This window comes from Ruditapes philippinarum, unplaced genomic scaffold (assembly GCF_026571515.1).
Source record: "Ruditapes philippinarum isolate M1 unplaced genomic scaffold, ASM2657151v2 ctg1110_1_1_1_1, whole genome shotgun sequence".
Lineage (NCBI taxonomy): Eukaryota > Metazoa > Mollusca > Bivalvia > Venerida > Veneridae > Ruditapes > Ruditapes philippinarum.
In genome coordinates this window covers 57883-202061 of record NW_026853054.1, presented here as the reverse complement: position 1 = coordinate 202061, position 144179 = coordinate 57883, and the positions used below count along the sequence as shown (strand labels likewise).

At 31.3% G+C, this 144179-nt stretch overlaps 2 protein-coding genes and 1 long non-coding RNA gene across 4 annotated transcripts; 1 reads left to right on the top strand and 2 right to left on the bottom strand.

Annotated features, from left to right (window-relative positions):
* Positions 1–7402: 7402 nt before the first annotated feature.
* Positions 7403–11346, bottom strand: LOC132732633 (uncharacterized). The gene is made up of 4 exons (XR_009626076.1): positions 11247–11346; positions 10414–10607; positions 9698–9861; positions 7403–8061 (listed from the first exon to the last, which is right to left on the bottom strand). It is a non-coding gene; the product is annotated as an uncharacterized LOC132732633 (long non-coding RNA).
* A 33300-nt stretch (positions 11347–44646) lies between these two features.
* LOC132732649 (uncharacterized) lies at positions 44647–46089 on the bottom strand. The gene has a single exon (XM_060719124.1). It carries the CDS (start codon positions 46087–46089, stop codon positions 44647–44649), a length of 1443 nt encoding a protein of 480 aa, XP_060575107.1.
* Positions 46090–52784: 6695 nt separating this feature from the next.
* Positions 52785–127962, top strand: LOC132732724 (guanylate-binding protein 1-like). 2 transcript variants are annotated; one of them, XM_060719206.1, is made up of 15 exons: positions 52785–55028; positions 55191–55245; positions 55671–55722; positions 103654–103722; positions 104009–104089; positions 105118–105177; positions 105970–106035; positions 107427–107656; positions 107863–107990; positions 108397–108506; positions 109184–109599; positions 121249–121523; positions 121673–121885; positions 124084–124180; positions 126654–127962. In XM_060719206.1, exons 1-15 carry the CDS (start codon positions 54933–54935, stop codon positions 127046–127048), a joined length of 2343 nt encoding a protein of 780 aa, XP_060575189.1. In that variant the 5' UTR covers positions 52785–54932; the 3' UTR covers positions 127049–127962. The 2 variants fall into 2 exon arrangements, with proteins under 2 accessions (XP_060575189.1, XP_060575198.1); XM_060719215.1 differs by lacking the exons at positions 55671–55722; positions 103654–103722; positions 104009–104089; ... (8 more) ...; positions 124084–124180; positions 126654–127962 and adding exons at positions 75610–75696; positions 79709–79837; positions 81352–81438; positions 83975–84997; positions 85194–90016 and having other exon boundaries at positions 54851–55028.
* Positions 127963–144179: the final 16217 nt, after the last annotated feature.

Here is a 144179-nt window from a genome sequence, read left to right as displayed (position 1 = left end):
ACTCGAAAATGATACTGATCAAGGCAAAGACGAGTAACTTCTAAAATACCATTTTATATATATCTTTTTTTTCACCATCGTTATACGATGTTTTACCATTGATGTTTCCCGTTTTACTATCGTGGTATCGTGCCTCTATATCGTTGCTCATGTCTAACAATAAGGCAAAACAACTGTGATATAAAACACGATACTACGATGGTGAGTAAAAACACGAAACAACGATGGTGAAAACACGAAACCACGATGATGAAAACACGAAACCACGATGATGAAAACACGAAACCACAATGGTGAAAACACTAGAAACAACGATGACGAAACACGATACTAAGTTGGTGAAAACACGATACTACAGAGCTGAAAGCCCGAAACTATCATGGTGAAAACACGATACGACGATAATGGAAATCGATACTACGATGGGGAACACATCGAAACAACGATTGTAATTACGCGATACAACGATGTTGAAAACACAAAACAACGATGACGAAAACTCGAAACAACGATTACAGAAGTCAAAGCAATCAACAAGGAAACCACGATGGTGAATTGTCGGAACAACGATGATGAAAACACAATACATTTTAAATATATATTATTTATTTTATCATATATATAACATCGTACTGATGTGTCTCGCGTTTTCGCTATCGTATTTTCATGTTTACACCATTGTTATTTCGCGTTTTAATCCCCATGACATCATGCTGTAGACTTTTCATCATCAAAGCATCGCATTATCGTTGTTTCGGGACATCGTATATTACACAATGCTATTTGATTTTTTGCCTTTTGAATAAGTTTCTGTTTTTTTTTTCAATATTAGAAACAATTGCCTTTAGAATTTCATAACGTGTGCCGTTCCATTAAAATTGTGCACTATTACTCTATACTCTATCTGGGACCAATGAAACGACAATAATAGTTAAAATACATTATTATTATAATTATTATAATAAATTAAATTAAACAAAACATTTTGTGCTGCTTTAAGCAAAAAAAAAAGGATAATGAAAGAACAAAACAAAAGGAACTGCTGTGTCAACGTGATTGGGAATATTGATAAACAACTGTACCGTTAATGACATGAAACCGGAGATGGTAACTATATACTGTGTAAAAAGTTTATAAAAAAGTGTTTTGAATAAACATTGTCTAATAGTGGTTTACTTCATCATGAAAACTAATGCAGACAATTTCCGTTAAAATTTTATCGGCAAAAACTTAATTTGAGAAAATTGGTGTTATTTATGTCAAGTAGGTGGTACCTTTAAAACCACAACGTGTTAGATAAATAATGATGATCAAGTAACAACGATCATGTCGGCGCAGGGCGGACATCTTTCAAATCTTTGCATTTTTTAAACAGGATTTCCGGTATGATTTCGGTAAAGTTAGGATATTTAAAATAAAAGACATGATTGTATTGAAATATCTTACGAATCATTAAATCATATAATTATATAAAAATTTGAATAACTTCTGTGAATTGTCAGGTTCTTTGCGCTTCTACACCATTAGATGTTCATATAGAAAAAGAGATGAAAGTTTGAAACATGTTATTTCACTTGTCTAAAGGGTATTTCATCCTGCTTGTCTTTCAAACTAGATAACAATTAAAAAAATGAAACTCTTGCACCTGCAGTGCAATCAATGAACATTTAAAAAAAAAAAGTAAACAATTACACTAAATAAGATAGTTAAAGCTATTCGTATAATTGCAGTCAGTGGTTTCACAGTAAAAGAATTATCATTGTAAATTAACATGTGGTCATTGATAAAATATCGCGCAAAAATCGAACGAATCTTGCTGTTATGCGAAAGATGTTCATTGTATTTAAAAGTTGTGTCTAAGCAGATAGGTTACTCTGGAGTATATAAATGTCATGTCAAGGATAGTAAAATATAATTTAATGATAACAAGTTAACATGTGTTATCTGCAATACAATAAATATTCCTACATTATTACATATCTTATTTTAAGATTCTATCGTTACCTGGACCATACCGGAAAAACTGTGAAAAACTGCAAAAGAAAGTTCGAAATGACAATCTGACAATCTACTCTTGTCCCTTATGTGCCGACATAATCATTTTTACCCGATTGTTCATAACTAATTTAACACCTGGTAGTTTAAAGTGACATTATGCTCATTTTTTCATAGTCAAGTGGAGCTGAATTGACTTTATACTTCAAAAAATTGACTGACAAAATGGTGTTTGACCAACAGTTGATATTGGAAAATGTTTAGAATAAAATTATAAATCTGCCTAAAATCTAAAAAGACTGCCCCACTCTTTTTATAAACTAAGCGTTATAGGTAAATCCTAATGGATTTTACAGAAATTTCGTTGGGGTCTCTGAGTTATTTATTGTTTATGCGAATTTAATTATTAAATTAAAAGGAATTATGGCAAAATGAAAACTTATTTTGATAATAAACCGTTCACTCAATATACACCCTTGGATGGGCTTAATGTCACTTTAATAGACTAAGTTACTTCATTGTGATCGATTTTCTCAAACCAATGCTTTGCTTTAATACCTTTTCCAAATTATCTGCATTGGTTTTAATTGTGAAGTAAGCGACACTCATATATACTCATCCATTATACAGATTTTTAAACGAAACTTTTTTTGTGAAAAAATATTTTCTTTCAATTACCTGATATAGGTTTGGCATTCGTATGCATTTTCTCACATTCTTACATATGTATCACTAAAGCCATATGGAATGCCTTTTAAGCTATTTCAAAACATATTCATCAAACTTTACAACACGTGTTTGTAAGGTGCAGACACGTGTTCTGTACTGACAGAGAATTATTATTATTACTATATTATATACCAAACTTCTTAAGCACGTTTTTTCATTCACATTGACACGATCAAAAGTACTGTACAATATAACCAAAAAAATGATACAATATTAAAAAAAAAAAAAAAAAAAAAAAAATAAAACATCAATATTGCTCAAGTCCCAAATTTAAATCAAATGTAGTTTAAAATAGTTAAAAAGACCCACATAAGTAATAAAATTCAGGAAATAACCTAAAAAATAATCAGTCCAAATAAAACCTCTTAAATAAGTGAGTTTTAAGTGCTCTCTTAAACACTATTAGAGTTTCACACCTTTAAGTATTCTAGGTAGAGCATTCCAGAGTTTAGGGGCTGCCGTCATAAAAGCACGATCGCCATAAGTCACAGTCCTACTACGCGGTACAACAAGTGCTAAGCAATCATTCTGGGACCTAAGTTGTCTGGATGGGGTTTAAATTTCTAGCATGTTTCGTATGTTCGTAGGTGCCTGTCCATGAAGCGCCTTAAACACATATGTAAGGAGTTTGTAATCGACTCTGATGTGCACAGGAAGCCAATGTAGTTCCTTTAAAACTGGGGTTATATGGCAGTTTCGCGGTGTCCTGGTAATAACACGAGCAGCCGTATTTTGAACATTTTGGAGCTTGTTGAGAACGTACTTTGAAGATCCATATAGCAACGAATTACAGTAATCTAATTTTGATGTCACTAAAGAGTTTATTAAGGTTTTGGTTGAATCAACAGTCAAGTATTTCCGAATTTGACCTATTTGTCGTATTTTCATGAATCATGAACGAGAAACTGAGTTTACATGTTGTTCCATATCTAAATGAGAGTCCAATACGGCGCCAAGGTTTCAAACTGTTGTTGATGGTTTTATGACAGAATCACCGACTCTTACAGTAAGATCTTCAACATCACTTCGTTTTGGTACAAAGACGATCACCTCTGTTTAGTCCGCATTGAGTTTCAGAAAGTTATAATTCATCCATAGCATGATGTCATTGTGTGCGTACTCGTATTTATCAGATTAACTGTACACAAGAATGATATTTGTCTTTAATCAACTATTTTTAATATCAACAGCAAGTTTTATCTTTGCCCTTGTACCCTTTCTTGTTTTTGGTTGGTGTCCTGCCGGAATCTTCGTGTTTGTCTTTGTTTTGTTAGGGAATGCGCTCATTGAATGCCATCCTTCCTTGTTGATCTCAGTTTTTATATCTTATTGTAATAAGCAATTCGTTTCTTAAAGTGACATTATGTATATTCATGAGTACATGGTTGGTTTCAAAGTCATAGTTACTTTAGATTTTGCCCTTATTTGTTTCAGTTGTACAGTCTAGTTAATTTGTATAATCAATAACGTATCTGGTACAAAGAAAATTTTATAAATCTCCCCCGGAATCTATCGTAAGCATTCAATTGATAAAATAGTGGGACCTTCTTTTATATTTTAGGCAGTTGTTATATTTTATCCGAAACATTTGTCATTATTAGTTTTTGGTTAATGACTATTAAAATAATCAATCTTCTTAAATATAAAGTCAGTTTAGCTCAACTCGACAAAGAAAAATGAACATAATGTCACTTTAAAAAACATCGATAATATTTTTTTATTTTGTTACAAAATGTCAAATTTGGTTTAAAGTGTTTTATTTCCAAATTCATTTGTGATTTTTTAAAAACAAACACACAAACGATTAAACCTGTTACAAGATTCTCGATTTAATTACCAAAAAACATGATTTCTGAGAATTCGCGACTGTGAAACGTGGCAATGTTACATGTATTTGTCTGTTGGGTTTACAAATTTAAAAGATGTTGCAATTTCTCACAAGGGCCACAGTTCCCTTTTATAACATATTAAGGCCATTGTTTTGTTTTTGTTGTTTTTAGCATTAAAATTAACTTGTTAAAGCTTATAAAAAACAAGTGAATAACTTACGGAACATGCAGGAAAAAAACGTAACCCATTCTGTAAGATGAATGATTTGACCATAACATGGAATATTATGTACTGACTGTATTTGTGTTTCAATATATATTGTTTGCATATTCAATAGATGCAAACACTTTAAGATAAATGTGTTTATTCATCTGATATGAACATAATAAATGTGTTTGGAAATTGGTCTTTCGAATGCTTTCACAGGCATACCTACTTGACTAGTTAAATCTAAAACAAGATTGATGAAAAACTAAATGGAGTATATTTTGCAACGAAATCGTTCGGCAACTATTGAAAATATAAAATATAAAATTATAGGCAAAGGGAATTCCTTAAGAAGACCCAAGTCGACAAAATAGTAAAGGTTGCAGACTCATTTTGATAGAGCCTGTTCGTGTACTGTATAATAACTATATCACATTGAAACATTATTACTAAAATCTTTTTTTTCTAAATATATAAGAAATTGCTTTTCAGTGATACGTGCTTTTTTGTTTTGCAAGTTTTTCTAATCAAATGAGATTTTTTTCTAAAACATTCATATACTCATGTGTATCTGTCAGATGACGAGATTAAATTTCAGGTTTCCTGACTAAAATGTGACAGTTGAAGCTGCTGTCATAATCGTTTACTAATTCATAACTGAATTACAGGTCTACTTACCTGAAATGAATGGAATAATTGAAATGAAAATGATGTGGTTACTACAAACAATACATAAAATTCCAGTACATGTTTACAAAATATTTAATTTCGTCTGTTTTGACATGGAAGCTCTACCCCTGTGTACTATGTATAAGAAAATAGACAGGTAACAAATTTGTTGAGTGAAAAGTGGCAACGTGATTGATAAAAAGGTAAATTTATTTATTTGCCAAAGAGGTTTAACAAGTTTAAGTATACATATTAGGTAATTTGCCATATCTCGGCAACAGCCATATTAATGTGAATATAAACCGACAGCTGTAAAGAAAATAATGGTGGAGGTAAGACGGGAGGGGCTACGTTTAGCATAAGAAAGAAACTTTATCTTGATTTGCTGAAAAAGTCATTTGATTGTGAGAGTAATGTGTATTATGGAAACGGGTAAACCGATTAACGGCATTACAATAGCTAAATTGAGAAGAATGTGATATGGAGCTGTTGTTAGGAAGAGCTTTGTTCAGGGAAGTCAAATCAGGTTGTCTAGAAATTCTGTTGGTATTGCATCAATGTGAATGTGGGGAGCCAACTGTTAAAACTGTTTGACCTGTAAACGTGAAAGAACATTAGGAAACAGTTTAGTTTGCCCCGGAATATGTTCGGCATGAGTTGATGTATTGGAATCATCTTTGATTGCTTATTTATAATATGAACTACTGCGCATAGTTATCCTAGTGTAATATTATGCATTTATTACGCAAACAGTGGACCCCATAATTCCAAAGTAAGTACGACAAAAAAAGGTAATTAAAAAGTAATTAATAAATATTCTACTTGTATCGGATCCAACTACTTATAAATAACCCGTAACCAAGAGAATCTGAATCAGTATATGGATATAAAGCAGAGGTAGATCCAAAATTAATTTTTCGCTGTTAAAAATGATGCGCAAACAATTTCTATGCTTTAAGATCACGTTTACTTTCAGCCGACACTGGTATATGATGGCGAGGATTGATGTACTAGGTTAAACGACGTAAAATCAGCATACAGAGCATCAAACAATAATAATCCTATCACGGATTGTACATCTTTAAGGTTATTTGTCATCGACCCGTATTTAATGTGAGAAGTTTTTTTTGAGTTGTAGCGGTGAGTTTATCTTACGGTAACCTTGCTGACATAGCTATGGAATCCATGGAACACTTCGCGTTGTCGTGTGTCAACATCTCGTCAAGTAAATGAAAACAATGTTGAATGGCCGGGTTGCTTCTGTTATATGTGTGGAATTTGGAAAATAATCTCCAAGTAATTGCGCTTTAAAAGCAGACGACAAATTGAAGTGTATGCAGTCATATTCTATTTTTTCTCCTTCTTTTTCAACTTTAATGAACTGAACAAAACAGATACATGTGACAATTCTGTTAATAGCCGATACACGTAAAAATCGTGAAATCAGTAAAAATCAAGTAAACATCGACCCACCGGTGCCAAACCCGGCGGTAACAATAATTCAGTGTCAAGCCGGTGGATAAAGTAAAATAAATATATTAAGTAACATATTTGCGTTTTCCACGATAAGTTTTGCAAGTTAAGAAAATGTTAATGAAACATCCATTGCAACGGAAGAAATCTTAGTGCTAAAATATATTCAACCTGTATGTATACGTCAGCACAATCGTAGACTACATTCGAGTAATTGAGACGAGAATATCACACAATTTGAAACCTATCCAATCTTTGTTCTACGAAGGTGGATGCATAAAGGCATTACCGTTACTGTATTCCTAGAAATTTTCGCGGATACAATATTTCGCGTTTTTCACAACGTCGGCATTTTCGCGGAGACAAACTTTCGCGGATTTGTAGTCATTTGTTGTCATTATCGTTATATGACTTCATGACTTTGCAACCATGTATGCGTCTGCTTAGACTTAAAGTGATTACAAAATTTAGAATCATGTACATAGCGTACGGTGGCAAATTTTCACTTTGACGTGGGAAGTTCACGACAGCAAGAGATGATTATTATCACCATAAAATAAAATTTAATTGTGAATTTTCGGGGAAAGGCTTGGAAGAAATTTCATAAAAGGCTCTCAACACTTTTCATATAAGGTTTTGTCTACCCAGCTTCTTTGTTTGCAGAAACTATCATTAGATCTGCAACAATCAACGAATAAGATATTCAAAATCTGTAATCGGTTAGACGCAAAAGTAGCTTAAAATGTATTAAAGCAGAGTGACTAGTGTCCAAAGGTTACTACTAAATATCACTATTATTATCATTATTTCACGTATTCCTAGGAATTCTGGACGGTGATTCGTTCACATTTCATAATATACAATATGTGTTTTTGAAACCACAATTTCTAAATTCAATAAAGTCTCCTCATTGCATTATATTGTCGAAAGAGTAACGAAGGTCCGTCCTTAACTTAAGCTCTGTACATAATTGATAAGAATTATTTCGGAAATTACACATATTATAGTGAACAAGTTTAATTTCCGTATATTTGCAATATAGAAACACATTTATATGATCTTTAAAATGTTCAAGTACAACACTGTCCTTTTCTATCACATGGTGTAATAATGCAAAGCCGTGTGACTACAACCCTCGTTTTTCACGGACTTTAAAACCTGAAAAATATTTAAAAGCATTTTACGCATTCATTTAATTTGAAAAAAAGAAAACAACAGAAAAACATTATTAACATTTGAAAGTAAATGGAAATATGATAAAAAAACGGAAAACAAAAGTCGTTAATAAAAAATGATAAGTATGTATACACCTACCTGCAAAGTCAAAAACACCTAAAATACTAGTATTATCTACCTCCACGAAAACGCACGATACGCCTAAATATGTCCGTTTCTTTTAATCTAAATGGTTAGTTACAGGTAGTGCAGTCACTAAAGCATTTCAAAAAATATAGATAAAACTATTAGTAAAATTGCAAACAGTAGTTTTAAAGACTTGTACAAACCATCATATTGGTACAAATAAGTACGATCATTGAAAAGTACATCGAGCAAAAAATCGGAAATGGATGTTAAAGGACAGATGTCACCTTTGTGCAATAACGTAATAAGTGCTTCTTAATTTAATAGCAGTTATTCAGTTTTTATACTAAGGTGACGAGATGTTCATTGTAATTTTAGATAAGTTTCATATACGCGGACATACGCGGACAATTTACTTTTGAATGTGTACATTTTATGTAACACACCGTATTACCGGCGGTAGTGATGGCAGATCACTGCAGTGATGGCAGATAGCTGAAACTACCGCTCGGTACAGGTAGGTTATAAATTTGGTTGGTATTATTATTTTACACAAATACGGCCCATTTTCCTGTTTTTAGACTATTTTGAGCAGGTTAAAAGTGACAGCTTCGGAAAAATCCGTGAAAATGTCTGTTTTTTTGTTAAAAATATCTCGTTTTAACTAAATACCAACCAAATTCATAACCTAACTGTACCAAGCGGTAAATTTCAGCTATCTGCCATCACTGCAGTGATCTGCCATCACTGGCGCCGGTAATACGGTGTGTTACATAAAATGTACACATTCAAAAGTAAATTGTCCACCATTACTCTTTAACAATGATTGGCGGGGTTATTACTAAACTTATCACTCCTATTATGTCTTGTCAAATGTTCATTAAATCTAATAGACAAGCTTATAAAAATAAAGCTAAAAAATCTTAAAGGTCGCTTTCATAATCATGGATTCGTGTAATAATAAGATATGCTAAGTACAATGTATATGAAACAAAATTAAATACTTTTATTTAGTTTCAAGATATAAAGCAATACCTTAGTTTTATAGAGATGTTATTAAATACTCTATATGCACTTGCTTGTGGTTAAAACGTGTAAAATATTGATTTATTTGTCAATAATTTAAACGCCTTTAAGCGAAGAATATCATGGCCAGACACGAACAAAAAATCTTACCAGTATGATAAAACAGTCTGGAAAAAGATCAACGAGGGACATGTAAACTATCATAAATGGTTGCAAACTGCACACTCAGTTACATTGTGGTTGTTTGTGATAGATGACGGATCATTCAACATCACTCACGCCCATAGCCGTATTCAAATCTCAAAGCTAACAGTATTGGAACCAATTATCCCCAAAAGACAAGCAAAAATGTAACAAACCTAAATCACATTTTTTCATGGGCAACAATAAAAAATAGTTGACAATTGCAGACTTGGTTGTACTGGGTCTGTTCATAAAAATGCTTAGCTTAATAAGCGAACCATACCTGCGTCAGCTATTTCAGCAAGTATAGAGTCGGTAAGACTTCCTCCATAAAATGCATTTGGTCCTTCCTCTGCTATAACCTCTAATGTGTTTGCAAGTCGTAGACGGAACATTGTGTCACCCTCTTGATATATCTCTCCAGTATCTGGATTCGTTAGGAAATCTCTGAAAGCATTCATTTCCGTATCGTAACTATTTGACCGCTTTATGTCATAAGAATGTTTGGTATCATACATTGTGTCATTAAGCTTGTTAAACCTAGTCGGTATTTATGGCAAACTTTCAATGCGGCATCACCTCACTTGTTGGACCTTACTACGAACATACTACATATAATTGTATGGAATGACATGGAAGTCACTTGTGATGTTCCGTTTTCATAGTTAAATAAGCACATCTGCATGTCTTTTTTAAATCAACCTTGCTTAAAGTCGACGTTTTTGGACATGAATAGTAAATGATAACAATTTCTGCCCATAAACTGGTCCAATCAAATATAGAGAAAAACAGAATTCCTAAAGCATGCCCAATACGGCAAAATTAAAAATGTTGCAGGCTTGGTAAACCGAGTCTGCAACACTTTACACGTGTTTCGTTTCGGTAAATGTATACAGATTTGTAAAATATGATGAAATTTTTTGTATATCATTATAAATAATAAAATAAAAAACATTATAGTGAAGTTTAAGGATAAGACTTTCTATATTTATGGTATACCTGAATGACTGAAACTGTTCGAGAAATCTTTCTGTATTAGTAATAGCACGACGGAGCGCTTTTTACTACAGTTATGCCTTTTCTACATAAGTTTACAGTTGGTAAGAATAACTGCTTCCAGGGCAGCCGACCTCCTATTTTCCACGCTTCATAAAAACCTTGGATTTCTCCAGGGACAGCAATAGCTTTGCCTCCTTTCATGTGATGAAGAAAAAAAGAGTTAAAATCTATACATAAAGAAAACATGCCTACCCTGCAACATTGTCTTCTTTCCGCTGATTTGCCGGCTTTAAATGTTTCCAGTTTTTAATAAATTTATATAAACTTCTTATTGTATTCGATAAAATCGTTTGGTACAAAATTGATTGGATCGATCGTTGTTTCACAGAAATCTGAGATCTAAGATCGATAACGAGGGATACACAAGGCACATCTCCCGCTAAGAGCTTGAAAGGAACCATCTTATGCACCGAAGAGAATATTGAAATCATGATATCAATTAAGATATGAAAAGAAAAATATCAGCAAGGAAGGGCGGCATTCAACAAACGCATCCCCGACACAGGAATATCGTCAAAGAGACTCGCAGGACATCAAACATGGCAGGGTACACGGGCAAAAAAGGTCCGACGGGATTTTATTATTAATATTCACGCTGTAGGGTTTTATCGATTTATGACAGGCTGCAAACATGCAATTTCCATACTTTTAAGATTTTCCTCAATCTTGATGACATGTTCTAAGCTTCTAATGTCGACTTAATAGCTAATTTTATTTACCAACTAATAATTAATAAGAACTGTTTGAGTACCAATTGTTTTTTTGTAACTTACCTAACTGTGATGACGTGTTTTTGTCCTCGGTAAACATGTCCTCGGTTGAAGCTAAGGGCGCCCGTTCTCTTCCGATAACCGAATAAACATAGCCATTTGCTCTGGTTCAAGAAGACAGAACTATATTTTTATGGAATAACTCCAGCTTAAAATGTTTAAGCTCACAAAGCTTTGGGTTCAAATCCCGCCAAGGACTTTGTGACCTTAATGTAACTAGCTTACGGATCACCGGTGTTTCTACTCAGATGTCAGCTTGCGTTGAAATGATGCAAAGAAGGGCACTTGAGGTCTTTATCAATCAGTAAAACTTGAAAGTCGACATATGACCTTTAAAGTCTTGATGCGATGTAAAACCAACAAAAATTCTGCAAGGCAAACATTTTTAAAAAGTCAAGGTACAAGCTAAGTCTTAAAGTTTCATTACATAATTTGATATTTATTGATGAGTGTTGCTTTACATGTGTTGATATCATCTACATTTTTATGACTTTCATGAAAATCCTAACATGTGAATGTACAACAGTAACAGTAACATGAATGTCATTTGTAGAATGTACCTGTTATAATATGTAAGGAAATGCCCACCACCGATTCCGCAGCTTTGAGGGTTTAACGCATCAGAACACAACGTGGCGGCAATGGCAGCGTCAATGGCACTTCCGCCCTGGCGTCTCATTATGTCCCTAATGGTAAATATAATTATACTATATATATATATATATATATATATATATATATATATATATATATATATATATATATATATATATATATATATATATATATATATATATATATATATATATATATATATATATATATATGTTTTTAAATGAACAGACTTGAAAAAAAAAACAATAGAAAGAAACATGTCGAAACTTGTATTGCTTGAATTGTTTTACACATTTCTGAAAGTTTGATTACTTAAGAAATGTTAAAAAACAGCGAGTTTAAACTGCAATTTTTTTAACGTTCTTTTAAATTTTATGCGATCAACACACGAACTTATTTATGTACTAACTCCATTAATGAGTTTTCTTTAAACATTCATAGAAATGATATGACTGAAAAAATACCCATGTGCCAAACTATTTGACGATTGAAATTAATTTCCCTTGTCTGCTGTTTTTCATTTTTCGAATATAAAGTTATTGTGCTTACAAATAAACAAAGATAATACTTGACTTTGTTACAAACCACACATTTTACAGAAAAAAACGGTGATAAACTATAAAAAGCAAAAGTTTTCTAGAATAAATAAAACTTGCACTATGGGATATCTAAACAAACAAAAGTTCCTTACGTCCCCATACAAAGACTTAAATAAGCAAAGAATTTAATCGTAAGATACTTGAATCAGTGAACCGAAAATACCAAACAAATACTAAAACACTGAGATGCCAAGGTCACCTTTTACTGCTCTTGAATCCTTTGTTGGTGGTCTTATAGTATTAATTCCAAAAACTCAACACTCGGTTTGCAAACTTTGTCAATATGATGGATGTGTAAAAACATATCTCGCTACTTAGCACAAGCATGAGCATCACTTAAAGCATTAATTTAAAACATTCTTAAACTGCTTTATTATTTTAATGTTAAAACATATTATTATGCCAACTTACGTGCCTATTTTAGAGCATTCAAATGAATCGGTTGCCACAGCAGCGTGTCTGTAACGTCCTTCTACAGACTCTGAAGGGTTATTGAATAACTCGGGATCATGTAGTGGAAAAGAAAAGCCGTCCTTGCCACCATAGGCAAAATTATCATAGTATGAAATAGGGTGTCTGTCCATATAAGCGTTTACTCCAATGCTTTGGTTTACGTTAATTTCATTAAAGACTAATAAAAGAAATGTTAAACAAAGACACACATGTTTTAAATCCATCTCAACTGAAATATTTTATAGTGATTAAGAAAAAGATCATTTAAATGGTATGCTCTGTTTCCAGATAGATCTATCGAGTCAACATGCAGTGATTTTTTTTATTTTAGTAATCAGACATACTAGTTTGTTAACCAATAGCATCAGGCCTATAAGGGATATTAAAGAAATGATTCGATCAGAAATGTGTCCATATTACGTGTTAATTAACCAAATTTATGACTTAATTGCCTGCTAAATTGCTTGTAAAGTACTTTTTGCTTATATCTATAAAGGCATATAATAATTTGAATCACTTCCGTGTTTCATTTGATCAGTTTCACCGCATATATGAGAGGTAAAAGATCAAAGCACTTCTAATCGGAAATTGGTTTGTGATTCAGCAAAAAAGTAGTCATGAATTTATTAATAAATTACAGCTTGAAAAAGTCTAAATTATATGCATACATACATTACATAGGTGCAAACTTTTATGAAGAGATTACATACATTTATAGTATTTGTTCAGCTTTTAATATTGTCTAACAACCAATGCAACTTTTCAGAATTTGATTTGCTTTCTAGACATATTTTAGGAATATCTTGCTGTTAGCTTTAACTCGTTCTTTGTAATATAATTTAAAAAACAAAATGGACACACAGTCGCTCACATTACATTTCTCAATGTATATTTATAGGTGTATGATTTCTGTGAAGACTATATACATACATTGGCCTGCATGCAACAGTTTCACTTATTATGCACTTTACGTCTACATAAATAGCATAAAAGTGATATACATTGCTGCAGAATCATTGAAACACATTAACCAGTATCTAAAGGTTAACTTGTACCCTATGTATCACTGTTTTTCAAATTTGCATAATTATTATATCGAGAATTTACTTCCATTATTAAATCATTATTTGATTGTAACCCTTTTATTCTAGAAATACGATTTTAACTGTGTTTTCTTTGTCGTTTATTTTCTACGTTTTTAGTGTAACCACATACATAAAAATTTGTATCATTCGAAATTCGTTTAATATGGAAGGTTTAATTAAAGTTATAATGCATTTAATTGGTAGTATACCGTTTAGCGGTATAACTCCTTGTTCTTTGCTATCATTGTTAGTACAGCAGTAATATATCTTACTAGATATAGCCATATGCCTATCTTACTTCATAAAATGAAATGTGACTTAGATCAATACTACTTGTATTATTTACTTCTACCTACTGAAGGTGAAACTTCGAGATACAATCTACGCAATATTACGGATATCTAGTCTATTCGAACACGAACATTTCTTTAAGAAAACACCGTCCTGTCATCTACCCTGATACATTAGAACGCACTTCCTGTTTCAGTTTTAATTTCACGATTACTGCCCTCTTTCAAATATCATTTGAGAGGTAACAGCTCTTTTCCTCAGAACATGATTTGAAGACACAGAACTTCCACACTGAATGCAGTTCAATAATTCAGCATATATTAAAGTAAAATATTTATCCATATTCCTTTCGTCATTATGGCATAGTGGAAAGACACCACTGTATCTTTGCGTGCCAGCGCCACGTTGACAGTAGGACATGTCTTTTTAACATTATATCTACCAATTGGCCACTAACCCTCTAAACTTTGTTTGATGGAGACCCAGATTTTAGCAATGGCGCTAATAGAAGACTGTTTGAAACCGTTCGTACCTACACTCGATGATGCAAGAGATGCTCCTGAGCATATCCATATCAACTGTCCTATCCAAACCGTCATACTCTACGAATTAATCGACAAATGATTTAATTCTTTCATGTCAGCAATTCTGAAAGTTTCTCCTTAACTATATTATTACTTTCTGTTTAAAATTATTTTATTTCTCTATACACATACATTTCTATTCAACACATTGATTCGGTTTTGTAATCTTTACCATTTCTGTTCATTTTTTTGGTATTATTTTTTGCACTACATTACAACTCGTCGTAAGAGACAATCCTGACTCCGATTCAGTATATAAAATCAAATATATATTTCCAACAATTGACGTATACTGTCATACCGTATTTGATGTATTTTGGATCTACAAAGAGAAGGCCTTTATAAGTTCAGCTTTCAGACCTAATCCATTATCAGTATCGTGTACGTTAATAAAGATTATTATTTGAAATTTGCTGTGAAGTTATTTGAAATAATTTATGTTTAATGTAATAAAGCAATGGAAACATTTTATACGCGGTTTAAAACATTACATTTTATATGAACTTTATCATATAGCACATTTAGATATAACCTAACACGAACAACTATTTAATTCATTCAATACCACGACTTTTTATAACTTTTGCTTCGTATCTATTTAAATCTGTCGTATTCATTAACCTGTTATACGTTGCTTTTTAAAGTACATTTTACATAACTCAACTTTAATGTTTGATATGTTTTTCTATAATCTAGAAACACGACTTTTAAATAGATACTTATTATACATTGGACAATTTATTTTGGTAGTAATGAATTTGTTTTGTTAATATGCTGGTGCAATAGCACAGATGAAAATAATATTACTTCAGTCACACTAAACTTTATCACTTTCTTTCCAGATTTTTTTTCATCACTTAGTACAGTCTTACTTACATTTAGTAAGACACATCAGCCTGAAGCATATTTGCGGTTTATTTATCATGTTTATTCACATTCAACTAATACATGTTTATTTTTAATGATAAATTTAATGATATTTAGCGGCGTTTCAATTTCTGCTTGCTTTCATCTTAACCGACCCGAACGTAACGAAACATTAATCTCTAAAATGTGTTGCATTGTGCAGTTTATTTTATGCAATGGTCAATTTACCAGAAAAAAAAACAACAACAAAACAACAACACATTTCTTATGATTATAGGCGGCAGTGTTTTTAATATATTATGTAAAATTCTTATGCAAATTGACAATATGTCATAAGGCCTTCAGAAGTCACGCATGTACACTCTATTAAATACAAAAAAAGCCTTTTGATGTGGTGAATATTAATGAGCACCTCTTAAGGTTGCCTGTGTTTTAAAGATGTAGAATAGGAAATGATTTTTCCCTGATAAAAAAAACATACCAAACCTTTTATCAAATTTGCCTTTGTTTACGTAAATAAATGTGCATTAAGTTTGCAAGACAGAACATATAATGTTCAGATACAAAATCAATATTTTATCGTTTATATTTTGATGAAAAAAAATATAACATACGAGACAGATTAGATCAGGAATCGTTTGAAAACGCACGTATTTCAACTTGAATTGAGCAAACACATTCTTCTGTATCTCCGCTAACAAATACATAATCTGTTTAGTTCTATGCCTTGATTTATTTCTGTGGGCTACAAAATGTAGGAACAAATCCATGGATATAGTACACCTTTATAGGTACACCCCTCCCCTATAAAAATACAAAACAAACAACAACAACAAAACAAAACAACAAACAGCAAACATACAATCAAAAATTAAACATTTAAAACATGCTCTGGAAATATTGCGGCGAAAACATAACAAGAGGGCCATGATGGCCCTGAGGTCGCTCACCTGTATATAGGCCGCCCCAAACCCCCCCCCCCAAACATTGCAGGGGCCAATTTAACCAAAGGGCTTTTATTTGCACAAACTTGGTAGACACCCATAAGAAAATGTTTCATGCTAAACATCTAAGCTCTAGCTCATTGGGCTATTTAAAAGAAGATTTTTTTTAAAGTTTTTTTTTTACTATATACACATATAGTTAAAAACAATGACACGCCTGGGGCCGGGCCAGTTATGACCCCAGGGTTTTTATTTGAACAAAACTTTGTAGACACTTACTAGAATATGTTTCAAGCTTAATATCTAAACTCTAGCTATTTGGGTTTTTTTCAAAAGAAGATTTTAAGTTTTTTGCTATACACATATAAGGAAAATCAATGACCCCGGGGCAGGGCCAATTTTGACCCCAGGTCTTTTATTTGAACAAACTTTGTAGACACTCACTAAAAGATGTTACATGCTTAATATCTTAACTCTAGCTATTTGGGTTTTTTCAAAAAAGATTTTTTAAGTTTTTGCTATACACATATAAGGAAAATCAATGACCCCGGGGCGGGGCCAATTTTGACCCCAGGGCTTTTATTTGAACAAACTTGGTAGACACCTATTAGAACATGTTTGATGCTAAATATCTTAACCATAGCTCTTTGAGTTCTTTAAAAGAAGATTTTTAAGTTTTTACTATATGCATATATAGGGAAAAATCAATGACCCCCCCGGGCGGGTCAATTTTGACCCCAGGGCTTTTATTTGAACAAACTTGGTAGACACTTATTAGAACATGTTTCATGCTAAATATCTTAGCTCTAACTCTTTTGGTTCTTTTAAAAGAAGATTTTTTTAAGTTTTTACTATATGCATATAGGGAAAATCAATGACCCCCTGGGGCGGGGCCAATTTTGACCCCAGGGCTTTTCTTTGAACAAACTTGATAGACACCTATTAGAACATGTTTGATGCTCAATATCTTAGCCATAGCTCTTTGAGTTCTTTAAAAGAAGATTTTTTTAAGTTTTCACCATATGCATATAGGGAAAATCAATGACCCCCCGGGGCGGGGCCAATTTTGACCCCAGGGCTTTTATTTGAACAAACTTGGTAGACACTCACTAGAAGATGTTTTCATGCCAAATATCTAAGCTCTAGCTCTTATGGTTTTTTAAAAGAAGATATTTAAAGTTTTTTCTTTCGGTTGCCATGGGCAACCAGAGTTCTGCATGGAATTAAATTCTTTGAACAATTTTTAAAGGTGACCACCAAAGGAACATTCCTGTGAAGTTTGGATAAAATTGGCCTTGTGGTTTATGAGGAGATGTCATTTAAGTAAAGAAGTTTACGGACGACGGACGACGGACGGACGACGGACGGACGACGGACGCCGGACGAAAAGCGATCACAAAAGCTCACCCTGTCACTTTGTGACAGGTGAGCTAAAAAACACATGATTCAACTTTAAATGATTAATGATTTTTTTCAAGATTTAGAACAGTTACTGTTCTTTTTTTATAAACATACTTGGTATCTAAATGCGCAGCTGGGTCGTAACATAATAAATCAACAGTTAGCAAATTTGTATATACAACGGCACTGGACCCGTAATTATCGTAGATCACCCAGGGTGCATATGTAAAGAGTTATAACATTACATCAGATTATGTCTTCGTGTTAGACCCTGATTTAGTTAAGGATAATCCCAGGGTCTTTATTGATCATGCCTTACTGATTTCATACCCTTGAATTACTACCAACTGACATTAATACAATTGCCACTTATGCATGAATAATTATATTTCAGTTATTTCTGTGAACGGTTTTTTTCACACCTTGTTTGTACGTTTAGTGAAATAAATTTTTTTTTTTTTAAAATATTTTGACAAGCAGAATATGAATATAAAAACAATCAAGTTAAAAAAACACTATATATTTCATTGCAGCTTTAAATAAAACATGCAGCGTATGATTTCATGACAGTGCCTCTTTTGCCGACACAAATAGATTAAGTATACATTCCAAAGCATTGTTATATGAATGCATTAACATTCATACCTAAAAACTACACATGATAAGTAGCCAACGGTACGTGCAAATAAGCAAGTAAATACGACTAAACTGTGTGGTAAATAGTGTGATATTTCCCATTATTTAGATCATGGACATTTTTTTTGGTCCCAGGAATTAGATTTTAAACGAAAAAGAGTAACCACGAACAGTTACCCATCATATGTTTAAGTAATAAACTTATTGTGGTGAGACACTATTTTTATTAATTGGAACATTATTTTATGTTCTTTTTGTTTTTATTGGGTTTAACGTCACACCGACACAGTATAGGTCATATGACGACGTTCCAGCTTTACTGGTGGAGGAAGACCTCAGGTGCCCTTCCATGCATTGTTTCAAGGCACCAGAGTAGAACCACCGACGTTCCTAAGGTAGCAAGATAGCTTCCTCACATGAAAGAATCCTTAGTCCCTGTCGGGAATCGAACCCATAGCGGTGAGGGACAATGGTTTGAAGTCAACGACCTTAACAACTCAGCCACGGACGCCCCCTACATCCTTTTATGTAATATCTTATTAAATAATACAAAAGTTCGGCAATTTCAATCCGCCCATCCTATAAGAGGAAGGATTTAGATTTCATATCTCTTTAATAATGTACTTAGTGTCCAAATGGCGTCATCAAAGGGTGACAACTTGAATCCGGTCTAAAATGAAAGGGTTTTAGACGAGAAATTGAAAGATATTACAACACATTGAAAGGAAAAAATCGACTATGCAAATTATGTAACCAAAAAGTATAGTCAGAATATCATCTTGGTTTGTGTTGCACACGTTACAGTTTGTATAAGATCAAAAATATTTAGGCCAACCAAACACAAATTTAATTTCATTGATGTCAATAAGAGTAAAATATATGATCGTTTTAATTTGTGTACCTGACATCTAAGCGTATATTGCGCTTCGTTATTATCCATGTTTTAAAAACCAATTGATCAAGTGTTCCATAAAACACAAATTTTGATGCACATAAGAATTTTGCAGACTAAAAGGGACTAGTATTTTCTTTTGATGATAAATCTAGTGCGTGGTTTTGCACTATCTCTCAAGTAAAATATAATATGCAAATTTTAAATTAAATTTCTGAATTTTCAAACTCAGTTGTAAAGAGAATCAAGGTGAAATCTATAAAAGTCGGTCTATACTTTCAGTTTGTATTCCAATATTTAAACATCTTTTTATGAAAGCCAAGTTTAAAATCATATATCCTTCATTTGCATCTTTCAAGGGCTTTGAAAACACTTTTTATTTGAATAACAAAAAAGCTATAGACTCTAATTTCATCACGTGGTTTGACTTCAAGTTGTTTATCTCAAATATTTTATCGTGAGATATTAGTTATATTAATAGTGACAAATAAATTTAATAAATTTAAAATTCAATGCCATTGAAGATAAACATCAAAACATTTCACATGTCATTAAAGTTAACGTAAGATGATGTGTATTTGCAACTTTTATGTATTATTCACATAACGATAAGGACCGATAAGTTATATAGCGGAGAAATGAAGTCCCCCAGTTCATATGGCAAAGAAGTAAATCGAAACACGAACAGAAATTGTGAAATAAACAATTAAAAAAATAAAGTAGTTACAATTTCATATTTATTTATGGCCTGATGAAGAGTATTATTTTACTCGAAACTAGTAGCCAATTAAAAATATTGAAACTTGAACTGGTTGTGGTACATGTGTTCCTCTACTTTATTATTTTATAATTGAAAATATAAATAAACAATAACAATAAATAAATAGATAAATAATTAAACAATAAATCAATAAATCAATAAAAAATAGAAAAATAAATAAATTATATGTATATTAACATTTTTCATGAGAAATATTTTTTTCTAGTTTTGCTGAAAATAATGGCAAATTTGGTTTTAAACAATGTTTCATGATGATTTAAGAGCATGTTAGATGCTTGTCATCTCACGAATTTACCGTAAATCTGAAATTATTTGTCATATTAAATAAATATGGCAAAATGTAAACCGACTTCCATATAAAATACTAAGTAACAGTACAGTTTGTAAAAAGGCAACAGAACAAAGTGATGGCTCAGGTATAAGCTAATTTGGTTTATTTTTGGAAACAGTGCATCAACGATAAAACCTTTTGTGTAACATTAAAATCATTTTTTGGTGCATGTTGGGCCTTTTAGATAACAACATTTTACATTGTAATAATAAGGGCATACAATCTAAATAGTGCTTCGATGTAGAAATGCAATACTATATAAATTATGAATTCTTATTCAAAACATCTAAATAGAGACTTAAGTTCTGCGTAAATATTTGATCAGATTTCAAAGTAGTAGTTTCATTTTCAAGTCCAATAATTTGATAGTCAGAATTGTACACTGAAGCACTTTAAAAAAGCATCGATATTGAAATTATGAAACGGACGTGATAAATATAAAGCAATAAAAAACACTTCTTATCTTCTTAAACATTTTCGATATTATTGACAGCCAATTATTAACAGCGAAAGTGCAACAATATCAAGCATTATATGATTCCACATCATTTAGCAATATTTGTAATCCCAACACATATAATTCATATGCAATATTTCAGAAATGTGTGTTCCACGTCTGAATAAAGGTTTTTGAAAACTTATTGTACTTTGTTTTGGGACAAAAGAGGCGATGAGCCTTCAAACGTCAATGTAACGTAAACCAGACAACCTAATAGAAGATATGTTTTGAATATAACTACTGTGACAGTATTGTATGACATTTTCAAGGAAAAACATTATTTGTCACGTATCCTCGTTCATCAAAGAAAAGCAATAGTTTGTTTAAAGCAAAAGTACTGACATCCGACGTTGCGATCTATCATAGGGGTTCTAAGTTTGCAAGAATCCTCCGAGAGTTTCATGGTCGTAAAAACATTCGACAGACCAGTTTAAATGTTTATGAGCTTCATTGCGTTTTTCTAATATGCTGATGGAAATGATATCCCTGAATCACATTAATTTGCATGAAGCAGATTTGTTTGTGTTTAATGTGATGTAAACTACTTTTAACGTGATAAGTTCAAGCAGCCGTTAGTATGATTGATAACTGTACCCATTTTAGTTTCATGAAACATCTAGTAAACTTTGCTGTTTTCGTTTACTTTTTAGTTGTTTCATTTTGTTATTTTATATATGCGTTTTTAAAAGTTACTCAGTGTATGTACGTAACACTGTCAATACAAAAAAGATAAACCGGAATCCGTCTATCAAAAAAGGTTTATCTTTATTAAGTTGTGTACACCATGTTAATTCTCTGTCATACTTTAGATTTATCCTTATTGAGTGTTTTGCCGGGAAACGTGTTTATTATCAAGTAAAGTTTTGTACTTTGATAACAAATACTTGAAAGGTAATTTCTATTATTAAAAATGTTTACTTTAATAGTTTTAAATTTCAAAATTTATTTTTAATTTTCTGTAATTAAAAAACACACAGGAGACCCAGAAGCTAATGCTATACTTAATGAATAGAAACATTGGCTTTTTGGAGAGGAGAGTTCCGAAACGATTATTAAGGGGTCCTTGTTCAATCCTCAGACGAGGCATTATTTCTTCGTTGCAATACATCTCATACATTGGGATAAATTGTCATTTGTCTCCCATCGTTTTTTTCCAGGGATTATGTTGGAATAGTAGTCTGTTATTTGCAAGGAAATCGGCAATTACATTCCATTATTTCAATATCAAAGGGTCATTTGCGGATTATTGGTTAATCGTCTAAAAGATCTATTTTGCAACAAAATGTTAACTTAAAGAGATTTTTGATACTATGTCAAATTTAATTACTAACAGTAAAACATTATGAACGCCTGATAAGTGTTGTAGTTTCCACAATGTTTGATGTTGGTTTTCTAAATAACGTCCCAGGTACATTTTGTTAGCCACAGGATTTTTTGAACTGTCAAATAGTTATAAAATTATAATGAAAATATTCAAGTGATAACATTGCACTTGAATTTTCTAGATAATGTTTTTTTTTATATTCAATAACAAACCTATAACATCAATAAGATCTTTAAAAGCGATTTTCTAGTATTACTGGTTGAGAGGAATTCAGAAATTTATAAAACAAGTGTCATCATGTTTTCAATGGCGGATTAAACTGCATTTTACAAAATAAATAACCGTTTTTAATAGTAAAAAGGGGCAGGGGTAATGTTGTTTTCAACTTCTTCTGAATCAATATTTGAGGAGACTCAATGGGGCGTTTTTGTACATAATTGTCAATGGGCGTTTGCTTACCGTAACCGGGTATAAATCTTGTTTAAAATAATGTCTTGATAGACGTGTTATATATGGCTACCAAAATGAGCTTACGTCGTTTAGTCACTATTATGTCTTTATATAAAGACAATCATCTAATGTCGAAAAAATACATGCAACATCTTTATTCTAGTATGCAAGGTTACAGTGTAGAAATCTCATAACATCAATTTTTATAAATTTATTTCATATGCTCCTTAAGATGATTTTCAGACTAATATTAATATTAAAAGAGGGTTTGTTTATAAAAAACGATGAAACCAAAATACTTAGATATGTCAAAATTCCACGCTGTCACTACGTTGATATTTATTACCCAATTAGCTAAATAATCTAGCTTCTATTACTCGTTTCGTTTAAATAAAACTTATTTTAGTAAACTAGTTAGCACCTGACAACTGCAATATGAGAAAAATAAATTAGTTGTGCATAGAGTTGTTCACTGCCACACAATGACGTTTATGATTTGAATGATTGTTCGATTAGTTGTAAAGTTAATTCAATCCTTTTAATGGAATAACAAAATACATACAGCTAAATTCAATAGTTCAAAATGTTCATGTTGTCCATAACGATATACTTAGCTATACTTTTAAGCTAAATATGCAAAAACAATTTTCATTGTCAATCCTTTGGCTTTAAACTCTATCTCTTCGCACTCTCGATAGTAACGAGTGTACTGTCGGGTCGCATGATTTGATCATCTGCGATGCGTTATAGCCCGTGACAATTGATCTAGGATATTGGACATAAAGTTTAATGACGAGATGATTCAAAAATAATTGAGTCAGTTTGGTTATCTTTCGATTTTATATTGTCGTTAACAATCATTTAAATGTCTTAAAATGTCTTTATTCTTAAGCAATGCAAACATAAACAGAATTTTATATTTGGATGTACTAATGATAAAACATAATAAGAAAATTGAGAAGTGAAGACGTCCACAATAATTGATGCATGTCCAGTTTTTGAACTTGCAATAGCAAACCTTCAAAATACCATTAAATAAAAAAATGGTTTGATGGTTTGAGTTGTTTTCTTTGTTGCAACAACACTTTAAAGTTCACATGGCCACTTTCCAGGTAACTTTGTTAAAAAAGACCTCAAGAGTCCATCCATCCTATTATTTCAGCAACGAACGAACATCTAAGTAGAACAAACCACTGAAGTTCTGTAAGCTGACTGGATAGCTTCCTCACATGCAAGAATTCAAGCTTGGCATTGTATTAGGTCTAGATTGTATAGATTTGATGATAATGTGTACCAATTTTCTATCGACGGCAGTTTAAACTACATTTTACTTGCTGTAAGACTCCAATAACCGTTTTAAATATTTGTACAGTAGGCACAGATATTTGTAATGTTAATTGACAAACACTTTAAATCAAGAATGATCACATGTTGTTTTTTGTTTGTTTTATTTTACATATTATATTTTATATTAAAGTTTCAAAAACTCTTTATTCTTAACGGCGCACAACATTATGTAATAAACCGTGTCGCGATTCAATAGTTAAACTGTTCAAAACCCCCGATCGGATTGCATCATTTATAGAAAAAATTGAAAAGAGGTTGTCATGGTCTTTTGGTATTTTGAAGAAAGCAACTACTCCTTTACCATTTTCATGAATTAGCTATTGTGGAAACACGCTGACTTTCGCCCGTCGTATGTCCCTCCACACATTTTAAACAGCATCTCGTTCTAATCCACAGAAAAATTTTAACAACTTCAACTTATCAGTTATAGTAATAATCAACACAAAATTATTAAAGTTCTATCTATCATTAGTAGGTATCAGAAAATGTAATCAAGAGGCGAGATATTGTCATGTACATGTATCAGAAAGTACGGAGCCTGCACATCTATGCAGTCTTAATGGAACAAATTTTAATCATGATACCTCTAAAACAGATAATGAATAGTTCCCAAAAATCGAAGTTGCGCAAGGACACTCACGAACTGAACCCAATAAGTCTCTACTGCAAATCTCTACAGCATTACACATATTAAATTTGTTATGAACTAAGTATAGTTCCACTGCTGTCTTTAGGTTGCAGATCCCCATTAACGTTTCTTAAAATACGGGGATAGAATCTTATACATCATATCTGCTAATCCCAAACAAACTGTCAGGATTTATAAATTTTATGATCTTCAAAATAACGCTGTTTATTAAAAATAAGTCATATTGTTGAATTCCATGGTAACCATAATAGTCATATAAAGTCAGACAGCTTACAGCATAGCAACCTAAAATACAAAATATAAGTTTTTAAATTGAATTGAGAAAGAGTCAGTGGTTGTGTAAGCACTTGTTGGTTGAAATTTAGGTGAATTGGAAAGAACAAAGAAAATGAGGTTTGTACTCAACAACTTGCACCGCATATTACATAGTTTACAATGCCAACTTTAATAATAATCTTAAATAACAATTTCATGAATTTTTAAAACATTGTATAACTTTTCTATAAACTGTCATAAAAAATGTATCTATGATCTTATCCTTGCAAAATATTGCATCATAGCTGTTCTATTCTTAAAGTTTTCTAACCAGCATTTCCCCTATTGAACATACAATTACCGGAAGTGTGTGTCACTTTGCAATAAAATCATTGTTGATGTTCTATGTTGTTATGTATGCAACATATTACATGTGTATAGTTTATCTCTGACCAGTTGGTATTTCCAATATTATCATTGTTCTATTTTTAGAACAAAACACATTGTATGATCAAACAAAATTCATAACTGTTTGTATTTTAAAATAAATTAAATTATCCCTTCGTGATTTTGTGGAATTTAATTCTAAAGTTTCTTGGATTCAACGATTTAACTGTGCTATATCAAAAAAGCAGATCATCCATGGATACAACAAGTACATGTGAATTATTATCTTTATTAATTTTGTTTTAAATTTTTCTTAATAATTTGTAATTTTTTACAAGTTGTTCTGCCTTTCTTCTCGTTACGCCTGCATGGCTCGTAACATGTTACAGTGATTGACCATTAGAAATGCCGTTAAACTTTCGATGCTCTGATAATAAAACGGAAACAAATCAAGCGCAAGTTAGCTTGCTATCAGGTACTGCAATATTTATTTGTTGATGTTGTGTTAGAATCGAAATAATATAATCGTAACAGTGATATAATTCTTGCATCCGAATTCCAAACAGTGATGTTTTAGCAATAAATTACCGTTACGGATATGTTATTTCTTACATTTATTAAATCTAAATATGCACTATTTATCCAGCAATACGAATAATCTCTAAATGTAATTTTTAACGTTTCTCGCACACCCTTAAAAAGTTGCACAGAACATGTCTTAATACAGAGTAACCATCATTATAGAGGGCCTTCGTTGCCAAAATTCCAGAGATGTAAAGTGTTCCCTTTTGAAAACTACTTTTGAAAATGCAAACGTGCATGTCTAGCATTTTATTGTATTCGTGCACAGCAAATAATTATCACTTAAATCAATTCCTTTAAATTGAAGGCACCCGCTGAAAATAAACAAGTTACATAATATTATACAACTGACTAACATAAAAAACAGCAATAAAATTTAAATTCGTATCTTCCATTGTCATTATAATACATTATCCTCCTGCGGCAATCTGGTCGAATATCCAACTACGGCAACTTCTTACCTCTGCTAAAAATAGTAGGGTCAAAACCGATATTATAATTTTAGAACAGGAAAATACGTGCACACTTAGCCAATCAGTGACTAGCTACTTTGAACGAAGTACATACCTGAATTTGACGCACGAAATTCATTGTAACTTTACTTTAAAATGTTTTTTTAACGTTTCTATTTAACATGCATTCCAATGATATATATTTTACACGTCAATGTAATGGATTACCGAAACGGTTGTACTCAATACGAATAATGTCCACATATTCGGGCGAAAGAAAGTTCCACGTCAGGCCGTTAAAATTATTTGTCTTGATATTTCTCAGATGACCAGTAGCATTAGACAATAACTCAAACCCATCCCTCCGAAACCAGCATTCTTATCATACAGTTTAATACATGATGAATTAAAGGAGAAGTTATCACATGGCTATTGCAACATTACACCAGGATACACTATCACAAAAAGCTAATAAAAAGTTAAATATTTATTTGACTGATCTTAATTAGAATCATGTACATAACATTTTAGTTCTATATCATCATCTTTATATAATTGTCATTTTATATGAATTATCCAATATCATTATTTTACGTGTACCATACCCTTTCTCCTAGTGGTATGGGAGGTTGTACTATCTGATATACTATTGATGTGCTATATATATATCTATATATACACATACAGTATGTGCAGAACTCAACCAACACTATTAAACATCAATAAGTAAAAGTGCCTTGTGTAATCTAATTCGTAAAAATTGCAAGCTTATTCTATCTTAATTAATATTTATCAATAGAACTACCACCTAGCAGCCAACAAGTCGTGTCCATAATAATCAACAGAGCTGCAATGATACATATATATCTCTAAGAAACTTAGGAAATATTAAAACTAAGAATATTTCATTTTATACATATTACCAAGATTTCAATTTAGTCGCACGACTAGTATTTCATTTAAAATTCACTAAGTATGAGCCCCGTTACTATACCTCCAAGGACACTATTTATTAATTTCAATGATAAAATTTGCATGTAAAAAAATCTATCTATATCTATGTTTAGAGTTATATCTATATATCTCTATTGTTGACCATTTTTGATGATTCCCATGAAAGTGTCACAGGGCTTACTTACATGATAAGATATTTCTGGAATCTAAAACAAGGTAAGTCAACCATTTATTCGACGAAACATTTAATATGTACACTGATTATAATTCAGGTATATATTAGCCCATTTTCTTCTATATTATATAATATATATATATAACTTGCATATATCTATATATATATCTATATATAGTCTGATTGTAGAAACTAATTTTATATTGAAATTTACTAATAGCAATAATTTATTAATTAACATTACAGTGTATAACCACAAGTCCTAAATATATAGTATTCAATGTTTTTATTCACATAATATTTAATAACAAAATAGAGTACATAAGTTTGGCGTAGCACTCACAATCACAGGATGAATTTACAAATATTTCTCTCCAGAAGTTAAACATCCTAAGTCAATAGTACAATAAAAAACAGAAAGATCAAACTTGACCAACACTCTATATAATATATATATATATAAATATATATTATATAGTAACATAAGTAGCTATTGATTAGCAATGCATATTAAGCTATGGAATTTAGTTTTAAAGTACAATTTTGCTGTCTTCAGCACTGGTTTAATACTTAACTTTCTGAGTCAGATACCCAGTCATATTGTTACTATGTTCAGTGAAATCATGATACACATTCATATTGTTACATTGTACAATGTTTACTAAATATGCATTAAATAAAAGCAAGAGCCTAAAGACTATTATCTTATTTTTGGTAAATCAGTGGTAATAATGTATCAAATTTGTTTCAAATTTGTTTTTATTTAAACCACAATAGTCATATGACCAGCATTATTTCGAATATAATCAGAAGTAACTTACACACTAAAGGTATATCAATTTCATCTTCTTGTACACAAGTAAACAGAAACCTCCTTTTCTTTTAAACTGTTTGAGGATTTCTAAGCTTTATCAGCAAGTATGCAAGGTAACTAATTAATAAATCCTCAAATAATGACATAGACAATCATTCACAAGAAAAAAAACAACAAGAAGACGCTCACCTTTATATAGGCCCCCTGGGCGGGGCCAAATTAACCCAGGGGCTTTATTTGAACAAACTTGGTAAACACGCATTTGAAGATGTTTCATGATAAATATCTAAGCTCTAGCTCTAAGAAGATTTTTTAAGTTTTTCCTATACACATATAGGAAAAAACAATGACTCCCCTCTGGGTGGGGCTAATTTTGTCCCCAGGGCTTTTATTTGATATAATTTGGTAGACACTCACAAGAAGATAATATAAACTCTAGCTTGATGGGTTTTTTAAAAGAAGATTTTTTAACTATACACATATAAGGGAAATCAATGACCCCCGGGGCGGGCGAATTTTAAACCCCAAGGCCATTATTTGAACAAAATTGGTGGACAGATGTTTCATGCTAAATATCTTAGCTTTAGCTCTTAGGGTTATTAAAAAAATATTTTTTTTAAGTTTTTATTATATACATACAGCTAAGGGTGCTGAATCATGTTTCCCTGGGTAGGTATGCATTTGTCATGATTCTGTGATAATTTAAATTAAAATAAATGTTAACTGAGTATAATGTATTAACCACAAATAATTAAAGTATTTGTAAATATCCTTCATTAACTGTCATTTTTGTAAAGGAGCGTCATTTTATTGAAGGAATGTGGCTGTCATTTAATTAAAGGAGTGTGGCTGTCATTTTATTATAGGACTGTGGCAGTCTTTTTATATTTAGGATTAACTGATCAACACTCATCGCTCAATCACAATTCAAACAGTCTGTCTATTGAAATATATAACTTTCCTCTCCTGGACAGTGGAAATAATGTCACATTACTAACACATTATCACAAACTCAATGTTTAAACATAAATCAAAATTCATACCATATTGACACCTGTGACCTGAACTGTCTTGACACCTGCAGATCAGATTGATGTAATGTTGGCTACCTAATCAAATACAGTACAATCTCAATTCTCTTCAATATCACTTACAGGTGCATCTTCCTCACTAAAGTGAAGGAAAAATAAATAGTTTTGGCATCAAATTAAAGATTACTCCATAAACTTTCTATGGATGCTTCAGAAATAAAAAATGAATAAAATAGAAGTATTAAATTTTTTTCTTTCAAAATTTATCATTTTTTCCTCTGAAAATTACTCTCTCAAATTGGTAAGAAAAACACGGCGTCCCCTCCAAACTTTTTTTATTTTGTAATCAGTTTTGATAATTTTTGATTGAAATAAAAGCGTGCTTAATAAGTTTTATAATAATTATATAATTAAATAATGCCTAAAAATAAAATGAATTAAATTAAAATGAATACACTTTTCGTTTTTAAGTTTATCATGTTACTTTCTGTAGACCATGTAAAAGATGCCTCTCTACTTCCTTTTTCATTTCCTAATCAATTTTGATAATTTTGTTAAGTAAAAGAATCCTCCATGAACTTTCTAGGGATGCCTTAAAATGAAAAATAATTACGTAGAAGTGTTAAAAATTTTGTTTCAAACATACCGTCGTTTTTTTTCTCTCTCTTAAAACATTACTCATATATTCGGCAAGAAAATTACGTCGCTCCCTTTAGATGCTTTTTAAAATAATCAATTTTCAAAATGAATATTGAATGAAAGTTTTGAACAAGAATAATAAAAAAGTATTTCTTTATACTGAAAATACCTTATTAAAGATTGAACATATGTGCTACGGATAAGTATGTTTTTGATTTCGGAAAGGAAATCTCGGTGGACGCTTTAAATTTCATTTTTTTTCAAATACTTGCATAGTTATTGTTGAAAATGCATTTTTCAATGATGACAATACAAATATTGGATGGTTTTTGTATTTTCTGATCGCAAGATCAGTAAATACATAGCTAACATCCACGGTCTAACACAAAATTTCCTAACAGACCTAACAACGCAAAGTAGTTCTCACTCAAAACTGCTTAAAAACCAGCAATTTAAAAGACAGAATGATTTTTAATGTAGGCATTTAACGAATTACAGTGCATTGAAAGTTCAGATTAGTCAATAGAAATATGAGGTTACAATCACAAATTTCGCGGATGAATATCATTTTAATCAATGAAAATGCTATTTTTAGCTATGTCGATTACTGAATACTCCAGGGCGAAGTATACAAATAAATCTGACTGCCGAGTAGTGGAATATATACATGTCGGACTGTTTTGGCGAGAAGATTTTCGCTAAATTATTTTTATCAGTGTTAAACAGGTTTATCGTGAACAAAATATCTCAAAATTGATAAGGATTACAAACACGAAATGAAAATTCTCAATTTAGAATTACAATGTATTTGATTTTATTCATAATATTTATTAATATTACGTATTTCTTCACCGTGGTGCAGGGGTATCGCGCTCGTATCGCGCTCGTTTAGGGTGTATAGGCCTAAGGTTCAAATCCTAGTCGAGGCAACTTTTTTTTTGAAGTGTCTTTTTTAAGAAAGTAGCCACGATATGCAATGATAAAGTGTGTCATAAAAATGATTTTTGATGCAACTCTAGTCATGCAAAATTCCATATGTATCAATCTCAAACTGTTATAGAAAAAAATCTTAACGCAGTCGCTGCGTAAGATGAATGATAGTATATAAAAAATAAACCTATATAGGAAAATACATACAGATGTCAGTATGATTTAGATTGCAAAGATCAGAAAATACCACAGAGCTTGCAGCCCTTTGATTAGATTATGAATGAAATTACTCTCTTGAAGTTGGTCATTTTTCCCCTAAAAAATCCAAATCGCCGATGTTTCTTAGGAAAACATCCGATTAAATAATAAGTTTGTGCATAAGTTATCTTCATCTTTTTGTATAAAAAAAGGTAAAATCAGCAATTTTCATGTGTTGTAGCTAGTGAAAAAACTTTTGTAACAAATATAACAAAAATATGTTAGGAAAAATGCGGCATGTTTTCCTTCAGTTTTATTTAGAAATAGAGAGGCCGTTTTATACCTGTCCGCAATAGAATATCGTAAATACACAGGAAGGGGCGGGACGTTATGCTTGACTTAAAATTGTTTAACTTTTCAAATCTACAAATCCAAAGGACAATATCACTTTAACAAGTCAAACTTGAAATAAATAAATAAATAAATAAATAAATAAATAAATAAATAAATAAATGATTATAATAATATATATGACTACCTGCAATTTCAAGAAATTAGAAAATATTTATTGTACTAAATGCACGCCACTACGCATCATTCACAATCTATTGCAAATAAAAAATAATATAAAAAGTAGCACAATCAATAAGCTTTTAATTCATATATTAAAGTGAAAAGAATGACGTGATCTAAAAACCCTTGCAACTTAGATATTTATTCTTGAATATTTGCGGTTCTAGTACCTCAATGCGAACCAGCTATTGCCTGAGTAAGTCTGACGTTCTGCAAGCAAATCTAAGCTTTAAATGTTTATTCTATTCAACTTATGTATGTCTTCTGGACAATTATGAAACAAAGCGTAAAATTAATCAACACTTTCAAAAACTTAATTTTGAAAATGTTTACGTGCCATGTCTTATTATCAAAGTCATTACTGTCAGTATTGTGTTCAATATACACAATCCTTCTACGAAAAGCTATGTTTGAAATCAATATAATGTCAATTGCATTTTCAAAGGGCATTGTAAAAATTTTATTTAAATATAACACCTTTAGATTTTGTAATTTCTTCACGTATTGGCCTTGCTTATCTTAAAATTGTATTACTTGATAGCTTAAAATATGTGTCATACAGTGTCCTTCTATTGAAAATTAAATACCATTGTTAATAAACATTAAACCATGTTTTTGTTCATGCTATTTTACGTTCGATCGCATTGCCTCAACAAAGACTAATGTTCTACGTAAATGTTTGATCACATTTCGAAAAAGTAGTTTCGTGTTCAAATAACACGTCTGAATTGTACATGGAAACTCATTTATAATGCGGGAAACGGAAACGAAATCAATGAAACGGACGTCTTAAACATTGTCAGCATTTTTGAAAAGAAATTATTAATAATATTAACGATTAAAGTTCGACATTACAACCTCAAATTACAACATTTTTTCTTTGATTCCAATACCATTTAAAAATGTATGTACATTAGCACAAGCATAACATTTAATGTGCAATATTTTGAAATGCTAAATTCAACTCCTAAATACATTTTGACGTGTTGGGGTTACTTTAGACATTCTGTGTTTTCTCTATGATATTTGTCACGTCAGTGCTGTTGACGTGTGTCGGCTGTATAATGTGTCTCCGTACATTTAATCAAAAATACTCCATTTTGATCCTTGAAGATTGTTCAGTACGACAGTTTGTTATAAGAGCATGTTTTTGATACTTTAAGTTCTTTCTCATTTGGTGCTTTATTTTCTAGCTGGGTAATCCCAGTATTCTTCACTTAAATACTGTTTAATCGCCCTCATGATATGTTGCCTATTCTTTAATTTATTAGTTCGATAGCTTATGTTTGATATTCAGGTTTCATAACCACTGATCCCCTTTCATGATTACATTTGTGTGCTTGTTTCGCCCATTGTTTTCTCATTTAGTGCAAACGCATTTATTTTACTTTGGAACTATATGCCGCTTTTCAAGGAATAGCACTACATATCACATTTAAGTATCCCATAAAAGTAACATTAAAAACATCTGCCAATGTTTCAATTTTCAAAATTATACTGATGCATGTTATATATTGATTTCTGCTCCCGACGGTGCAAGGGTACTTGAACGGTAGCTTGCAGTTAGTTACTTACCACTAATGTCCATGAACAGGTTCAATCAAACTTTTAATATGCCAAGTCAAACCAGCTGTTCACTTTGATATATCGTATCTGTGTCAATGTAGCGACAAAAATATTTGCTATTTGAGCTTTGCTTTAATTTTTTTTTTGAATATTCGTTTTGAAGTTTTGAAGTAGATGTACTTAACACTGTCAGTACAATGTAGAGAAAACGAAATTATGTTGTTCATTTTAGTTATGTAAAGACTTATTCTCCACCGCATTTGACATTTCATTTCCCCGGTTTCTTTAATAATATTTTTAATATATGTTTTGTTCAAGTGTAGTTGTACGTGCATACAATTTTGTACTTGAAGATAAAGTTTACTGTATAGTTAACGTTTTTTCATAAGTTCTTTTCTCAAATGTTCTATACATGTTAAATTTTATTTTTGATGTTTTCAAGCTTAAAGCAATATGCCTATTTATGTTATTTTCATGATAAATGTTTAATACTGTCAAGTTAACAAAATACTAAATACACTGCAAACGGCACTTTCAGTTCGCATAAACCATAAGAAAATGGTTGAAATATGCAAAAATACTGCGTTAGTCATTCATGCCATTTAACATTGAAAAGCATTACAAGAATTGTTAATATCTTTACTTTTCTTAAAATCTAAATACATTTTTCTCAACTTTAATTTTCTTGAATTTTGTGGCTCATCTGGAGACACGCTACTTTAATAAGCAGAAACATATTTCATTATCTATCCGCTTAGCACACTAGACTCAACCATATGTCGCTGTTTCAATCTTTGGGCGAGGTGTAATTCCCATTGACAATAGATCTGCAACATTGTTATTAATGGCCATTTGTTTCTCATTCAGGGACAGGGAAGATCTATTTGCTGAAGTTGTAAGAACTCGTGGTTCAACCCTTTTATTACCTTTATGTCTATATTATGATAATATAATGCTATAAATTTGTAAAAAGAGCAATAAAATATGTTTGAATCTCAAATCTCACTCCTTATTCAGAAATGTATTTGGATTAGCAGTCGGTAACTTGTAAAGATATCTGAAAGTATATCGTTATTTTTTGCCGTCAAAAAACGTTTGTCCTTATTAGTTGATTTATCTGTTGCAATGAAATGTAATTTTGAAGAGAATTTTAATGATATGTACTAATAATAAGTTTAGATAAAATTAATGATAAATTAATTATAAACGACTAAGAAATACAGATCTCACAATATTTCATACATAATAAGGTACATTTTGTTAAACCTGGAAGCTTTTGAACTGTTAAATTGTTATACTATATGTTATTATAGAAATCTTTAACTTGACTTTCTACATAATCGTTAGATATCTGCATCAGTTGGTTTGTTGGATTTCCAGTCGTACCAACACTGTAAAGGCGATAGTCTAGATTTACTGGTAGAGGTTGAACTTAGGAAACTTCCATGTATCATTTTAGACAAGAACGGTTACCTGGATCAAACCACCTTTGTTCCGTTAGGTAGCTGAACGGCTTTCTTTATATGAAAGAAGCAGAGTTATGCAATGAATTGCTATTAAGTTCACTACATTTAACTGTAAGTTCAATCATGTTAATCGGTGGCGGCTTAAATTGCATTTTACTACGTGTATATATACCAACAGTATAATTTCGATAACCGTTTTCAATAAGTCCAGTACGCAGGGATATTTATAATGTTGAATAGTACAGTTTAAATCTGAAAAGTTGGTTTTATTAAATATTTTACCTATGCAAAATGTTACAGTTTCGGAAATTCTCTGCTTTTGACATGATGAACTATTATATTGTTTGATTTTATTAACATGTCAATTGCATACCGAATATATGGTCAATGCACACAATATATTAATCTCCGATAGATTTTCGGTAAGTTCCGTGAGATGTACGCAGTAAGATGATATTTGATTTAATTAATCTATGTCTACGAAATAATTGAACTGAGCGGAACAGCACAAAAGGGTAAACTACGGGTTTTATTAATACTAATTGTCCTACGTGTTGTAGGATCGGGACTCATATCACTCATAAAATATGTTACTTGTAACTACTATCTGCCACTAAATTCGGCAAAAAGTTAATTATGTATTATTGACCTAATTAGATTCGAAATATTAATTAAAGTTAAGTCTAATTCTTACCGATTGCCTATACATATCTTTGTGTTGATTTATTGTTATATAGAAAATGCTAAACAAAAATGGAAGAACTAACGTACATATGATTTTGCTGATCCTATTTGTTTTCTTTGTCTGGTTTTATATTTAGACTCATAAGCATTTCGTTACATTAAAAATGAAAATAATTGAATTTTCTATTTTGTTACATTGCAAATAATTTAATATGTTATAAGTGTATTACTTACAAATTCAATTTCGATTTATTTAAAGCAAACACACACACACACACACACACGCTCGCGATAAAAGATTAATCCCATTACAAGATTTTTGTTCAAATAACCAAAACATGATATCTGAGACTTCGCGACTATGAAACATGACAATGTTAATTTATATGTCTGTCGGGACTACATTTGAGATAAATAATGTCTAACGCCAACTTTGTTTACAAATTAATAAGATGTTGCAATTTCTCACAAGGGCGATATTTTTTAACATATTAAGGTCATTGTTTTGTTGCTGTTGTTGTTTCAGAATTTAAAGCAATTTGTCAAGTTACAATTTAAGAATAGCTTATCTTACACGAGCGAATGAGACATGTAATCTCGAAATAATACGAGGGGTTTCAATAATTGCGCGTAAATGTGTCGTTTATTATAGGAGCATATTTGATTATACAAGTGTGTGTTTTCTTTCGAAACATGCAAAAAACAAAACGTGACCCATTCTGTGACTAAACATAGCATATTGTGTATTGATTGTGTTTGTCTTTTAATATATACTGTTTGCATATTCAAAAGATGCAAGCACTTAAAGAAGAAAAAATGCCTGTTTATTTATCTGACACAGGCATACATACTTGACTACTTTGATCTTAAACAACATTGATGAGAACAAAATGGAGTATATCTTGAAACGATCGGCAACTAAAGATAAAAGATAAAATTCTTGCAACTTTGCTTGAAAATATAAAGTATAAAATAGAGGCAAACGAAATTCCAAACGAAGGCCCAATCGACAAAATAGAAAATATTGCAGAATCAGTTTGATAGAGTTTGATAGAGCCTGTTCATGTACTGTATTATAATGAAACCCTATTACTAAAGTCTTTTTTAACTATTAAAAAATGCTTTTCAGTGATACGTGATCTTTTTTGTGATGCAAGTATTTCTAATTAAATATGATTATTTTCTAAAACATTCATATATTACACATTTTTGGATATTTCGAATTTCCAAATTATAGTTATGATCACAACTATGAACATCATCATTGATATCATCAATTTCATCATCATTATTTTCATACAACAGACAAGAAAGCCGTTGTTTTCGTGAGTATCTGTCAGCTATGAAGATGATAAAAATAAAATTTTGCCCCTCCTATTTCGTCAGTTTTTTAATTTAATTATGCTTGTTTCTCACGCTTCTTGTCTTTGAAATCATACAAATATAATATTTGAAAGTGAAAAGTAGGAAGAAGTATTACATTAAATGAATTCAGTTTGCTAGCTATAAATTCTGATCTAAATAGTATTCTGCTTTGATAACAAACGTGTACATCAACTTAAAAGTATTAACAATACTTTTTCCTACTTTTCACTTTCAAATATTATATTTGTATGATTTCAAACATAGGAAGCGAAAAACAAGCATAATTAAATGAAAAACTCATTAAAATTACTCATTAAATTTGGTTCGACCATTGTACTCGTGTTTTAAAAAGATGCACAACTTCGTTATGCAACTTTACTAAGGATTGAAATTGTTTATGACGGGCAAACTTGCAATTCTGCACAAGACGTCATTGCTAATTTTGCTCAAAATGCGTTTCTTTTACTGAAAACAACGCATTTTAGTACCTGTTGGCCCATTGTACTCATCACCCAAGACAACTTTTTCGACTTTCAGGCCTTTACAGAGAGAGCTACAAAGTAACCATTAACAGAACAGTACGTGATTTTTATGCTTCCGCCATAAAATGTCCGGGGCATATAGTGTTACCCTGTTCCGTCATTCCGTCCTTCCGTCATCACCAGTTTCCGTTCATTATCTTAGTAACGGTTGCACACATTCAACTCAAATTCGACATATAGATAGGTCATGAAAAAATACAGGTCAAGTTCCAATTAAGTCATGGTTTGATAGTTTTTGGCAGAGTTATGCTCCTTTTACTTTGAAAATAGTATGAAATTTTCAGTTTCCGTTCATTATCTCCCCCAACCGTACAACGGATTTAATTCAAATTTGACATATGGATATACTATTTCGCTAGTAAAAGGCGATAATTATCGCCTCTAAAGGGCACAATTCAGTACTAAATTTCGTATATCTAAACTTTCGCTAGTCTCTCGAGTCGTCTCTTCTATAGACCAGGGACACTTACACTAGCAAAATTTAACAATTTCGCCACGATAATTATAATTATTTAAAGCTTCTCTAAAGGGCAGGTAACATTTTTTAATATTTTTTTCTGAGTATTCCCCCTATAAACTTTGAAGTTTTTTGTTTGACTTGTTTGTTAAGGTGCATTTCTAAAAAAGTATCAAAGAATTTTACTATTGTTTATAATCAAATTTGAAATGCATTTGTATGTAGAGATAATACTGAAAGACATTTTTGTTATATTATTTCCCTTCATTGACTTGAATATTTGCCTTTTTCTCAGAATCTGTTAAAGAAAACTTGTGTTCAATATCAAGGACAGGTAAGTATGGTAAGCACAGAGTTATGCCCTCTTTTCAATGATGCTTTTTTTGTCCAGCACTGAGAAAAAGTGGAGCGCGCAGTCACCGGACAGGTTTTGTTAATTTTATTAAATTTGAATAAATTAACACAATGAGGATAACTTAAGCTTTGCTTTTTACTTAAAGATAGCAAAGACGTTTTTTTAAATGTACTAGCTAAATCAAATCGTCAACATATATTCAGAAATGAAAACACGACAAAAAATGAAAATACCCGCTTTATGAACGCCAGTAGCAAACGTTAAACATCTGTCTACACTTCCAATATAAAACTGTGAAATTTAAACTTACAAAATGAAATATTTATAAAAAAAATTGCTGATGTATTATAATACGACGACCCAGATAATCCAAATTCGAACACTTGCACGAAAAGCGACTGGATGAATGTATGTCATGAAAGCAACATATTTTTAAGATTAGTGAAAATGTGATAATTTCTTGACCTTTACTATGGGGGAGGTCCGTTGCCAAAATTCAAAACATGTAAATTGTTTCTTTTGAAAATTACTTTTGAAAATGCGAACGTGTATGTGTAGCATTTTTTATTGTATTCGTGCACAGCAAATGATATGCCTTTTAATCCAGGCACCCGCTTTTAAATAACATGTTTACGTATTGACTAAACATGGAAAACAACAACAAATTTACAAGTTCGTATCTTCCATTGCAAATAATACATAAGCAGGTTTGCACACTTACATATATATATCTGTACATGAAACGTAAAACTCGACCACAGAAAATAGAGTTTAAGAAACGTGTTTCCAGTTGTAGAACTACAAGAGTACGTTTACACAGTAACATGTTTAGAATGACAAAAGTAGATTTACAAAGTTAAACGATTTTAAGTCATGCATGACGCCCCGTCCCTCTTTTAGTATTTATGAAATGTACGGACAGGTATAAAACCCGGCGCTTCTCCCCTATTTCTCAATAAAGTGAAGGAAAACACGGCGTCCCTCGTAACTTTTTTATATTAAAAAATGGTATCAAATGAAAGATAACTTTTTAAGCTTTCTATGAATGCCTCACAAATAAAGATGAATCAAATAGATGTATTAAAATTTTTGGGTCAAAATTTATCATATTTTCCTCTGAAAATCACACTCTCATATCCGGTAAGAAAAACACGGCGTCCCCTTCCAAACTTCTTTTTTAATGTCTTAATCAATTTTGTTAATTTTGGATTGAAATTTAAAAGTTCGTCATAAGTTTTATAGTCTATAATTATGTAATGCCTAAATATAAAAATGAATTAAGGAGAAGTATTAAAATTTTCATTTCAAAGTTTATCATGTTACTTTCTGAAAACCACACTCTGAAATTCAATAAAAAAAACACGGCGCCCCCTACTTACTTTTTTATTTCTTTACCAATTTTAATAATTTTGGTGTCAAATGAAAGAATCCTTCATGAACTTTTTAGTGATGCCTTAAAAATAAAAATTAATTATGTAGAAGTATTTTCATATATTCGGCAAGAAATCACGGCGCTCCCTTTAGATTTATAAATTAATCAATTTCAAAATAGAAAATGAATATAGAATGAAAGTTAAGACGTATATTAAAAAAAGTATTTATTCATACTGAAAAAATCTTATCAAAGATTGCACATATAAGTTTGTACGATAAGTACTTTCTCGATTTCGGAAAGGAAATCTCGGTGGCGCTTTAAAATCCTATTTTTTTTTCAAATACTCGTATAGATTTTGTTTAAAATGAAATTTGTGCCTATACATTGACTGGTTTTTAGATTATGAATAAAATTACTCGCTTGAAGTTGGTCATTTTTCCCCTAAAAATGTCCAAATCGCCGACGTTTTTCCAGGAAAACACGAAATAAAATAGTAAGTCAGTGCATAAGTTATCTTAATCATTTTGTATAAATAAATGGTAAAATTTGCAATTTTCAGGTTAGGTAGTTGGTGATAAAATTGTTGTAACAAATGCATTAAAATATGTAAGGGAGGATGGGGTGAGTTTTCCTTCAGTTTTATTAATGAATAGGGGAAAGGCGCCGGGTTTTATACCTGTCCGCAATAGAAGTTCGTAAATACTCAAAGAGGGGCGGCAGGGCGTCATGCATGACTTAAAATCGTTTAAATTAGTGAATCTACTTTTGTCATTTTAAACATGTTACTGTGTAAACGTACTCTTGTATCATAGTTTGGTGAATTTTCTGTTAAAATATGTCAGAGTTAAATCGTATCACGGATTTATATAAATCTAGTTCTACAACTGGAAACACGTTTTCTTTAACTCTTTTTGGCTTGCAGCCACAGCCACGGCTGCAAGCCATTTGTTTTGGAAAAGTTGTTCCGGTTAGGTGGTTTCCTGCTTACATTTGTTAGTGCATGATTGAACGTGAAACCAGCTGCAATCGTGCCAATCGCAACTTTTCGGCCTTTTCCGTCACTCTTCGGATTGATGATAATAGCCGAGGTAGTTCCGTTTGCAATCGTGACATTTCGGGCGATTCCGTCATACTGCGGAATCAGACGAAGTAATATTACGGAAATCTAAGCTATTTTAGTTACTTCGGTAATCCCAGTTTGTTTATATAAATAGGATTTCTATTTTTACTTGATTTATCGAAATTGTTCCGTTTCAATTCTTTTTCAAGACGCAAAAGTTATTTTCTTTTATAATTGGTTTTTGTCTTTATTAGTTTTATACAATAGAGAATGGTTACTGTAGCAGTATTCCGTCTCCAAAGGGCGGTCTTGCTTGCCAAATGATCGTGACCAAATCACGCAAAATATTAGTGCATTATCAAGTTACATTTAGATCTACTGACAGAGTTTAAACGTCTTGGTGAGGTAATCTAAAAATAGCCCATGCATATCATTAACCTTACCCTGTGTTGTCATCATAGATATTTTAGGTGTAACATAGTTGATACATGCTTATTAATTGGTACCACGTAACGAAGTCTTTTAGTGCATTAACTTGTCTCTAAAGCTGCTATATAAATGAAATTAGCAACTGCCAAAACGAATGACTCTCTCTCTGCGAAAAATGTGGAAATGAAATGTCAAATGTGCACACTTGTTTCCCTTCAGTATGATAGATAGATCTGCACGTGAGAGCCAATGTTAGTATTTTTACGATTGATTATTTTCTTTGTTAGTTTTATACAATAGAGAATAGATTTCGAATCGTTTTTGACAAAAAAATATTCGTTTTTACTAAAAAAGGTTGCTACTGTTACAATCAGTGGACTTCTGGTCCCTCTTTGGTCCAAATTTGCACGCATAACACTGGTGCTAAAACAAATGGGCACAGGTGCTCGTCCAGTCTTGGGCTTACCCTACCTATCCCTTTAAAAGTGAAACTTTTTTTTTTCGAGAAAAAAAAACTAAATAAACCCTTTATGATATACAAATACCGTAATTCAAAAAAATTGTGATAATAAATTGAAACAAAAAAAATTTTTTTTAAGAGATGGGATGATGGCACAACTGAGCAAGCCTTTCCTTTTAAAAAGAAACTTTATTTTGTATTCGAGTTGCACATTTAATTTGTATATTTCAGGTACAGATATATATATATATATATATATCTATCAGAGTGAAAACTTGCTTATATTTTATATGCAATGGAATATACGAACTTGTAAATTTGTTGTTGTTTTCCATGTTCATTCAGTTGTTAAGATCCACACGTAAACATGTTATTTAAATGCGGGTGCCTTCAATTAAAAGATTGGATTCAGAGACTTTGCACGAATATAATGAAAAATGTTTGACATACACATTTGCATTTTCAAAAGAAGTTTTCAAAAGGAACCCATTACATGTCTGGAAATTTGGCAACGAACGCCCTCCATACTTTACAGCTATTTAAACGGTATATTAATTTATTATGAAGGTATGAGTGAAGAAGTGCAATAAAAATAATTTGTATATATACATATACGTAACTTTCAGGAGCTCTGAATATAATTCAATAATAAGACATATTTTGCCAATTAGTATTAGTATTATATTTCATTTGATGTATTATCAGTCAAATATTGTTCCATTTATCAAACAAAGACCATTGTTTTGCCCTTTACAGCTCATTTGTTTTGTACAAAAACATTATTGTCAGAGAAGATTGGTTAGTTAAAGTTAACAATGCAGTAATTTAAAATCATATAACAAGCAAATTGCTGTCTTGAAAGTCAAACCAAAACACGTATTACTCTAAACAAGTATGTTATGCGTGCAACGAAATTATTTTATTATGAGATTCATTATAATTCATCGCAATAATAAGTTAAATGTACAAAGCATGTCACGATCAAAACTGTCATACAATGTCCAAAAAAATAGAAAAATACAGAATCCCTAAAGAAAGCCCAACACGACAAAATTGAAAATGTTGCAGGCTCGGTTTGATTGAGCCTGTTCATGGACGGTATTGGAAAGTGCAAGTCCCCGTCTATGCAACCTTGCAACGGCTTAAGCAGAAGTCAACATTTTAACATTAAAATGGTGAAGTTCTGAGCTACGAAACATCCACAGATATGTTCATACGGCGGTTTTCATGAAACCTTCAATGTGACATAGTAGTGTCATTCCATGAAAAGCGGCGTATGGTCCCCAAGTATAAGAATTCGTGTGCCCTAAACGAGAAAACAATGGGCGGAACTAAATAAAATGGAATTTTGAAAGGGGATCTGAGGTTATGAAGCCTGCATATCACAGATAAGACGCCAAAAGACAAATTTAAAAAGCAGGCCAAATGCAAGAAACTAAAAATACCATGTACAATGTATACACAGCAATAATGTCGTGCTGAACGATCTTCAAGACATTTTTCAGTAAAAGGTAAAAAGCAAAAATTAGGTTCGATCGTATAATCAGTATGGAGTACTGGTTGATTGCTTAAACGCTTAAACCCCCTTTTAAACTTTTGATTTTTTTCAAATGTTATTAAGAGGGACAGTTAAATCCGTGAACATGCACAGAGGAAACACTTTCAGTAAGCCCTGTCAGATAATTTCTCGGAATAATGAACAACGGACCGTGATGTCTGTTCTACATCAACAGATTTGAAATAATTTTTTTTCAAAAATGCTGCATACAATGTGTTTTTTCCTCATAATATCTCATTCCAAACTCTAGTTTTTCGGAAAACATTTTTCTATTTTTAAGCAACAGTGGCCTTGACCTTGAACCCAGGAAGTTCGAAAGCAATCCCAACATGTGTTTTTCACATAACGTTGTTATATATCACGTTTGATAACAATATCTCATTCGTTACTCTAGTTATTGTCCGGATAATATTTTTCTATTATAGGTTACAGTGACCTTGACCCGTGGCCCCGTGTTCCCCAAGGATCATGATCAGATTTAAAATCTCAAATATTCTCCATGGTTATATATTAAATATTTACTTGATAAAATTGAACTTTAAATAGCATGTTTATGAAAATGTTGAATCAATTTTTGTTACTTACCAAGATATTGGCATTAATTTTTACAGTTGATCCAAATATGAATCGTAATCCTAAAATTGACTCTTATTTTGATTCCATTATATAGAATTTCCTTTAGTTGTGTGGGGTATAGATATAAGCTTCGCGTTGTGTCTTGTTTCTATCTTTTTAATATCTCAATAATATACAAGTAAAGCGGTAGTGACGTTGGTATAAACGTTGACGTCATCTTGATTCCCGCCGTCAATACGTCGTTGTTGTTCCAGCCTATACATAGCGTACGTCTTCCCGACATTCTCCCGGCCACGAAATGATTACGATGTAGAAATGATTTCTAATGGGTACAGTTTCACAATAGGTCTCGAAGTGACAAGTCCATTACTCATGCGTAAAATTGCTGCTCGTGTGAAGCCATCATTACCTAAATTAACTGCTGGATTACGCCTAGTTTCCACTGCGTTCTTGGTGATTCATCATAAATCTGTACAACGTCGCCAACCTGAACTGTCTGAGTGTTGTTTTCTGTTGTTTTGTGGTACTGACGCAGTGACGTAAGATATTCGTGACACCATCGTAAACGATAATGACTGATAAGTTGTGCCTGCATTCTTGTCCTTTTTGTTACGTCAGACATTGTAACATTCTGTGGTTCTGGTGTATTGCCATCATATGGAAGGGATGTTATACGACGTCCATAAAGCAGGTGCGCCGGTGTTAATGGGTCCGGGTCTCCTATATCGGAAGTGACGTAAGTAAGCGGTCTGTCGTTCATTATACCCTAAATCTATGTTACTATTGTCTGGAGGCTCTCGTAACTAATAAATGAACGACCTAAAACTTTCTTGATGGTGGTTTTTGTTAGTCCAATAAGTCGCTCCCACCAACCGCCAAACCATTGTGCTCGCTTAGGTATGAATCTCCATTCAGTACCATGGCTGTGTAGAGCGTCATTAACTGCCGTTGATCTCATGAGTTGTTGAATGGTATTTGCTGCTGCATTGAATGTTGTTGCGTTGTCTGATATCATTATATGGGGTAGGGATTTTCGACTTGTAAATCTTCTAAACGCTTGGATGAAAGTTTCTTCTGATAAATCTGGTACCAGCTCGAGATGGACGGCTCTTGTTGAAGCGCACGTAAATAGACAAATATAAGCCTTATGCTCAATTCTAGAATTGCTTCGTACATACAGTGCTCCCGAGAAATCAACCCCGGTGACTGTAAATGGAGATGTATCTTGTACTCTAATTTTTGGTAGGGGTGGTGGATCTGGTGCTGTATATGGTTTGCCTGTTACCATTCGACATTGAACGCATTTACGGAGAAGGCTTTGTATATACTGACGGATAGATGGTATCCAGTATCTCTGTCGTAAATGTGTGATCAATGCACTTGCGCCTGCGTGAAATTGGTTCTCATGTGCGTCTAAAACTACTAACCGTGTGAAAGGATGTTTTGCGGATAGTAAGTATGGAAATCTGGTGAATTCTGTTACTGGTGCATTGTGGATTCTCCCGCCACATCGTAGAAATCCATCTTCATCCAGGAAAAGTCGTAAATGTTTCACTAGAGTAAGTCGTTTACCATTTGATTTCAGATTATTGATCTCAGCCTGATACTTCAAGAACTGGGTGTTATGTAGCCACAGTCGTTCAGCCTCTTGTAACTCTTGAACGGTTAAAGGTTCGAGTCTTGACACTCTTCTGGCTCTGTTTCTTGTGTGACAATTATGGATAAAACGTTTCACATAGGCAGTCACTCTGAGTAGCTTCTTATAGCGACTGAATATCTCAACATCAATGAGTTGGTGAATTCCTTGAGAGGGCTGTGTAAGGTTCGAACACCTTTCATGGTTTAAATCATCTTCTTCATTTTCGGTTGTTGTGAACAAAATGGCATTGTCATTTGCTTGACAGCTAGGCCAACTATTAATGTCAGGAAGCCATTTTGGGCCATTATTCCATAATCTGCTTTTCTGGTATTCCTTGGCTGACAAACCTCTTGTTAATAGATCGGCTGGATTCTGGTCTGTTGGACAATACCTCCACTTCCGGTTCTCTGTAATTTCGTGAATCTCCATGACCCTGTTTTGTATAAATGTCTTCAACTTCCGATTAGTCGCTAACCAATGAAGAACTATTTGGCTGTCAGACCATAGGTAGACTGAATGTGCTGGTATAGACTTTAACACGTGTTTTGTAAGACGGGCTCCAATAACCGCAGCCATAAGTTCGAGTTTCGGTAGTGTTAATTGCTTAAGTGATGAAACACGAGTTTTCGACATGACCAATGTAGACTGGTCGCTTTGACGATGTATGACACTGATCCATAGGCTTGTAGACTTGCATCGCAAAATACATGAAGGGAAATTGTATCATCTGCTAGTTCTGTCTGGTTCCCTACATTACCGGAAGTGATTTTTATGTCTGCTTTATCAAAGTAGTATCTTTGAAATATGTTCGTAATTGTACCATTGATATCTTCTGCTATATTCTGCCACTGTGTCTGTATGGCTTCCGGAAGTGGAGCGTCCCATTCGTAATTCTCTTTCCATATGACTTGTAGTAGGAGCTTACCTCTTATCGTTATTGGGCTGAAGAATCCAAGAGGATCATACAATTTCGCCGTTTCTTGGAGTATGGTGCGTTTTGTCATCGGATTTAGCCTATTTATAGATCTCTGGTTCAAAAAATATCTGGTCATTAATAGCATCCCATCTCATGCCCAGAATCTTCGTAATTTCGTCTGAATCATGTATGTCGTCTGCTTTGGAAAGCGCGGGCAAATGACAGCTGTTTGAAATTCCAGGAACGCAGATTAAAAGCCAGCATATGACATCAGGTCTCTTGTATCGTGATAATATTTAATAACCGTGCTTTCATCCGGAAAACTAGAGATAACGTTGTCTACATATAAATCTTTTTTCAGTATTTCACTCACCCATTTGTTGTTGTTGTTATCAAGGTGTTTCATAAGTGTAGCTTGTAGGATAAACGGTGAACATGTAGCTCCAAAGAGTATAGATTTGAACCTGTAAGTTACCAAATTTACTATCTGGATTGGTACTGTCACTTAACCACAGAACCGGGTGACGTCACGATCTCTTTCGTCAAGTTGCACGTGCAGGAATGCCTTCTCAATGTCTGTCGAGACAGCAAAATCTGTGTAAGCGAAATCTCATAAGTATATTGGTTAAGTCATTTAATTCCGGGGGTGTTGATTCTAAACAATCGTTTAGACTAGGGGAATCTTTATTTTGGCGGCAACTACAGTCATATACTATTCGGATTGGGGTGGTGGCTGAATCTTTTTTCACACCGTGATGTGGGATGTAGTGAACTCTTTTATCTATATTGTCGTCTGTAACTCTCTCGATAAAGCCTCGATTTTCTTGTTCTGAAATAATTTGGCCATACTTCTGTAACATGTTTGTATCTTGTCGTAGGCGCCGGATTGTATTTTTCGTTCTTTTAAGAACAATGTTATAATTGTCAGGTAACACCGGATGGTCACGTTTCCATGGTAACTGTGCTGAATAACGTCCGTCTTTGAATTCAATGCATTTTTCCTGATATGTTGCCAGGTAGTCGGAGGTAGTTTCATTTTCCTTTTAGGCTGAATACCTAGAGACTCTAATTTCCAGAAACGTTCTAGGTCATGTGTATCTGGCTTAGATATTAATACATTTAATATGCAGTCTGTAGCGGTATCAGTAGAAGAAACCGGAAGAGGACCGGAAAGCAAGTATCCTATCTTGGACTGGACAGCTGTGGGACCATAACCACGGATCACTCTATTACTAACAATATCCCAGTACTTATCTGCACCAATCAGAAATTATATATTGAAAGTGTCGTCATCTGTAACCGGATGTGCAAGTTTAAGCCCACGAAGATACGGAAGTGCTGTTGTGGCTTGACGTACGTTTCTTAAGGGGACGGAAATAGTTGGGACAATCAGGACATCTATAGCTATCTTTTCTTTGGTATCAGTTATTAAATATACTGTTGCTGTATCAATATGACTTACTTTCTTTGAAGATGAACCAAATGCTGCAAGCTCTACGACTTCTGTTCCCGTTCTTCTGAGTTTGAGTCTTTCTGCAAGTTCCTTTGTTACAAATGACCCCTGTGCCCCTTCGTCAAATAAAATGTTAACATCTGTACAAAGGTTACCAGATGCAACTCCAGATGTTACTTTCGCAACAGCGCTTTTCAACAAAACTTTAGGTCTAGAATGTGTAGTAGAATGTAGTATTGCGGACTGATCACTGGAACCGGAAATGATTTTGGAACCGGAAGTAGCTTGATCTCTTAAACCTGGAGTGTAACTTGGGGCTGTAGCATTCAAATTACTATGTGGGGTTAATGGCTGGGGATTAATGTCACAGATGCTAGAGTGGTGTTTTCGCTGACAAAAACGGCATCGATGGTTCGATTTACATGTAGCTACTTGGTGGCGTCCTAGACAATTAAAACATAACTTTTTCTCTTTAACAATTTTCTTACGTTCAACAGTATTTGTTACCTTCCTACAGTCATTTGCTAAGTGATGTTCGCCGCAAAAAACAAATCTCGGACGTTCCGCTCTCTTTTCATTTGTCGTCTGCTGCTTACGTGCCCCATTCGGATGAAATCGTGTCCCCGTAAGGAATGAAGCGGTAGCGTTATGAACTTCACCTGTATGTAAAGATTGACCTGACTCCAGAATAGCAATCTCCTTTTTCAATGCTTGTCGTAGTTCCGAAAGTTGCCAGTTACTGTTTCCATGGTCACGAGTCATGTTGTGTTTAATTTCAGCAGGAAGTTTCTCTAAAATTCTGGAAACAAAGTGATCCCTCGGAAGCATTAATCACAACAGAATAACATAAGAATTGCAGACTCGGTTTGATTGAGTCTGTACATGAGGGATAATGAATAAGTGCAACATCCCTCACGCCCCCTAGCACCGGCTTGAGCGGTACTCAATTCTCAACACTTTATAGTGTTGGCATCAATGATCCCGAAGGACCAGAAAATATAACAACACTGAAGTGAAGTACGGGGCAACTTTTTACAGCTGCCACACGGCACTTGACACCTGCTGTTGTGAAGTACAAAATTCTGGAAACAAAGTGATCCCTCGGAAGCATTAATCACAACAGAATAACATACACAGGGACAAGTAAATTACCGTAAGAGTCTTGACCTTGACCAAGTGACTGCAATCCTCTAATATATGACTCCATTTTCTCTTGAAAATTTCGTAAACTATTAATGTCAGAGTAAGGACGGGGTGAATCTAATAAACACTGCATATAAGCGTTTATAATCTTGTGTTCCTGTCCGAAACGTTCTCTCAGTAACGCAACTGCTTGTGTATAGTTTGAATGCGTTAACGGAAATCCCTGAATCACTCTAGCTGCATCGTCGTGGAGTAAAGATCTCAGATATGTGAACTTCTGTACGTCAGATAAAGATACGTTATTGTGCACACTTGACTCAAACGAATCCCAAAATGTCTGCCATTCTAAAAATGTTGCCGGTAAAATATAGGTAGCGTAAGTTTCGGCAGTTTGTGAAAATGAGAATACTGTCCGTTATGTATAGAAATGTCACTTACATGTCCATCGGAAGTACTGTTGGTCGTGTTACCGGAAGTGTTCTCGGAATGATATGCGATGTTGGGCACTGTTATTCATAGGCGGCTCATCTAGCGGGGGATCTACGGGATTGAGCAGCGGCGGTGGTATAACATTACCGGAGGGTTGTCTCTGTTCTGCTTCCAAGTTTAATCTTCAAATCTAACATATAATCTTCTGTTTCGACCATCTCAACTTCGAAATCATCCTCGTCGGTTAGAGTAATAATGTTCTCATTAAGCTCTTCAAGTGCTGCAACTTTAGACTGTAAATTATGAAATATCGTCTGGAACTGAACGCAATCATCAGTAGAATCTTCTAACTTCTGTAAATGTCTGGAAATAACAGCTTTCTGAGCGTCTCTCTTCTTTTTTAGCTTATTAAGATCCATATTTGTCTGTAATTTCTCACTAGTTCGTCACGGCACCAAAATGTGGGGTATAGATATAAGCTTCGCGTTGTGTCTTGTTTCTATCTTTTTAATATCTCAATAATGTACAAGTAAAGCGGTAGTGACGTTGGTATAAACGTTGACGTCATCTTGATTCCCGCCGTCAATACGTCGTTGTTGTTCCCGCCTATACATAGCGTACGTCTTCCCGACAAGTTGTTTGTCAATTTTATCCAAAATTAGGAATGTTCCTTTGAATATCAGAAATGTTTTACATTCTATTTCTGTCTAACTTATAAAGCAATGAAAATAAAATCGGATTCATTTGATCCTGATCCTAATCTTTTGCTAGTGAATACCAGGTGTTTAAAAAGCTATCCCAACCTACGCTTTCACATAAGTTTGCTGTATACCAAGCTTGAATTGCAAATTCTAGTCATCGTCCGGAAACCATGAAGTGGACCGACCGACAGGCTGACTCTTATATACACCTCTAAACATCGTTTGTTGGTGTATAAAAATTGGAGACCAATTACTTTATTAAATGTATAATAAAGATTAATTTCAGGTAGTAAAGCAAAAAGACTGAAAACTTTTCTATTTTCAGATACAGTGACCTTGACCTTCACCCAAATAGTTCAAAAAGTGATCCGAACGAGGGCTTTCACATGCTGTATATCAAGTTTGATAAAAATATTCATTTCAAACTCTAGTTGCTGTCCGGAAATAATTTTTTGTTCTATTTTCAGCAACAGTGCCATTGACCTTGACCCCAGGTGTTCAAAAATATTCCCAACTTAGCTTTTGATACTTTATCTTTTTAATTTATAGAAAAATGTCTTTAGTTATTTTGTTTTGTTAAGGAAAAGTATATGTTTCTATAAAATATTGAATTTTGTGTTTTAAAATGCTTTTATCCATTACTTTTAAAGTAAGACAAGGTTGTAGACAAGGCGATCTAATGTCACAACATATTTATTTTTATTTTATGTGCAGATATATCAAGAAGTAGAATGTGAAGTTATAAATATAGTTGGGGAAAGAATATCAAATTTCATATTTTGGCAGAAGATGCATCCGTTTTAGTTGACGGTTAAGAAAAAATCTTAAATTACTGATTTAAAGTTATTAAATAAGTTTACAGAAATATCTGGATTTAAGATAAACTTAGACAAAACAAAGGTTATTTAGATAGTCTCTAATACAGTACTAGATCGACTAAGACAAAATTAAAAGCAACAAAGGTTGACACACATGTTAATGTTTTTGTTTAATATTTGAGGTCGATTTAGAAAATACCATTGACTTAAATTTTAACAAACATCCCATAAACACTTCTTTTATGATTTTACATGGGAAGGCAAGGCAAATAAAAGATTATCAGCGCAAAGATTGTTTAAACATGGTTGATATTTATATTTATATACAAAGTTTAAAGATAAAATGGTTTGAAAGATATCAGTATGTTAGTTAAATAGTAAAATGTTATAAGCTAGTAAACACATTGTTTCAAATCAAACACGTTTTAAGCATTGGAAAAATGTTTTGATTATAAGTAAGATAACAGAATAATTTAAAGCAGCATGCCTCAAGATTAACGCTAATTTTCATGAAAATTTTGTAAATTTTTTAAAGTAATTTACACATTGCAAATCCACGTAAATTACCAAAAAGAGGTCAAAATATACATAAAATCTTCTTACTACATTAGTAACGCATAATAATTATAGTGATTGATACTGCAAAATCAGTCATTAGTCGCACATTATATGTAAATTATCCAATAAAAATTGAATCTTTTAACTTTTCTTAAGATCTTATTACATTTCTTAAGATTGAATTTCTTGACATAGTTGGGTTCATCTGGAGGTGTGCAGCTTTAATGCTTTCTTGATTAAGGTTTTAAAAGCTGATATGGTGTTGATAGGTAAACTTTGCGTAGACATCATAAAACAGTTATTAGACGCCGCGTGCACGCGCTGTCTAGTAGATATGCATTCGTCCATACAGCAACGGAGACATTTTAGACTTGATTTTGTGTTTTTTTTTTAAAAAAAATCACACTGTTTTCAAATTTTCTAATACAAATAACTTCTTTGATGTACAAAATGTCACATAGCTTCAAGGGATTATAATACAGTAAACTTCACTTATAGCGAACACGGTTATAGCGAACTTCCTTGGCCCTAATTTTGCCCTTCTTTATTTAATAAAAAAATACGATTATAGCGAACACGGTTATAAGGAATTATCGCTTATAAGGAACCCCTTTCTTAGTCCCAATTCAGTTAAAATTACAGAAAATTACACTGTCATAACGAACTCCAAAATATCAGCTATCCGTAAATAGATACCGCATTTTCAAATTTCGTTTTCATTTTCACGGATTAAAACTCGGCCGACTGTACCGTATATTATATACAGCTGTGAAAATGAATTTTTATAGCAGTTCGTAATAGATTTCTATTTAGGATATTTTTAGCATGAGTTCTTGTCACCAAGATAAAATGGTTATTCCTTTATTATATCATTTCTTTTCTTACATAGCTTTGCTTGAGTAAAATAATTGTGATAATTTATAATCTGTTTTCAACATAATCACGCATGCTATTCCTTCCTAATCCTTTGAAAGCTGCAAAGTACGATTGATTGAAATAAAAAGAAATCTATATCTTTTATAAGTAAAAGTCACTCTTAAAATATAATACAAGATATCCAATATAAAAGGAAAGAAAAATGGAAAATCTTGTTTAGTCTTAATCCTGGAATGAAAAAGAAAACAAGTTTAGAAACAAAATATTGTATTTTATGAGAAATTGAGAAAGGGAGTAAAACTGAAACTGAAAAAAAAGCAAAGGATTTTCAAATTAAAAAAGTACGCTCTCGGGTATTATGTCTTAAAAAAAAAATAAATGACAAATTTTTCTTCGTTATATGTGAATCTGTTCGCTATAAAAACTCCTTATACAAGGAACTTATTCGCTATATGCTTACAAGGAACTCCTGATATAAGGAACAGATTTTGAATGTCCCAATGAGTTCGTTATAAGCGGAGTTTACTGTAAACGTTTAACTGAAGTGATTGTGCAATGTTTGAATATCATTTTCTTTTTATCATTTATCTCATTTTATCTACATAATAATTAACGTGCCAATGAGCCAGTCTATAGTCGATCGTTCTAAAACTTAACCGTTGAGAGAGGTAACGACTCAGGCAGTGTCTTTCACTTCATTTGCTCCGCCTCTGTTGAAGTTCGGCTCCGCCTTAAATTGTCGACAAATGTAATATGATGCTCCGTATGCTAGCATTTAGTCTTCGTTGACGGGGCGGAAGGGAACCAGGTTATCTTTGATCAATATCACTTGTCGAATCATTAAATTACAAGTTACAAAGCCTAAACCACGCCCACTATCAGATAGGCGGTTCTCCCTCAACCGTTAAGAAAGTAAGACAAACTCTGTGTATCGGTTACGCTACGATCAGTAAGGGGAGATCACTTAAGAACATTTCGTCCACAAAATCATTCGAACATTATGCAATTCGTACCAATATTTAAATGCTTATTTTCTCGACACATAATGTCTTGAATTTATTTTAAGTATACTAATCATTTCAATTTTACTTGTTATCCAATTTATTTTGCTTCGACCAGACTTTGTCGCAACAGACAAACATTGCAGAATTTCAGACATGGCATTACTATGTGAATTTATGCATAAGGTTCTTCTTTTTCACAAAAATATGCAACTAAATTTTTAAACAATGAGCACATACCAAGAACATGGAGAAAAATTGAAAAACTTGATCTGTTTTACAATCATAACTTTTAAGCAGGAATGAGATATATCTATGTATAATAAAGAAATCAGATTTGTTATAGGCATTCTAAATGTACAGGGCAATTCTATAGATTGAATATATTTAGAACAGTTTTCGTGCAAACATTCAATTTTTAACAATATACTAGTTTAAATCAGGCAATTAAATTATACATTAAAGCTTGATATTTTGATAAGTAACAATTTGTTTCATGCCCAATACCGTATAAAAAGCTGTTATGTTAAACCTTTTGTAATAATGAATAACAAAACGAATTGTGTTCATGAAATTATAGCCAAAAAAATTGAGGCGTACCAACAAGTCAAGAAATGTAGGAGGCAATTATGTTAATTGGTATTTAAATATGTTGTATAATTTTAGTCATGTTTTCAATTGTTCTAATATTTCATGTATGGTTTTAGACAAGAATTATTCATAGAAAAAACTTAATAAAAAACAATATATTCACTTTTGTTTGAAATAAAAATTGCTGACTATAAAACTTGTACTTTTTAAATGCTGTGAAATTTATTTAAGGAATGTCAGAAATTTAAAGCCTATTTCAATATCTGAGAGTGAACTTACATACTTTTGATAGTGTCTTCTGTTGTGAATAATTCATATTAGGTTCGGAAACTAAGGATTGTAGTAATTACATATTGTTTTTAAGATTAAAAAGATATATTTTTTTGTCAAAGAGAAACATGTCTTGCCTACATGTATTGGCTCACGAAGTAGCTTGAAAATAGCATGGAATATCTTTAGAAGTACAAAATTGACAGAAGATGAATATAATAGTTGGGCAATTGTAAGATCTTTACTAGTTTAAACTACACTAAATAATTGAAAAATAACTTTTCTTCGTTACAGCTTAATTAATTGTTTATTAGAAGGTAGTAGATTGTTTGTTACAATATTTGTAAAAATAATAGCTGCGTTTATTGTATGTATGTTTATGTTCATGTGTATATGTAAATAACTGTGTTCGATAAAGGATATTTCTTACATTAACACCATTATTATGTAATATATACATTGTGTATTTAAGATGTAAGGTATGATTGAGTATGATCCTGACCTCTTCTATCAATAAAGGGGTAAATAAACGTTACTCAGATGTAGCCTTAAAGAATAAAAAAGGATATCTTAAAAATGATATTTTATAAAATATATATATTATGCTTACCAATTACAGATATCATAATTCAGATATAGACAACCAGATCTAAACTGGCAGAAATGGCAACAAATAAAGAAGATTATTCAGACAAACTAGCTAGTTTAGATTTCAAGTCAAAAATGAAGCTTTTTCAAAGTCAAAATAAGACAAAACAGGTAAATAATAAGATGTTATTATAAAATTATTGAAAAATTTCTAAACATGCAATAGAATTTTTTTTTAAAATAAACTTGTTATGACAAGGACACGATTGGATTTAAAGTCTATTCAAATAAATATGAGTTAGATACTAAAATATTTATTTTTATTTTCAATAGTCTTCAGAAGCAGTATCGGAATCTTCTACGAGAGAATTACCTAAGCCAAAACCAGGTAATATAGTTTTAGAATTGAATTTTCAATTTATTTGCAATACTCATAATTTTTTTTTCTTTTTCATTCCTTCAAATTGTTAAGTATTGCCTATGTCTATGTTGAAAATGTTTTAATGTGTTTCTTTTTGATTGCACTTTCTTACAGTTGTTCCAGGCTTTTTGAAATCTTTAAAAGAATTTGTGAAAAAAACTATAATTGATTTTCTGTTATTTTATATATTGTGATTGTAATACATTTGATCGATAAAACTTTCAGTACAATGGCAAATCAGAGTTTTAATGAATTTTCAAGCATCTATTTATCTTATGGCTCATTATGCTTAATAAGTTGGATAAAGTGTGAGCTTTCCAAAAATCTCTTGACATATAATTATACAAAATTACATATAGATTCACATTGAAAACATTTAAGAACATTTTCAGTTTCAACTGCGTCGAAGGAATCTCCGAACACACAAACAGACAAATCTAGCAGGTTTGAATGTCATCATTATAATGTAATGGGATAAAGTCGTTTAGTTCTTTTAATTACATAATTTTTATAAAAAAGTATTCTTTATCTTAAATTCGAAAGTTAACTGTCATTACTATTTTTACATCATATGCTAAATAAGTGAAATTTGCTTGTCCAGGCTATTTAATTTTTATTTTATTTTTCGAAGAATTTTTTGGCATTATTATTAATCTGAATAAGGGCAAATTTGCTCAAAATCAACGATAATTTAGACATTTTTATGAGGTATAAAATTTGCAGATTCTGTTTCTTTTTTATATTAAGAGCGCATGTCTAGAGTCCCTAAATAGCGTTCGGTGTAAAAAAAAACAAATCAAAAACAATTCAAATAATTATGTTTTTTATTCTGAAAAAAAAAAGTTTTTTCATAAAAATGATGTGCTGAGCATTGATAAAACGGCCCCTGTGTTGCTAGTGAATAAAAAACGTTTTCAATGGATATTAAACATGTAATTGGAATGTAGTGTAGTGTGTGTAACTGTCGTATAAATGTGCAATAATAGACACAACTTTATCTTCAAAATATCAGCAATGCTTACGGAGTCACGACCATTTGGTATTATATTATACCCTGCTTATTTGAACATAATAATATCGTTTTATCATCTCAAATTGAAAGACCGACTTGTAAGTAAAAATTACTTTTGCAAGGTAGCAAAACAGAAATTAGATTTGCGTCATAAGTAATATCTATAAATGCAGTATGAGTATGTATTACATCACAACAAATCGACTGCTTGAAAGGTGAAACGATCTGTAAAACACTAATTTGTAACACATATTGAACAGGAGAGAGAAAAAGCGGATATATTAAATTTATACTGAATGATAAAAGACAACCATTGATTAATATTGTAATGATGTACTTATTTCTGATTTACCTATGTACTTAAAGAATGTTTTCATTCATTTTCACATTGTTGTTGAAAAGGGAGTCTTAGGTAGCTAACCTATGTGTCCTACACCTGTTGTTAAATCCAGTTGCTGCCCCTATTTTCTAGTTTTAGAAATCATTTTCACAGTCCAAGGAGCCGTTCTAGTACAATTTGGCATTTGTATTGATAGATTAACACTCAAGCGAACATGTCAAAACATATATCATTTTTCAGTTTTGCAAGAACTACCTTACTGTATTAATGCTCAGTCAATTATTTTGTTAATAATATCATACAATCATTTACTTGTTCACTTTTATTGTAATATGCTCTGTCATATGTTTATATATGAGTAAATAATTGTAATACGTGTATGTTACACAATAAATTCAAAGGTTTATCTTTATTATAACCTGGGTACATTTTCTTTCTTGCCATCTTGTAACATGATATTGATTGTGGTTTCCTTTAACAATAAACTGATAATTCAGACTACTTGTTTCAATAATAGTAATGTTAAGATATGTTTCAGAAGGAAACAAATAAGCATAGGAAAAGTCAAGCACAAAAGAATAACTTAACAAAGCAACACTAGTGAACGATCTCCTTCATATTATGGTAAATAGGTGTGTTACGGCAAGCTGAGCTTTTGGAATTGTAACCCCCAGTATTTTCCATTATATCGTAATGGCTAACATGAGATATACATAGTGATTGAAAGCTAGTACAGTTCGTATACTTAGTGCAATAACTGAATAACTGCTGTTACATTTAGAAACACTTATTACATTAATGCACTATGCTGACGAGTTGTTTGTCGAGCGCTTATCTGAACCTCCTATATGGATGGAAGAACTTACTAGCTTTCTGGCAGGATTTTAATTACGGATCAAACGTCAGTTTATCGTTTCACCTTAAAGGCTAAACAAAGGTTTTAACTAAAATTCTCGTCCATGACCGCACAAGAAGGCAAAGACTGATTCGTCAGATTAACATGTTATGGTAATTGATGTTGATGTATTTTATAATGGAGGTTTATCTCAAAAAGGGACTCAGCTTTGTGTAAGGTAACCCTAATGGGCATCTTGCCGGTGGTCTTGTATTACTGGATTGTGTTGAGGGATGCTTTCCTTCGTTGTTGATTTCCTTGTTGATCATATTTCTCATAATTAATTTCCTTGAGGATTAAATCAAATTCGTGACAGGACATGACACATTGTATGTGCAAAGGAAATAATAACTAAGAAACTCTATTAATAACAATGTAATACCACGAATTAGAAATGAATTTGACACATTTGATTTAATTTAAAACAGATCTTTGTCGCAATAAATGGCTAATCTCTATTTTTATTATTTTATTGCATTTTAGCAGCCTTAAAGGTGAAACGATATTTAAACAAAGGTAAAATATACAAAAGTTTCTTCTTAATTAAGATATTTCATTGATTGTCATGATAAAAGTAAAAATATTTTTTATTTTATTACAACACTCGCCGACAAACGAAAAATAACTAAGATGCGCATATATTGGTATACCTCATGTGAAACTATTGTGTAATTAATAAGTGTCTCACAAATGTTCGGGTTACCATGAATTACAATTTACCTAAATATGTAAAAGGCTTCTACTTAAAGTCGATGCCACAAAACGCATTTATACCGAGGACAAACGGACAAACGCGAAACGATTAAATTACTAAAGTTTAATGTAAATAATATTAGAAGTTAAAATGTTTCATTATACAACAATCAAAATATGAGGATATAATTAATTGTTTTTATATATTTTATTTGCATGCCATTTATATACTAGTATGATAAATATTCTTGATATAGAAATACACGTTTTAAACTAAAGCTATGTAACAGTATTCTGCAAACATATTTACTGTGTAAATATTATTTGCTTATCTATACAATAAGAAATTAGGTGTTACCTACTATATATAATATAAATAAACATAACCCTCCTGCACTTAGCAAATTTAAATCATTTGTATGAATTGAACTTACATGATAATAAGTTGATTTTAAAAAAGTGATTATTTCAATTATTTCAGCTACATATTTATAAAAATGATCTGTATATTTTTTCTAAACAGTATACTTCTACCGAAAGTGTAATTAAAAACTGATATTGCCCTGTCGTCTGGGAACGGTCTGACGCTTTTGTTAAATGAATTTTGAAAAGCCTCCCGGGGTCTAGATAAATTCCAAATCCAATAACTCTATAATCGCTGCGCCCATCTAACTTAAGAAAATACGACCTTTTAGACTTAAAGTATATAATCATTTCATTGATAACAATAAGCTTTAAGGTTTCCCCCGATTACTCGTACATGTATAAATGTATGTAAATAAATGATATTATAGGTATAAGTTCGCATACGTATCCAGTCGATTGACACTTGAAAATGGTTTTGTTTATTCTTATCGAGAAAATGTCTCAAAATATATTGATATTTATTATATAATTATTATATAAATATTATAATAAAAAGAATAATTATATAATAATAATTATTAATAGAAAAAAAAATAGAATTAATTACAAACCTGCTGTGCTTGAGTAAGTAAGTCCATTTGGATAACTTTTTTGTTAAGGTACATTTTTCAAAAAGTATCAAAGATATTCACTTTAAAATTGAAGTTCACCTCCAAATTTAATAATAAATTATGTATTTCTGAAGGGCAGATAATCCTGAAAGCTATTATTTTATTTTTATGTCTCCCAAAATTCTTGGCAGATATATTATGTTGCCTTCGCCGTCTGTCCGTTCGTCCGCTTGCTTGTTGTTTGTCAGTCATTAAGCTTGTCCTGCTTTCACAGATCAGGCTACTGGTGGGATTTCAATGAAACTTCACAGAAGTGATCAGTACTATCTATTGTGGTGCACATCGCCGGCAGGTTCCTATTCGTTGCACAAAATGGCCACCAGAGCTAAAATAGACAAATATTGTCTGGTTTTCATAAGTCAAACTGCTGGTGGGATTTCGACCAAATTTCACAGGTAACATCAGTACAATACATTGTTTTGCGATACATGTGTTTTTGTGACAAAAACCCTTTCTAGTTCTGATTTCTCAAAAACAGTTAAAGATATTCACCTAAAACTTGAAATGTTTGACAACTATTAACAGAAAGAATGTCTGCTTTGCAGAATTATACTTTCATTAAGAATATACTATGTTTCTGTGTTTCAACTATTTTATGAATTTAAATTGGTATATATTTTTGAATTTGTGTACATACTTTGACTTATCAATTTGAATTTGTAGACTATACTTTTATTCATGGACTTGAAACATTTGAATCAGTCAATTCGAATCACACATTTTTATACATAGCACGTTTCCCAATTAGCAAACTTTTAAGCAAGATAAAAAAAAAAATAATTCATAATTATAATATTAATTATCATCATTTTCTTGTGGCTTCTAACAAGAAATGGTCCTATGATCACCGGGTTAACTTTAATAAACGATATTTAAAAATGTTATTTCTTACATTTAATGACACTTACACAGATGTCTTTATGGTTCTGATTTTTTACAACTTGATGCTAAAATAAATCATAAATGTATGATAAAAAACCCGTATGTGCCTTCTAAATGCGGACATTTGAAAACGGGAATGATACTTTTAAATAAAAATTAGTTTCAGCCAAAATATAATTATTTGTTTCTTCTTTAATAAATCGTGAAAATCACTAAAATATGCAAGAGAAATCTTTTGCATTCCCCGAAATAATCGACAAGTGTTTATGCATGTAATTACTGCAGTGAAAATACTTTCTAAGTACTGTTACCTCAGGAATAGACAGAATTTGATAAAAGAGAATTTGATAAAAGAGTCTAAATTCGGCATAAGTCCAAAAGTTATCAAGAAAATAGATGTATCAAACGACATTTTTAAATGTTGTATTCAAGAATTGATCCGGAAGGGGCAAAAGGGACGGTTATACATATAAAAGTACATTAAATAGATTGCATCAAATGAAAGACTAAATCTAATTTTAAATTAATATTTAAAATAAATTGATGTAATTAAAAAAACAACTTAATGTTGAATCAAGAAATGAAAAGAAAAGTGTCTAGTCATATCAGTTTTATATTGATACTAAATGGTACATATCGTCACAATATACAATAATGTATATAACCATTAAATAAATAATGTGTGAAAAAGAGATTGCACACTTTTAAAGGTTTACGGGGAGAACTAAATCATGTAAAATTATACTTTATGACAGATTTAGAAATTCAAATGTTTAACTTATTATTATTGAAAAAGTATATCGGAAACAAGAACAATGTTTTCTTAATTTAACGAACTTCTAAGCTTTCTTTTGACCAAAGCAACATCGCAAAAAAAGTACTAACATAATTTTTTTTCAATAAAATATTGAATGTTATGAATGCTGCATATAATTTGTAAAGATCTATTAATAGAACATTTCGAAGTATATTTCAAAATATTTACGGTTCGTGTTTAACGATATATTTTGTAAATGAGAATTTCCTATCGTCAGAAGATTCAATTGATGTTATTCGAAATGTTTTATTTAATAAAAAATGTCTACAGATTGCACATTATAATACACTTTATGAAAATGATTTATAATAACCTTCATGATATATGAAATATATAAGAACAGATTTCTCTTCTCATGTTAACTGTATGATACCTTTTTGACTTAATCTGTTTTAAATTTTTTGGAATATATTACGAAATGGCAATTCAAAGTATTTCAAACTTTAAATGATTTTCAAAAATGAAGAAAATCCCATGAAAACCTTAACAAGCATACTGGCCAGTTTTGTTATGTGTATTAATTAATCATTATCTATAAGTTACTCATTATTCTTTTTTTTTTTTTTTTTTTTTTTTTTGGGGGGGGGGGTTGCGTCACATCGACACAGTATATGTCATATCGCGACGTTCCAGCTTTTATTGGTGGAGGAAGACCTCAGGTGCCCCTCCGTGCATTATTTCAGGTACGAACGGGCACCTGAGTAGAACCACTGACGTTCCGTAACCTAGCTGGATAGCTTCCTCACAAGAAAGAATCCAAAGTCTCTGTCGGGATTCGAACCCACAGCGGTGAGGGGCACGTGGTTTGAAGTCAACGACCTTAACCACATAAATACGACTTTAATACTAACACAAATAATATAAAAGGAGGAACATATAATATCGTGACAAAATTTTTCTTTAAACTGTCATTTATGTTTGCTATATTTTTGGCAAGCAAGTATTTGTGGTCCTTTTACAAGGTATTGAATGCTTGTGTAAGCCTGTAAAGGACGTTACCAAACGAAAAAGGACATTAACAAACGCCTAAATAATTTAAATGATTAAAATTAACAATAATTACTGTTGGCGTAAACCGAAGATATATAGTTATCAAAGTGCGCATGCGCTTGATTACGGAAGCGTCCTGGTGCCCATTTAACATGTTCAATAAAAAGGATAACTTCTACAAGGGAGATAAAAAGCCTAATTGGAAGTTTATAACTCCTACGTAGGACTATATAAGTCCTACGTAAGACTTTAAAACGCCTAAGTAGGAGATAAAAAACAAATTGGGAGTTTGTATCTCTTGCGTAGGACTTTATAGCTCTATGAGGGACATTTTAACTCATATGTAGGAGATAAAAAGCCTAATAAGGTGTCTTACAGTCCTTTATAAGTCATTCTAAGGACTTTATTACTTCTACAAAGGAGATTAAACAAGCCTGACTAGAGGTTTATAACACGTTGGACTGTCTTACTTCATAAGTCCTACGTATGACATTATAACTCCTACGTAGGATATACAAAGCCTTATTAGGAGTTTGTAACTCACACGTAAGACTTTATTAGTCCTACATAGAGCTTTAAAAATCCTACTTTTTTATCTCCTACGTAGGATTTATTAAGTCCTACTGAGGAGCCTTTGTCTCATAATTAGGCTTGTTTATCTCCTACGTAGGAGTTATAAAATCCTTAATCGGATTTAGTAAGCCCTATGTAGGATTTTTAAACTTTTAATAATGCTTTTTTATCTCCTACGTAAGAGTTATTAAATCCAACCTGGGGCTTATAAAGTCCTACGTATAAATTATAAAGTTCTTTTAAGAAGTTATACTCTCCTTATTAGGATTTTTTATCTCCTACTTAGGAGTTATAAAGTCCTAAGTAGGACTTATAAAGTTCAACGTAGTTATAAATTCCTACTTTTTTTATCTCCTACGTAGAAGTTTTAAACTCCTAATTAGACTTTTTATCTCCAAAGTAGGAGGTATAAAGTCCTACGTAGGTCATATAAAGTCCTACGGAGGAGATACAAACTCATAATCAGGTGAACAATTTAGTATGGAAAATAACAAAGGGCAATAACTCAAAAATTATGAAGGGTAGAGTTATCACTCTTTTGCACTGTATACCTCCTGAGTAAGATCTATCCACCTATAAAGTTTCATGTTGATATCTCAAATGCTTTTGTAGTTATACCCTGGACAAAAAAAAGTATGAAAAATAACAAAGTGCAATAACTGAAAAAACAGTGCACGGTAGGTTATCATTCTAGTGTGCTGCACTGCTCCCCAATAATATCTATGAAGTTTCAAGTTGTTACCTCTAACAGTTTTTGAGATAAGCTCCGGACAAAAAGTTTGAAAAATAACAAATGGTAATAACTAAAACATTATAAAGGATAGAGTTATCATTCTTGCGCACAACATTCCTCCTCAAAAAGATCTATCCACCTATGAAGTTTCATGTTGACATTTCAAAGACATTTCAAAGACTTTTTCAGAGATATGCTCCACTCAGGTGAAAAATTTAGTATGAAAAATAACAAAGGGCAATAACTCAAAAATTATGAAGGGTAGAGTTATCACTCTTTTGCACTGCAAACCTCCTGAGTGAGATATATCCACCTTTGAAGGTTCATGTTGATATCTCAAAGGCTTTTTGAGTTATGCTCTGGACAAAAAAATGAGATTGAAGAATAACAAAGGGCAATAATGAAGAAATATGCAGGGTAGATTTATCATTCTTGTGCACTGCACTTTTCCTATATATGATTTATCCACCAATGAAGTTTCAAGTTGATATCTCCACCTATGAAGTTTCAAATTGATACTTTTTGAGATATGCTCTGGACAAAAATGTAGACGGATGTACAGACGGACGGGTGAAGACTAATTCTATATCCCCACCGTCTTTTCGGCGGGGGTAATAAAACATTTTCTTGCTCATATCTAAAGGAAACTCAGAATTTTGCTCACAATAACGAGACATGAATTGTGAATGAAGTTTGATGTTGTGGTAAAAACTGATTTAAGGACCAAATTAAGTTATTTTACCGCCTGGTATGGTGAATGTTTATTGTGAAACGCATATAGAAAAAGTCTCATTTTCGAGAATTGCGCAAGAAAAATGAAATAATTAAAACAAAAAGACAATTTAAGTTCTTAATTGCAAATATAGAAACTTAGGAATGTAATGTTCAAAGACATTTTACCCGTGAAAAGATTCACTCCGAGAGAGACATAGATCCGACATGAGAACACATAGGTCCAAATACAGTAGGGTGAACGTTTCGGTTGTCAAAAATAGCGTTTTTCGTGCGTTCGTTTTCGTGTAACGTGCGTGCGTTTATCGTACAACGTGCGTTTGACGAAACGCTTTCTGAAGCGTGCATAGTTTACAAGCGTTTAACGTTTATCGTTTTCCATGTATCGTTTTTCGTTTATGGTGCGTTTGAGAGCGTGCGTTTGCTATCCTTTAGCGTGCGCATGCGTCCGTTTATCGTTTGGTCCAGAACGTTTAAATAACGTGCGTCTGCGTCTGTTATTAGTTTAGAATAGTCTAAGCTACTTTATATGATAATATTTGACAGTTTTTTGTCGTTTTTTTTTTCAAGTAAAATATTTTCTGTAAATAACATAAATTCAGCGTTGTTAACTCTAACATTCGATCTAGTTTGAGACCCTATGATGAAGTATCATGAACACCGGACATCGACGCGCGTTATTCACACCGGAATACATTTTTACACAGACTGTCCGAATCCTATTTAGGGTGATATTAAATTTAGACAATTCCTTACCATTTTTCTTATTTCTTTTTCTTATTAACATATTTTTATTACTATGTAACAGCCTGACAGGGACTCGAAGCCATGTACATTTACCAGTGTTTATCGCGGCTCTTCCCGCTGAGGTATTCGGCCGCTTACACTTTATTCCCCTAAATACTGAACAGTTCTAAACCGTAAAATACTTCCCTGCTTTATATGCAAATATTCAATTATTTTCTCGAATTTCCCAGGGTTACAGAGCAATGTGAATTAAATTCTTAGCCATATGGCAGTCAATGGGACCCTAACTCGTGACCCTCAGATTACCGCACCACGATCCTCTACCGACTGAGCTGTCCCGTAATAGGAAACATTTCGGACCATGGACGTTTCGGACCAGACATTTCGGACCAGATTTTGGGAACACTTCGGACAATTTAAGGGTACAGGTTCGAACCAGATTTTTTGGACATTTCGGACCATGTGTTGGACATTTCGGATCATGCGTTAGACACTTCGGGACCACTGTTTTGGACACTTCGGACCATTGTTTTGGACATTTCGGGACCAGAATAAATATCTTTTTTTTATATATTATGCATCAATTATTCTATAAACTAAAGTGTAACTTTAGAATATATGAGACACCATGGGAAGATTTTACACCTATCCCGATTTAGATTTCAAACTATTTTTTATGGAATAATATCAATGTGATACAACAATGCTATTCTCTGAAATTAACAAATTAAAGAAACTTAATACTTATTGCAACGAATTCAAAATAAAATATAATGAATTGTCTAACATAATAATGTAAATACAAATCATAAATATACGATATTACCTTTACAATTATAGACTTAAATCTATGCAATAATAATGTTATTTTATATTCCCGCAAATAATTTCGTTTATAATTCAATTCACGATGAATATCGCAAAGTTCATCATCATTTAAAGGAATAGGAATGGATGGATTAATGTCTGTCTAATATAAATATTCATCATTTAAAAAGAGGTACCATGACAGTTTTTCTGTTGACATCAACCCTATAAGTGAGAAATTCGTGTTTTAAGACACTATTTTTTACTTGAGAAATAAGTTCATGGGCGCCGCCATTTTGGGGCGTTTCTGTCACTCTCGCGAGACAGACGAGACCGAGATTGTGACGTGTTACACCCACTTCCCGGTATAGGTGTACACGCTGGTAAAACTAAAAATATATCTTGATGAAGAACTTATTAATCTTATTGGCACACACTATATATAAATAATTATGAAAACATCATATGGAACTGGAATTGCTTTAAATAATCAATTGAAGAACGCCGCGACATTAATTATCATTTTGTCCGATGTTCAAACTTGCTGATGATCCCACCACATGATTTAAGCAATGACTGGCTTAATTTTCAAAGATAAACCATCAATTTTAATTTGGTACTATGAGAAACTTTTTCAAAATTGACGATATATCCTTTTATTTTGTACTTAATTTTCGCCAGACAAGCTGTCCGAATAGTGTACATCGCCGGTCATGTATCTTTTTTTCAGCATAAAATATCAACTAAATCCAATATGCAGAGATCTGCTGAGGACAGGATTTTCCGCCATTGACGCTAAAAATGAGAATGGCACAGGAAAATCGGTAGCCAGACTACTATCGTATGAAAACAAAATTGTCCGTTAGGTTATTTAGGCACCCAGTCAAAACTGGTACTTACAGCAACAGGTTGCCCATTCCCCTGTAATTACGCATATTCTCGGGTTAATCCAGTTCCCTATAGCTTTTTTCCACGTTATCTACTTACCCAATCCCTTTCCCGCACAGATACGCATTTCTACTACCGTAAATTTAATCCATTAAAACAAAACATCATAAATCTACTTAATATTTAAAATGATTATTGGTAACTGAAAAAAAATGTGTTGCTATTTTATGAAATGCTGTAATTTACTGTATAACTTGACAGGTGCGGAACTTAATTTCCCCTAAGGTCATTCAGTTCACTGATGAAGCGTAAAAAAATAGATGTCTATTTCGTCATTAGAATATTTGACAAGGGTGATTAACCAATCAGGGCAACATTGTGCATGATCAAAAGGTCTGTCGGCATAGTGGCATACAAGGAGCAATAAAAATCAGGAACATTTGGTGCAAAATAGGAACAATTAAAATGGATAATGCACAGTATTAGACATAAGTAGTAAGAACCAGCAATTGTGTGAATAAATTATGCAAATTAGATTTTTGAGCAGCCAATAAAAATGTTTTGCCTGCAATTAATATTAGGCTACGATTACGATGTAAATAAATACCACTCAGCATCATACTTTGACAGACATGTTAACAATTTACTTTTCAAAAGAGTTGCTTATATTTTTGAAATGTGTACATCAATTATAAACATGTTCACACCTTTTAATTTGAAAGTCAGAATCAAACTACAAAAAATTAATTACATGTACTATTAAGAACACGTTTTGGTAGGATTTTTATAATAATGATAATTATCGCCGTTCAATATTTAACAGCCAATTATTCGTTGGTGCATTTGTTTATTTAATTGCATTATTTGATTGTGAAACTTTGTTAAATAATAACATGTGTATTTATTAAATTTGTGAAATATTCTTTAATTACATTAAGATGAGACTTTAATGAACATAGCATTGTTTGGAGTAACGGGCATTACTGGCCTGAAGAGATGCGACCGGTAGACGTTGATTTTATATTTGTTTCTTTATTTTTAGTTATTTATTTATTTGTTTGATATTGTTACGTATTTTGAACAAAAAAAATCTCCTCTACACCTCCTGTGAAAATTAATTTGTCTGGTCAATACTTTATTATATTAATATTTCGCTACGATTCAAATAGATTTATCATAAATCTTAAGATGTGGGGAATTGACATCACGCGCACCTGTTTTTATACGGCCAATACATAAACATGGCCGCGCCTACTGATTTGTAGAAATCGGTGATTTAGAGATTTAATTTTGTAAACATTCGTTTAATATTATTATTTGGCGGCAGAAAATTTGCAGATTTATTATTTATAGTATTCTTTTTCTGAAATCAAGTTTTTATTCTAACCTTGTCTTTCCCTTTAAAAAAGATTTAATTTACTATTGGAATAACATAATAAATAACTAGCTTACCGGTTATGATCTACTTTCCATTGGAAAACATCAAAAATCAAATACAGCAACATGTTTAAGCACTTCCGCCCAAGGCAAAACTACATATCAAAGTAACGGTTAATGACGTCACCGTAAAACAATTCAATGACGTCCTTATACGTGAAACAAAATAAGACGTTACGTTTTGCGGAAAAAGTGAAGCTATCTTAAATTGAAAGAGTCAAACAATGTCTTTAATAGTAAATACTATCGGACAAATCAAACTATGAAAATTCTGTGATTATAAATAAAATAAATTTACAATTAAGAACTATAATTCTTACACTTACGATATATGGTCAGTGAATCATATTAAAAGTATTGGCCTTAACGAACAGATAAGTCATTTTCGATATTAAGAGTGATTCATAAATATTTCCGGTGCTTTGTTTGAATGCCAAAAATGAAAGCCCTGTCATACCGTAAACCATTTAACCATGAGGGAAATGCCTTATTGTATTTAATTATGTTTCTCTTCAAATGCTTTTGAAGTAATCATTTTGACCATGAAAGCTGTATTTGACGTTGAGCACACTTTTTGTTAAAAGTGCACCCAAATTTAAAGTATGCATTTCACTGAAGAGGACTTAATTTTTTTGGTAAATTTTATCGTTTTTTTATTTTTCTATGTTACATAGTTTTTTACTCATGTGCATTTGGTATAAAATGGCTATTTTCATTGAAAGCCTTTCGTTATAAGTTCAAATTGCTATAAAACTATAAAATCGGCTTCAATACTAATCAAACTTGGCACCAATTTTGACTTTGTAACAACATGCCCAGGATTTAATTTCCTTTTACCGTGGCAACGAGGGGACATCTCAAAATTGCCAAAAATCACTATTTTGTGATGATTTTTCCCAATCAAAATTGTTTTCAAAGTGCTGCAACTTCTCAATGGATTGAGATAGAGTCAAATGCTTCTCAGCGTTGGTTACACGTTACCTTATGGTCGATCTTTGGTCATTTTAGCCTCTGACAAGTCCAAAATTTTGTTGGCGATCAGGGGGACTGCCGCCCCCCTTTAAACTCCCCAAACAGAAGGGTGCACATCCCCTTCTGGCAACCCCTGATGTATCTTTTGGTTGGGGGACCGCGTCGAAAAAGTGGTACTAGAAACAACCCGGATTAAAGAATTCGTAGTGTAATAAAAGAAGGTATTTCCCGTTGGCGGAAAAGCAAACTGGTTGTTTGAGATAAATAATGTTTAAATATGAACACTTTGAAGTGACATTTCTATTTATTTCACCTAAACAATGTTTTTGAAGAGGGGTATGAAATATTCGTAACACGGTAGTTTTTATGCCCCGCCATATAATGGCTGGGGCATAAAGTGTTACCCTGTTCCGTCATTCCGTCATTCTGTCATTCCGTCATCATCAGTTTCCGTTCATTATCTTAGTTGCACACATTCAACTCAAATTTGGCATATAGATATGTCATGAGAAAATACAGGTCAAGTTCGAAGTTGGTTGAGTTATGCCCCTTTTACTTTGAACATAATATGAAAGTTTCAGTTTCCGTTCATTATCTCCCCAACGGTATTACACATTCAACTTAAACTTGACTTATTGATATGTCATTAGAAAATACAGGCCAAAGTCGAAGTTGGTCATGGTTCGATCAATTTGGCAGAGTTATTCCCCTTTTACTTTGAAAATAATATGATTTTTTCAGTTTCCGTTCTTTATCTCCCTAACGGTATTACACATTCAACTCAAACTTAACATATGAATACGTCAAAGGAATGCGCAGGTCAATTCGAATTTAGTCATGGTTCAATGATTTTTGGCAGAGTTATACTCCTTTTACATGTTTTACTTTGAAAATAATATGAAAAATTTAAGTTTCCGTTCATAATCTCCCCAACGGTATTACGCATTTAACTCAAGTTTAAAATATGGATATATCATGAGTAAATACAGGCCAAGTTCGAATTTGGTCATGGTTCAATGATTTTTGGCAGAGTTATGCCCCTTTTACTTTGAAAATAATATGAAATTTTCAGTTTCCGTTCATTATCTCCCCAACGGTATTACACATTTAACTCAACTTTGACATATGGATATGTCATGAAAAAATACAGGTCAAGATTTGATTTGGTCATGGTTCGATAATTTTTGGCAGAGTTATGCCCATTTCACTTTGAAAATAATATGAAATATTCAGTTTCCGTTCATTATCTCCCCAACGGTATTACACATTCAACTCAATGTTGACATATGGATACGTAAAAAAAAGGCGCAGGTCAATTACGAATTTGGTCATGGTTCAATGATTTTTGGCAGAGTTATGCCCCTTTTACTTTGAAAATAATATGAAATTTTCAGTTTCCGTTCATTATCTCCCCAACGGTATTACACATTTAACTCAACTTTGACATATTGATATGTCATGAAAAAATACAGGTCAAGATTTGATTTGGTCATGGTTCGATAATTTTTGGCAGAGTTATGCCCATTTCACTTTGAAAATAATATGAAACATTCAGTTTCCGTTCATTATCTCCCCAACGGTATTACACATTCAACTCAATGTTGACATATGGATACGTAAAAAAAAGGCGCAGGTCAATTACGAATTTGGTCATGGTTCAATGATTTTTGGCAGAGTTATGTTCCTTTTACTTTGAAAATAATATGAAATTTTCAGTTTCCGTTCATTATCTCCCAAACGGTATTACATATTCAACTCAAATTTGACATATGAATACGTTCGGGAATGCTCAGGCTAAGTTCAAATTTGGTCATGATTCAATGAGTTTTGTCCCTTTCACTTTAGGGTATTACACATTCCACTTAAAGTTGACAAATGGATACGTCAAAGAAATAAGCAGGTCAAGTTTGAATTTTGTCATGGTTAGGTGAATTTTTTGGCAAAGTAATGCCCCTTTAACTTTGAAAAAAAAAATTTTCAGTTCCAATTCATTATCTCCCCAACAGTTGTACATATTTAACTCAAATTAAAAATATGGATATGTCATAAGAATTCATTGGTCAATCTTGAATTTGGTCATGGTTTGATGAAAGCTGACAGAGTTATACCCCTTGAATTTTGATAAAAAATAAGATATTTTAAGTTTCCGTTCATTATCTCACCAATGGTTGCACACATTCAACACAAATTTATCATATAGATACCTCTAAGGAATAAGCAGTTAAAGTTTGAATTTGGTCGTGGTTCAATGATTTTGGACAAAGTAATCCGTCTTGAATGTTGGAAAAAATTTGAATTTTCAGTTTCAGCACTCATACTTTTGTTGAAATGTATGTAGCCATTATTTTGGCTACAAATATGCAATTTACAAAAGGTTAACACTGAATAGTTTCAGTGCCTTGAACTTTGTTTAGAAATGGTTTGTATTAGCATTGAATAGTTTTAAGGGTTTTGAACTTAAAATGAAAAATATAATTTGTGCAAACAAATTTGGAACTAAATATTATAACATCTGAAATTTTGACTGCATGCGGGGGCATCCGTTGCGTGACGACATATTTCTAGTTTCTATTATCTTCTGCTTAAAAGTGTTTTGCAACATAAATGTGTTAATCATTGGACAATACTGGCGATGACACCGAGCACGATAAATATTGTAATTTCAACGAAATCATGTTAAAAGTGATAGTTTGCATACAATTTATTGGTGATATTTGGATGGATGAACCTTCCTGGTAATATACAAATATGTTTAAGACACAGCAAACGTCTTCATAACGAGTTACTTTCAGAAATGGAATATTTTAGCAGGTGCAGTGTTTTTTTTTCCTATGGGTTTTAGGATGAATTACCCAATTTGTTCTATATACTTTCATTAATCTTTCAAAAATAGTTAAACATGTAGTTGATGTAACGTATTTTACATTTTCTTTTACAATGTCTTAAGTGATTGAACTTCTTTATTCATATAAGCTTAATTGATATAAATAAATTTGTACCTCTTTACAATTGTAAATATTATGAGTTTTTAAGACAATGCAATTTAAATGTTTTGCATTATTAATATGAGTGAGTGGGGTAAGGACCTTGTGTCTCACACTTTATAGATAATACGAAAAGATCCCTTAATGTCTATTGCTGTTGTTTTTTATGAACAACAAATACAAGCTGATAAAAACAACTACCATTCTGTGACAGAAAACGACAAGACAATCGCAACAGATTAAACATATTTTGTTATATATTATATTAAGATATTTATCCCTGGACAGGTACTGGAATACTACCTGCCATTAGTCAAGTTTCCGATTTGATTTTACTACAATGTCAATGCATATATATTGATTTCAAAATACTAAAGAATACTTGTGTTGCAGTTCGTTTGATGTCAAGCTACATATACTAATAACTTAAGTGGCATCTTAGTACTGACTTAAATATGGCCTTTCCATTAATCTTCCCATTTAACTTCTAATTTTACAACTGCTCATATCTCAAAGGACATTCGTCAGGGAAGGAATTCGTTTGCACTTTCTAAAGGTATGTAGTTAAAAGATGTGCTGTACACCATTCCTTCACATCAATTTGCCACACGCAGCGTAGAATTTGTGTGAAAAAACTTCAATCCAAATTACAAAATAATTATACACCGTTTAACCGGAGAAAGTGGTGACAAATTACTGCAGTAATAAACAGGTCTTAAATTTACTGATTACTGCATGTAGGTTAAGAAGTTGGCTGGTACATTGGTATTTTGTAAATTTGCAGAGTTCTATAACTATGAGCATACTGTCAATTTACTGGAAAGACTATCAGAAAAAAATTGAAATTATAACTGAACGATGGTCGTATTATATAAATACACTTATTTTCACTTACTACCCGCCGTTTGTTATACCTTGGAGACTTTTGAACACAATTTATTGACATTCGGATGGCGAACAAGGAAACCAAAAGTAATCGCTAAAACACATGAGAAAAAAAAAAAAATCTTTATAATCAAAATTGATAAAATATCTTGCAGTGTGACTTTTGTTAAGTCCTTAGAATGACTGACACTTTGGCAACTTTTTTCATAAAATTTCACCACCTTAATCGGCTTTCAATTTCATTTTTTGATTGACTGAAACGTGTGCGTAAGAGCTAGTGATTACAGGATTGAGTTTTCATAATGTATAGAAAGTATTGGTGTAATGCATTCGTCGTTTGTATGTATTTAAAGATGGAAAAGTGATCAATTATATTTATCTAAGTTAGATATGTAACTTTTTCGAAACACATAACAAGTTGGTAGGAGCAGTCACATTACACGCAATGCTCAGGAACATGTGTTTGCGTTAGAACTGAAAATGTTCGGTTTTGTCGGATAAACGGTTTTGCACGGACAAACGGTTTTACAGTGATATGGTCTGTAACGAAAGTGTGATGTAACGTGAGCAAAACTCATGAATAAGTTATACAAAATATGGAATATTGATGTCGTTAGCAAATTCATGATACATGATCCATAATTACATATAAATTGTACAATTGGTCAGAAATTAAAATAAACCTGGAATATGTGACATGCTGTTTTACGCCAAGTGTATGTATGATTCAATGTTTGGGTCACGTCCAAATTTAGCACATAAACATGAAATCAACAATTGTAAAGGAATTTACCAGGAGTAGGCCATTTTGCACGATGAATAATTTCTTATTACGAATAGATATTTTTCTAAGTCACTTTTTTAGGAACGAACTGCAAATCATTTTTATGGTTTGGAAGTTAAATCGGCATTCGGTTCGTCAGGGGAACAAGTTCTTTAATTAAGCTTGCTTTCCACAAGCCGTCGAGACGTTATGAATATATTTTATGAATCGTGTGTTCTTTTAAAAACAATAATGCGCATAACATGTTCAGTGTTTTTAGCTCACCAGGGTTAGCTATTTGTATTAAAGGGGGATACTCCGGCGTTCGTCGTCCGTCGTCATGCGTCAACAATCGTCTTCTTCTATGAAACCGCTGGGCAGATTTACTTCAAATTTAGTCTGTAGCATCCTTGTGACAGTCACACTTGAATTTGCTCGTGTCATTTCAATTGGTTTCCTTTAGGGGTCAACAGAGCTTAAAATAGAAAAACATTAAAACATCTTCTACTACAGAACTAAGTGATAGATAATCACCTAACTTTGTTTGTAGAATTCTTTGGTAGTCCTTTATCAAATTTGCTCATATTAATTTGATTGGCCCCTTTGAGGGGTCTCTAGGGCTTAACATAGAAAAACCTTTATATATCTTCTTCTATAGAACTAATGGATGGATGATCACCAAACTTTGTTTGTACCATTCTTGGGTAGTCTTTTATCAAGTTTGCTGATATTAATTTGATTGGCCCCTTTTAGGGGCCGCTAAAGCTAAAAATAGAAATACATTTAAACATCTATATCTAGAGAACTAATTGATGGATGATCACCAAACTTTGTCTGTAACATTCTTAGGTAGTCTCTTGTCAAATTTGCTCATATTAATTTGATTGGCCCCTTTTAGGGGTCTCTAGGGCTAAAAGTAGAAATCCCTTAAAAATATCTTCTTCTACAGAACTAATCGATGGATGATCACCAAACTTTGTCTGTAGCATTATTGTGACAGTCACGCTTGAACTGCTCATGACATTTCAGTTGGCCCTTTTTAGGGGTCAACAGAGCTAAAAATAGAAAAACCTTTAAACATCTTCTACTACAGAACCAATTGGTGGATAATCACCAAACTTTGTCTGTAGCATTCTTAGGTAGTCTTTTATCAAGTTTGCTTATATCAATTCGATTGGCCCCTTTTAGGGGCCGCTAAAGCTAAAAATTTAAATACTTTTAAACATCTATATCTAGAAAACTAATTGATGGATGATCATCAAACTTAGTCTGTAGCATTCTTGGGTAGTCTTTTATCACATTTGCTCATATTAATTTGATTGGCCCCTTTTAGGGGTCTCTAGGGCTAAAAATAGAAAAACCTTTAGACATTTTTTCTACATAATTAATGGATGAATGATCACAAAACTTTGTCTGTAGCATTCTTGCGTAGTCTTTTATCAAGTTTGCTCATATTAATTTGATTGGCCACTTTTAGAGGCCACTTAAGCAAAAAATAGAAAAACCTTTGAACATTTCTTACTGAAATAATTTATTGATGGTCACCAAACTTTGTAGCATTATTAGGTTCTCTTTTTGTCAAGTTTGCTCATATTAATTTGATTGGCGCCGCTTAAGCTAAAGCTAAATGCCCCCCGGCAAGGCATTTTTTCAAAGTAATGTTTTAACATATTCTATGCTCAAATTAAATATCAGAAAATATTGACAATTGATAATTTCCAACTCTGAAAAGCAGTTGTTTCTGGTGAGCGACTCAGGGCCATCATGACCCTCTTGTTTTGCTTTCTATTGTAATTTTAACTTTCCTAGATGTAATGTTACTAATTTAACATGAAATATGATTTTATTTTCATTCGTGCTGGTGATTGAAACAATCTCCGTAGCTTTCAAATAAATAGTGTTTATTTTAGAATCCAACTTTCACATGGCGATTGTTTTACTGAAGATGTCATCGACTTATGCATTGATAATTTGGCAACTCACATATCAAATACAATGTACATTTATTAATTTTTTTGCTAGTAATTGTCACATTAGATATTTAATGAATGGTATATATTTTATTAATGTAAACTTAGCACATCATTTAGTGGATAAAGTTTAGGCTTTGTTTTAATATTTATTTATTTTTATTGCTTTTGTAGATTTAGGACAACCTTTTATGCCTGAAACATATCAAATTAGAATGAAAGCTTATGTACAAGAAGAACGCTTACAAAAAGATAAAAAAGGTGGGTTATTAACTTTGCTTTTATTTACAGAAGAAAAAAGTGTAATTTTACAAAATATTAAAGGACGTGCTCAAATGTGTTTCGTCGTTTCCTGATAATTGTTTATTAAATCAATACAGATCAGTCCCAATATATCACCATATGTCTCAATATCTGAACGTTTTTGTGCCTTAATGTTCCCTTGCAATATTATCAGCGTTTTAAATTATTTAAAACGAAACAAATGATAAAAAACTAATCTGAAAGCAAAACTGAAACATTCATGTCAATTTATATGACTGCAACACAGGGAAGAACAGAGAGAATATTGCCGTTATTTTCTGATGCTGCATAGGGATATGCCCTCGGTAATAATTTTGTAGATTTTGATAGTTTGAAATTATTTAGCAGCTCCACCATACATCAGTTTGAATAATAATTATAAACCTTAGCTTTTGGGTAGGCATCATTGTGGTTGGTCTTATGAACTTGTAGAGATATTGCAACTTGGAAATTCAAAGCAATATCACAATGCAACTGTCTTTGTCATGTTTTATAACTGTGATAGTAAGTTGAACATAATTATTTATATTTTCAATATAGAAAACATCCAAAAAATTTACCATATTGGCTATTTTAGTTTTATTGTAAATCAATTGTCTTCATACTCGAAAACTTCAATCCTATGGAATGTTCTTCATATTTACTAGCCTGATCTTTGGTCATAAATGACCATTACCTTATCGGTCCGATTATTAAATTTTGTTACCAATTTTTGCTGGTCCATGCATATATATTGATTACAAAATACAAAAGAATACTTGTGTTGCAATTTATATGATGTCAAGCTACATATACTCATAACTTAAGTGACCTCTTAGTACGCCCGTTATGGTATTTCCGTACCATTTACCTTCCAATTTAACTTGTAATTTTACAACTGCTCAGATCTAAAAAGACATTCTTCAGGTAAGATGTTGGTTCGCACTTTCTTACGGTATGTATTTGATAAATGTGTTGTACACCATTCCTTCACAGCAATTTACCAAAAGCGTAGAACCTCGTTTGTTGAATTTATGTGAAAATACTTAAATCCCAATAACAAAATAATTTCACACCGTTTAACCCGGAGAAAGTGGTGACAAATTACTACGGTAATAACATATATCTAACCTTATTCTGATTACTGCAAGTAGGTTAAGAAGTTGGCTGGTACATTGATATTCCGTAAACTTGGAGAGTTCTTTAACTATGAACATATTGTTAATTGACTATCAGATAAAATGTTTGAATTTATAACTGGAGGATGCTTGTGTTATATAAATACACTTAATTGCCCTTATTATCCGGCGTTTGTTATACCTTGGATACTTTTGAACACAACATTCGGACAGCGAACAAGGAAACCACTGTTATCGCCAAAAATAAATATGAAATTGACAAAAGATAAAATATAAAAATCAAAATTGATAAAATATCAAATGATGTGACTTATGTTATGTCCTTAGAACAACTGACACTTTTGCAACTCTTTTCATAGAACTTCAACACCTTAATGGGCTTCCAGTTTAAATTTTTGATTGACGTGTGCGTACATGTAAGAGCTAATGATTACACAATTTTTCATAATGCAAAGCAAGTCTTGGTAAAATGCATCATACGTATGTATTTAAAATTGGAAAATGTGATCCATTATATGTATTTAACTTAAATATGTAACTTTTCGAAACACATAACAATTGCTAGGAGCAGTCACTTTACACACAAGTGCTCAGAAACATGTGTTCGCGTTAGAACTTAAAATGTTCGGTTTTGTCGTGTTTGCACGGACAGACGGTTTTGCAGTGGAATGGTCTGTAATGGAAGTGTCTCACATAACAACAAATCACGAATAAATTATACAAAGTATGGGTGTTGTTAGCCATTGTGTGATACATGATCCATAATTAGATATTTATTGTATTCATATAGCATAATAAAATGTTCTAGAACAAAATATTATTCATGATCATATAAATGTTCTGTCTAAATCGTTCGAGTAATATCTTATAGGAATATTCAAATGGCACAATTATATTGTTTTGTCAGTATTAGAAATAATGTGGAATTTTTGCCAATGATTGTAAGCAATCTACTTAAAATGGACATAAACGGGCCAAAAATTAATATAAACCTGGAATATGTGTCATGCTATTTTACGCCAAGTGTATGATTCAATGTTTGGGTCACGTCCAAATTTAGCACATGCACATGCAATTAAAATTTGTTAAGGAATCTACAAAGAGTAGGCCATTTTGCACGAAGAACAATTTTAATTGATTTGTAACATTTTAGATGCTTTTCACCTGCAAAATAATGCTGAATGTGAGAATTATATCAAATGAAATGGCAAAAAATAAAAAAATGGTTATTTGACTTCAGTACAAAATACTATTAATTTTATTTTATTTAAAAATCAATAGCATTTGAAAAAGAAATTCGACTTAAAGGGATATTCAGGCAAATTAATGACAAAAATATCAATATTTTGTTATGTACTCAAATCACGCTTAAATGACATTTGTGAAAGTCCCAGCATGAATTTTTGTTTAAATTTTACATTTTTGGGGGTTGAAGCGTAAACATATTTATATATTTCGAACGAAATGTAGCCACCGACAGAATGATCGAGTAGTTTTAAAACTAGTCATGTGACTTGAACAAACCCTGTTAGTTACAATATCAGATCATTCATTTGACGTATTTTTTTAAAATGTGAAATTTTAATGCTCTCACCTGACCCACGTGGGTTTAGTTAGGGAACCACCATTTTATTCTTTATAAGTAAAAAAGTTTTGTTCCTGTGACTGCCTTGTGTATTCATTTAAAGGACATTTACAGATTAATGAAGGAAAATTCAAAATGAAGCAATAAATATTTTGTCTGTGTCTCCCTTTAAGTACCCTATAAACAATGAAAGACTGATAGAAGAAAGCAACAATATTTACATTTTTGCAAAATTTCCGAATTTATATAAATGCAACATCGGGAAGAACATAAAGACGGAAAATTGTCGGTCTTTTCTGATGCAGCATAGTGATGTGCCCTCAGGAAAGAGTTTGTAGAATTCGACAAGTTAGGATTATTTAGTGCCTCCTTCATAAATCAGTTTCAATAATAATAATAAAACATAGCTTGTGGAGAGGCTATATAGGAATCACATTGGCATATGGCTCCTGACAGGATCAAAAAGGTAACTTTGGCAAGCTACTTTCGGGCAACGCCGCCGCCGTTCCCGGGGTAAAGGTTAAGAAGTCGGAAGTCCTTTTTTCGTCAAGATTTTTTCTATCCCTCAAACAAATATACATTCGGGCGTGTACTGTCTTGTTAAGCAATAAAATAGTATTTTTTTGTACCAATAGTTTTACCTTTGCAGATGTCATTTATTTGGAAATCGTTTTACACTTTCATATACCAGTGATTTTGATATATATTAGCATATCATTTAGATTATAATGTTATAAAACATAGATGTACAATTTACTAAAACACTTAAATATTCCTTTCTCTTTCATATTGTATGAACATGCTTAAGAGAAACATTCATCTTTCAACTACTTGACGCATGTAACAGTTTTAAAAATTATTTGTTATAATAAACACAATTCTATTGTCTGTAGTATCTCTGAGAGTAACTTGATTAAATGTTTACTATTTCAGAATTATGTCAAATGTGATGGAGGGAGTTTGAAAAAAAACACAATTTGTTTTGTCTTCTTTTTTTTTTTTGGGGGGGGGTGGGGAGGTAGAGACTAAATATTATCAGTCACAAGACATACAGGGTCAATGAATCTTTGCTGAGCATAAGAGTGAATTATCTTTAAATGAGCTAGCTAAATAGATTCATTGCTAACAAGAATTAACAGTGTAGAATAGATGTCAAACCAAAACGTCTTACGTGATTTGAATTGGAAATATTGACCACTCTGCCACAGAGGCCTTTAGATTTTCAAGTTATTGCGAAAACTTAAACTTGTTTTCCCGTATGTTTCAGAATATGGTTCTGAAGATAAGTATGATAACGAATCATCTGATGATGACGGTAAATTCGTGTTGGCTGATATATTTCCAACGGATACCACATCATTTTTTCGAACAAAAGATTCACCGAGTATGAAAAAAGGTTTGATATAACCTTTGCATCAAATACTTTAACACAGTTGAGAAATATCAATTTCTAACAATTATGCCCCAACAATAACGAATGTTGTGAGAGTATGTATACTGGTTTATGGCTGTCCGTCAGTCTGGCGTTGAATCATGATCACACTCTTTGTAATATTACCACGCTTTTTAGAATTTCGCGGTTTACTTACATAATTATAACATTATAACATGGTTTTGGGAAGCACAGGTACGTTCAGATATTTAGTTAAAAATATATATTAAGTGTATGACCTTGTTAGTAAAAACTAGGTTTAAAAGACGTCAAAAAGATGATAATTACATTTAAGATTTTCATGCGCAATACATAAGGAGATAGATTTTTTAAAGAAAAGGTTTTGGTGGAGAGACTGGGAGTATTTACTCTTTCAAGGGATATTGATAAAATAAAATCAGTAGTTACTCGGAAATGATATACTATCTCTTCAAATTAATTGATCTATTATACCCTCTGTGAAGTCCATGAGTGATGGAATATAGGTGTTGTGGTAAGAACTGTGTTGAATACGCCATATACAGTAGGCATAATATCTAATCTTTGAACTCACATCAGTGTGGATTACATTTGTCGATAAGATACCCGACCCTAGAAATATAACTACACATCAGACTTCAGGATAAAGAATCCACCACAAAAATGATTCAAACATGATAATCAAAACCTTCGGATAAGGATTCTGAACACCGACCTCATTCTTCGCCTGCTATATGATTCTGTTCATTTAAACATATATATTATAACTACTGTTATAATTGTGTACAGACACGGATTTTTATATAGGAGGTCGCAAAAGTTTGGCAACAAATTAAGTAAAATGCTTATAGAAGAAGGTTAAATTCATTTTACTTCTTTTCAAAAGAGTCATGAGTAATTGTTTGTTTGATTTTCACTAAAATGCAAGTATTTTATCTAGTAATATTATATTCTATACACGATTTGAAATAAATCAGCTTAAACGAGGGATAGGGGTTGATGTCATGACACTCTTATATAGTTTTGAACTAGCAATAGTGAGATACCTTTATGTAGATAGCTCTGTCGGAGCAGTTCCCAAATAAACACTACTGCCAGCTTTTAAGAATTGATAAATATATGTTAAGCCAGTTTTCAGTTTACGGTGCATTATGTTTAACTTTAGGCTTGAAATGACCTTGACCTTTTTGAAAAGTTTTGACATTTACTAAAATTACTCTTATAGTATTACATATGTTATAGCCACAACATTTACATAACAAAACTTAAAAAAAAAACACATTTAAATAGTTTTAAACCCAGCGTTCACATGTCATTAGCGTACGCATTGACACTTTTGCAACTAACACATCAAATATAATTAATCAATGTCTTTATGAGAAGTAATTATTTTTAATATATGTTAACTTAGCACATGTTTAAGTAGATAAAATGTAGGTATGTTTTTAGATATAAATGACTATTTCGATATTAATTTAATGTTGTTTTTGCATTTGTAGGTTTAGGGAAGCCTTTTATGTCTGAACCATATCAAGCAGGAGTTACAGAAAATGTACAAAAAGAACGCTTACAAACATATGAAAAAGGTTAGTTATCAACTTTCCTTTAGTTTACCTACGGGCATAGTGCTATTTTACAAAACATTAAATGATATAAGTGTGTTTAGTCGGTATCTGATAATTTTAAATTGAATCAATATATATTTACTCTATTGTATCAACATACTCCTCAATATTTGAACGTTTCTATGCATTTACGTTTCTGGTATAAAAATATTTAAAACGAAACAGAAAAAAATACACCAATTTGAAAGCAAAGCTAAAACGCTACGTTCTCTTGTTCAAGCAAGTCAAAGATAAGTTAAACCTAAAAAGTGAATAAATATTTCTTTCTTGAAAAAGGGCAAACTGGTGCCTTTTAATTATTTTGAACATGTGTGATGCGATTTGCCTGTAACATATATTGCTGAATTTGAAAATGATATCTAATAAGGTAGCAAATTTAAAAACAAGACTTAGAGCGATCAGTGATCATATGTGTCGCCTCATGATGGCCAATGTTATGTTGGGATAGGTTTTGTGACAGACGGACAGACAGACGGACAGTACACAACTAGACTTGGTACTTATCATTCCTGTAAAGTTTTGATAAAATTGCACCAGGTTTTACGAGGAGTAGTCCGGATAAGCTTTTGTGTATCCGGCAACACACAGAAAAAAACACCTTTTTATCAAAGGGCCATAACTCAGCCAAAAATCATTCATACGGAAAACCCGTGCAATATGCCGAAGGACATGAGCTACATATTAATCCTGTAAAGTTTCATTGAAATTACATAAGTGGAATGAGAGAAGTAGTCCGGACAAACTTTAAAGATAAAAATTATTAAAGGGCCATAACTCTGACAAAAATCATTGAACCGAAAAATGCTGACAATATGCACAAGACTTTGTACTGATCATTCATGTCAAGTTTGGATGAAATTGCACCAGTAAATTATGAGGAGCAGTCCGGACAAGCTTTTGTGTGTCTGGAAACACACAGAAAAAAACACATTTTTATCAAAGGGCCATAACTCGGCCAAGAATCATCCAACCGGGAAATGCTGACAATATGCACAACTAGACTTGGTACTGATCATTCCTGTAAAGTTTTGTGACGGAATGACAGACGGACAGACATACAGACGACGGAGTAGTGATCCCTTTATGTCGCCACTACTCCGTAAGAGAAGTAGTCCAGACAAACTTTAAAAATAAAGATTATCAAAGGGCCATAACTCTGACAAAAATCATTGAACCGGAAAATGCTGACAATATGCACAACTAGACTTGGTACTGATCATTCCTGTAAAGTTTTGTGACGGAATGACAGACGAACAGACAGACGGACAGACAGACAGACGACGGAGTAGTGATCCCATTATATTGCCACTACTCCGTAGAGGCCAAAAAATGGTTATTTGAATTCAGTCCTCTCCTGTCCCATCCTGTCCTGTCCCATCTCAAGAACTTGAAGATACAAAGCAATGTCTCAATGCCACTGTCTTTGTCATGTTTCATAACTCTGATAGTTATTTTGTCATGATTATGCATTATAATTAGACATATTATATTTTTTTGACTTAGAAAATATCCCAAAATTTACCAAATTGGCTATGGTTTTATTGTTAATCAATGAATTGTCTTCATATTCTGATACTTAAATTCCTTTCAAATGGGAATGTTTCTTCATGTTGACTTCACAGACCTTGAAATTTGGTCATAAATGACCATTACCTTGATCGTCAGATTATTGAAATGTGTTGTTGTAATTTATTAATTGAATGTCATTAAATTTAGACACAACTTTTTTGAGGACTAGCCCTCTATATAAATAAACTTTTTTGACCTTGACCTTCAAGATATTAAAGCAGCATGCATCCAGATTCAAGCTTATTTAATGAAAAAATTTAAAAATGTAATTAGCAGTAAAATATTGTGAAATGAACAAAGATAGTAATTTACACATTTTAAACGGCTCCTACACCAAACGTCAATTACCAAAAAGAGGTCAAAATATGCATTAATACTTCCTACTGCGTTAGTAACGCAGTATAATTATTGTGATTGATACTATAAAATCAGCCATAAGTCGCACATAACATTTTAATAATTAATAAAATATTGAATCTTTTCACTTTTCTTAAGATATTGATACATTTTTCTAAAGATTGAATTTATTGATAAATATTATTTGCTCATCTGGAGGCGTGCAGCTTTAACACTTTCATTGACATATTGATCACTCTAATAGGTAGATTGATTTTGAATTAATTAAGTCCCGGTTATTCTAATCGGCTTCATAAGACTATTTTTTTATATATCCCCTCTCCTTTTTTACCAAAATATAGGTCATCAGATGATTATACTATTTTCATCAAAGCATTTATTAATAATTGTAATTATTATATAAACAATGATCATATATAAAGTTAAAATTTGGCTAAGACCACTTATTTTCAAAATAGTTAGGTATGAATCACTTTTAGTGATAGTCGTTGTTATCTACATTTACAATCCACTTACTATGTATCTTCATGTCTTTGAATTATTATACTCGGAATGTTTCTTTTATATTCAGGTTCATGGCGTCAATGCTTTAGACACTCGAGGAATTTCGAAAATGATGCAAAAAGGTTGCTTTTGGAAGGAACTTTGCCGGATCATAGCTTGTTTCAAAACATCTCTAAAGAATACGGTCGAAAGTCTCAAATTGTTCAAATCATTGGCAATGGTATATGTCAAAACATTAAAGAGCAGTCAAATAATATTGTCCATGTTTGGCCAGCTTATCGGCATACACACGGTATGGATTGCAGTGAGGATAAAATTGTTTTTGTTGTTATTACAAACAAGCAGACAAATATTAAGTCAGATTATGAAATTTGTAAAAGACATCTTAATGAAATTTCCTCGTTGAGCAAAAACGAAAATAAACGTATACATGACAAGGAAAAGTTATATGATTTGAGGAGAGACGATTTAGCATTATATTTAAAATCAAAAGCCAAACAATTGATGGAAAACCATAAAAACCTTACATGGATAACCGTGAGTGTAATAAAATCTAGTGGACATGATTTGGACGATCACAGGATGGTACAATTACCTTGTATAGCTCTTTACGTTCAAATCAAAGGACTTATTCCAATCGATGAAGATCCATTTGAACAGTTTCTTGATAGTTACCCTGTTGATGTCCGAGAAGGTGTTTTTTCGCTCTATGGGTTACCCACTGATTTGCATCAAAATGTAAGAATAGGTTGCGCATTAGACAGTGGGTTTGGAACGAAGCAAGGAACAGTAGGCCCGTTTTTCAAATATGAGACTGATTTGCATACGTACCTCTTAACCAGTGCTCATGTTCTACTCGACCCAGAACAGATGAAGAAACTAATCGTAGACACCAATGTGTACTATGGAATACATGGAACTGATGCTTACCAGCCACCTGAAAGTATATCAGTCGAACATAACTCTCGCCATCATCTTGGTAAAATAGAGTTTGCTGTTTATAGGACAGGTGAGCAGTACAAACCTGGAATGGAAGTTGCACTTGTTCGAATCGACAAACAACGAGTTCCAATAGACGGGAAATTCCCTAGTACGTAAAAGCTGTCAGTCAAATTGAACATGTACATGCACTTTAAGTTTTATATTATAAAAAAGGAAAATCAAAATTAATGGCATTTGGAATTCGATGTATAATGAAACTCCATTCTGTATATCTGACCTAATAGTTATGCATGAGAGTATTTATCAAAACTGTAAATAACTACTATTTTGTTTTTGCCTTTCAGCAAATGAAACCATAGATGGTCATATATTATCTTTGGACGATATTGACATCTATTCAAAACAATTAAATGGCCAAGATGTTTACAAATACGGGTCAAATACTGGATTAACTAAAGGAAAAGTTCGATTTAATGGCGGTTCCGTGCGTACTGGTGTATTAAAGGATCACTTTCTTGGAATGGACTTGACACTGAATGAACAAATCGAGATAGAATCTGCTGATGGTGGTCCATTTGGTAAGCCAGGAGATTCAGGGGCACTTGTCTTTACAAAAAGCGGAGACAGATTGTTCGTAATTGGTATAGTTGAAGGGGGAATTGGCAATACCTGTATGGTTACACCAATTCGTGATATAATTGACGTATTAAGTCAGTTCATTTCACTCCACAGGGATCCACCCACTGATACCTGTATGGACTTTGAAGAACTGACTTCCAATATAACTTTAAAGTTATATTATGTTCGTTCCAACAATACACTTCAATCCGCCGGAATTAATCGTCGTATTTCCGCAGAGATTAGGAGACACACAGCTGAAGTACAAGCAAATACTGAACACAAGTTTGAGTCCGTTAAATCAGAATTAACAGCAATTAAGGTGCATTTTGACACTAAAATAGATAAAATAGAAAACTCAAATCGAGAAATCATAGAAAGTTTAAAAGCACTTTCACAGACTGTTAAAAATAGCTATAACGCGTCTGCGCCCAATACGGAAAAATAATATTTTGACAAAATTCTTACTGTCCGATATTAAGAAAATATTTTAGCCAGTTGTATATCCGTGACATCACATTTCCAATGTTATTTCTGTTATTGAGTTGCATTATTTTCAGTTTTCATTTTAATAACCTTTCACTAACAGTTTAAGTAAAATGCATATGTCTATATTTCTAGCGGTATTGATGACTTCATTTTTTTTGACAAATACAACATTTTAATATTATATTGACTAACTAGTTTATACATTACTGCATATTCATCCCCTAACTATCTCCCATTTTGACACTTTAATATGTGAATACATATATATTTTGATGGAAATCTTTTGAAACTTGGTATGCGCAAGACTGTTTTTATGAGATCCGGTTTACGATTGCCTATTTTAATTTACTTCAATTAACAGCCAGTACGTGCATTGCTCTTATGCCCTCTCTCAGGGCTTTTGTACAACTGATAACAAAGCGCTCAATGTGTGCTTTTGAGATCATCGTCTGTCAGTTCGTCAGTTGTAGACTTTTTCATTTGACTTCTCCTTTGAAACCGGTTGGTCAAATGTGGTAAAATTTATCTGGGATGTTCCTAGCATAAGGTTCTACAAAAAATGTGCAAATGGTTCTTCTTCATCAATGAGTTAAATATTTAATATGTAAACTAGACGGGATACATATAGACGGTGGTCCGGTGTTGTGTAGATGTGTTTTGACGATGCGTTCATTGAATGTCACCCTTCTTTGTTGATCTTTGTTTTCCTAGTAAATAGCTTCGTAATATCTAGGGTCATGGTACTTTTTTCAGCTGATTGTTACACACTTATCTGACCATGATATTATGATTTATTATTTTAGGACAGACAGAATGAATTGAATTGTTTTTTGGTTCAACACTTTTAAAATTGTACATGCTGTTCTCTTTTCGTTGTAATTGATGGGCCTAGTAAGAGACTATGATAGGCAGTTTTTTAAATTATTTGAAACTGAATTGCCTTATTTTTCGTTCTATGCCTATCTCTAATTGATGAATTTCGCGCTGCTTAGCCTTTCTGTCAGACATTTAGAGAAAGGAAATACTGTAGAAGGCATATCAAGATACGAGGATCAAGATACATAAACAAAAAACTAAACAACTCCCCTTCCTTACAAGAACTCCTTTGAGATATGGAAGAATGTCACAATGGAATGTAACTGTAATAAACCCATATTGCATGAATGTTTGAGCAAAATGTGAGTTTGTTAAAATTCCTTTTATGCATTTATTTTACTGTGAGAAAAAAATATTCAAACGCAATTTTAATACATTTGAAGCCGAAAATTGTCGTAATTATTTTTAATCTCCGTTACACAAATGGGGTTTGGCTACACTGAGTGGGACATTGGCATTCACAAACTTCATTTATTTTTTTATATTTGATTTGTTGTGTTATCATGTTATGAAGAAATATAGTGCACAAACTATTTTATGATCAAATATCATGATGTTTAGGTTTGACGTTATTCTTATTATCAAGAAAGTATATGTATATGATGGGTCCTATCATTAAGGTAACTATGTCTTAGTTTCAGAAGACCGTAGAACTTTTTCATACAACAACATGTATCTGAACTTCTGTAAGCATCCAAGATTGATACAGTCAAAAGAAAACGATTGCGTTGGTAAATAATCTTTTATGTGTGTCTTGTTCATCTTTGCAGTAATATGTAATTAAAACTCTACAAGAAAAGAAAGTTTTGATATTCTTTCCTTTAACGCTAGATATATATTGAATAATGTTATTATCATTTTATACAAAAACCTGTATTGTTATAAGTTACATTCTGGCACTATTATTATTATTATTATTATTATTATTAAAAGATGAGAAAAACACTTAAAACGTCTATTTTCAACAGTTTTATGAGCATATGAACATATTTCCTATGTTCTTTAGCCATATTTAAACAGTTAAGGCGGTGACATTTACAACATCGCGGAGAGAATGATTATGTTACTACAATGGACTATAGAAATAAAGAACAATATAATCATGTATGTAACCAATAGCAGCATAAATCTGAGGTTGAACGTATGGAAGAAATGTTATCATTTCAAACAAGTCATTTACACAAGACGAAACACAGTTGAAATATACCAACTTTTGAAAACAAACAATAGTACGTATAAGTTGGTTTGTAATCTTTTACATATTATTCTTATTCATTTTAATTATCATCCAAAACAGGCAACACGGAAATATGCATTCAGCGGATAGTGTTCAGTCCACTAATGATATTTTTACAACAATGATGCTATCAGATATCCCCGTAGAGACACTCTTCAAAATCCAATATAATTTCAATGACAGTTCTTTTCCCTAATATATGCACAAAAAAATATGAAAATTGCTAAAAAAATATTGTAGATATAGATATTTAAGCAAGACGGGCATATATATTACGGGTTAATGAGCAGAGTTGGATAGGATGTTATTACGGATAGGCAGTAAGCTGATTTCATATTGATCTGTGATATATCAATGATCACTATAATAAAATAATTATCTTTATAATGATTTTATTCATATTTCAAAAATTTAAAATCATCTTTTGGAGATGTAGAGAGGTCTTGGTTGGGTTAATGGTTCCTGACCTGGCTACGCACCTGTATAAAAAAATGTGATGAACAATCAACGAGCTTTTATTGTTACTTGATTTCTAAATTGTGAAGATAATGATCAGCAAGGTAGACACAGTTCATGAAACGCAGCCCTTACAATAAGCACAGAACATCAAAATGACATTCAAATAGAAGGTTAAATAGAATAAACGTTTAACGTTGTTTTTTGTTTTGTTTTTTTTTTCTTTTCTTATTTCAAAACAAAATAGTTTTTCGTCTTAAAACAGACTTTTTCTAAACAGTGAGTGTCTCTTCAGACAAAGCCCCGAAGTTCCTTTACCAAATGGTTGCTAGTTTCTTGTTTAAGTGACTTGTTTTTCAATAATCATGATGCAGGAGATTCCGATTGTTTGGAATAGGTCATGTTATTTATTGGAGCTCGCGGTTTACATATTGTTACATGTAAATGTGCAGAAGTTCTTATGACGTTTTTACTGAATTTCATAACGCCGTTGTTTGACCAATCATCAGTAATAGCGCTCCTATTTTAGGGTACTACAATGTAGAACATTTTCCTGTATCAACGTAGTACATAACCGCGCAATGAGATATGTCTTGAGTGTTGGACAATATAAATAACATAGATTGGTAAAAAATGGCCTGGACCCTTCTATTGTCCGACAGCTTAAAACAGTTGCTATCTTTTTGACACGTATTTGTAATACTACACCATCTAGACTTAAGACGAGACTAGTATTTGGTCAGACAGCCATGCCTGAGGTTCATGTTATAACTTGTTTTTTATTGTAAAACAAAAGTTACCTCAATGTAATATAACAAATATTTCTCTTGAAAGTCATATTTCTAGAAATACTTATTTAATCAACAGCACGATCCGTGTGTATTATATATACAATATATACAAGATACGAATTTTAAATTTAAATTTATTTTCATTATTATCTGTTATAAAATGTTTTTTAAATAATGGGTGTCTGTCTTAGTTTTGAGTTTTTGACTGTGTTAATTGTGTTAGTTTTACTTTGTAAATGATGACTTGATGTAAATGATGAAATGATGCACTGAAGAAAGTATTATATTTAAATTGATAGTCATTGATCAAATGAATTGTACAAATTTTCAGTATGTGTGTTAAGATATGTTATATCTCTGATTTCCATTTTATCATTTCTTTTACATGTTATATTTAAAATTTCTTCGATTGATATGTTAGTTTCTTTTTTTCTGTTTCTTTATGACCGTAATTTATTCCTCTTCATGACCGTAAGTGCCCGTGTTGTGATTCTGTCGAAGATGTTTATCAATAAATTGTAATGTATATGAGGATACGTGTACCCTTAAACATACAGCAGTCTCAAAACTCTTTAAAGATATCAGATTTAGAAAAAAAATGTTTATACTTTTAGATAATTAAATGATAAATAGTTGTGTCGTCAAACCATGTTATATTATCTTTAAAGAGAAGATTTTTTGATTTATGTACATGATTAAATTTATTTATATTTTATATTAACTTTGTTCGTTTTATTTACCAAATATCCGCTTATCAGTTAACCTACCTACTGGGGGTGTTAAACTGTTCAAAGGATTTGTAGTAACACATCTGTTCATTTTTATGTCAGTTTATTTAATATTTCATCATAGTTCAACTGAGTGATAAACTGTTAATCATTATCTTTAATATGTCTAAACTACTAATGTGATATATAATATTATATATCAATTCATATTTAACCCTAATATCTTGTAGATTTGTATAGAATGGTCATATACTTTTAAAATTTGCCTTGTGAAAATGTACATAAATGTTGTGCGTGTATATGGATGAGACTTATACTTATATATTTATGGCGCCGAAACAGGAAAGATGATTTTAGCTAACATCCGGTGTTACACCAACACAAGAATCAAAACCTCCTCACTTACTGGTCCAGTTATTCACCGCTTATGATCACGCAGGGAAAAACTGTATCGGTAAATTTTATTCCTCAAATATTAAAGGCAACGCCATACTTAAAATAATAACCTTTGAAAATGCATGTAGTAGTATTTTATTCCTCTACAGAAGAATGGTCTCAATGTTTTGTCAAATGGGAAAACGTTGTCTCTGAAAGCGTTCATGTATCTCGATAACAATAGATGTCTTCAGTTGTAATACGATTTCATTCCATTTATTTTAAGCTTTAGTAGACTTTAATATTATCTATTCTAAATCATGGACTTTACCGTAAAAAAGTATTTCCAGAGAGCTTTGATAAGAGTTTTAACAAGTTTCTCTCTGTTAAGATTACTAAGTCAATTACTTACCAGCATATATATACAGTATGAAGTGTTGCTTTTAATTTAAACACGTCTGTACTTAAGTATTGTTGGGCATTATTTTAATCCAGTTCTAAAGACAATTTTAAGAAAACATTTGTCCGACATTAGCATGTTTACAGTGGAAAAGGGGCAGAGAAATATTAAATAAATAATGATGTTTTATTTACAATTATTCATCAGAGTATTTAATATTTATTTACCGAGTCGAATGATCCATACGACATAGCCCATAGCAATTGTTACAAAAATATTTGTTATAAAAGCATTGATATTTTGAAACAAATTTGTTCATTATGCCTATATAAGTGTATAAATTAGTGAAAGGGTGAAAGTCAAAATAAGTTTTCAATTTGCCATAATCCCCTTTAATAAAAACAATAATTTCATACGTATGAATCCAAACGTTTTTTCGTAAATATCTATTAATTTATAGTTTAATTCTTTTAAGAGGCCGATAAGGAAAACCGTTTGCAAGAGAAACGTATGTGTCTGCTATCCGTGCAAACAGATAAACGAAGATGTGAATATTTTATGCTACATAACAGAAAGATACAGAGTAAAATCAACAAAGAGACAAATTAACATAACTGAATATGAAAACATGCCGCAATTCTTTCATGTAGTAAATGCAAGTACATATGTCTAATACTTGAATTTTGAAAACGATAAAATATTACCAATCGATCACGCCAATATTAAATACACTAATTGTTTCACATGAAATAAGATAGAACAATGATCTTATTTAGGTACTCATCAATAAATAATGTAATTTACGTTAAGAGCTTTGTTGAGAATTATTTCCAGTTTTCCCCAAAAATTTCCTATCTCTGGTCAGTGATGAGCATTTAATTATAATTACACGGCTTGTCACTGAAATTACTGATAGCAGCACCCTTGAATGTTTTATGATCCTATCATGTTTCAAGAATGTATAGTTTAAGCTGGAAGACATATGGGGAACATTTTTAGGTGTAAACGAAAAAAATATAGATATAACTTTTTAGTGGAAAGAGATACATACAATTTTTAATAATAGTTAAAGACAAATAAAAATTGGATTACAGTAAAAAAGGTTTTTAATCACTTACAACTCACAATGAAAAAAAATTTTGTAAATTACTTTCATATTAAAGGCATATCATACCTCAGTGATTTACATTCTTTTTCTTTTTTTTCAGAAGTAGCAGAATAACGTTTAGTAATAAAAATAATTGATTCAAAGCATAATTGAAGCTTATCATTCAATCTAGTAGGAAAAGAGATGAATGAGATTTTTTTTTAAAAGTACCAAAATGATACAAGCAAAAAGTACATAAAGTTTTTAAAGTAAAATTCTAAGTTTAAAGAGGAAATATCTCTTGAAATAAGGATGCTAGAGTTATAAACCTTGTCATGCATGATGTAAGTAATGATAAAGGACAATTGTCTTAAGTCTAGAGTTGATGTCATTTATAATAACAAAGTAATTTTTGGAAATATTTGAATTTTAAATAAATCCCTAATTCAAAAATGAAATGGAGATAGTTCTAGAAATACAGGACTTGAGTTATAAATCTAATCGCACCTGATAAAGGTGTTGAAACATTTTTATGCAGTCGAAGGGAGGCATATTAAAATCGCACCGTCCCTCTGTCTGTCTGGATGTCCGTCTGTCTGTGCATCCCCACTTCTTTCATAACTTTGTCATGCATTGAATGATATTAAATAACTAGGCATTAATGTCTAACACATCAAGACGATGTGTCGCGTCCAAGAATTACGTCCCTACCTCAGAGGTCAATGTCACATTTACATTTTGAAGTTTCACTTTATCCTAATTAGAGTTTATAGTTACACTCATTCGTGTCCGGACTGTCATGCATCAAAGCATTACAAAATAACTAGGCATAAATATCTTCCACATCAAGATGACATGTCAAGACTAAGACCCCGATCCCTACCTTCAAGGTCAAGGTCATACTTATAGTTTGAAGGTTTTCATTCATTCGAGAAGAGTTTGCAGATACACATTCATGTCCGGACTGTTACTTTGTCATGCATGGGAAGATTTTATAATAACTTGGCACAAATGTCTATCGCAGCTCATTGTCGTCTGTTCGTTTGTGTGTCCCCACTTACACAACAATCATGTCCAGTATGTAACTTTGTCATGCATTGTGGGATTTTGAAATAACTTGGCACAAATGTCTATCTCATGACAACATTCTGTTGTGTCTAGGAACCACGTCCCTTCTTCAAAGGTCAGGTCACACTTATATTTGGAAGGTTCACGCTATCACAATTAGAGATTATAGGTACAATAATACAAAGAAAAATATTAAGAAATTAGTTACTTTCACCCTCTTTTCTTTTCATACTACCAGTCCTGCATGCTTAAGAAACTTTTTCGGGGGCATTCGATAATTCTGAAAATATTGATGCTAGAGTTATGAAGCTTTTCATGTTATTGTTTAAAGTTATACAATATCAATTTTTATTCAAAACAAATTTGAATGGGGGAAATAATCCTGGAAATATGTATGTTACAGTTATGAATCTTGTCACACATGATAAGGAAATATATTTGAAGTTAGAAGTTGATACCTTAAGAAATAAAAAAGAAAGTAAAAAGTAACATTTTTTGAGAGGAAAAAAAAATCATGGGGAGATAATTCTAGGAAAAATTGGTGTTAGAGTTAAAAAAATTGCCACTTTTATGTAGTTGATGATAAGGAACGCATGTTTGAAGTTTAAAGTCAATACTTTAATATGAAATGAAGATGTTAGAGTAAAATATAACATTATTTTATTTCAAGGGGATATAGTTCTGGAAATACTGGAGTTTTGCACCTTATCAAATGATGTGGATGGTGATAAGGAATATATATTTGAAATTGATACCTTAAGAAATAAAGAAGTTATTGGCGCATAAACATTAATTTAAAGTATGGACGCTAACTTCGACTTGCAAACCAAGGTAAGTAGGACAAATCACCATATTCTTAGTATAGTCGAGCTAATAATAAAAATATCACTTACCTGGTCATTTTAGTTAAGAGTCTTACACTTTGCAGTAAAAGTTACATCTATGAACAGATTTTTGTTTTTTGTTTTTGTTTTTTAGCGGGCCGGGAGGGGGGTTCAGTCAGTAACATGAGTAACAGTGACACTTAACTATTGAACTTTATTTATTATTAATTAAAAAAAAATATTTATGTTATTAGGCCGTGTCTACACCTATTCAAGTTTCTTACATGTCACATTTAGATAAGCTAAATAAATGGCCATTTCAACATTTTCCAGGCATTTTTTTACTGATATGTCTTATTAAGATAGCCCAGGATTTATACCTTTGTCTTTCCAATACTATCATTTTTTTGTAAAATATGTGAAAAAGAGCGGGAAAAATGATGTAATTAGCTAAAACAATGGAGTAAATGAAATGCGTACATTGATTTAAAAATTGAAAAAATGTGACAAAATTTATTTTGATGCAAATTCTTTATTTGATGAAAGTCATTCACCAAATGAACAAGATCATTTTAAATCCATTTTGACTCTACTTGAAAAAGAGCTCTTTTTAATTTTTTTTACAATGTATTTATTTTTATTTATTTATTTATTTATTATTTTTTGCTCCTCTGTGTATAAGCGTATTGATTTGTTTCTTTGAGCAAGACAGTGTAAACATTTACTGAAATTCAAAGGGAATGTACACTGGATCAACAACAAAAAGTCAGAAAATAATAAAAAAAAAACAGCACTATGAAACCTTTGGGCACATGTTTTGTTTCAAACTGGTGTTATCAGTGTCTTGACAGCCAACAACTTGTAGAAAAAAAAGATCGTGTTCTAATAAGGCCGCGTCTACACCTATTCAAGTTTCTTACATGTCACATTTAGATAAGCTAAATAAATGGCCCTTACAACATATAATCAGGCACAAGTTTTACTGAAATGTCTTATTAAGATTGCCCAGGATATATACCTTTGTTTTTGCAGTACTATCATGTTTCTGTATAATGTGTGAAAAAAAAGCAGGAAAATGATGCAATTAACTTAAAACAATGGAGTAAATGAAATGCGTACATTCTTTAAAAAAATGGAAAATGTTAGAACAAATACATTTTGATGCAAATTCTTTATTTGATGAAAATTATTCACTAAATGAAGAAGATCATTTAAAATCCATTTTGACTACTTGAAAAAAAAACAGATTGTTTTTTGCGCTTGGTGTATCAGTGTATTGATCTGTTCCTCTGACCAAGATATTTTATACATTTACTAAAATTTACAGATCATGAACACTGAATCAGTAACAAAAATGTCAGTAAATAATAAGAAAAACAACAACACTATCACACCTTCAGGGCACATGTTTTGTGTCAAACCGGTGTTATCAGTGTCTTGACAGCCAAAAACTTGTAGAAAAATAGGACGTGTTCTTATTTTCTTGCAAGGAATTATCTTCTTAGATGTCACATAATTTCTCTTTAAAACTCATTCAAGTAGGGTGTCCACACTATGCAATACAAGCGAATATGATACTTGCATTCAAGACTTGGATAAGTGTAGACGGGCCCTAATTTTCTTGCAAGAAATTATCTTCATGGATGTCACATAATTTCTATTTAAAAAACCATTCAAGTAGAGTGTCTACACTATCCAATACAAGAGAATATGATACTTGCATTCAAGACTTGGATAGGTGTAGACAGGGCCTTAGATGTCATATAATTTCTCTTTAACACTCATTCAAGTAGGGTGTCTACACTATGCAATACAAGAGAATATGATACTTGCATTCAAGACTTGGATAGGTGTAGACGGCCCTAATTTTCTTACAAGAAATTATCTTCATGGATGTCTCATAATTTCTCTTTAAAAAACCATTCAATTAGAGTGTCTACACTATCCAATACAAGAGAGTATGATACTTGCATTCAAGACTTGGATAGGTGTAGACAGGGCCTTAGATGTCACATAATTTCTCTTTAAAACTCATTCAAGTAGGTTGTCTACACTATGCAATACAAGAGAATATGACACTTGCATTCAAGACTTGGATAGGTGTAGACGGGCCCTAATTTTCTTGCAAGAAATTATCTTCATGGATGTCACATAATTTCTCTTTAAAAACCATTCAAGTAGAGTGTCTACACTATCCAATACAAGAGAATATGATACTTGCATTCAAGACTTGGATAGGTGTAGACAGGGCCTAAAGTATATTTACAAATAATTAGTTTCACAATTCAATAGACGCCTTGCAGAATGTAAGGTCAATTTCAGGTCACTCATGTTTTATTTAGTGGAGGCAGGAAGCTTTTTGCTGACAAGCCTCCAAAGAGAAGTTATTTCACAATAATCATACTTTAATTGTTAAAATAAGCAGTTGTTATTAGCAAAATATATCTTAAATGTTTCAGAAACTTGTGAATTATTTGATGCTTTTGTCTGTAGGTTTATTTTAGGGTCGTTTTATGTAAAAGTTAAAGACATTACTTAATGGTGAATGAAATGGTTAAAAAACTAATGAAATATCAAAAATGAAATATTCTAATGAAATATTTTTCATAAAATTCAAAAATGGTAACATTATGATATTTCCATCTCAAGGTCGGCTCTCAACATAGAATATTCCTTTTCTTGAAAACACATGAAAACTGTGCATTAACATGATTAAATGATGCGGAACAAAATATTATGCTACTGCTTTAAATATGTTTTTAATAAAACAAAACGTATTTATTTCATACAGGCATTCTTATTCAAATATATGGATGCTCAAATAGGCAAAACACAGAAAACACCATGTCATTATATGTACTTATATTCCTAAATACGTATTGTGGAGAAGGGATGCATGGACAAACGCTATAAAAAGATTTGACCAAGAAAATTAAAGCCGTGATAACCAACAAATAATTCTTTGCATGCATTTTACGTTTTATAATGTGACAAATTGTTTTGCTTCTTGCTTTTTACTATGTTTCATAACATAAATCATTATTAAGTAACTGGCAGGTCTAATAATTTCTCCATACCACATAGTAAATTAATCGTTAGCAAAAAGATAAAGTTTAGCCTTAATTTAATTAACAGACTTTTCTGCAGAAGTGGAAATATTTTAAATGACTGGGTTATGCATTTCAGAAGTCAAAGAATATCTTTATAATTTGGATAGATGTTCCACAAATATATGTATTTAAGCCAGTCAGTTATTTTCATTTTTTCCTGTAATCTGATATTTCTAATAATATTGGTAGTTTTTGAATTGTAGTTTTGAAACTGAGTTTATGCCTGAGGTTAAAAATAAATTAAAGATAATTTAAATTTAATCCATGTCAATTAAGGTTGCATGGATTTGATAATATTTTTTTCTTTATCAGGTAAGCCTTGTAACGTATGTTATTTGTACACTGCCTCTTGCTTGCCAACACTTGTAAGTTTCTAATAATAGAACAGGCTGAACATGTCGAAACACTGGTACATAATTTAGTAACAACAACAACAACAATAATAATAATAATAATAATATTAATAATAATAATAATAATGATGATGATGATAATAATAATAATAATGATGATGATGATGATAACTTTATTTAAAGGGGCAACATAGTTTGGCAAGTTCAAGCTTCCTTTCGAGTCTCTATCAAAATGTACTTATAGTATACAGTTCAAACAAATGATTTATATAAAGATACATATTGTTTATATATTAAAATGATGGGAGAAGAGTGTTTAGGGACTTATATACTAAAATGGCCTTTTTATAATTTACTCTCAGATAATTTTATAAATACAGTTTAATTCAATAACTTATCAGTAGGCGCATTGAATGTTAGTATCTGTAGCTTATCCAAGGTTTTTATGTTCCAATAATAATGGATCAGAAGTGTTTTGTCTGCAGAAATGATAGTTTATTGAAGTAAAAAATTAAATATATTTCTATACAGACAAAAAAGTATAAAGAATAAAACCCAAAGACAAGGTCAATTTTGAGCATTTCACGTCATAAGACTTTATAAAATATTAATAAGTTTTTTTGTCAATATTTGTTTTTCTTGCATAAAATTATCCTTTAATGTTGTTTTGACTCGTTCAAATTTGTCTATGAATAAAAAGTATCATACCAACGTTTCAAGCTTAGATGAAAAAATAATAAAATTATATATTGTTCATTAAAATACATACATAAAAATACATATACTTGAAAATCCCGTTATGCTTAAAGTGTAAGTCAATGTATTCATACGACTCATATCACATACAAATTAGAGAGTTTCAGATTGAGTATGCGATACATGCACATTTTGTGAGTCCTAAAGCGAGTAATAACTTTCCTATAAAATAAACACAGTCATGTGTTTCATTTTGTGTCAGGCAATTGTCGTGAATTGATCGTTTAAAACTTTCGAATTAATGTATGACTTCGATTTTTTAAGGAACAAATTTGATGTGGAAAAATGCAAATGAAATTGTTTATTTTATTTTACAGATTAGAGAAGAAAGGAAAAAAGTGATTTGATATTCAACAAATCAATAAGACGTATACTGGATATTAATATAAAACGGCGTTATATATTACATGAATGAGTTACCATAAAATATGGATAAAAAAAGGTTTTTAGACAAGTGATGCATCGGAACAAACGCAAACATTTTGAAAACATCAGACATAAACATTTAACATGGACGTTGCTGAAGTGATATCGGTATTCTCAATTTATCATGTTTCAACTATTTTTATACATGTTTTTTTTTTCTCTCTACTTCTCTACAGAAAGTAAATTATTTGATTCCGCAAACATATGTTCAGAAAAATGTATAAATATTATGTCTTCATTGTCAGTGCTTTGTGTTTTGTTTAATATAATATTACGCATATCTGGTCTTTTATAATCTTTGGAATTTACAATTAAAGGCACATCATGCCTAAAAATGCTGTTAGTTTTATTTCTCAAAACTTTTTTTTAAGTTTTAAGTTTGGTATCCTGTTACAGTTCCTTAAAAGTGGTACGATCTCATTTTCTATATAGAATAATTTGCGATTGATATAATTATTGTAAATAAGTATTTCTTGTAGAAGTCAAAATACTACCTAATTTACATTTTGCTACCTTTACGACATATTACTGAACATTCAGCGATACTTTCCTCATCTGTTAAACATCTTACATTCACTAAATCTTTGATTAAAACAATAGTGAATACATGTTTGACATTTCTAAACATTTTAATTATTTTGAATTTCTGCCTCAGATTGTGCCTTTAACCTTTTTAACATTTTGATACTAGCTTTTATCATCCAAAAGCTTTCTGTGATACACATATATTTCTTATTATGTTTATATTATACAAATTAATTTTTATTTTTATGATTGATTTTCGATAATCAGTTAGAAAAATAGAGATGAGATCGAATTCTCCAACAATAATGTCAGTTATTTGTATTATATTCCATGAATGTTCAGTCTTATTTTTCGTTTGTTGCAGTAAAAATGATAAAAAAACTATAAGCACTTTATATCCATAAATGTTATTGCAAGTTAAATGTTATTTTTTTCTTTTTAAAGAAGCAACAACAACAACAACAACAACAACAACAACAATAAAATAGAAAAAAAGAAAAACGACAGTGGATAAAAACGATCTAAAAGAAACATATCATTGAAAATACATATGAATATAAATAGTATTATATTTGTTATTACAAAGCAACCTCGTTTACCACGGCCAAACATTTTTGAGATACTTTTGTTTTTTGATGGAAAAAAAAAAAGTTTCATTTTCAGTTATGTATTCATATTGTCTCTTTTGTTTGTATTTATTTAAGTTTAACTGAACTAATAATAGTTATCATAAGGTAGGCAAGGTATATTATACTATACTATTTTTAAAAACGCATTATTTGTTTTAATGAAATTCCTAAATATGATGTAGAACTTCTCACAAATTGTGTAACTAATCAACACAATGTTTAACTTGTGTTATTTTCGCGTTATGCGGTTGGACTGTTAGTGCTTCAGTGTATTGATTAACTACTAGCGAAATGATAAATGTGGAATCGATTGTTTGTAAAATGGACATTATTTTACAACTATAGTTTGAACGATAGGTAATAAGACTTACTACTTCTTTGAGTAAAGATATTTTAGAACATTGAATTGGCACTTTTGGAACATACATGCAAAGCAGACAGTTATGTGTTGTTTGTCCGCATAAACTTGGATATTATTTCAAAAGAATTAACAGATGAAGATGTGCCAATATATAACCATAAAAATATAACTTTGGTTGATCTCTGAACATATAATTAAGCTATTTACTCAGCATGCAAACAATAGATTTTCATGACAGCAATTAATCACACCATTGCATATATAAATGATAATGATATACCGCATTTTTTATTACATTTTTACCATTTTATGTTATTATCACTTTTCAATCACCTTATATTAAATCAATGAATTATTATATTATTTATTATTAGTCATAAATTTATTTATTTAATTATTTATTTATTTGCTTATTTTGTTCATCCCCTTTATTTATTTATTTGTTTATTTATCAGTTATTATAAAAGAAAAGTAAAAGTTAAATCTTCCTATCATTTAATCGCCTATACGAGTAAAGTACCTTGTTAGAAAGCAAAGATGCTTATCTTTCACCTATTTGCCACTTCAAACAACTTTTCTATGCCCATACTGAAGTAATTGGTAATTTCACATCCCGGTATATGTAACAGTTATATTATATTGGTAAAGCACAATTTTTTATCTGATATTTTCATGAAGACTTCAAGGCATATAAGTTAAATGAGAAAAATAGTAAATGTCAGTTACTTTTAGTATTATTTTATACTTAAAATAACTAACATTAATTTATTTTTCTCATTTCAATATTACCCGGGCAAATAAAAAATGAATGAGAAAAATCAGTTGAAGTCATTTATATATATATATATATATGAACTGTGAAGTTTATTATTATTATTATTATTATTATTATTATTATTATTATTATTATTTCTATTTTTGTTATTATTGTTATTCATTTTTCTCTTTAAATATTATATTTTTGCACTAGTTTTTTTTAAGTTGATAACTAATGTAAATAAATAAAATGATTACATTGTAGGTAATGGATATATATTTTTATATATAGATAGTTGGTAAAATGGATTAGTTGGCAATAATACGGTACTACTAGCTTTTTAATTATTATATTAATATCAGTTGTAGAAAACTTTTAACATTTCTATTTTTATTTTTGTTGTTTATTTACTACAATTTTTTTTAAATTTTAACAACATGATGTATGATGGAAAAAGTTAAATAAAGAAACTAATTGTCAAAAAAAACCAAAAAAAAACAAAAAAAAAAAAAAAAAAACAATGGTTGCGTTATTTTATGACCCTCCATTTTGTCATTGATCATATCATCTTCATATAAACGGGGGTAAAACCATATATCACGAACACATTTCCATCTACACAAATAGTTATTATAAGCATAAGCAGAGATTATACTAACGCATGAGGAATATGCAGGGAAAATATCATGTTCATTCATTTCGTTAATCAGTATTACACCATTTGCGATTCCGGAGAATGATCTGCAAAAATGACAGTAATACTAAAATATGATAAACAAGATCAACAAGGAAAGGCGGCGTTCAATGAACGCAACCCCATACGACCCAGCAACAAGACCCATTTTAAAGTATGAACAATATACTTCTATGCATATTGATCAAATAAATCCGAACAGCGATTTACAAAATTATCCTTGGAAAATAAACCCCTATAAAAGATAGTGGCATATTATCCGCAGAACGGACAGATACAATGCGTTTCGCCTGAGGTTTATTATTCCCCTATCTCTCTAGTCTCACTATGTATCTCTCTCTGCATGTAAATTTGTTGATGAAAAAGTGCCTTAAGGTCGACCCCCGGAAAAGGGACATCTGGAATTTCCTTTTTTATTCTGGAACGCATTTAATAGAAATACAGCCACAAAACTTAATTCCTATTACTTGAATTGAAAGCCGATACACATTGTATGTTATCATCATCCCCGAAATCTCAGACTGAGAATGACGAAAGACTACTAAGGTATGTTGTCATACAAAATGTAAATATCTATAAGAATGAATTACTTGAAGTAATACTTGTATGAGCATATATATTAAATACTTATTAACTTAACATTTTGTAACCATTTTACATGTCTTCTTTATTCCACTATGATATGTTAAACGTACTGTTCAGAGATTATAGGTAATGGGTACGTTTTGGAAATAAAAGATGGTCTTGTGTCTTCATGTACTTTCAAAGTTTTTATAAAAAGCAAATGCTGTTACAGTCAGTGTCGGTACACGACTGGCAAACTTTCACAATAAAGTTGTTTTTGTACGTTAGGGTCTGTCGGTACGATTGAAACAGTTTTCGAGTCTTTATACAAATTGTTATTTTCTATTGTTCAATCTCTGGTTAAAAATTATGGTGAATATCGACTTGTTGCATAGAATTGTCCTTTGATTTTTATATGATTTAATGAGGAAGTCTTTATTATCGCTAGTTAATTACATGTCAGGGCTTTTGTAAATGTTCATGCATAAAAATTATATTGAAGTAATAGCAGTCGATGATTTATACTATTTTACATTAAAAAAGTTAATTAAATCAATGCTTATGTTGACAATGCTAACGCCTGGCAGCTCAACCTTTAAAGAAATCCTGAATTATTTATTTAGACCTTGGTAGAGTCTTCATCATTTCGCACTTTAAAACAATATATAGTATATTGCTTTCATCTTGGCTGTTAAGTGATAATTGTCTAAAGTGGTTATTCTTCAAATGCATTTTGTATTGCGCATAATAATATTACTATTTTACTTGTAATAGAACATATAGCACTAAATATGCATTTTAAAATTCTTATTTATCAATATATATATATAGTTCGATCTTTAGATTTTAACTTCTGCTTAACCAAGTGCTTAGGGTCATGGATTCATTGAAAGCATGGTATTAGAAAATGTTTCAAGAGCTTAAATAAAAATGAAATTTAAATCTTTGACATTATATCTCATTTCATGATATCAAGGTAAACTAAACTATGGAAATAAATATGATAAATAACTGGTACTACCTTTTTCACACTAGATCGGGCTGATTTTATTACTGACAGTAAATGTATATAAACTTGAAATTTGTGTTGTGCAAGCTTTAACTTAAACGTGCTATATTTGAAAAAAAGTAAAATCGTAACGAGCAACAATCAGACGAACATGGATTATAGTCTCAAGAACTTAAGTTAAAAATTAAATAAAGCACTTGTTCGCCTTAACCTCTACAATGTTACATTGGTATTTTGTATATAAAGGCTAACATAATTAGATAAAGATTTAATAGCACGCATTGGTACCTCTGGTTAACTGATAACTCTGACCAAAATTGCGAAATTTTAATCGACTTATTTATTTATTTGAACAGTTGTAGGTAAACAGATTAGAATTTATAGGGTCTGAAAATTAAAGATAAATCGTCTCTTTTCAAAGAATGTTAAGAAAGTTTTATATTTAAGACCCATTGATCCGTATCGATGAATCTTCGGATGCTTATATACTTCTTTAAGTGTACCATTTTCTATTTATAGATTTTAACTTCTCCTTAACCCGATGCTAAGAGTCGTAGATACATTGAAAGTATGAAAATAGAAAATGTTTCAAAAGCTTGAATTCGTCGCTTAAATAAAATTTAAATTTTTGAAATTAAATCACAATTTAGTAGATGTAGATTAAATTGTAGGCAATTTCCGTCTTCTGAATCGTCAAAAGGAGAGTCTGGTGAATTGAAATCGACTACTGAAGAACCAAGGTAGCGTTCATGAATTATAAAAATAAAATATATGAGATTAATTATTTTTAAACTAGGACATTTAAAGCGATTTTTATTGCTTTAACAAATATCACTTGTGATTGATATGCAGAATTTTAATACTATTTTGTTTTCTTTTGTGTGTTTTGTGAATTCTTATTGTGACAAAAGTTTGTTTAATCTATTTATTTTCAAAAAGTATAAATATATACATAAGTTATCCGCAAAGTTGAAACATGCTGTATTTATATATTCAAACAAAGCTTACCTTTCATTTTATATAAAGGTCCTCGCCAATGCAAGTACCATCAAAAGGAAATAAAGTACCATCAAAAGGAAATTATGAACGATCATCCAATGAATGCAGGTAAACTCATCATAGATAACTGGTAATACATTTGGCACACTAGTAATGGCTGGGTTTATGACTGACAGTAATAATGTATATAAACTATAGATAAGTGTTTTAGAAGCTCCTTAGAAACGCACTTTTTTAGGATTCTATGTTCCTTATAAATGAATGTTGTAACATAAGTAAAATCGTAACGAGCAACTATTTCTAAAAAATTGAATGAAAGCAATCATTCGCCTTATGCTTTCCAATACTACATTATTTTTGTACATAAAAGCTAACATAATTAGAATATATTTGATAACAAACATTGGTCTCTGGTTTACTGGTTACTTTGGCCAAAATTTTCAAATCAATTTATTTATTTCATATTTATTAATTTAATTATTTATTTGAAAATTCCTAAATAAACATGTTAGGGTTAACAAAGTCTTTGATTAAGGATCACACGCCGCTTCTAAATGTATGATAAGAAAGTTTCATATTAAGGATTCCTTGAACAACGCCGTATAGATGCATCGCCGTGTGTTTATAAACCTCTTTAAGTGTCCTTTTTCTATCTTTATATCTAAACTTCTGCTTAATCCGGTATTAATAGTCTTTGATACATCAAAACCTTATATACGTCGTGAAAAAGTTAAATTTCTTAAAGGTAAGTCTCTTTTAAATAAGTGTAGGTGAAATTGTAGGCCATTTCCGTCGCCTATTGAGTAAATGAAACTTTTAAGACTGTTGAATTAAAATCGACTACTGATGAATCAAGGCAGATATCATGAATAACCAAACAAAACATATTTATGCGATCAGTAATTTTGAATTAGGACACATAAGGCATTTTTATTTGCCTTTACAAGACATCATTTGTTAATTATATATAGACATTTGAGATTATTTTGTTTGTTTGTGTTTTGTGAATTCTAATCAGTCTAATCAGATCTAGTCAAGTTCTTTAAAAACAACAAAATGCAAACATACCTTATTCCATAAAGCTGAGGCATATTGTATTTTAATCATTTTTCTTATCTTCACATTTTAATATTAAGGTTTTCACCATTGCAAGAACCACCGAAAGGAATTGAAGAAGGACCTTCGAATAACTCAAGGTAAACCCAACAATACAATTTCATATATATTCTGATAAATAACAGTAAATACTATAACTAACTATAAAGTGAGTGCTGTTTTCTGATAGTTAATGTAAATAAACTTTAAATATGCATTTTACATGTTCTTGCACATAACGTTCCCTTCTATTCTTACAAGATTTTTAACTTTATTTACTTTAGCCATACGTACTGTCAATAAAATGAACAAACATGATCGGCTGCCGGGCATGATAATTGATTACTTTTCAAATCAATCCATCACTCAATGCGTGAAGAGATCTATATAACAGCAATTAAAAACTACACGGCTTATCTTCGGAAGAAGACAAAACGAATACATTTTAATCTTATGGTTTATTAATGTCAACGTTTTTAAGGTCAAATGTCCACTTGTGGAATTCAAAGCCTATTTTAAAATGGTGTCCGTTCAATATGGTATACTTTGTCTTGTCAAATCGAAATTAAAGTTATAGACACTATTCAATCCATTATTTTCAACAAAGAAAACATTGTAAATAATTTAAAGCAAAAGCGATTCACTGTAGTCAGATATTTTACTTTACATGTATCATTTCCAGTGGTTATCTTATGAAAGACCCTTTGTATATTATCTTGTTGTTGTTGATCTTTCTACCATAATCTAACGAAATGAAAAAAAAAAAACATGAACTAGTTTGTGTTTATTCTTATTGTGGACATTTACCATCAAACTAAAATACTTGCAGAAATATCATAGAATAATTATCTCATTTTGTCATAGATAAAACTTTATTCACTGTATAAATTCAGATTAGTTACAGCATTTGATGAACAATTACGTGCAAAAATAAAAGAGGTTTCTTCTCGAAAAAACCGGTGAGTCATTAAAATTATTAAACAAATACTAGCCATACTTTTTTGTTTCTGAACTTCTTATAAACACGCTAACATTGACGTAAAAGAAAACGTTGTTACATGAATAACTTATTGAACCATGGTTTAAACAAGTTATAAGTCACGTGAAAAAGTTGGAGTTTGCAGCCCGTGGCCAAAAATTATCATATCCGGTCCGCTAAATATAAGCATGTGCAAAAACGATCATGTGATGTCACACTTTACGTCATTCAAGCGAGTTTCCTGAATAGTGAAAGTGAGATTTTTGTGTCACCTCTACAGGATCGATCAATACTAAGTATATTTTTGCATATCGAATGCATTTTCCGGTTCAATGATTTTTGTCCGAGTTATGGTCCTTTAATAATCTTTTATTTCTAAAGCTTTTCCGGACTACTCCCGTGATACCACTTATGCAATTTCAATGATACTTTACAGGATTGATCTGTAACGGATATTCTAATTGAATATTTTTTTGCCGAGCTATGGCCCTTTAATAAAACGGTGTGTTTGTGTGTTGCCAGATACACAAAAGCTTGTTCGGACTTCTTCTCAAAACTACTGGTGTAATTTTATCAAAATTTTACAGGAATGGTCAGTACCAAGTCTAGTTATTGTGCATATAATCGGCTTTTTATTGTTCAATGAGTTTTATTGAAGTTATTGCCCTTTAATTATTTTTTTCCGGACTACTCCTCGTATACCACTTATGCAATTTTTATAAAACTTTACAGGATTGATTGATAGGTCAAGTTCTTGCGCATATTACACGGGTTTTCTGCTTAAATTATTTTAGCCCAGTTATGGCCTTTGAATAAAAAAAGGTGTGAATAAAGTTTGTCCGCACACTCTTAAACATTCATGCAATTTCAATGAAACTTTACAGATTTGTAAGTCAAGAACTTTGTATAAAAATGTGTTTTGCCCTGTTAATGACTTTTTGGTATCCTGCTACACAGTAGCTGCAACATGCGATTTGCTATCGTGAAGCGACACATGTAATCATTGATGACCCTAGTTTGTTCTTATGCTTTATTTTGTTATTAAGCCTCAGCGTGATAAATATAAACACAACTGTCCTGAAATACAAAAGACGTTGATTTTTCTTCAAAAAGAAGCTTGCCACTTGATTCTATAAAAGGAAGTATTTCTTTTTTAATCGTCAGAGGGATGCTCTAAGCAAAGGAATTTGTCGACAGGAAGATTAAGGTTTTTGAAAGAGCATTTATCAACAAGTGTACTTAAAACATTAATACATGTCACAGACTAGCTTGAAAGTTGATTTCAGTGATGAATTAATAATGTTCCTGCAATAATAACAATACAATTATTATAATCAAAAATTAGATGTGATTGTATCACGTGTTTTATAGCGGTTGGTCCCCAGATGATTTGGAGGTATTCAAGCATCCCATGTGCTTGATCAGTGCCGAAAATGTAAAGAATGAACAAGACCAAGAAGATAAAATCATGTTAAAGAGTGAACAAGAAGTATTCAAACAAATAGAACAGATAGAAATGCCAATGGTTATTGTAGCCGTGGTAGGTCTTTACAGAACAGGCAAATCTTATCTAATGAATCGTTTAGCAGAATCATCAAAAGGTAAAGTTACCCGATAATTTTTGGAAGGTAATAAATTAATACCTTCCAGATATTATATTACAGTTTGTATTCGTGTCGGTTTCAAAAATAAAGTTCTCTTCACGATTGTATGCTATTTTCTATCAAGATAAATAATAATCAATGATTTTGATAAAAGTCTCCCTTTGTTAACTGAATGTATTAAAACTATAACAATAATTATTAAGGTTTTGCTTTGGGTGACACGATTCAATCGAAAACCAAAGGTATTTGGGTATGGTGTAAAATGCATCCAAAAAAGTCGGATACAGTTTTGTTGCTTCTTGATACAGAAGGTCTTGGTGATGTTGAAAAGGTATGTATGATTTGCTATGAATAGATTAAATAAAACCCATTAAATAAAAAGGAAAACAAATGTATTGGGTTTATGTTTTCTTAACATATTGTTAATTCATACTTAGACGGAAGGACATTGATGCTTATCTTGATTGTCGCCCACTATGGTTTCTTAAAACAGAAAGTTTGAAAACAAATAAATAAATGCCATTCAATTTAAACAACTGACCAGAAACCGCCGGTGTTAAAAGCTCTTATTAATAAATAATCCGAAATGCTAGTTTTTTCTTGTATACTAAGGCTAAATCAGGCATAATACCTTCATTATTATACTGATAATTTGTATCATAAATGTGTCAAATTAAGTTTTATTAGTAGTTCTTTGTAATTTTCTCAAGTTAACGAATTAATTGTAAACTTTAAAGGGCGACACAAGTCATGACAACAAGATATTTACATTAGCGGCCCTCTTGTGCAACTGCCTTGTTTATAATATGAAGGGAGCCTTCGATAACGACGCTGTCTCTAAACTCACGTATCCTTTTCTATTGCATGAATCTTACATTATATATGAGACGGATAAAAGAAACATAGACGAGCATTTGTTTGTATTCATGATAAAAAATCACAAAAGACTGCCATGTCTTCCGTTTATTAAGAAAATTTTGCATAGCATCAATGCACTCAGTGTTAGGGCTGTGAAAGTATCATCATCTCTTTTGAACAGATACGGTCGGACCCAGATGCATATTTTGGATTTTGTAATAGGTCCTATCTATAGGTATAACATTATAGATTGTTACACTTGTTAAACGTCGCATAGGCTATATAGAAAATAATTCATGTTTGATAAAATTCATAATAACATCTTACAGTTGATGGATGGTCAATATGAATATGACTATTCAGATCACCAAGTCATGTTTATATCATATCAGAGTTATGGGCTCGTTGTATCATAGTTTGTACTTGGTCAAATGTACGACCAGAAAAAAGCCTGATATCCTGTGCGGTATTTAAAGTGTTATTTTTTGTGTTTATATTTGATATTTAATGATTTTGATAGCATCCTAATTTGTTTCGACAATTGTAAGATTTGAATACTTGAGACAATCATTTAAATGTAAATAAACGGCGTCTGAATATGAATAATTGGTTACTCTACAAAAGAATTTTTTGTAATGTATTCAATTGTAACTTAACGAACTAAAGATTTGTAACAAAAATGGCAGAGAATATCAGGTTTCGTGGTGAAAAATCAGAAGATAACGATCCATTGAATTCGGTACTGCCAGATTTCATTCTTTGCTTGAGAGATTTCAGTCTAAAGCTGGTCTTTGACGGGAAGACAATATCAGCAAATGAATATCTTGATAAATGTTTAGCTGAGAACAAAAGCAAAGCGGCTAACTTCAATCAGCCAAGAAAATGCATCAGAAAATACTTTAAACAACGTATGTGTTTTGCATTCCCTGTGCCGGGTGATGGTGATGTCCTTGAGAATCTTGAAACTCTGAGCTTTGACGAATTATCTGTCAAGTTTAAAGATGCGACTTCTCTCTTTGTATCGCACGTTTACAGCAAACCACCAAAAAACTTGCTAGCAAGTAAACCAGTTAATGGCCCAAGTGAGTAAATATATTTAAAAATTTTACATTTTATTGTTTAATAAGTAATTATGTTAGAAATGTTACAATTAGTATAGTACCTTATGTGTATAATCGATTTTGTTACGTTTTACTTAATACTTGTGTTTCCACATTGCAAGACCGTGACAAACTGATTTCTTGTTCGTCGGATACGTCGTACCTGTTATCGAGTTTTTCAAAAAATATAGATTTTCGTTTCCGGACCATACTTAAAGGGATATTCAGGCAAAAAATGACAAAAATTTTGAAATGATTTTATGTACTCAAAACACGCTAAAATGACTTTTCTTGAAGTTTCAGCATGAATTTCTGTTTAAATTCTATATATTTTGGGTTTGAAGCGTAAATATATCTATATATGTTGAACAAAATTAAGACGCCAATAGAATCACCAAGTAGTTTTTAAACAAGTCAGGTGACTTGAACAAACCCTTGTTGTTACAATAACAGATATTGTGGATATTGTATGATTGAAACAAGCCTAAGTCATTCATTTGACATTTTCTTAAACGTTTCCAGTGTTCACTTTGACAACTTTTGTGAAATGCTAGCGCTCTTACCTGACCCACGCGGGTCAAGTTAGGAAACCACCATTTTATTCTTTATATGGAGAAAAGTTTTGTTCCTTTGACTGTCTAATATATTCATTTTAGGGCATTTAAAGAATAATGAATGAAAAATTCAAAACTAAGAAATGAAAATTTTGCCTGTATCTCCCTTTAAAGATTGCAGGCCAGAAAATATAAAAGGATCAGTGTTTTTCAACTGAGAATTTTCCTCCATTTAAATTAACTAGATTGAAGATACACGTTTTAAAACCGAATTCCTGCCTTTGTGACCAACTAAGTTTGAGATTTCGTAAGCTCTTTGAAATTGGCATCACTGTTTTTTTAAAAAAATATTCAACCGCATTAAAGAATATAGGGATCAACATGGATTACAGGATAAATCCGGTACAGTCTGGACTGTGACGATAATTGCTCTGACAAATCAACGACAAAGCGCAAATGCACCAGAAAAATCATAGAACATATTCTAGTCATTTCATACCTCCTCTATTGTCACAGGCCTGGTTTTGTCAGACACGTGCAAAGATATGCATGCTAACGTGCAGTCTAAGCAAACAATAATAGTAATCAGAAATTAAAAGTTATATCTTTTTCATAACATTTCTGTCATACAAAATCTGGAGAAAAATTTAAAACAAGATAATGTTAATTGATTGCGCTTAGCCATTTTTCCAATGTATTTATATTACATCTTTCAATAAAGATATTTGACAGCATATCAAAATAAAGTAGTGGAAGGGTCAGAGAAAAACACGAAATATTTTGCAAACCTTGAAACGATAAAGGCTGAATTGTTTTTAGCTAACTTAAAGATAATAAAAATAACAATGCGACAATAAAAAAAAATTCTGTCTAAGATTAGAGACTCACACTTGAAGACTGCGAAGACTCTTTCTTTTTCACAAAAACCAAATGCTTTAGAACAAAATAATGTTAAGTTAGAATGGGTGTGCATACAATTATTGCCACGATATACATACATATCTACATGTCCTGTAAAAGGCATGTACCCATTTATTCTTCGTCTTTGTGTGGCTAGCTTTTTGATCATTCAGGTTAAATAATCAAAACGCATTATCTACAGATGGATTCCTTGCATAAACTTCAATCCATATTTAAAAGACCACAAAGGCTATTAGACCTAGACTTTCTTTTTCCATAAACTCTTTGGCTTGAAATAAAAGACAAAAGTAAATCTTTGTACTCTTTATACACCATCACTTTTTTGGATAGAAATTCTGGGAAAATTAAATATTTTTCTTGAAAGGGACATTATTTTAGTCGTTGATATAAATGAGGTTCAGCTTAACCCAAACAATAGAAATTTCAAAGACATTCTCAATCTAAAAAACACGTCAAATAGTATAACTCAATTCGTTTAAGTAACATTTCAAGTATTTAATTGACCCACTTGCGGTTTCCATTTTATAATATGATGTTTTTCAAAACTGACCAACTTATAAGTGACAATAATGCTACATATGCGTACATACATATAAATTTTAAATCCGATGCTGCTTGTAAAAGAGACATACGGATATATACAAATACCGTTTCAATGAATAAATAGATAAATAAATAAATAAATAAATAAAAAATAAATAAATAAATAAATACATTAAATACATTGAATACTTGTATACAAAATGTTATACGGTCCTTTCTACCCAATAAGTCTATTGAAACAGCATGTAACACTTTCACTTATAAATTTCTAGATCTAGCAAAATCATGCTTACCTTCATACTTTGAAACTGTACGCCCTTATAAGTCTTGAATATTGAAAACGGGTCAAGCCGGTGCTAGGGGGCATGAGGGATCGTGCACTTTTTCAATATCTCTCATGTACAGACGCGATCAAACCGAGTCTGCAATTCTCATGTAATTGAGTTGTAATTAATGCTTACGAGGGATCACTTTATGTCCAGACTTGATATATCATTGAAAATCAAAGACCATTTAGAAAGCGCGATCGATTAAACCAAAAAGCTGTACAATCAAATAAAACTTTAGACAACAATCAAGAAAAAAGTTAACAATATAAAAGAACAGGCACAAAATGTTTTTCAATAATATCGAGTATTCACTTAGATGATTTGAATAATACAAATCTGTCTTACTGTTGGAAACTAGTCAAAATGCTTATGTAAGAAAATTCAAACAAATGTGCTTAAATTCAACCTCTGAAAATTAATGACAATATTTACTCAGTTTCTGATGAAAAATACCTAATACTTTAAACAATTATTTTGCTTCAATCTCTACAATTGATGAAACGTAATCTAAACTACCAAATTTTTGTTCATAATGATTAATTCTAAATTACCGAACAAGAAAGCCTTTCTCTCAAAATTAGTTATAAAAAAGCTAGTGGTCCTGACGAAATCAGCAATCGTTAGTTAAAAGAACACTATGTCATCCCCTAAGTATCATTTTGAATAGATCTTTACAAGAGGTTTCTTAACCAAATTGTTTAAAATTAGCTTACGTTATGCCGCTTTTTAAAAAAGGATAATTTAAAGTCCAATATCTTTAATCAGTTGTCTTGGAAAGATTATTGAACGAGTAACTTTAAAACATTTACAAACACATATTTTACAGAACTGATATCAGTCAGGCCACACAACAGTTTTTTTTATCTAAATGTACCACCAAATATGTAAATCTTATGATGACAGAAAAACTATTCGTGATGTTTTGTTATATTTCAAAAGCATTTGACAGGGTTCGGCATTCTGTTTTTTATGCAAGTTAAAACTTTATGAAATAATAGGAAAATTCAACAAATGGATAGAAGATTATTTATCCCACAGAATGCAAACTGTATTTGTTGGATCATCATTTTCAGAGACTAATAATTTATGTAAATGCTAGGTTTCCTCGGGTCTCTGTTCTAGGACCCCTGCTATTTTCAATATATGTTAATGACATTGCATATTCATTAGAAAGTACAACAAGATTTTTGAAGATGACAGCTCTCTAGCCCTTTGATCATCTGATATAAATACAATTCAAAACATTTTAAATTTAAATTTGGATTAACAGAAAATAACGTCATGGTTTTACAATTGCTAGTTAATTTTACTTCGTTAAAATATGAAATTGTTACTTTTCTTTAGCAGAACATCCAAAATTGTTTTTTTGATATCAATTCAACATCAAAAACATCTTGGGGACACCTTAAATTATGATTGGTCCTGGCATCGGCATATTCATAATATAAATTCTTCAGCTTCAAGAGGAGTCCTAGGGCCTATGAAAATGTTAAAATTCGAATTAAACTGCTCAACACTCAATCAAATTTACATATCATATATGAGACCAATTTTAGAATAAACATCTGTTTTTCCTGTACTAATGTATAAACAGAAATCTTGAAAAAAGCAATATGAAGCTGCAAGAATAGTAACTGGCCTTACACAGTCTGTCCGTTTTCATTGACAAATTATTATACGAAATTGGTTGAGTTTCCCTGTCGGTAAGGCGCAAAATACAAAAACTGACATTAGTTTATGATGACAAAACATGTATTTTTAGCTACCTATATTTGAGAATTATTTCCACTGTTGGTCAATGAAAATAACCATAATTATAATTTGAGAAACATCTGTTACCCTTTTAAAATGTTAAGACGTACAGAAATATATTCTAAATCTGTAATTCTTTTATGAATTAAATCATAGACTTTCCTCTATGTATGAAAGTTATTAATTAACCTATGTTTTTAAAACAAGAACCAATTTTATATTTTTAAAATTCTAAAATTTTCATATTTTTAGCCTTTTAAAAATGCTGAAAAATTTTGAAAAATATAAAGTTTTTAACTTACTTTTAGGGATATTTTGTAAATTTTTTTTAACTTTTAGCCCCAACCCCTTTCACTAACTCTTCGGATTTTTGTTAAAATTTTCATAAAAAATAAAAAGAATTCTTTTATTAAAATTATGCTAAAAGTGACTTTAAATATAAGTACTATAGAAATATAAAGCTAAAGCAATTCTAGTAAAAATTCGCAGTAGACAATTTAAAACCCAAAAGGGTTTGCTTTTATTTTTAAAAATTTTTTTACTAATAGAAATAGGGAGGGAATTTTATTATACAAAATTTTTATGATGTGAAATGGTTTTTTCCCTCAAAAGAGATGAAAAATCAATTTTGGTGACCCATTCAAAGTCCTTTTACTTAGTTAAAATAAAAATTTTTACGTAATGATTATCATTAGTAGGTTGGGCCATATAAAGGTTTTGTTTACAAACATTTACAACAATATCTACATGCACAATTTACTTTACTAACATAACTATATAAGCATGTTCAGTTGAGTAGAACGCATGCTCAGTTGAGTAGAGTAAAACGCGTGTTCAGTTGAGTAGAAATCACCTGTTTTTGGAACTGTTTTTACAACAACTAAGTGAAGTTGCATGGTTCACGAAACATGTGAATTGGCCCAGCAAATTAGTAAAATATAAAGATTGCAATAAAACAAAACTAATAACATTTATCGCAGGCATGATACTTATTCATTCTAAGCATGGTCTAAAATTTTATTTAAATTCATTTCTGGAAGGAGTAAAATACGAAATAAAAACACCTATGTCGAATATTTCACGTATTTTCGTCATTTTCGCCCATATCTTTCAACGGAAAAAAAATATGAAGGCATTTTCCCGACACTTAGATATTTCACACTATACTTTACTTTAATATCAACTAATTGGCACACACAATTTCAAGGTGTCGAAATAGTGCCTTCATTCTTAATTTTTATGTAATATACTATAGCAGATGGTCAAAGTTACGAGTGACTCGGGGTCCGATTACAAGCTTTTGTTTGCAGGCTTTCCTTTCATTAATTGATTGCTATTGTATTTGTAAATTTATTTGAATAAAATAAAATAAATGACAGTGGCTAGAACTAACATGCATTAATGATATTTTCATGAATCTTGAAGTTTGACAAATTGAATTCCGTGTAAACTTGTATGCGTTAGAAGTGTAGTCTACACGACGCAAGGGGCGCTACTCTTACTGACAGTTCATCGTTATAAACAACGTGCACATTTTCATTGTTACGCAGCAATTTGTTGAATTACTTGACATACAGTAGACATGTAAAGGTATGTTGAACATAATATATATAAAATTCACATGTTTTCTTTTCGTTCGCTGTGCATTTGAATTTGATTTTCTTCAGCAAAAGTGTTGATCTGCCTTGCACTTGCAGACGATAAGCCTAAAAAAAAAAAAAGAAAAAAAAAAAAAAAAAAAAAAAAAAAAAAAAAAAAAAAAAAAAAAAAAAAAAAAATTTCTCGTCCGTTAAATATGACTTTGGGATAAAACCACGAAAATAATGTTATACAGTCGGAATAGATATTTGTGATGCAATAACAATCTATGAAATACATTTCGGCTGTAAAAATAAATTATGGTGGAATTAATTTGCAACAAAACACGGTAGAATAATGATATAGTTATAATTATCTTCCTCAGGTTATCGAAAGTCTTCATGGCGCAGTGGTTGTAACGATGGCGTAGCATGTGAAGGACCTAGATGGAGGTAGCAATTTTTTTTCTTCTTTTTTTTTTTTAATTGTTGTCATACTAGATTTTAATATTTTCAAAGCTCCTATTCAAATAATATTTTTCATAATTTCTACAAGAGAAATAGTGTTGATAAAACTGGTAACCAAAAGAAATGCTACTTGTAACAATTGCAATCAATTATTTTTAACTTATCTTTTAATTGATAATGGAGAAATTTTAAACATAGATCTCTTTCATTAAACTAGATGTATCAATTGAATCTGAATTTTTAATTTAATTCTATAATGTTTATATTCTATTCTAGGATGGCTCCCAACTCCATGCGTTTTGTGTGGGAAAAGACTAAAGATACATCAAAGGATGCCTGTGATCCATATCTTATCTCGGTATCTCAGAAAACGTTCATGCTTAAACTTCAAAAATCTGACCTACATATGTGGAAAATTGTAGCCGGCGACCGGCATATCCTTCTCAGCATAACCAAAGACCCATAATATCTGCATGTTCCTGTTTCCTGTCACAGCAGAAAAGAATGATATTCAACAATTGCCAAGTCCACCATCGTTCTTTGAGCTTAAAACAATTTCAAAAAAGTTTTTCATACTGTTTTTATTTGTAAGAAAGTAGGAATCTAAATTAATTGTTGTTCGCATCAAACTTAGAACAGAAACACTTGTGAGCATAATGATCTTATAACAGCTGACAGTAGGTGTTGCCCTGCTCACCTGATAATAATCGTAATGGTTTCCAACAAATGTTTTAAGATAACGTAAAACATTAGAGTCTGTTTTTATAAACCGGCTACAATTGTGAAGTTATAAATAATGTCAGACAGTGGTATACTTAATTCATGCGTCTAATAGAATGTCATTTGACAATATTGGATACATTTTCAATGAAGATTTGTGGCAATCTTACAGGTTTTGGAACAAAGAAACAAGTTCTTAGATTTATGCTCTATTACTGAAAAGAACATGTTAGAAAATACGCAAGTTTTAGAAGCCAACATTACTACACTGGGTATATTTCTGTTTAACTCTAAGTCTGGATTGTCAAAAACAAAATTCTTCAAACACTTTTTGAATGTATCTAAAATCAAGCATAAGAAGAGCAGTACATACAATCAGAAAAAGTGCTTGTTTCTGGCTTGTTCCTAAAATATCTTGGGCTTCCAGCACATATCAAAGAAGAAAATTATAAAAAGCCATACTCGTTCCCTATCAAGGTCCACTACTTGCAGAAAATGCCAGCCAAAGCTATAAATTGTATTAGACGGAACATACATATATATATTAGAAAAATACAAACTTCAAATTCCAAAAGACGTTCTTATAGTGTACATAAAGGGCGCCCACTTGATTAAACCTATGGTAATAGTCAGGCACTACTGATACTTTATTTCTGTATTAGGACCATTATCTTGCAGATTCTAAAAATAGTGATTCAGGAATCTTAAAACCATGCAGTAAGGAAATAACATAGAGGAAATCAAAATTGGGGCTCAGCCAAAATGATATATTTGTTGTTGACCGTGGATTTCCGTGACTCCCTGCAAGTGGCTTGAGGAGACTGGAATAAAAGCACAAATGCCAAAGTTCATGCCGAAGGGTGCCAAACAATTAACAACCATGGACGCTAACCACAGTCGGTTCGTAACAAAGGTATATATGATTTATCATTTTTACCACATTATTTTCTAAATGAACTTAAAGGGACTCCACTGAGGCTTTTTGACATGATGGGACTGAAAATATTTTTTCCAGATAAATGTACCATTTGATGTAGGTGTAGACCGAATCTTTGTGTGCAAAACTTTCAGATGAGTCGCACACTTAGTTTTTCCATAATAATGATTCAAATTGTAAAAAAATGACCCAAAATGAGAAGCGTTTAAACGCTTTGCACTCCAAATTAGACAAAAAAGGATAAATACTACGATTTTTGATTATTTTAAAGTATATTTCCTTAACTATCTTAGAATAATATTTCAGTTTAAAGCGCCCCAGTTTATTTATGTAAAAAATTCTAATGTTAATGTTTTTAGGCTTTTTAAGACCTCAGTGGAGTCCCCTTTAACTGTCAAAGTTCTGATCATTGAATTTTGCTTATATTTTCTTTAATTATTTATCTTTAGATTATTTATCGACACTATTTAATACTTGAACAAAAATAACAATGTGACTAGACAAGACATTTTAAAAAAAAATGGAAAAACCCTTTTTTTTTTTTTAGATTGTTTAACTGTTTTGTTTGCCATTAGAAAAGTAAAAAAGTCGAGCGTTGCCCCCACTCTGGCGTTGGCTCTTTTTTATGATATCCAACTTTCTTTAAAACTAATACACCAATTTAATCGATTTTCAATTTTTTATCACATATGTGTTTCTAATAATTGATATATTTATTTTGTTTTTCAGGTCAGATGGGTAGTTGAAGCATCAAATGCTGGAATAAAGAGATTGGAAGTATCTTGACCATGTATTGGCCTACCAATCAAGTCCGTTCATTGGTGATTATGTCCGCATAATTTGTGCCACATGTAACAAATACCTTTCACCTCGAAATGCCACCAAAGATTTTGATGGATGACACACTTGTTAGCAGAGAGAGAATGAGAGATAAAATCCAGAATGTTACCATTTACAATCGGTATGTTCAAGAAAATGAACTATAATAAGCGAAAATATTTCAAAATGGCAAGCAAGTGCAAGAAATTAAATTTCCCCTCGTATAGATGATTTTACTCTTAGTCTTTTGACTCTTGGTACCTACCAAATGAAAGCTTTGCCAATCATATGACAAGAGTACCATTGATGGAGATTGTGATATTTTGGGTGTATAAGAATCAAGAAGACTTGTTGAGAGTAAACTTCAAAGTCGTCATGTATCTTCCAAGTCTTATTTTGTTTGGATTCAGTATGATTCAGACCAAAATTGTCAAGGGCTTTGGTACTGCCAGTGCAAGCGTGGTGCACGGACAGTTTGGAACATGTTCACATGTGGCTGGCGGTGATTTGGTATCTAGGCACATCTAGGCAGCAGTCTGACAGGTACGGAGTCCAAGACTGGACTCAATACCTTGATGATGCTGCCGAGATGCCGCAGCCAATAGATTCATCCGACTCTGAAGACAGTAATTATAGAGGAATAATAAGTAAAGGAATGCATATCAGTAATATTGTCAGACTTATCATTTATATACATAACATTTGTAGACGTGATGTAATCAATGATTGTTTCATTTAATTAAGTCCTGGCAAGTGAAAGGTAATGAAGATAAAAGGCACTGTTACTTAATTACTCATAAATGAACATGTTATTTTTGTTGCCATTTTATGAATCATTTTTGTGATCTGCATATTTCATTTAAAGACTGATTCATGTAATCATAGATGTGCAGACTTCCTCTTTTTGTGTCGCCTTGAAAAGGCAACATATAGGGGTTACTTTTATCGGCGGCGTCGTTGTCGTCGGTGTCGTTGTCGGCGTCCCCTAAAGCTTGTCCGGAGCATAAGTCAGTCATTATAAGTTTGATTGACTTCAAACTTGGTATGTAGCTTCTTATAATAACTCTAAGTGCAGTGCACAAGGACCGGTACTCTGCACTTCTTATTTTTTGAGTTATTGCCCTTTGTTAATTTTTTACTTTATTTTTGTCGTGGCATTTCTCCTAAACTATATTGTTCAAGGCCGACACATCCGACTCGCGGAGTTCTAGTTTAAGTGATAATGCCATATAGTAACATTGTATGGTACCCAGAAAATTCCTGTTTAGTAGTTTCAAACATATTAATCAAGAATGATGAAGCAAATAAAGCTGTTAAAAGGAATATGTGATGATCATTTACAACATGGCAATTATATTTATTGTACAAGTAACTATAAAGGGAATTATGTATTTATCCTTTTTTAAATTTTGTATATTCAAAGCAGATTTATCTATATGAAACTTATTATCTAAAACTTTTAGAATGGTTGCTATGGAGATTATGATTGAATTTCAATTCAAAACATAATTATTGATGTTAATATACATGTAGTTTTTTGTACACTACATAAACTGTTGTTAAGCTAAGATTGTTAATAGTGGTTGCTAGAGAGATTATGATTGAATTTCAATTCAAAACATAATTATTGATGCTAATATACATGTAGTTTCTGTACACTACCTAAACTGTTGTTAAGCTAAGATTGTTAATAGTTGTTGCTAGAGAGATTATGATTGAATTTCAATTCAAAACATAATTATTGATGCTAATATACATGTAGTTTTTGTGTACACTACATAAACTGTTGTTAAGCTAAGATTGTTAATAGTTGTTGCTAGAGAGATTATAATTGAATTTCAATTCAAAACATAATTATTTATGTTAATATACATGTAGTGTTTCTGTACACTACATAAACTGTTGTAACAGTTTTCAATATATGATACCATTTAGCTAAGAATATTTATAATTGTTGCTATATAGATTATAATTGAATTTCAATTGAAAACATAATTATTTATGTTGATATACACATAGTGTTTCTGTACACAATCTTAACTGTTCTTAAGCTAAGATTGATAATAGTGGTTGCTAGAGAGATTATGATTGAATTTCAATTCAAAACATAATTATTTATTTTAATATACATGTAGTTTTTTTGTACACTGCAAAAACTGACATTTTCAATTAATGATACAATTTAGTTAAGCATGTTAAGAAAAGTTGCTATGGTGATTATAATTGAATTTCAATTCAAAACATAATTATTTATTTTAATATACATGTAGCTTTTTTTGTACACTGCAAAAAAAGAAATTTTCAGTATTTGATGCAATTTAGTTAAGCATGTTAAGAATGGTTGCTATGGAGATTATAATTGAATTTCAATGTGAGACACTAACAAAATATTCTTATCTAAAACGTAAAGGCAAGATTGACAAGTATATGGAGCAAATGTTAGTCATTAAATGAGAAATATACATGCAATTAAATATAGAAAAAACGATTTTAAGAATGTTGTTTAGCGTTGCTATAATTTCAGTACATGACTATTTATATTGATATAGATTTTGTATGTTGACATTTTAATGCTAAATATACTGAAGTTTTCAGTATATGATACCATTTAGCTAATTATTTTTAGAATGGTTGCTATGGAGATTATAATTGAATTTCATTGTAAGAAACTAACAAAATATTTGATTTTACAAACTTTAATGCAAGTTTTACAAATAAATGAAACAAATGTGAATCTTTCAATCAGAAATGTACCTAAATGGAGAAAAAAGATAATTTTAAGTATTCTGTTTTGCGTTGCCATGGAAACAAAAATATAGTTTTGAAAACCTAAATTTGTATGTTTTACTTTTAAGCCTTCCCCGGACAATCATATTACAAAGTTTGAAGAGTTTCTATGATAGGGCAATTTTCAGTACTTCGTGAACCTAGCCCTTTATACCACAAATATGGTTTAATTTTAAATACAATTTATGCTAAGATATTATATGTTAAATTATTATGCATTTCAGTGTTTGTAACATTAGTAGACCATTACGTAACATCAATCAAACATGGCGCTGTTCCAGATGTTGATGATGCATTTGAAGCCGTAGCAAAAATGGAAAATCCTAAAATTGAAAAAGAGGCTATTGAAATTTTCGAAAATCAAATAGAAGGGGTCAGGCTTCCCCTAACTTCAGAAGTTTTGGGGAAATTTTACACAGAAGCACAGCAAAAAGCGCTTAACTATCTTCGGAAGAATGTTGTTCATGATAAGAAAAAAGATTGTGAATATAGAGCTCAGGTCAGATACTTACAATATTCAGACTTAATATATTAATGTATAATGGATACTTTTATTAGAAATATTAACGCATCGTGCCAAAACGTATTAAATCCATCATTGATATTAAGATATTTTAACATATCTATCAAACATATTGTTTCTTTCAGATGAGAATGGACAACATTTGGAATAAGATAAGAGAATCAAATAATCAAAAGGTTCTTGAATTATGCGACCAGAAATTGAAAGAAGCATTTGCAAAGAACCTTAAAGAAGATCAGGAATATGAAAAACCAGGCGGGTATCGAGAATATCAACGTGACATTGCCAGGTTAAAGGAAGATTTCGAAAGTAATCTCCGGGATTTCAAGGAACACGAGGTAAATAAGTCAAGTATAATTTTCATATCATATCATTTCAATTAATATAGATTACTTGGAACCTGTTTTGGTCAACTAGCGTGTGCACAGCTGTTTCTAGTAAACACAATTAAATCAGATAAACAATTAAAAAACGAGGACATTTTTTACCAACCGTCAAGAAAAGGCAAATCGAAGCTACGTTAATATTGAAAAGGAAATATCAGACTTATCAGCACAATAAATCTTTAAATTTCAAATAAAATTAATCCACCGGAAACATTGAATTGATAGCAATTGAATATATGATCAAATTAAATGATCAATTCAGGTTTTAGTCCCTGTTCGGCGACATTCAGTTAGCAGTACATTGGTTGAGCAACTCCATGACATAGTTGTAAATTTAACAGACTGATTTGATAAACATTTTAACCAAACAGAACAAACACTTTGAATTATCATTAAAATGGAGAAATCTTCGTAAAAATGGATGTATTTAAGTCATATTTGGACACAACAATTCTTTGGACAAAGCCTTAATGTTATTTCACACAAGTATAACATGGACTTTTATTTGTCCTTGACCATCAATTACAAATATGTACATTTATTTAATTTCTTTTAAAAAAATGTTTTATGCACATATATGATTTATAATTGGACCATTGACATGTTGTTACTTTGAGTATGATTTAAAACTTATATGTAAAGTCTCTTTGTCCCTTTGGAACTTCCCACAATTTTGCTATCAATTGATGTTTTTGGTTTACACTTCAAAATTGATAACAAAACCATCAAGGACCGATTTTTCAAATTGAGTTTTTTTCAAATATGACCTAGACCTTTTGAAATATCTCCAATTATAAAGGTTTTTGTGATGCTTGTGCATTTGATCAAACGAAATTAAGATAAATTCAGGTTTTGGGATAGCTGTTGTTTTAGAAATAACGCCTGTTTGTGGGGGTATATACTACATATTGTGATACCACTAGTTGTATTATTGTCATGTCTGGCGGGATATTAAGTAAAAGATATATTCCTAACAGATGTTCAAGTGTTATTTCTTTAAGATAAAACGCTATTTTTGCCGTTTGATTTACCTATTTTTACTAGAAACTTACGTACATCACCCCTTTATGTGTAATAGTATGCTTTATGTTAACCTGAGCACGCTTTGTTCGTTGTGAGCTTTTAGGGTCATATACTGTCTGTCGTCTATCGTTGTCTTCAATTGTTTATGTTTTACTTCTTAACATTGCAACCAAATTTAATTCGAAACTGAAGCACACAATATTTGTTCAAATGATACGTTCTGCAGTACGCCTGAGTCACAAAAACTAGGAAATAATAATGGTGCACTCATAAAAATATAAATTCTCCGAAACCATACTACCCGGTGTGTTTAGCTATCTCAAATAAAACCATCAAGTTTATCAAAATCATATCCCTTTGATCAAACTTGTTCGTTCTTTCCTCTGGAAAAACATTCAAAATCTTAATGGAAGAAACTTGAAGGCATAAAGTTAAGAAATTATGTTCGACTTGTTGCCCAAAGTTTAAAAGGTAAAATTTTCATTTTCATTATTTTTATATTTCTTATTTCGTAACAAAGTTTAACACATAAAATCTGTTTAAATCAAAATATGAAAATACCGTAATATTTATAGGAAAATACATTTAAATTGCCGGGCGTGATATAACTTAAAGATAAAATATTTGTCACAAACCATTACCTATAACAAAAAACAACAAGAAATCAAATCTAAACAACTTGATACCAATAATTCTTTGCAGGAAACGTATGAATTCATCACGGTCCATTTTTGTAACATTCACTTACTTTTACATATGATTGAGTTTATTTTCCCTCATGAATGAACATTTATCAAAGGACGGAAATGATACATAATAGACAAGTCACAAAAAGCGTGCGAAGCGTGGCCTAGTTTAACCAGTTTTCCTTTGATTTAAAAAGTTGTGTTCTATTGGTTAATTTATCTATATATACTTATCATAGAAAACGCATTTCAACCTACTTGGCTTAGAATAATATACCAATGATTAGCCCATGTATTACATTTACGGAATCGTGTTTTCAAATATTTTACTAGTTATCGCCTGTCAAATAAAGCTATATTGTTTTAAATAACGCAAGTGTATAACAGATTTACAACGGGGTTTGCAACATATAGTTAAATGATATACAATTACTTTAACAGATCATGTGGACATGGCATGGATTTGTTAAAGAAATGAAGGAAACTGAAGCCAAAATAGTTCAAGCTGACGATGAATTGTCACTGAAAGAAAAAGAAGGTATTTAAATGTTACTAGTTTTATATACTGTGATTTCAGACAGATTGATACGATTCTATCTTGTGTAAAGGTAAGATCCCCTTAATGTATTAGTTCTGCTTTGAAGAGTATTTAAGTAGGCTAGAATTACTGTTAATTGCCCCAGAAGGAGCAATGTTATTTCATTTTGTTCTTTTACATTTTATGTATCTCTCAGATCCCTTTTGGAAAGATAAAAGTGTTTGATTTTAATGATATAATTATTGTAGGTATTTATTGGGTAAATAATGCCAAACTATATGGCAAATGTGGTACTTAATATTTTCAAAGTCTCATAAAATAAAAAAAGTACACGATAAAGTATTTGATATTTTGCAAGAACAACCAATATACTTTAAGAAAATTTAGGCAAACTTTAAAAACAACTCATTGTGGTACATTTTAGGGATATTTTTAATGAGGCATTTTAAATAGGAAAATGGTCAAATAAGTGTTTAAAGTGGGTGGGATAGAGTAACATTTTTATACATATTTCAAACACATTGTTTAGAAACAATCATTTTGCTCGAGTGAGTTTTTAACTGAATGCTATGATTTGTTTCTTAACAATGATAAACATAGGAACACATTTATTTTTCATGATGATGATATTATAGATAATTTAGTCTCCAAGAGCCCTTCTAATAGCAAAGTTTTAGTTCAGAAAATTGTCCATAACTCATAAACCGTACTGTAAACTTTGTTTAAATTTTGCAGACAGGTGTTTTGATAAGGCATATAATTGTCCTATGCTATCAATTTTACAGTTCCTTATAGTGCCAATTAGGGGTTTCTTACTTTTAAAATGTAAAAGGTTTATATATTCTTGACGAAGAAAATTTATCAAAAATCATTTTTTTGATAGGCAATTTCCTCTTGCAGAGACTTTTGATTAAATGTTAAGTGTTTGTTCTAAGCCGTTTTCTAGTTTTTTGCTTTCTATAGCTTAAATGACATATTGGTGAGGTGAAATAAAACGTAGGCTAAAGTAAAATTTTAAGTTTAAGGGGGATAATTTAGTTATCTGTAGTTCTTAATCAAATCGTTTATGTTATAAGTAAAATATGGAACAACTTTTAAAGTGTTTAGGAAATCCCCGAAGAACTAACGAATGTAAAATAGAACATAATAATTTACGCGAAAATCTCTTGGTTCAAGGAGGGAATGATTTTGAAATGTTGGTGCTGCTAGAGTTATCAACTTTACGCAGATGATAGGGGTATCTGCGGTGAACATGGTTTGAGCTTTTTCCTAAAAAAAAATACAAATATGAAAAGGTTGCGGTGAACCAACGTTACCGTATGCAAGTTTTACATGATCACAAACACTGCGTGTTACGATTTTAGTAATTTACCTTCTAGTTTTTGATAACAATGAAATTTGCAGAAAACATGCATCCGATGCTTCACGGTGTTCATCTAAATAGTATGCCAGTAGAAGAGTTATTGAAAAGAAGAATAAAATTGACACTCTACACATTATTTTCTGAATGAAATTGAAAATCGCCCATTTATGAGATAAACCTGGGACTTAAGATAGATTTTAAGTCCCTTGATAAACTTGTTGAATTAAAGAATGATTAAGGCTGAATGAAAAAAAATAATTGAAGAAGAATAAGTACATGTAATATATTCTCACACCAAAATGTGATTGGAAATACAATGTTTACCTATAACATTTTCTACTAGTTTATACACAAAACAAAAGTTTTCGATTCTTAAAATATTAAGATTGTCCATTTAATTTTTTTAATCATAAGATACTTTATTTCCTGTTAGTTTCATGTTATCGATGTGTTAAAGGGACTCTACTGAGGTTTAAAAGCCTAAAATCATTACATTTGAATTTCTTACATAAATTAGCTGGGACTCTTTAAACAGAAAAACATACAAAGATAGTTAAAAAATAAACTTTGAAATAAATTGAAAATAGTATTGTTGTGTTTAAACGTTTTTCATTTTGGTTCATTTATTTTACAATTTGAATTAGTTTATGATTAAGAAGAAAAATAAGCTTTACTACAAAGAAGCATTGTATGACCTTCGAATGCACCTTTCTTAACGGATTTAGGCCCACTGTATATACCTTTGTTGTAATAAACATACATGAAAATTATTGTTTTTCATGTCAACAGGGTCTTTCAAACTATGATGCCAAACAACACATTTACCAGTTGGTTAAATTTGGTTTAGATATTCCGTAGAATTTGTATTACATGTGATAAATTAAAATGTTTAAAAATTTCATGGCGTGGGATACAATATACCACAGATTTCATCATTTTAATACCACAACTATTATATGGACAAAAATGTAGAGATGTTTTCCGATCTGTTTACAAGTTCTGCAAAAATATAGCAGATATATCAACTATACCTCTTTCTTTTAAAATATTTTCTTTAATTTTAACTAGCATTAAACAATGATATACATGAGTTCAAGTGATTACTTTCAGACGAGCAAAGACGAAACCAGCAAAGTATAGATACATTATTAAATGAGCATGAAAAGGCGAAACAGGAAGCACTAGAACAACAGAGAAAACAAATAGAGAGTCATTACAACAAACTTGAAAAAGACCGTCTTGATCAGTTACAGATTGAAAGGCAGAGATACGAAGCATTGCTACAAGAAAAATTTGAAAAAGAAGCAGCGCAAAGAGAAGTTGAAAGAATGAAACGAGAACAAGAAGAAAGAATGGAAGAGATGAAAAAAGAAAAGGAAATAGCTAGATTAAAAGCTATAGAAGATGCTGAAAAAGAAGCTAAAAGGTTAATTGAAGAAAAAGAAAAAGAAAGACAAAGTCAGTGGGTCCATACAAGAATGTGGAATGCTTTATGGAACTACTAATCATTGACTTTTTTAATTATATTCAATTTTAAAGACACTTATCTGAATGTTTTGTACAGAAGAGAACATTTTTTTTTGAAACAAGAAAGTATTAATGTCTTAGTGGCTGTGTGTTTTTTGTTCGTTTTTTTTTCTGTCTGTTTTTGTTTGGAGAGTGGTGGGGTGTCATTGTTGTTGCTTATGTTCACTTTCAATAAAAGTTAGTTATAATATTTATCACCGTGAGTGACACTTAAATATATGTAAGTGGTTTTGTATGAGACCCTAAATTTTAAGCATGTCGGATGTAATCCGGTCTAATTAAACCCAAAAGAACCTGTATAAGGTCCAGATCACGTCTCTTTCATTGTATCTGGTCAAAAATTTTAACTGTCACTGTGAAGAAATGACATTTTGACATATCGGGTCAAATTTAATGCGTAACTGAACTTCACTTTTCCCGTGAAGTTGTACTTGACCATGTTTAAAAATTAAATTGCATACCTATAACTTTATTGTAATATAGGCACCAATGTGACGAAAGTTCAGATCTACATATTGTCCATGTAGAATGTGTAGTGATATTTATGAGCTGACTTTAATAAGATAAAAAATCTTAATAAAATATAAAACTTACACACTTACAAAGCTTGGAAAAAAAAATATGGTACTTTGCACAATTTTGATTATACATAATGTTGTTTTGTTATGTTTATTTCAGATGATTTTTATACATTTATAATTATAAATTTTGATAGTAAACGAAGTATTTGTTCAAAGAGTCTCCTCATAGTTTTTTTGTATGTCGGGTGTTGAGATATTTTTCTGATATTTGTGTACCATTCTACATCAGTTTGGACCAATAACCTGTGTGAAAATTTTTACACAATTCCCTTACCCAGTTTTCCCAGAATAATCCTTGTATTGTGCAAAAACACTTCTCACTGAAAATAACACAAAAGTCGATATTCAATTAAATTCTGAGTATATTTCATCATCAATCTCTGCAAAATCTATTTTTTCATTTTTAAATGTTTCATTTGATTTATGCAAGGATTTTTAAAGTTATATATTTTAATGCTTTTTTTAACCTTGGTGGAGTTCCTTTAATGTACTGATATTATTCTGTACACCCAAATATCATACCGCAGTAAATGCCTGCCTGTATTGATTAGCTGTATGTTGCTGACGTATGAATGAAATATGGTTTTCGTGATGTTCAAATATGCTAAAATTTCGTGTGAAATATACTTATAATACAATTATAAAAGATCTTTAACTATCAATATCTGTCCGTCATTTTTCCAAACTGCTTTAAAATCATCTTCTAAATCAATACAATGTTCCAAAGCATGTTCATCTACACTGTCTGCTCGTACCCGTGAGCAGTCGCTATTTTTATTGAAAATTCTAACTTAAGTAAATGACAAAATCCAGATAGTTGAAAAAAAAAACGAAAACGTTTATCAAAATTTAAAATAAAATTGACTGCAGTATATCTTAAAATTTAAGTGTTACGATTGTCAAGATATCTATTGAAATAACAAACATTCGTATATAACGAATACAGAGTATATTAAAATGAAATTTATAAACATTGAATTATTGTGTACATAGTTTATCAAACGTGTTTTCTTGATTTACTTATTTATTCAACATTTTGTGTAATAACTGAACGATATTGATAATTGTATTGATATCGTTATTGTCCAGGTAATGCAGTAGACTGAAAATCCATGCAGTTTGTATTGCTTGTAATACTTTAATGTAATGGGTGTTTTACATGAAAAATTTCATATATACAATTGATATTTTTTATGTTTTTAATTTGCATGCAAATATTAGTCTTTTTTTGTTTTGCATATTCCTGTTTTTCAATTTATTTTGTTAATATCTGGTGATGGTCAATGTATATTCGAGACTATATGTTGCTGCTTTATTTAAATCAACATTAACATTTGTCACATGTATCAATTTTTTCGCTGCAAGATGGATAGATATACATTAATCAAATAGCGTACACGTGTAACCATTTCGTAGAATAACAAAGTCAGAAATTTACTCGTTAAACATTTTATAAGCAGTATCATTGAATAGATTTTTTTCATCCATTTTGTTTGTAAAGTTATCCAAATGAATATTTAACTTGATTTGCTTTAAAACAGAGTGTTCCGTGTGACACCAACAGTATTTTGTTTATGGACTTTTTATCAATTCAAAGTGTTTGGTTTATTGCGTTTGATAACTAACTTTTTGATTAAAAGTTTTTGGTTTATTGCGTTTGATAACTATATACCAAATTAATAAATACCAAGTAGTCAAAATTTATATATAAATTATTGTAAATAATAACGTTTGTGATAATACACATTGGTTTTGTAACATAAGTTGTTTGTCTATTTATTTGATTTTAAGTTAAACCGACACTGTAAAGATCATATTGCAGCTTTGCTAGTGAAGGAAGACCTACACTCTAAATCTCAGTGTTTTGATTACAACTACATGTGAAAACACCTATCTGTAACAGTTTTAAAACATGTTTCAGTGTTTTCACAAAACACTGATGTTAAGCACTAAAACACTGGTGTTTTTCTAGAATACGTGTTTAGGTGTTTTGTCTGAAAACACCTAAGACGTGTTTTGTGACTGTAACAGATTTAAAACACGTTTACACATTTTAATATTTCCCATGTGTTATTTCAAAACATGATCAACCAAAAAATGTGAACAATGACACATAAACATACTATACATCAATGTCTGTGAGTCTATTATATTTCTGCAAGATCAATTGCGTTTGAATAACATTTTGAAATTGAGGCAAAATACTATTTGAATGTTCTTCATTACTGCACATAAATGTTAAATATATCAAGACCCCCTACCATTATTAAAATAGTATTTTTGGTATAACAAAATTTATATTGCATGCTTGACAGAGTGACAGTATACTTATAACTCGCCCCATACTGCGTTTTTTAAGACACAAGCTGGGACCACAGAGAAACCACCAATCTTCCGTAAGTTGGCCTCGAAAGCTTCCTCACATGAAAAAGACTGTTAAGTCCTTGATGCGACTCAAACCCACAGTGGTACAGGGACAAGTAATTTGTAGTTGTCTATCTTAACCATTGGGCTTCCCTTCTAATGTATAAGATTCATATCAAAATAGTACATATAAAATAACTGACGAAAAGGTATCTCATAAATGATAAAACTCGTGTTTTATAAAGCGATTTGAATATAATTCAGTTGTCAAGTTCGTGCATTTCCGTCAATGACTTCTATTACCTTAAATCTTATACATTACCCCAATGCACAAATCAAAACATTACAGTTAAACGTCTAACAAATATGTAATACATCAAAATAGAGGAAAACAGAATCCCTAAAGAAAGTGCAACTCGGCAAAGTTGAAAATGTTGCACTGAGCCTGTTCACGGACTGGAAAGTGTAAGTTACCATCCACGCCCCCACAGACGATTTTAAGAAGTTTGAAGAGTCAGATAATGTACTGTGTACATGCTGATGATACACTCCACAGAATTACAAAATGTAAACTTCAAACCTCAAGATTTATTAATAATTAAAAGTTATCTCATTTGCTGTAGATGCTGTAGATGCTGTTGATGCATTTGTGTTGCGAACCCTGTTATATTCATTGTTATAAACATAAGAACACATTACAGTAAGTTTTCAATGTAAACCACAATTCAGTCCACTAAATTATTAAAGCGGACAGTGTTTTTCACTAATGTATTGCATAAAATTTCAATAACATGGAATGCAACCCCCCAAAACACCTGTGCATTACATGCAATTACTTGAGAAAAGATAATGCGTCATAGTACTACAATAACATTTTTGACATTATCCAAATCCTGTTACTAATCATGATATTGTAATATGCCTGTATTGTATGTCGTATATACCTCTTTAAAACTATACTTAAAACAAACAATGAGAGGAGCAAAGTTACTCAAGGGAGACCATCTCGTTTATTCTTTGTTTTAAGATCACTCCCCGCAGCCTTTACTTCCCTTGATCAGGACGCCGAAGAATTAAGGGGAAATTACTGCGTGGAGATTGGTAATATTAAATCATACAGTAACTGTTCATTTCCCCGTAACATGGACATACAACTGTAAATAATTGTTATTAAACTCAATGCCTTTCGGACATCAAATAAAAACACAAAGAGGCATATTCATAACAGTATATTATCATAATATTTACACAAAAGTAACAAAACGGTTGAACGGTTCTTCCCTGAATTATCTAAGTAATAATAAAACAGTTACAAACCAAATTGAATAATAGTAGAGCAGTTTGGGGAAATCAAAAAGGTATAAGTACGAGGAGAAAGAAGAAGAAGATCAGTTAGTTAACAAGATCGGTGAAAAAAAACCTGCTGCCAGGCGAGTTAGGCCCACTATTATTGACAAAAGAAAGTTTTCTGAAAAAACAAAACAAAACGGGCATTCGTTACTGTTTAGGAACTATAGCTTTAAAAAACACAAATTGCCTCAATCTAGGATATGAAATGTGAACGAGTCTTAGTTTACCACCGTCCAGAAATCGTAAGACTAGGTGAATAAGATGTGAAATTAAAGAAGTCACATCATTCTATAGTTTGAGGTCTAATGAAAGCTATATTTGCTGTAAACAAAAATAGCTGGGTAGACAAAATCGTAAATAAAAAGTGTTAAGAGGCTTTTGTGAAATTTCCTCCGAGCCTATCCCCAAACATTCACAGTAAATTATACATTTTTGAAGATAATATCATAAAACCCTTGCTGTCGTGGACTTCCCTCGTCAAATTGGAATACAACCTCTAACTTTGCCATCGTACACGATCCTGCATTATGCATTCATCTTCGTAGGACACATATTGGATAGGTTTCAAATTGTGTGATATTCTCGTCTTAATTACTCGGATGCATCCACTGATTTATACAGGTTGAATAAATTGTAGCACTTAGAATTATTCCATGGCAATGGATGTTTGATATCATTATCATTTTCTTAACTTGCTAAACGTATCGCGGAGAATATGTTAATATGTTTCTTTTGATCCGCCAGCTTGACACTGAATAATTGTAATCGCCCGGGTTGATGTTGACATGATTGTTTACTGATTTCATGATTTTTACGTGTCGTGTGTCGGATATAAAAAGAATTTATACTTATATCGTGTTTTGGTCAGGTCAATTCAGGTTGAAAAAAGTAAAAGAAATTATTATGTAAAAAATTAAATAAATAAAACTTTAAAAGAAGGAATAAGAGTTTTTATTAGTTCCAGCGCACTAAATATGCATAACCAGAAAAAAAAAACAAAAAAACAACTACACACCAGCTAACTGCATACACTTCGTACTCTCGCAAAGATATGTGACGCAAATTTGTCGTCTGCTATTAAAGTGCAATTTTGTGGAGGTTATTTTGAATTTAATATATATCATACATTAAGTTGACGAGAATTAATTAAATGTTTCAACTTGCGATGACAATTGATAAAGTTCATAACTGAATTGCCGGACTCTACCTTAAGGTGTAATATTTAGATATGCGTATACCTTTGAAAGTGTGAACAAGCCACCCAATCAAACGTTGAAAACAAAAAAAAGAATGCACACGCTTTTATGATGGTGACTATAAAATAAAACACAAATACGTACATGTGTTGAACACAAAAATACCCACTAAGGGCTATTTCATGAAAAAAACTCATTTATTATACATTAACAGTTATATAAATCCCGTTATATATCAACCCCATGCTTTAAGTGGAATAATTGACAAGGTATAAGAATATACCGGTTACAAGAACATTAGAACATTTATAAATTTAGGAAAGGATGGTAATGGCAATGGATGTTTGATATCATTATCATTTTCTTAACTTGCTAAACGTGTCGCGGAGAATATGTTAATATGTTTCTTTTGATCCGCCAGCTTGACACTAAATAATTGTAATCGCCCGGGTTGATGTTGACATGATTGTTTACTGATTTCATGATTTTTACGTGTCGTGTGTCGGATATAAAAAGAATTTATACTTATATCGTGTTTTGGTCAGGTCATTATAACGTGTTTAGGTCAGGTCAATTCAGGTTGAAAAAAGTAAAAGAAATTATTATGTTAAAAATTAAATAAATAAAACTTTAAAAGAAGGAATAAGAGTTTTTATTAGTTCCAGCGCACTAAATATGCAAAACCAGAAAAAAAACAACAACTACACACCAGCTAACTGCATACACTTCGTACTCTCGCAAAAACATGTGACGCAAATTTGTCGTCTGCTATTAAAGTGCAATTTTGTGGAGGTTATTTTGAATTTAATATATATCATAGTTACATTAAGTTGACGAGAATGAATTAAATGTGTCAACTTGCGATGACAATTGATAAAGTTCATAACTGAATTGCCGGACTCTACCTTGAAGTGTTATATTTAGATATGCGTATACCTTTGAAAGTGTGAACAAGCCACCCAATCAAACGTTGAAAACAAAAAAAGAATGCACACGCCTTTATGGAGGTGACTATGAAATAAAACACAAATACGTACATGGGTTGAACACAAAAATACCCACTAAGGGCTATTGCATGAAAAAACTCATGTATTATACATTAACAGTTATATAAATCCCGTTATATATCAACCCCATGCTTTAAGTGGAATAATTGACAAGGTATAAGAATATACCGGTTACAAGAACATTAGAACATTTATAAATTCAGGAAGGGATGGTCAATATTTTGGTGTCAAACTAACTCGTACATAAATTATATATACGAAGCCGAACAAATGCTTTTTTGTCATAACACTGTCTCCACCCGAATGACTTATATTTAAAAGGGCAGTTCTTGTGTCAAGATTATTTTAGAATTACAACAGTGAAAGGGTGATAAGTACGTATGTTTATATCAGACACAAAAGATACAGAACGGACATGACATTGCTAACAGTCGAATGTCCGTGTGGCTTTTATATTCCCTGCTCATGTCGATTATAAATTTTCACAGACATCATTCCAAGAATTTCTTAAAAAAAAGAAATACCCCCAGAAAGAGCTGAGCTGTCTTTAAGATACAAACATTTTTTTATGTATTCTAAGCGCAAACGTGATTGAAAACGTCAAGGTTTTTCTTCTCTAGTTTACTTTCGACACGTCTATAAATGTACTTATAATATAGTTAATCATTGGCAAATTACTTGCTATAAATCAGTTTAGTCACGCAATAAAAACATTTTTACATTTCAAACCACTTAACTTTCAAACATAGCAAAATAATTTACAATCATAAAACACATATAAAATACTGGTAGTCAATATAGATTCGAAACAATTGTGCATGTCTAGTCGATATAACAATAAGTAAATTTTTGTTTTTCAGATAATTATTGTTATGCAAATAATAACTATGAAATTCGTAAGATTGACTTGTGCCTATCTGTTTAATTAAGACAAGATGACGTGAGTTCGTTGGCATTCTTTTTCGACTTTCTTTATTGGTGTTATCGTAAAATTGTAATCATTAAATGAGTTTGTTGTTCTCTTTTCGATATCTATAAATCTATATATTGAAATAATTTCGTTTTGTCTTTTTTTTCTACTTTGGGCATTTCCATAAGGTTTCCTAGTTTCTATTTCATTGTCAAATCAAAACGTTTTTATCGTTATTGTTGCTCTTGGAGACTGAAAACTGTCGCCGCGTATAATCATCTTTAATCATGAATAACACATAGTTAAAGTCGGTGTAACACAACGTAAGTATGACTTTTAAGTTCCACCACTTTAATCGTTTTTTCTTATTTGCTGGTTCCAGTATCCCTTATTGAATATCATTTAAAGAACTTTATTGAAGAGTATGTTGCATGATACCTAGGCAAAACCACTGACCCCATCTCAAAATTTCATTTTAATTACGTTTCGTCCATTTTTTCTCGTTAAGGATAATCATGCTATAATATATAAAAGGATTAGCGTACTTCATTTCATAATGAATTACAACATTATTGTATAATAAAAACACTAAAACGTGCCGTGATTTAGCGCAAGAAACACATTGGCAATAACAAAAGTGATCATTAGAACTCTGTGACATCTTCAGAGTTATCACAAGAACTCCAGGGCATTTGAAAAAGCGGGTATAAATATGTTAGCCTGCGTTTTATGTTTGCAAGTTTGCATTATATTAGTAATTAGGTTATTATATATCAGACCTTGAGAAAAGGAAAACATTTAGATCGAAAACATTAAAACAAACAGCTATTATTTTAACAAGATTCAAAATAAATAAAAGGACACAAACGACTGAAATAGAAATTAGTTAACCAAGGTAGGGTCTCTGATTTTATCAGGGTAATAGTACCTTGAAAACAAGGAAATTGCTCAAAGAATTAAAGTTTCTACGAAGTTCACTGACGTTAGTTGAAAGAAGAACTTAAAAAAGATAATAACATGCATTTTGTAAATTATGACTATCTGGAGTCCAGAGAATGTCAACTCGAAAATGATACTGATCAACACAAAAAAGAGTAACTTCTAAAATACCAATTTTAATATATATTTTTAATTATTATTATTTTTGTGCCATCGCCGCAATTTCTTTCAATCTAACAACAATAAAACGATACTACGACGATGAAGTGGAAAACACGAAACATCGATTGTGAAAGCACGAACAACCAAACTACGGCATTGAAAACTAGATAAATAAGGTGTTTTCGACAATGTTATTGCATCTTTTAACTATCGTGATTTCATTGTTTCTTTATTTTGACTTAACATTATCGTTGTTACGAGTTTTCGACATGGTTGTGTCATGTTTTTAGGATCGTAGTTCTCGTGCTTTCATCATCGTGTTATCATGTTTTCACCATCGTTATACGATGTTTTACCATTGATGTTTCCCGTTTTACCATCGTGGTATCGTGCCTCGATATCGTTGCTCATGTCTTACAATAAGGCTGAACAACTGTGATATAAAACACGATACTACGATGGTGAGTAAAAACACGAAATCACGATGGTGACAACACGAAACCACGATAATTCTTATTATTATCAACGACTTTCGTTTTAAATTTTATTACTGTTTTGTTTTTGTTCAAATTGAATGAATGCGAAAAATGCTTTTAAATAATTTTCAGGCTTAAATATCCGTGAAAAAGAGCGTTGTAAACACATTGATATGCATTATTACATCAAATAATAGAAAAGGACAGTGTTGTACCTGAACCCTGCACAGATCACGTTAATTTGTTTCTACAGTGTAAATATACTGATAAAAAAAATTTCCAATATAATATTGTAGTTTCCGAAATAATTCATAACTATCACTTAAAAATTCAGAGTAACTTAAATATTCAAAACGATTTAAAAGTTTTACATTTTTTATTTTAAATAGTTATTTAACATTGTACAAAACAATTAAATATTTTGGTCCTTTGAGATAGAATCTGCTTTTCATGCAGTTTGATAAATAAATTAAACAAAGATATAAAGATAAACTGAGAGACGTTTAAACATTAATGAAACGGTCCTTCTGTATTCTTTCGACAAGATATTAAAAACAAAGGGACTTTATTGGGTTTAGGAACGGTAGCTTTGAAGACCACGAAATGCCTTAACCTATGATATGAAATATGAACGAGTCTGACCTTATCACTGTCCAAATTCCTAGGAATATGTGAAATAACGTGTGATATGTTTGTTGAAACGATTACACATTTGCCTCGTAAGATAATATCTGTTTCATTGATTGTTTGAGATAAAATGCAAGCTATAGCTGTTGCAAAATAGCTGGGAGAACGAAAACCTTACATAAAAAGTGAAAAAATGCGTTTCCTCTAAGTTTTTCCCAAAAATTCACAGTAAATAATACACTTCTGGTGATTATGATAATAAAACACTTGTTGTCGTGGATTTTCCTCTGAAAAGTTGAATGCAATTTCTTGCTTTGCCATCACACTTTATGCACATGAATCAGCAAATTCACAGCACCATATTGAAAATATTTAAAAGGCAGTAGACGCATGGTTATCAATTGTACTGACGTATTGATACATGTTTAACATTTTGTAGAACTTGGAATTCTCCGCTTGCAATTAATTATTAAGTCTGGTCTTTGAAGAGTTTCTTTTAGAAGGTAAATCTGTTTTTAATTTTAATATATAATGGATATTTTGAAGCACTTGATTTTTTGGTGTAATAAATATGCATTGTGTCAATAAAATATATTCGTTTGGCTCATATATTTCAAATTTAGTCTATCAAAATTGAAAACATGTTTAATAGACTTCAAGACAAAATTTCTTTTTTAAGATAATTAACAAATCTTTTTACTTTTAGTTTGATTATAGTTATAAAAGAACTTACAATATTTGAGTAATTTTTCATAGCTTTTATATATATATCTTGAATACAAACTTTTTCGTTAAACTCAATTTATAGATATAATTACCTAAAGTTTGAATATTGTGAAAACAAATGTTTTGCCTGTTTACTCCGTTGCGCAAATATCTCCGTTGCATATTTTATTCATAACAAAGGCATTATGGGTATTTTCTATTGATTTCAGGTAAAATTCAACTTTCATTGTTCTATCAATCATGGCCGACAAGAAGAAAAGCTCAGGTAAATGTCGTTTTTTTGTAATTGTTGTTATGACGTTTGTGAAATTGTATATTATGGACATTTTAGTCATATTATAGTGATCTTTGATGGCCAATTGGTGACATATTGTGACCAATGGGCTGTCGAACCTCAATGAAGTTTCTTTAACATTTCAAATAATAAAAAGGACAGTAAAATATAAGTTATTGATTGACAAGTTCTCAGATGTTTTTCTCATTTCAGTAAAGACTTCCATATTCATACATTATTGTATATTTAATTATTAATAATATTTTATTACATGTAAATTATATCTTATTTTGAATATAACTTTGGTCATAATATAAATACTGTGAAAAAAGAAAATCTTACAACAACCTCGTGTTTGTTACGCGCCGACATTATCATTTTCACTCGCTAGTTCATTACTTATTCATTGCCTGACAGTTTAGTAAGTTCTTAAATGAGATCGATTTTCACAAATCAATGGTTTTGTTGGGCTTTCTTTAGGAATTTTTTAATTTTTTCTATTTTGATGTACGGAAAACTATCTGCATTGGATGTTAAAATAAATGATATTCATACGCGCTAATCACTTTATACAGTGTTTTCATGAAAATGTTATTGTTAAAAAGCATTTTCTTTCGGTTTGAGAGAAATAACGCAAGCTTTCAGACGACTCCATATATAGTTACCGTCTCCGCTTTAAGATCATTAACGTTACACTAATTTATCAATATTTTCAAACATGTTTACACAAAAATTCTTTTTGTTGTTCTACTCTCACACACATTGTAGTTTGGACGCTTTTGAAAACAAATGTCATCAGGAGATGAAATTTCACCACACACTCATACATTTATTTTAAGTAAGATTTTCAACACATGCCTTGTACGAAGAAAAAAAACATCATGTAAAGGTTTTTGCTATGTTAATGATGCTGTAATTTTAAACCGTTGCACGGTTTTAGTTTTTATAAATATTGACTGCGGGAAGAAGAGTTGTGCGCTTGGTATATCTTTTTATCATGCAATAGGTTTCTGCACATTATATCATAGAAAATTATGTCCATAAAAAGAACCAAAAAGTACATATATCGGTAATCAGTGTAATTTAAATAAATGTGTTTCGTAGTGACTGGCTGAAGTAATAATTTTCGAAAATTAGTGATTCAATAACATAGCATGAGCAACAGGACCATCCTGGATAAATATTGTTTTATTTAAAAGAATTCTTAAAAACAAAAATTAATGGTCATAAGCTCTATACGATATATTCTAGAAATCAGACTGTCCTATCAATATAAATGCATTAAAAAACCCATTTAGTTTCATTTCACTGATGTGTCATTTACTCCCTCTTTCAGTGTCATAATTCTTATAGTCTTTGCTTTGCGTGTGAAGGTATCTGTAAATGTTGGCTGTTTTGGTTTAGGTTGTTTAATGATGTTTATAAGATACTGTGAAGTTAATTATAAATGGCTTATACTGATCTTAAATAATTCAAATTAAGTTCTTTATTTTGTGGCATTTTTAGGGTATTTTTGATCATCTTTGGCACGCCAGATGCTAAGTATTGTTTCATATAAAAGACGTATAGGTGAAAACATTTTTTTTAAATATACAGTTGACTCTCAATAAGTCAAAATCGCTTTACTCAAAATTCCGTGTTAGTCGAAGAATTTCTAAAGTCCCGTCAAATTTCCTTCTTTATCTTTGTATTTTAACTCCGCTTAGGTCAAATTTTGACTTAACGATATAAATGTATATCTTTATATTGTATTTAATGGTTTGTGAATGGTGTGTGTTTGTATAGGCTGTAAAATGACAAGAGACGTATATTATTTGATGTAGATATGGGTTTGAGATGACAAAGATAGATATACTTAAAAATAGTGTTAACGTAACAATTGCCTGCTAGTTATCGAACTCAGAATATTTCAATTGTAATTACACATAGATTTAAACCATGTTTGTTTGTCAAAATAACATTACTGAGAAGCGTCTGTCAAGTCGAACTAAAACTTAGAGACTTATTACCATACAGGTTGATCGAACTTATGAAAAAACATTCCAGTCTATGAATGAAAAAATGTAAATAGAATCATATATGCGATAGAATAGCTTTTTGAACATTAACGACTTCAGCCAAAACCAGGTTGTGTAATATAATAGACCCTTCTTAATATAACCTCATACATAGTCATAGATTTCTATGAAAGAGGCTGACAGGGCAAGCTTCGGTATATGTTCTAAGTAAACAGTTCACGAATATATGGCCGAAAGATTGTCCTACTGTGGCAGAATTCTTGATATTGTACCATTTACTGCATACTTGTTAAAAACTATATTAAATATTATGAAAATTTCTTCTGGAGATAAATAAATCAACAACAGGGTTAACTTTACACTGTATACAGTTAATGATATAGTCAAGACCTGAAAAGTGAGTAAACGTTTATGATTATTCCAAGTAATTTCTAATATTCCTTGTCAGTATAAATATCAGGTTAACTCTTTACAACTTATACAGACATTATTTGTGTTAGCTAATCTAACCAAATGTTGGTCAAGAGTGATTAAACAATTAACTGATAATAGATGTAAAAAGTCGTATTCTGAATTCTGTACCATTCATACAAGTATCCTTTAAGTTAGCTATTGAAATAAAAAGTTTTATTCGCTTTGAATTTGAAAGTAACCTGTCTAGTAACTGGTTAATTTAACAGACAGCCTTATAAAACCAAAATAATATTTTGTTTAGATATGAAATCCCCGCCTTATACATTTCAGTGGATTTACAGAATCATAACACATGGTGTTGTTTACAGCAATGTAAAACTACATTTCATGTTAAGTAAGGAACGTGTTAACATATATATTATCAAATATTCTAATTAATTACGTTATTGAATATTTTATATGTAACCAATTATAATAATCTAATTGCAAATATCAGTCAAATCTTAAGGCGAAGCTGAGGTATCATTAGGTTATTGCTCTTGTCAAGTTGGTTCGTTTTGATTATGTGGCCACATTGTTAGAACCCTGTACTAGCTGGTATATAACGAATCAATGGGATGCAAGGCACTTCCAGAAGATGTTGCCTGGACTCACCAACCAAGGACATTCCATGTACTTAGGAGACTGAACAGAAAACTTGTGCAGGACCTTGCAGTCGGAGGGTATTAGAAAGGCAACAGTTCCAGCACTTCTTTTAACAGTCCAAGGAAAATTCACTCAACATTACATAATGCAATAAGAGGACAAATTATTAAATGTAATCAATATGTTGACATATTCCCTGCAGCTATACCATATATGTAATTTGTTTGTATCATCACATTGATGTTTATCCGTTTGTTTTCTTCCTTATTTTTCTGTAATTCTATTTTGAACTGTTCGATAGTTTCTTTTTCATTTGTTATGTCACTGTTATGAAGATATATATCAATTAAAGGCGATTCAAATATATCAGGTTGTGTTCATAATAGAAATGTTACCAATGGAATCCCTGAAAAATATTTACATTTTCTTTAGAAGTGGAAACAAGAATTACGACATTTCTAGAATATATCAGTGTACATTTGAATTGCACAGATAATGTTCTTGTTTATCTACAATGCCTGAACTTGGCTTTAAATTAAGTCTTATGTTATACCTTTCTTCTGGCATCTTACTCGTATGTTCATTACAACTCCAGTCGAACCAAGAAGGTGCATCTATTCTCTGCAGACATTTTCGAATTGGTGTCCATTATCTAACTATGCGAAATTCTTCAAAACGAGCAACTGCTGTCAGATATTGATTTAAAATAGTACATAAAATAATCGTTATTGCTTATGTTTTAAATGTTATATATAAGTGTGATATTGAAATGAATTATAAGCACAAAACATATTATTATGTTAATAATTTAATGAAACATTTAAAACAATACATTGAGAAATCAGATTAATTAAGGTACGTAGTAATACAGCTAAAGTAGCTTGGTTTAAAAACGAAAAGAATAATGGAATTTTCCTATTTATCCCATCTTATTTTCACAATCCATTCCTTTATTAAACTCACATCCTTAGGTATTTTATGAAAATTAACCGTAAAATCATATCTGGAATTGGAATAACATATTGGAACAAAACAATGAAAATGAAATGTTCCTGGTAAGTTTAACACACTTTGGCCTATCAGGTCAGACATTATTTGTTTCCATTTATTCCCTGTAAGCCTCTCTCTAGTGGAATGTAAAGTATGCATATTATTTGAAAAAGGCCTCATAAGTCGTATTTTTTCTTGGTATTTTTTTCAAATTGCTAAACATTTACTAAGCCCATCTTCTTTGCAGTTGAATATAATTTCACTCATTGCACTAACTTACAAATTTCCTCATTGTTTTTAAAAACTTTAAAATTTTAGTTAAACATGATTTATTTTTATTTATGTGTTGTAATAAATTTGATGAATTAAACTTTCAGTATAATGCAAAATTAGTATAGTTCGGTGAATTTTCCAGCAGCTAATCTTATAAGAAACATACTAGTTTAAATATATTTTTAAGAGCTCTATGGCACCAAAGAATATATCTCTAGATGTTTTATACCGATTTTTTCAAAGCAATTAATAATCCTGATGACTCATTTTTTCAAGCTGACGACGATGTTAATGAGAAAGTTAGTAGAATTAAATGATATGTTTTCTGAGTTAGCTGTACTTTTTTCTCGGTTAGATATTTTGAAGAGCATATGGTAACATAAATAAAAAATTGAATAAGAGCGGGGACCTGGACAGAATATTTAACGAATTTATTATTCATGGAAAATGTTTTAGCTGGCTATTTTTAAATCTTTTAAAAAAGCTAATATATCTTTGGTATTTTCCTAAAAAGTGGAGCGAAAATCTCATTGTTGCAAAACATAAAAGAGGAAGTTTGTCGGAAGCTATAAATGTTAGAGGTATAAAACTTTATCGGAAAATTATTCACACGTTTAATAAACACTAGGCTTACAAATGCAGAACATTATTGTGTTTACGTAGAATCTCAAGCAGGATTCAGAGCCAAAATGGGCACCACTGACAATATTTTTGTATAACATGGTTTTATTAATAATAATAAACAGTTGTTTTGAACATTCATTGATTTTTTAAAAATCATTCGACTATCTTGTAAGAGAAAACAGTTGGTATTAACTATATAAACTATATACATTTGGACTACGTGGTAGGCTCTATAATGTTATTAAATGTCTTTACAGCAGTGTCTCATCTAGAGGAAGATAAAATAATAACGTAAGAGAAATATTCGAAAGTTATTTAGGACTACGACAAGGAGAAAAGCCTTTCCCCTTTATTATTTTCAATGTATCTAAACGATCTCGAAGATAAGTTTTATTTAAAGGGTCAAAAGGCATAGACACTGGTAACTTGAAGTTATTTTTGTTAATGTATGCTGATGAAATTGCAATATTTGCTTCTTCAAAAGATGACTTACAGGATAATCTTAATATTTTGCATAAGTATTGTAAGCGTTGGAAATTATGTCTTTATAAGGCTGAAACAAAAGTAATTGTTGTCAGGAAAGGGGGCCGCCTGCCACAATTCTTATCTTTTATTATGATGGATATCCTTTAAAAATAGTTAACAAGTTTTCATATCTAGTTATTGTTTTTACGTCTGGTGGTTCTTTCAGTTAGACCCATAAAACATCCGGTCAAGCACAGAATGCGATTTTTAGGTTAACAAATACACTAATGTTACAATTGAACACATTTTAGAATTAATTGATAAGTTAGTTTAACCGATTCTTTTTTACAGATACAGCGTATATTTTGAATAATTAAGTATTGGTTAAAAGTTACAAGTAGTTTAGAACAGAAATATATCAAACTGATTTACGTGCAAATGTTAAGTGACATAGATAAAAATCTCAGGATAGTAAACTGGGCATATCAAGTCAGGGACGTTTCAGGAAATTTAGCATTTTCAAAGTTTGGCTAGCTCAGGGAGTTGGTAACCAAACATTGTTTTTATCGAAGTTTAAAACAAAGAATTTCAGACGTTTTTATTCAAGAATGGACAAGTCGTATAAATTTATCATCTAGTCTAAGAGCAAGATTTTATAGAGTATTTGCAAAATTTGAATATAGCTTTCATCTAAAACAAAGTTAATATAAGTAAATACTCGACAGCTTTAACCAGATTAAGACTGTCAGCTCACCACAGGCAGATGGGGTAACATTTCCTTAAGCGGCAGATTGTGTCACGCTTGTCAAAAATTAAATGATGAATTTCGCTTATTTTTTGAATGTAAATTGTATAATTCTATTAGGAAACGATATTTCAATCAATATTACGTAATGAACCCCAAAACATGTATGTATACAACTGCAGAACTGTTTAACTCTCATTCAGTACAAATTATAAGAAATTTAGCAATGTTTTTCTATAAAGCTTTCGAGATTCGAAAAAAAATCTACATGGCAACCCTAGATAGTAATAAATAAATATATACCGTAAGACTCAAAAGTTCCT

Excerpts from the sequence above, each read along its gene's own strand:
- LOC132732649 (XM_060719124.1), bottom strand. The coding sequence starts at position 46,089 with ATGGCTGCGGTTATTGGAGCCCGTCTTACAAAACACGTGTTAAAGTCT.
- LOC132732724 (XM_060719206.1), top strand. The coding sequence starts at position 54,933 with ATGGCAACAAATAAAGAAGATTATTCAGACAAACTAGCTAGTTTAGAT. Across the intron at positions 105,178-105,969 it reads GGACCTTCGAATAACTCAAG|ATTAGTTACAGCATTTGATG; the intron begins GTAAACCCAACA and ends GTATAAATTCAG. Across the intron at positions 109,600-121,248 it reads TAAACCAGTTAATGGCCCAA|TGTTTGTAACATTAGTAGAC; the intron begins GTGAGTAAATAT and ends TATGCATTTCAG.